Here is a 144,179-nt window from a genome sequence, read left to right as displayed (position 1 = left end):
AATTCCACACTAGAAAAATACCTGGAGGAAACAGCCGGTCCAGAGCAAGTGAGGGACCCCTCTTATTTTTTTATATTTTATTTTTTTGGCTCAGATTAAGACTTTTGTTTATTAAAGAACACTAAGTGCCTTTGCTTTTCCATGGTAGCCCAGGACTGCACACATGCCTGTGGTGGTTGAAATACTGAAAGCTGGGTGTAGGGCATGGGGGTTGTGGCACATTCTCCTGTCCACTTTGCTGTGCTGGTCTTGCCAAACCATCTGGGAGACTGGTATTGCATATGGTTGTTACCAACGGAAGCCCAAAAGAGCTTGATGAGCTCTTGAGACTCGTCACCATCCTTCCCAAATAGGAAAGAATGCCTGGCATTCAACAAATATTAGCTCACGATGATCACTGTTGTCCAAACAATGACACATCTGAAAGACGTTGAATACCAGCCTTCAGGTGTGTGTAGCCAATGTCCCAGGCAGAGTTTCTATCTTTATGACATTGTTTTTCATCTTCCTTTCTTCCCCTCTCTCTCTCTCTCTCTCTTTTTAAAGGGACAGTCTAATATCTAAAAGTGTGTTTTCTAGAAGTCCATTTAGAGCAGATTTCTCTCTTTGCCCTAAAGGCCAGGCAGAGCTTTGATCTCAGGGCTTGGAGGACCAGATATCCCTTGATCTAGCAAACTGTTGGTGTGTGATTCTTAAGGGAATTGTGAAGTTTTGTCTACAATGACCGGGGGCTTGGCTTGAACTTGGCCACTGTTTAATCCCGAGCAACGAGTCTTCCTGCATCGTGAATGTTCTCATCGGTTAAGTGAGGGAGTGGGGAGTTTCTCTAATGGCTCCAAGAAAGAGCATGTGACGTTCTGAAGCATGAAGAAATGCAGGTGGTGTGAGAGAGTGAAGTTCTGAGCTTGGAGGACGTGGATCCGTTACCTTTAAAAGGGAGTTGGGATGGAAAGAAGCCACTGAGTACAAGAAGGATGCATCAAGCAAAGGTGATAAGATTTCTTTTTCTTTTTTCTTTTTTCCCCTATTACTTGGGCCTTCAGATCCTCTTCCTCCATGCTTCCTGCTTCAGTAGCCAGCAAGAAAAGCAAGAAGCATGAAGGAGCTCTCCTAGGTCATGAGGTCAATAGTAAAATTAAGCTGGAAGATTTAGAGGAAATGAATATTTTTCAAGTATGTAAAGGAAAGATTCGATATTATTCAAGGCTCATTCTGGCCTGAGAGGTAAAGCGGTAGAATGGTCTGTCACATTTCCTGCTGTTTTTCTTTCCAGTAAAAGTGTGGTTTCTGGAAGTCCACTTAGGAAAGATTTCTGTCTTCGAGCTAGAGGCCAGGCAGGGCTTTGATCTCGGTACTCTGAGGACCAGAGGATCCTGGGTGCGGGGTCGTGACCTTTGGTGGAGGGAGGAGCCCACGAAGGGGTACTGGATTTTTCTCCTCAGGGAATGCCTTCTTTTATGATGGAAATCATTGGCTTTAATCCTGCCTGTGCTTCCTGAAATATTTAGGATATTATACTAAGTACAGTGCTCACAACTCCAAGTATTATAATGAAGCTAGAGTCCCCTCGAGAAGACTCCTATTGACATTGAGGAAGAGAAATCTTTTGTCTTCAGGTGAAGGAGCCAACGTCCAGAGAAGGATAGAACTGACCTAAGATCACACAGCAAGCTGTGGCATCTTTGGACTCTGAGCCCTTGAGTACAGATGTTTTACCCAGAGGCTGCTGGAGGGCAGTGGAGACTGGTGCCCAAGTAGATATTATCAGAGAGTTCTGGGTGGTAAAGGCAGTCAGCCTTCATAAAAGCTTTGCCTTCCAGCCTCATGGGGGGTGGTTGGTGGTCCCTCCTTGCAGTATGTAGTGGAAGAAATGTAGGAGAAGAGAAAAGGAATACAAGGAGACATACAAGTCCCATGGCTTTGTGAAGTCAATTTCTATAGGATGAAATAGAATATAATGGGGAACTTGCATTTACTATTATTTTTTAGGGTTTACTTACTAAATAATCCTTAGATAATATGAGTAAAGAGGAATCTTTTTGCTCCATTCTCTTATTCTAGTAATACTCCAGTATAGTAATGCTCAAGGTACTATGTTTTCTTTCTTTGTCTTTAGACAAAGCATTTGTCCTGAAAATGCTTATTTTCCAACCCAAGTTCTCCATGTTTAAAATACTGTTTTCAAGCTCATATTCCTAATGGAATTTCTCCCATTTTGGCTTTCTCTCCTTTTTGCACCCTCATGGTTCCTGGGGTCCTCGATCTGGGCTCAGGATGTATCTATTGCAAGTGCACGTTGCTGTTCTCAGAACCTTATGATTTAACAGCAACCTCTCATCTTTGTAGAGAACTGAACTTCTCACAGCATTTTCCCATTTGTCATTGACCCCCGCCTCCATACCCAACTATCTTTTCAGGATATTGGGGCCATATTTTTATACTCTATGATGTCTGAGGAAACAGATATATTGAATGAATAAGTGACTTCTTCAGGCTCTTCTCCCAGACAAATAGCAATACTGGATCTCAAGACTCTTGACTCTTTCCCCTAAAATTGCCCCAGAGCCCAAGGCATAGTACTGGCCCTGACTCTTGCACAAATGTAGATTATTTCCATCTTGCCAGTGAGCTATGAGCAGAATTAACTTTTTCTTTTATGAATATCAGTGCTCCATGTGTGCACTGGCATCCCAGTCCTGAGCATTTTCACTGCATATCATCCTATGCCAATGCACGGTTGGTAGAAAAATCATGACAATTTATGATGGCTGTTTTCAAACCTGGTACCATGGATGCTTTATTCACAACTACCAGCCATAGGTCCAACACATGGGAAGAAATTGCCGTGATAAATGAATGGCAGAGGTTGTGCCATTTCCCCAGAATAATCAGAGAAAGATCTAGGGCTGGTGCCATTGGATAATGAAAACAGGGCCTAGGCCTCTGTTTCCACTGACTAATGGAAATGATGGGTCCCAAGTATGACAGGCTGTTCATAGCTCTAAGAGGCAGCACACTGGGGATCTGACATGCAGACTTGTTGGCTCAGAGGGTTTGTGTGTGTGTGTGTGTGTGTGTGTGTGTTTCTGTATCTTATTTCTTCACTTTCATATTCTGAGTCATTCTGGTCCTCCACCCTAAACTGCTGTGGAAGTATCTAGGATGAAGCTACCACTGGCATGGCATGGGCAGTGACCAACTGAAACAGACAGGTAAAAAATTTGGGATCAGATTCCTGGTGGCCCCCAGCCAGGCCAGCTGTTAAGTTCGTAAGACCCACTTACAGGGGTCTCATTGGGGGAATTTGTGTAGTTGAAATATTCCTTTATTCAGGCTCCACTCTAGTGATAATTATTTGTCACAATGAGATGGATCTTTTTATTTCTCCCTACTCCAATTCATCCATTTCACCATCGTCATAATAATCTTCTCCAAATGCTTTAATCATAATTTCAATGAATCCAGAGCTAGAAAGAACTTAAGAAATAATTCATGCTATTTCCCCATCTCAAAAAGACATTTCATTGTCATTCTCTGCTTATAGAATAATGAATGTTATCCACTGAGGCAGGGAGCACTAGAGAAGGACCAGATTGAGAAAGAAGAACAGAAAGTATTATAATTTTGGTATTGGACAACTTAAATTTTAAATTCCTTATTATGGATATTTTTAAATATACCCAAAATTTGAAAGATTAGTATAATAAGCCCTGTATAACCATCATATAGTTGTCAAGATAGGATTAGTGTTATTTCACCTCTACCCACATTCTGCATTCCCTTCGTGGATTACTTTGAAGACAATCCATAGTACCACTGTCATCTCATCTGTAAATATTTCAGTATGGATGCCATGAATTTGATATGCTTTGTTCAACCAACTGAAATGTGAAATGGTCAATTGGATATGTGGGTCTGGAGCTTAGAGGGGATGAACAGTAAATGTTTCCAGACCTTGCGGGACTCGTAATAACAAAGGAGACAAACACATGTAACGATAGTTAACATTTACTTAGTGCTCACTATGTGCCAGATACTCTATGGAGAGATTTGCCCTCATCAACTCACTTCCTCATGACTATAACCCTATGAGGCAGGTACTTTTATTTACCCTATTTTATAGATGAGGAAACTCAGGGAGAGACTGAGTAGTAACTTGCCCCAGGTCACGCAACTAATTAGGAGTCAGAGCCTGGTATGACCCAGATAATCTGACGCACTGTGCTTTGTGACTAAGAAAAGTACAGTAATAAAGGTGACACCGGGGGACAAACAAGTCCTATGATGGTATAAAAGTGGCAATGATCAATTCTGCCTGGAGACAGGGAGAGGAAGAGTGGTGGTTTCAGGGAAGGTTTCATGGGAGGAGACTGAGAAGAATGGTCCTTGAGCCCCTCACTAAGCAAAATACCACTGGTTCTGAATTCTGCCAAAGGTATGTAAGAGTCTCAATAAAATGCTTTGTCTACAAATGATATAATAAGAAGAATGTAACCTAATTTGCTCATGTGACTGGCTCATAGTAAAAGTATATAGGTATCTTTTTCATCAAGAGGTGATTTATCCTAGTAAAATCCAGAAAGGATAATTGATTCAATGATACTGAAAATCTTAAGAAGCAGCACAATCACAATAAATAAAGTTGGAATTTTATTTTTCTAAGTGGTGTTGATTTTTCTGATTAATCTTTCTGCTAAAGCCCAGAAAGTGTAATTAACAATATTGAAAAATCTTAAAGCACCATGACAATAGCAAATGTGATAGAAATCTCTTCTCTTCTTTTTTTTTTTTTTTAAGATTTTATTTATTCATTCATGAGAGACAGAGAGACAGAGACATAAGCAGAGGGAGAAGCAGGATCCCCGCACGGAGCCTGATGAGGGACTCGATCCCGGGACCTCAGGATCATGACTTGAGCCAAAGGCAGATGCTCAACCACTGAGACACCCAGGTGCCCCAGAAATCTCTTATTTTCAAGTGGCATTCAAGTAAATTAAAATTTGGGGACGTAACGTTAAAAAGAAAACAATTCTAATAGTTTTCAACTAAATTTAGAAAATTTTACTAAACTTGTGTCTAACAGAGTGAAATAACTCTACTGGAAGCCTCTGTACTTAACCACATATAAAATTCTGCTGTAGCTCAGACTCTGCCAATCTCCTACAATTTGCCACATGGTCACAAGTGTCCTTGCACCATGTCAAGAATTCCCACTTAGTATATGAGTAGAAACTGCTGAGCCAACTGTTAATGTCTTCTTCAGGCTTGCAGAGCTTGCTAAGAAGCCATTACCAATCACCCTTCTGTACACATTGTTCACTGGCTTGCTCCCCCTAGTAACTGGTTCATTTTTCTCTGTTCAGTGGCCATGGGTGGTGTCCCTCAGTTTGGTGAAAGACAAAATGCACAGGGCAATTAAGGAAATGATTTTATTCAGGCCATTACAATTAGGAAAATGCTCATCAATGAAGACTGTTTCAAGAAAAGGAAAGGAGACCAGGGTTTTATAGAAGCAAGGAAACAAAGAAGTTGTCCAATAGTCTTATGAGAGTCACCAGGAAGGCTGGAGAGGGTATCCTCTGAGTTGCTGAGAAAGAGCAGAGAGAAATATTCAAGATCAGGGTGGTATTTTGTGGTTAGCCATTTCTCAGAACCCTAAAGGGGAAGGAGTATTCTTAACTCTTGCTTTTGAGGAACACAAAGCTCAGATAAAGTTTGACATTGTCAGTCCTCCTTTTTTGTTTAGGATGAATGTCTATTTATCATCGAACAATTCAGCAATCATAACCCTCCAGAGTGGGGCAGAACAAGGTCTCAGAAATAGTTTACAAAGATTTTTGTATGGCTCCTGCTAAAGTGAATGAAGCAGCTATTAATAAGTGATGGTAAAGAGCAGTGGTTATAGCATCCCGGAAATCAGGCCCCTTAAAAGGGAGATGCTTACAATGAAAAAGAGAAATGTGAACATTAAAGATTATATTAAAAAGGAGAGCTGGGAGCTGAACTCTGAGGGTAAGCAGCCCACTGGGTTCCAAGAGGCCAGTGGAGGAATACTTTATGGTATGCACCACTGCTTTTTGAGTTTCTAGGAGCTCTTGGGCTAGGATGTTGATGCTTTTGATCATGTTTCCCCAGTCCATACATGAACCTAGCATTCTATCAGGCTTACTTAATGGTCCAGATTGTGCCTTTTCAGGGAGAAATCAGACCTGTGAATGGCTGGCCATGGTGCTGAGTTCTTTGAGACATATGTCAAGCCATTGGGCTTTAGCTTGTAGTATTCTTTGGACCCTAGGGAAAGGGCCAGCTGCCAAGCAACTTAGAGTCCTCACAGGGACCTGGGTAGTAGGTTCCAGTTCTCAGTGACACTGAGTCAGGTAGCAGGGCGAAAAATTGGAAACCTTACTTAGTTTGAAGGATTATAGTCAGATATTGAAGGAAACTGGAAGGATTGAAAATCTAATAAAGATTGATAATTTGGAAAGGAGCCAGTCCAATTTACAGGTAGGTACCCACACTGATTTTTCCACAGGTAGGGAGCAAGATAGTTCAAAGAGCCACAGGCAAGACAGAGTTTGTATAGGCATCAGTTATCCATAATTTTAAAAGAGTTCTATCTAAAATAGTTCAAAGATAATGAACAGGGTCAGAATCTGGTAACCTGGAAGGGTCTGCTATATGACATATAGTTTTCATTGAGATTCAAAATTCTCAAAAAGAAAAAAAAATAAAAAAAAACAAAATTCTCTCTACAGTCACCCCAGTTTTGGTCAAAGCTAACCTCAAAGAAAAGTTATTCTTGATCAGGTTAGTTTAATTAAATTTAGCATAGTTATCTAGATAGGTATAGTAGGAATGGTAATTTACCATATAGGCCATTTTAAGTTTACTTTCTGGAAATTTTTATAAGGAATTTCAGACTGGACTTTTAAAAAAGCCTCTTGATGTTAAAATGTCAAGCTGAAAGCTTGCTACCAGATTTCAGCTGTAGTAGCCTACATCTGGGCAAATTCTTTTCTTCTTGAAGTTACCCAAATATTCTGAGATTCATGGGCCTTCCTGGAAATGACCTTTCTTACTTACCTATAAGCCTGGGAATTTATAAGTCAGGTATTTGGGCTGTTTGCCCCTGAGAGCTTTGTAAATACAGAGTCCATAAAGCTGACCTTAATTTCTTCAAAGTGGCTAGTCATATCTGATTAAATAAGCAACATTGTCAAATATGACATTCCGGGCAAGGCCTTGGTTGTGTAACCCATATTTTCAATTATGTCATGGTAACAAGGACAGATCCTTACTGAACCTATGCAAAACTATTGCCACGAATATAAAAATACTCAATGAGAGTTCCTGAGTTCTGGATTAATTGGGCAAGAAAAACAAGGTATCACTTGCAAATCTTTCAGTTGACAAAAACAGCGTCCACTAAATTATCCATTATAGAGAGTAGAAGAGAAAAAAGTAAGGGCTTCCTTATTCCTCAGAAAATAGAATATTAGAACAACCACATTCCAGACAAAAACACAGTCATTCTTCATCAGTTCATTGAGTCTTATGTAATTAAATCTTGTTCTTCCCTGTCATGAGTTCATGTGTTTCTCAGCTAGAGTTCCAGAAATCCTAACTCAGTCTACTGGTATGATCTCAGCCCACTTGTTTAAGTGATGCCACCAGAACTCTATACTCCAAGGGACTTCTGTGTTGAAGGTGAAATACTCTGGCCTGTAGCTGATTGCAAGAACTTTAGGGAAGCATGGGAGTAAAACAAACAGCTTTCTGTAGATGACATAAGATTTTAAATGGCTGTGGTAAACTTATTACTGATCATTTTCAGTAGTGAAATATTTGAGGATTGTTCATTATAAGAATAGTGCAACTGACCAAAAAAATGTGGTTGTTTATGTGGCATACAAAACAAGATAAAAAGTCAATCCAAAAAAGTTTGAGACAAAGTAATTATAAACACAATTGCTACTCCTATTTCAGAGAAGAATGGATATTACATCTAGTTTATAAAAATAGATGAACATCATCTTTAAAAAATCCTCAGATATAACTGTAATAATCTTGACACAATATACCATGAATATAGCATACCAAATGTACAGTGAGAATATTCAAGAATATGTCAAGAATATCAAAGAGATTCTATAAGTTTGGACTACGTCTTATACATCGATATGTTAATAAAACTCCATAAGTGAGTGATGTGAATACCAAACTGAAAATCACTGTCCCGAAGATGCCAGATTCAAATTAAAGAAATAAAATTGTGATCAAGTTAATATATTTTTATATAAATTTATTTTTTATTAGTGTTCAATTTGCCAACATATAGAATAACACCCAGTGCTCATCCCATCAAGTGCCCCCCTCAGTGCCCATCACCCAGTCACCCCCACCCCCCGCCCCAAGTTAATATTTTAAAAAAATAATTGATGGTGCCTGGGTGGCTCAGTCAGTTAAGCATCTGTCTTCGGCTCATGATCAGGTCATGATCCCAGGGTCCTGGGATAGAGCCCTGCAGCTGGGAGTGGGGAGTGGGATGGTCCCTGCTCAGCAGGGGGTCTGCTCTCTCTTTGCCCCTCCCCCCACCTTTTCCTCTTTCTCTCAAATAAGTAAATAAAATATTTAAAAAATAATTGAGATTATGACTGTCAGCGCTGCATTATTATTGCCTAATATTAGACAAAGCAGTACTAGGACTCTGATACATAGAAACATATCACAGACAATGAGAACACTGATAATTTTCTAGGGATATCTCATATAACACAATTTCTGAAATATCTATAAAATTGTATCCATACACATTTTACCTAGGGAAAGTTAAGCATCTCTTCTGGTGTACTAACTCATCAATGTAACTCTTCAAAAGTCTAATTATTTCTAGTACTTCTTTTTTAACACAGATGAAGGAATAAGCCATGGTGACTTTCCAGGGAACTTTTAAAAAATATATGTATATATGCACATACACACATACATACATGGCGCCTCTAGACTACATAAAAAGAAAAGGTAAAATTATAATAATCTAGCCACATAATGAATATCTATTCATTTACTCAGCATGGCAAGTTTCAAAGTTTAAAATTTCTTAAAGATCTTACAAATCTCTTCAAAATGACATACTGCAAAGCATAATTATTGCTGAAATAATTCTTTCAGAATAATAATTCAACTGGGTAAAACATAAATTTACATTTTTCATTGTCTTAAACATTTACTAGACATCATGTTAGCTTATTCAATCAGTAAATCTATAAAGTTGAGAAAGAACATAAACACAAGTAGGATAAAAATTTATGCTTACATTACATTTAACACCAATAAGAGAAAACAGCTGTTTTCATTTTTAACAGCTGTTTTTATTAAAACAAAATTATTAAGCTAGTATTACTTGTCAAAACTTACCCAAATTATGTGAACTCAAATTCTTAAATTATTTTTGAGTTTCTTTCCTTTCTTTCTTTTCTTTCTTTCTTTCTTTCTTTCTTTCTTTCTTTCTTTCTTTCTTTCTTTCTTTTCTTTCTTTCTTTCTTTCTTTCTTTCTTTCTTTCTTTCTTTCTTTCTTTCTTTCTTTCTTCCTTTCTTCTGAGTTGGTTTCTATAAGAATATGTTTTTCTCCCCACACTGAAAATGTTAAAGATCCATTTTAAATATTTCTAGGAATTTTAGAAATATTTAATTTATGTAAATGCTTATTTATCTCTAAGCCAATCAGACTGGAACTCTTTTAATTTAAGAGATTTTCTAATCTAGTGTATTAATACCATCAAGAGATAGGAAAACAAATAAATAAAATCTTAAAAAAAAAGAGATAGGAAAACATTACACACTCTTACGAGAGGCAAAGGCCTTTCTAAATTACAAGTGTATAAGCATATAGACTCACACATAGAGAAAGCTTATGGTTTCAATTCTAAAATTTCAGCTAGCTCAATCATAAACCCAGAAATACAAAACTCACCAGTCCAGACATTTACGTCCTGGTTGACATGAAATTCTTAGTTGATTTGAGCTCAAAATAGACAAAGAGAAGAGATTAACCACATTCTCCATTACCTTCCACCCAACAGAGACAAAGATGTCTACAAATCATCCACTGTTTACAAAGATCATCAAATGTTTGGGGCAGGAAACCAAAAGAAGATGACACCAGAAATCAAACAAAGTGCTCAGAAAGAATCAAAATCAAATCTTCCTGTGCTTCCTATGGATGAGGGTCTGGGGCACGGGAGTTGAACTCTGATCACCAGTCAGGAGTTGACGTGATCAGGAGCTCAAAGGGCTCCAGCCGGCTCATTCCATGAGGTGATTGGGGATCTGCAGATGAGTTCTAATTCTATCCAATCACTGTACCCAGCTGAGGGAGTCCCTGTTTATGAGGGAAATATGAGAAGGAAGGGGAGCCAGGTCAGCACAAATACGTGAAGGATAGTAGCCCAAATGCAGTGAGATGACTATGAGCATGGTCACTGGGTCAGGCATACTGGGATTCAAATCATGGATCCACAATTTATGTGACCTTCGGAAAACTATTTTACCTTCCTGAGTCTCCATCTATTCATACATAACGTTGGAAATAACAGTACCTACCATCTATGTGATTGTAAAGATTAACTTTCCACATAAAAGAACACACCAGAGATCAACTCACTTGACACAAACCTTTTGCTGTGTGCCTCCAACTTACTTCTCCTGTCTTATCTTCACCCTCCAGTGTCTACCTCCTATTTTAGGGACTATTTTAAGGCAATGTCTCTCAAATTTTATGTGAAACAGAATTACCTGTAAAGTTTGCCAAAAACGAATGTCCCTAGGTCACAAACCCCAGAAATTAGGATCTGATACATGGTAGGATGCAACAAACTTCATTTGGGCAAGCGTCTGAATGGTTCTGATGCAGGTGTCCTTTAGATTATAATTGAAAAAGTCTTCTGTTAGCTGTTCTTCATTCGGACTTCAAGATTTTTCTGTATTCTGGATTTTTGGATACTGCTTCCTCAGTGGAATGTCCTTTCTTCACAGTTATGCTGGTGAAATTTTATTTATTTTCAAGACTTCCTTCAAATGTTTTCTCTTATACATGGTCTTCCTGGACTCCTCAAGGCAAAAGGGCTTTGCTGTCTCTACTTTGGTATTTGTTTATACATCTCATTCCCCATTTGACAGTGAGCTCTTGTAGGGGAGGAACTGGGTGTTATTTATCTCTGTGCCTTCAACATGTAGAAAAGGCACTCTTTCAATGTCTGGCAATAGAAATGACGATCCCAACCCCATATTTTGGGGAGAATGATTTGAATCTCTCCCATCCTTGGCTTTAAACTCCTCTACAAACCTGAACTGAGAACCGTACAAAGGTTTAGTCCAGAAGACAGTAAGGTCTTGTCAAGCTACAGAATGGGAAAAAAAAATTTGCAATATTTTTGAGATAAAAGACTGGACATTGATTGCTGGGATACCAATCTCTAAGAAATGGTGCTAACATATCATTGCAATAAATCAGAAAAACGGTGCTTGAAAGCTCAGGTTCCCACCAGAAACTCTTTTCACCACTGACAAAACAGAACTTTGTTCTGCCTCTGCTGAAGTAGATAGTGTCCTTCGGTAGAAACAAAGACCTTCCTAGCATCAACCTACCTCTGCTATTTGTGTGCATGAATATGTTACTCGGACAATGACAGATCGCTAACCGTCTCTGAGTCCAGCCACCTGACAATCACCCAAAGTCACCAGTAATAGGCAGCCGACATTCTGAACCCAAATAAGGCTTGACGAGGGGCCTTTCCAGGGAAATGCTTTATCATTACAGCCATGTCGCTGAACTCTACTGAAGAGTGTGAATAAAAATTGCTCTCTAGCTATAGGCAACAAAATAAGCCATGAAATGAAAGATTATTTCTAATAAGTTAAAATGATAAATTTAGTAATACATCAACATAAGAAGCTTTACAAAATCATGAATTTAAAAAAGCAGTTTTGAGGTTAGGAGTCAAGAGAGTCACTCCCTTGGGGGGGCGGGGGGTGGGGGGGTGGCGGTGGTCATGACTAGCAGAGAGCCTGAGGGACTTCTGATGTTCTATTTCCTGGTCCGGGTGCTGAAAACATGGGTGTGTTCACTTTGTTGGAATTCTTGGAGCTGTACATTATGATATATGTTGTGCGTGTGTTATATTTCAAGAAAGTTTACCTCCTCCTCCCAAAAAGCATTTTTGTCCCCTTTCTTCACTAAATATATGCTGAACAAATATGTACAGAATAATAGTTTGAAGGGATGCCAGGATTGCCGCATGCCTCAAGGAGCCATATATGTCTTGGTCTGGCCTGGGCATCAGATGTGCATTTTTACTTACTTCAGTTCACTTCATTGTTCCAAAACCTAGCTTTCCTATTCAGAGCAAAGACCTCCCATGCAATTTTCTTGCATAAGGTCCCCATCCTGGCTGCATAAGGAAGGTTCCTTCACTGCCATAGTCCTGCCTCAGATGAGCTTCCTTGTACATGTTGCCTGGCTTTGTCAGGTCTTGACGCCATCCTGAAGATGGTAAAATGAGCCAAGTGATTTCATCTCTCATGGCACACCTTGAGGACATTACTTGGGTACAAGCCAATTCACTGCTCACAGTCTGAGAGACGTCTTTTTCCCACGAGCTAGCTTACCTCCCCCTCTTTCACAAAGAACTTCCTCCATGGGAAAAGACACACCAGAGAGTATGGAGCATTGTAGCTACTGGGAAATATGCTTGACATAGGAGATGCTGTCCCCACTCCCTCCTCCCCCACCCACTCCACACTGACGTGTCAACTCTAATTTCTTACTAATGCTTGGGTTTCACTCGAAGCTTTCTTTGCTTGCTCATGCCCATCAACAAATATATCCAGGGAAAGAGAGTGCATCGGGAAAGACTGGCCTGTGTGTAAGCAATTCTTTGTTGTGGCTGATTGGCCTTGAGCAGCTTGGAGAATTTGACTCCTTGAACTCTTTGACAGATGTAGGTGCCCTGTGAGTATGTTTCTTTCCACCTGTGACCTAGAACTAAAAGTGATGATGAGCATCAATTGGCAGGATGTGTTTGTTGATTGACACTTGACTTCAAGACCAAGCTGAGCATTCGCACTCTTTTGGCTAATTGCACTGGTCTTTCCACTTGGTCAATTCCATGACTCTGATCCAGGGCCCAAGGAATTAGCATCTCTACTAAACCAGACACAACTGCAATACCAAAAAGGATTGTGTTCAAGTATACAGGGAGTAGATGCAAAGAGTCCGCTTTTCATTGGGTTGTAACAGTGTTGTGGCCAATTGGTTTCAGGAAGTTTTTGTTTTGTGTTCCTCCAAAAAATATTTTCAGAGATTTTGCCTTTAGTCTTTCAAGCAGTTTTATAAATGATGCATCTTTTATATTTAAAAAAAGTTTATGGATTAAACTATGTAGACTTTAATTCTACAGCTTGGTGGGATTTGACAACTTTCTAGACCTATCTAAACCAAGGTGTAGAACATCTCCATCACCTAGAGAAATAAATCACCTCCTTTTTCAGCCAGTACCTCATACACACACTCTCTCACTCCACCTACCCGCCCCCGTCTGATGGAACTTGGAGGAAACCATTGCTCTGTCTTGCCATCAATTAGTTTTGCCTTTATAAATCGGAAGTGATATGTCTTCTTCTGGGTCTGGTTAATTTTGCTCAACATGATGTTTTTGAGGGTTGCCCATGTCATTGTTTGCATCACATTATTTCTGTAGTATTCCGTTGTATGTATACATCATAATAAGTTTATCGATTCTCCTGATTGGGTACACTTGGATTGTTTTCAGTCTGCAGCTATTATTAAGACTGCTATGGACATTGTTGTAAAAGTCTTCATGTGCTCATGTTTTTCCCATTTCTCTTGTGTAAGTAGACTTTTAGGACTATAAGCAGATATATGGCAAGTTTATAGGAAACTTCCAAAACTTTTCCCAAGTGGTTCTACCATTTTACACTCTTGCTAGCAAAACATAAGAGTTTCAATTGCTCCATATATGGAATCATCAATATTTTAATTTTACTTATGCCAGCATTTGGTATTTTCACTTTTTATTATTTCAGCTGCCTTAATTTATGTGAAATCATATCCTACTGTGGTGTCAGTTGGCAAGCACTCCATAATCTGTGATATTGAGTGCTTTTCACGAGATCAAAAATTGGCAGTTTGTTCTTTTGTGACATGTCTTTTCTAATTCTTTGCCTATTTTTACAAATAGGGCTACGTTTTTTGCCTGTTTGTTTTTGTTTTTTAAGAGTTTTTATATGTTATGCATATGAATCTTTTATCAAATGTATATATATTACATACGTATTTTCCAGTCTGTGGTTTGATAATTCATTTTTTTAATCATGAGTTCTGGTGAATAGAAATTAATTTTTTGTGAGGTTTGACTTAGCAATTTCTTCTTTTATGATTAGTGCTTTTTATGACCTGTTTAAGAAAACTTTCCCTTCCCAATGGCTGTAATATTCTCATAAATTTTCTCAAAGAAGTTTTATATTTTGCCCTGACATATTTATGGTCTATGATCCGTATCAAATTAATTGTTATGTATGGTATGAAGTAGAAAGTCAAGATTCATTTTTCCCCAAATACTCAGGTGTCCAAACAGTTCAAAAGATTTGTTCAAAGACTTTTATTTCCTTATTAGAATAACTTGATGCTTTGGTTGAAAATCAGTTAGTATATACATGTGTATGTCCACTTCTCAGTATTCTGTTCTATTCCATTGATCTATTTCTGGACTCACTTGGTTTCACAGACATATATCATTTCTTGTAGCTTCAGAGTAAGTCTTAAAATTAGTTCATGTAAGTCTTCCAACTTTTTTTTTCTTTATCAAAATTGTTTTGGTTGTTCCAAATCCCTTGGATTTCTATATTTATTTTAGAATCAGCTTGTCATTTTCTTTAAAAGAGTCAGCTGGATTTTTTTATTAGAATTAGGTAGAATTTATCATCAATTTAGGGAGAATGGATGTCTTCACATGTTGAGTCTACCAGCTTTTAAAAATAGTATGTCATCTTATTTAAATAGGTTTTATTTCTATTGACAATGTTTAGTAGTTTTCAAAGTGTAGAGATTTGGCATACCTTTCACTACATTTATTCCTGGTTATTTAAGTTTTTGATGGTGATATCATAAGCAATGTCTTAAAATTTTTATTTGCCAATTTTTCATTGCTAGAGTATAGTGCATGCTGTGGGGTGTGGTGACTTTGTATCCTGACGCTTTGCTAAATTTACTTATTAGTTTTAATATTTGTACAGATTCCATAGCGTTTTCTTCTTCTTCTTTTTTTAAGATTTTATTTATTTATTCATGAGAGACAGAGGGAGAGAGAGAGAAGGAGAGAGAGAGAGAGAGAGAGAGAGAGAGAGAGAGGCACAGGGAGAAGCAGGCTCCATGCAGGAAGCCCAATGTGGGACTCGATCCGGGGACCTCAGGATCACGCCCTGGGCCAAAGGCAGGCGCTAAACTGCTGAGCCACCAAGGGATCCCCCTCCATAGTGTTTTCTGTGCATAAAATTATTTTCTTTGGATAACAGTCTGGTTTCCTCCTCTAGAATCTTCACACTTTTTATTGCATTTACTTGTCTTATATAATTGCCACATCTTCTAAAATATTGCAAAATAGAAGTAGGAGTTGATGTTCTTGCCTTAACCCCAATCCTAGAGGAAAGGGAATCAGTGTCACTAGTTTGAAGAAAAGCTTGTAATTAGATGGAGAAAGGTTTTTTCTTTTTTTTTTCTTTTTTTGAGAAAGGTTTTTCTATTTCTAGTTTGCTGATAGTTTTTAGCATGAATGGGCGTTGGATTTCGTCTAGTGGATTTTCTGCATTTATTGAGATAATTATTTTTTTCTTTCTTTTCCTAATAAATTCACTCATTCAAGTTAAATTGATTCACTTTCACACATTAAACCAATCTTGCATTTCTGTTTAAACCCCACTTGGTCATGACTTTTATCTATTGATGATGACTTTTTATATGTTTCTTTTTTTAAAAAAGATTTTATTTATTTACTCATGAGAGACTCACAGAGAGAAAGAGGCAGAGACACAGGCAGAGAGAGAAACAGACTCCATGCAGGGAAGCCCGATCCGGTCCCCAGGATCACACCCTGGGCTAAAGGTGGTGCTAAACCGCTGAGCCACCCAGGCTGCCCTTTTTATATGTTTCTGAATTTTAACTGCTAATATTTCATTAAGGATTATGTGGGTATACATATATTATATATGCATATAATATATATTTAAGCATATATATATAATTTTAAAGATCCTTTCTGAAAATATCAATACTTCTTGAGCTCTGGTTATATTAACTATTTTTCTTTGCAGGTTTGCTTTCATACTTTTTCATATATTCCTTAATTTTAGATATTCAGTTTCTTAATTTTAGATTTAATACCAGACATTGTGTATTAATAAGAACATTAGAGACCCAGACCAATTCTTGTACACTGAGAAGAGGCATGTTCCCTCTTCTGTCAAACTTTCAGTGTAGAGGTTTGGTGAGTAAACTTTGTAGTGGAGGCAGGCTGAGGCTCTGTTGTTATTTTGGTTTTTCTGTCCTGATCCCAGCCTTTGGCTCTTAGTGAAGTCCTAGAGCATCTCAGAGGTAGCCTTGTAGTTCTTCTACTCTCTCTCCAGTGGAAGCCTAGAGTGCCCTGTAGAGTTTCTATCAGCTCTCCTGCCCTATCTCCAGCAGTTAGCAGCTTCTGCCTTGCATTTGTCAAAGGCCCCATCCATCTCATTTCTCACAGGGGAGATCTCTCAGGACTTTCTTGCTCCAGACTATGTACAAGTGACAACCCATAGGCAAGAACTAGAGAGTGAGTGCATACTTGATTTGTTACTAGGGTTCCTTAAGACTCCAGCCCACCATCCCAGCCAACCAGTGAACATCAAAAGTCCATCAAAAGTCCAACTGACTTCTCCTCACCCCATCTACAGAAGGCTCTTCCAATCCTCACTTCATCCAAGGCTTGAAGCAGTCATGGGCCTCTCTCTCCTGAAATCCATGCCATTTAAATTTATTTCTCTACATCTCTGATAGGTTTCTTTAAACTATAATTTATTTAAACTATAATTTCTTTAAACTATAAATTTATAATTTAAGTTATAATTATAGTTTGTCTGGATGTGTTTTTGCAATGGTCTCTTGCTACTTCTTATATCCTAACAGGAAGCAAACCTTTAAAAGTGGTGTTAAAAAATCATTAGGCAACTGAAATTCTATACCTTCCATTAAAACACACACACACACACACACACACACACACACACACACAGAGTCCATTCCCTAATTTCTCTTAACTTTTGTCCTACTCAGCCATCCATATCACTTCCTGTTGCCCACCTCTTTTAAATCAGTGGCTCTCTATTAGGATGCTTTTGCTCCCCAGGGGACACTTCTGATTGTTATGGCAGGGAGAGTGCTATTGGCATAGAGTGGGTAAAAACCGGGGATATTGTTAAACATCCATCAGTGAGTGGGACAGCACTCAGCAACAAAGAATCATCTGGTCCAAAATGTTAATGGTGCTGAAATTAAAAAATCTTGTTCAAAGGGAATATGAATGAATGCCCATAGCAAATTCAGTCTTTTTTTTTTTTTTTTTTTTTTTTTTTTTTAATCAACAAATTCTGGTAGCTACCAAGCAAATCACAAAGGAATGGAAGGGGAAGCAAGAATATTTGTATTATCTCCTTAATCCTGGGAAGGCAGTGAGTGACTCTTCCACATTGCCACAACTTTTGTCACAATGATTTACCATGGTAGCATCAGTAATCAATGTTTGCTGAATGAATACACGGATGAAAGAGTGAAGTGTATGTGCTGCCTGCTATCTGATAAGCCTCTTTTATGAAGCCTCTGCTTGAGCCTCCCATTACTTGTCAAAGGACAAGGGCATTTGAAATGTGTGTCCCCAAAGTTAATACAGTGATGTTCTGCTTTTGAAGTCAACTAGTTCAAATACCTCCTCGTTTACTTTGGATGTTCTTTCAAAACCATTCTTCCATTTCTACATTTGTGACTGGTCACTGCCATGAGGCACCGCACTGGGCCCTGGGATAACGCGTTGAGTACTGCATGGACTTTGCCTCTGAAGGATCCTTCCCAGCGTATGCTCCACAGAAAAGCATGCATCCCTGAGTCACCAAAGTCATGTTCATGATGGCTATTCTGAAAGCATAGCCTCAAAAATGTTTAAAAATCTGAAAAAGAGAGAATAGAGTATGCTATAGTTCTGATTAATAAATTTATTTTGGGCACCTAGATGGCCCAGTCAGCTAACTACCTGACTCTTGGTTTCTACTCAGTCATGATGAGTAGAGCTCAGGGTCATGAGCTCTAGAGGAGTCTGCTTCCTGTCTCTCTCTCTCTCTCTAAAATAAATAAATATATTTCTTAAGAAATTTATATATGAAACTCAGCACTATTTAAAATCAATTATCAGTAGAAATTTTTATCTTCCAAAATCACTTTGGGGACAAAATGCAAGGCTTACAACCAATTTACCCAGACAAGGAAATACTACGAGTTAGACTGGTGTGGGTTGCTGGCATTTATTTTTGTTATTTTTGCTCTAGTTGTCTGATGCAAATATTTGGATGGATGATTTATTACCATGTTTGAGTCCTGAGGCTTTTTCACTGAGGCTTGAACAGTCAGTGAGGAAATGTTTTTCAAATATATTCCAATTCAAATGATTTAAATAAATTATTTGTATATGTGTGGGCATGTATATTTGTGCTCTGCACTTACAAGAGTGTTCCAGCAGTTTTCAGCTTTCCTTTAAGAAGCTTTTCAGACTAATAAGTTATGAAAACCTTGTGAGTAGATGAAATACAATTTCTTCATCTTTTTGGTAATCTTTTAAATTTTTTTCTCCTTAATTATTCATTTGTTTTTTTCTATAAATATCCAGGGTTTGTGAGATCTAGAGCTCTTTCTTAAACTTACTGTAGTCTTAAGAGTTCTGGTTGAGCCAGGGGTAAGGATGTGGCATTACCAGGTCCCAGTCACAGGTAAGTATTTGGACACATGCCTGGTTCCAAACCCACCCTGAAGTAGGACCCCAGCCAGCTCCATCTATTTGTGGTTACACCTTCATGTACCTGCCTCCCAGTTAGGTTACTGTGAATGAAGTCCTTCTAGAGACTTTAAGTTAAAGAGAGAAAACCCATCTCAAATGAAGAAGTCAATCTGAGGAAGAGTACAAAAAGAGTGAAAGGCAACGCCTAGCAATTTGCTTCTATGAGGCTAGGGAACTAGGCTCTAGGCGTGTCCCAGATATGATTCACGAACACGGAATTTATTAAATAAATTAGCTTAAGGAGGCCTCAGACAGTATTTGCTATCCTAGTATCACCCTTTATTCAGCTGAGGGCCCAGCTTGCCAAAAAGGACTGCGTGACTCTGAATTGGAAAGTTACAATCTGCAAACTAAAAGGCTGGAATCTTTGTTTACCTTGGTGTACCTACTGTGCCGTCAATCACAGGGAAATAATTTCTTTTTTATTTCTCACAAGATCTGGACTTAGGAATGTGGATCCCGTCATTGGGGAATGAAGCTCAGCTCAGTGTGTCTTCTTTTCCCTCCATACGGGTCTCTTTCCCCCTGCACTCTAGCAAAGGAGACAAGGGCATCTACCTTTCCAGTTGTTATTGTGAAATTATCATAAAGATAAGGTCAGCAGATACATGCTGAGTGCATCTGGTGACTAATTGAGACTCGACTTCTTTCTGCTTCTTCACCGAGGATGTGGTTAGGAAACACAGGGACAGGGAGGACAGGTTATCTCACTCCTCTGGAGGAGGCCCTGCCTTTGTCTTCTCCATTTGCGGTACCCTGAGGGCAAAGCATCTACCGTGGGTTTGTCTGTCACTTTCTGGGTGGTAGGAGCCTTGCCAGCTCCTGGTGGGAGACTCACTGCTGGGGAGGGACCTTGTCAACATCCCGGGGGTGGTAACAACAGTTCGCTCATTAAGTCTTTGTTTTAAGATCCAAGCATCTAATTAGGATTTTGCTACTGGGATTAGAGGTATTTCTTCTTTTAAGTGGTTGAAGAAAAATAGGTGACTGGGTGACGGGCACCGAGCTGGGCACTTGACGGGATGAGCACTGGGTGTTATTCGATATGTTGGCAAATTGAACATCAATAAAAAATAAATTTATATAAAGAAAAGGAATTGGGAATGAGGTGAGTGATATGACGATCTTTAAACATATATTAGCCTCTGAGACCAAGAAGAGAATAATACTCGCAGTAGGAGGAATTACTAGGCATTTGATGTGAAGACTGAAGAATATCATAAGATTTTATTCCTTTGCTATTTTAAAGAACACGATGAAGCATAATTTCTCAACAATTAGCAAGATAAAGCCACAAGACATGGTTTATTCATTCGTTCAGAAAAGTTAATTTGGCACCCAAGGAGACAGGCAGTGGGCAAGACTATTCTGGGGAATACTAATTGGACCCAACCTTTAGCCCTCATGTGGTTCATAATCTACCTATCATACAATTCAATGATTTGTTGAGGATCCTTGTTTTTTATTTAGTATAGAAAACCACACAAAGTAATACTGATAAACTAGATTTTTACTGGTTGGCATGATATAGAGGGCAGGCTAGATGCTAGAGATCTGCTATGCTTTGCAGCTTTTTAAAAGATCTAGCTCATAATGAGCTCGTGTGTTTGTCCCAGTTCAGCTCTTCAGCTCATGATGCTGCTGCCTCGTGGTCACCCTCCTTTTCCAGCTACATCCAGGAGCCATTGACCAGAAGTGATGAAGCAGAACATGTGACAACTGATTCACAGGAGTTACTGGGCACACTTGGTAAGAACCTCTGTAACCAGATGCTGAAGGTCAGAAGGGACCTACTGAATTAAGCAATTCATCCCTATTCTGCTCAGTGTGATTAGACAAATTGCTATGGAAAGTGTATATCTTGGGGTGATACCAAGAGCGACATGTCCCAGGTGCCAAACAGCATGTGGAGGGACTAGATCCCCAACCCTGAAAAGTTTCCATCCTCCATGGGATACCGATATTCCTTCCCCTTGCCCCTCCCCCCCCAGAATACTATAGGGGACCTAACTGGCAAAGCAAGAGAAAGGCTCAGAAACCGTGCACACTACCCAGGAATGAAGAGAAAGGAAGAGAAGAAAGGTAAGGATTTTATTAGTGTCTCAGGCAAGAACTACTGATACTTGCACTTCTGTACTCCACTTTGAAACAATGGTTTATTAGTTTGCATGCAGTTTATTAAACACAGAGAAAAACCATCAACTTATCTGTTTAGTGTGGTTCATTGAAGGAGAATAAGATAACGATTTCTGCCCATTCAGTGCTAGTCCCCCAATATTTGCTAAGTGACAGACAGTGCTACTAATGCTGAGGGTGTGGTGATATGCCAGTTCTTAAGAAATGTGGTCCGCTGGAGGAAATACTCATGAACCAAAAGAATCACTGTCATAAGACTAAAAGAAATATTTGCAGGCAGCCTGGGTGGCTCAGCAGTTTAGCACTGCCTTTGGCCCAGGGTGTGATCCTGGAGACCTGGGATCAAGTCCCACGTCTGGCTCTCTGCATGGAATGAAGCCTGCTTCTCCCTCTGCCTGTGTCTGTGTCTTTCTCTCTCTCTGTGTCTCTCATAAATAAATAAATAAATAAATAAATAAATAAATAAATAAATAAAATCTTTAAAAAAAGAGAAATATTTGCTCAATATGGGCACAATTAGATGTAGAAAATTTCAACTGACAGTTCTTTTCGGAGAAGATAGTTCAGATGAACTCTTTGGAGTAAGGAGACAGATTACAAAAACATATCCAAGTAAAAATGGATGGTTTCAACACCTTGAGGGAAGAGGAGATCTTGTTAATTAAAGGACAATTTATTTTCCAAACATCATGGGGGATTCACTATGTGCTTTCTGGGAGTAGAAGCTAGGGCAGCAATGGGTATCTTTGCATGGTAGGGAGAAAAGAAATCATAACTCTGTAGGGAGCAGGGATCCAGAAGGGAAAGGAGAGCTGCCTACCAGGCAGGTGCACAGGAGGGTGTAATGGTCACATGACACTGTCAGCATAGCTTGCTGTGGTGATTGCAGTGTAAATTGTCCCCCTCTTCAGGCCTCCCAGAGGAATCTTCAATAAAATAGAAAATGGTTAATATGGTTTTGTGTATATTTTTTTAAAGAGCTGGAAACCCCACTTGAAGTTCTGTCTGGATCGGTGGGTGGAGAAGATGAGCAAACAAGCCTGCATGGACTTCACACTCACTAATGACCTCCAATCTTGTCAACTGTCTCGACCGTGGAAATAGGCTCCCTACCAGTCTCCTTCTTCCACCCTTGCTCTCCAATGGCTTTTTCTCCCCAACCTAGCCCAAATGATCCTTTTAAAACATAAGTCAGATTGCATCTACCCTCTGCTCAAAACTCTATAATAGTGTCCATATCCTTTAAGACAAACCTGCTTTCCTAATCATGGTTGACATGCCCCTGACTCCTTGGGGGCTCATCTCCTGCCATTCTCCTCATTCCTATCCTACTGTAATCTTACTTTCTTCTCCTTGTCATTTGAATACTTGAAGACCTTTTTCATGTCAGACATTTGCATTCATTGTTTACTTTGCTGAGATGTTCTTCCTTGGGAAGATCACCTAACTCATCTTCCCTTCTTTTGATGTCTTTCCTCAAGTGCCATCCTCTTTGTTGGTAGCCTCCCTGTCTCCCCTTTCTTACTGAGCATTTCTCCACTGTCACCTCCACCTCTGACCTGGCACTCTTTATTTCACAGTGTTTATATGTTTGTTGATGATGTCATGATTTGCCCTCACTTCCTACTAGAATGTAAATCCCATGGGGTCATGTGCTTTGTCAGCATTGTCATGTTGTGTCTCCAAAGCCTATAATGGTACCTAGTATAGGGTAAGTAATTAATGAATAAGTGTTGAAGGAATGGCTGCCTGGCTGGCTGGCTGGCTGGCTGGCTGGCTGAAGTTGTACATGGAGAGACCATAGAGTATGAAGAAAAATTTGGATTAGAGTGAAAACCTCACAAGTGACTGAAGTTTCCTTCAAGGATTCATAACAACAGTGGTAGGGGATTGTTTCCAAATAGTCTTGTCCATTTTCTTTTATTTTTGGCACATAGTATGTCAGTGATGTGCTTTGTTTTATCAAACAAGCCTTTTGGAGGGTGGCCTAGAGGGAGAGGGTGGGCCTGGCCTCTTCCTTGAGGATGCACATGTGGCCTCTGGACAATGGAATTCCTGGCCAGGGGGCCCTGAGAAGGCAATGCAGGCAAGTCCATACACTTGCGCATGCACCAGATCTGTGTGCCCTTCTTTGTGGGGGTTTCAGGTAGTTCCCTCCTCAATTATAGTTGTGACAACTCTGGAAGCAGAACAGAAAATGAGGAAGAGGGAGAGGAAAAAAGAAAGAGAGTAGTGGAGCTTAAAGGCATTTTGGAATAAATATGATGTATAAAACTAAGCAGCCAAGTGGACTCATAATATGGACATAGAATTCACTCACTTTTTACTCTTCACTAGAGGATTGCTCCTAGCTCTCTTCTCTCTTATCTCTATTTTGTATCCCCAGCTAGGAGAAAAAGCATAGCAATGGCTTGGATCTTTTTTGTGTGTGTGTTTTGTTTTGTTTTGTTTTTGCAGGAAAGATATTTGGCCTACAAAATAAATCTTAAAGAATAAGACACTAGAAATGACATATATGATAATGATAATCATGTCTACTAGTTGTTGAGTGCCTCTACTTGCTCAGCTCAATAGAAGGCCCTTTCCATGGGTTACTCCCATTCTTACACGGCATTGTAAGGTGGAGATTATCCCCGTTGAACATCTCAAGATACTGAGGCTTGAAAACCTGAAGTAAATCTAGACCTTTTATATCTTGAAAAAATTCCTCTTGGCTATTTTCTCTTTCATAGCAGCCCACGTACACCTTGAGTAGAGTTGATAGTCCAAGCAGTAATGAATTGAAGGAAAGTAGAAAACCCCCAAACCAAGATTCTAATTATCCTTGACAATCATAATAGTGTATGACACTCTACTTCAACAAATGTCTGTCAGACTGGAGTTAAGGGAATAAATGAAACTGGTAAAGGTTGATGAGAATAGACAGGGTAGTAACAGGAAGGGCTCACGTGCATACAGCATCCCCTCTCACCCTATCCCAACTCCCATGTTAGAATGGTGGTATTATGTGGTGAAAAGTGTGAATTTTTAAACACCAAGGGAGTTGTTTCTTTGTGGAGGGGGTCTCAAGTGTTCGAGCTGTGAAAGAGACCCCACAGCAGGCTTTGAAGTAGTTGCTGGGGAAAAGGAGGAGGATATGAGACCATCTTAAGGTGGGTTGTGAAAAAGCAAAGATCTGCTCCAAAATCAATTCTTGATTACTCATCATGATGGATCCAGAAAGAGAGTAGAGACCCCTCCCGCCAAAAACCCCCCATATCTAAATATCATCTTCATTTCCAATAGCAAACTTGCTTGAAAGACTGCTAAAAAGTGGCTAAATTCAAAACTTACATCTCACTTTCCTTCTCTGTCCTTCTTCTCCCTTTCCTAATACAGGGATGGACAGACAGATGTAGCCCAGACTATTCCAAGATTTTATCATGGAATGATCACGGTTTGGATGCTTGCACTTTGGGGAGCTCATTTTCCAGTTTTGTGTGTGTGTGTGTGTGTGTGTGTGTGTGTGTGTGTGTGGCTGAAGGCTGTCTGACCTATCAGGTGACCAGAAGAAGCTAGCTAATTCGTCCATTAAAAGATTTGTCAACTAAGCAGCTCAACACACAAGAGCTGCCGAGGCTTCAGGGCAAAGAAGCCAAAATAAACATCAGTGGGGCCCACAGGTTTGGGTCACCGGGATAAAAGGAAAGGAAATTTCTAAGGTGGCTGGCCTGTGTTATCTCTTCCCAGGTTGCTGCTCTTGGCGTTGACTGCTGTGAGGCCCAGCGACCCGAGGCCGTTCCTGGTTGAGAGAACCAAATCATTCACTCCTTCCTTACTTCTTTCAGTTCTTTGAAACATGTGTTCATCCATTCATTCATCAATCTCAGCTGACTTCCTCTGTGACTCTCAGAGGTGGGTCTGAAAGACATTTTAAAGCAACCCTAAAGAGTCTCAGGGTAACTGGGCTAAATCAGCATTGCTAGGACTTTGAATATTAAAGACATGCTTTGGTTAAAATACCTGATGAAGCCTTGGCAGGAGGGGATGAATAACCTGGAAAGCCATAGCATCTGAGGCCTGAGTTTTCACCTACGTAAGCTCTAATGCACTGAAATATAACCACCTACCTATTTGCCTGCCTTCTGCTCAGCAGTCAGCTTCTGGAGGTCTTGTATCCCAGCACCCAGCGCAGGTCTTGGCAAATAGTAGGAGCTTAACAAATATTTGTTGAGTAAATTGAATGAGATTGGGCAGATTCCCATGATGTCAGCCTGTGAGGTCTTTTTCAAGAGGTAGGTGTACTCAGCAGCTCCTGTGGAGCGTTTTAGAAGGGGGAGTTAGTACCTTGGGGGCAAGGACTGCCTCTCATTCATCTCTGTATCTGGAGTGCTATGTTTGCTTAAGGAATGAGTAAATGTCTGTATTGCTCAAGGGGTGGCCATGTAATAATCTATTGGGATAGTCCCACCCTATCTTCAGCTTGGAAGAAGATCCTCAGGCAATCAACACAGAAATGTGCCAGACGGATGCCTGATTATTGCTGAAACATCTCCAGAGGGACCTGGATGGGGGCATTTTCTACAGGCCATACTTTGAGTTTGTAAGCTCCTATCAACAGCTCAAAAATTCAAGGAGGTGGTTGGTAGTGCAAAGGGCAAGGCCTTGTTAGCCAGTTTGGGACACAAATAACAGGAGCCAGAGGAATGGCTTTAGCAACAGTACTTTGTTATGACTGCAGGAAAGCCACCCAGGAAATACATGCCCTACTGTTGATAACTACAAAAACAGGAAATGAACAAAAGTAATGACAAGATGAAGGAATGAGTTGGTCAAAGGGGAAAAAAACAACAACAATAAAAATGAGGCTCATAAATATACCATGATTCTACCTTTCTTAAGTCCATTCATAAAAATACATTCAATATGGATTTGCATTAAATATAAAAACTAAAAAAAAAGATTAAACAAGTAGAAGAAAATATAAATCACTTTTACCTGATCTCTTGAAAGGGAAAGCACTTCTAACCACAAAGGCAAAAACAGAAAGCCAATTGCAAAAGAGCAACTTAACACGCATTAAATTAGAATGTGTGTAGAGATCTTGATGTCCTTCTTGAAGTCTTCAATTCCATAATACACAAAATAAAGGTATGACTCTTGAAATCAGAAAAAATAAAAGCATGCATTTAATAAAAAATATACATTTGTTCCATTAACATCTCACACCAGGCCAAATACCACCCCCACCCCACCCCACCCTTGCTGCCACTTAGGTTGACTTTTTTGGCGTGTTTGTTATATTTCTAACCTACTTTCAAAAACTTGCATAAATCCATGTGTGGATGCAAGGTTGAGAAAGCCCACAGCATGATTCATCTCTGGTCCTAGGACTCACTAAGGAATGATCTGTAGTGTTAGATGTGCCCTCTTTTACTTATCCCAACTATCCCAGTATTTTTGTCTTGAGAGACATCGCTCTTTCATTAGACCTAACTCCTATACTCTTATTTTACATTTGTTTCTTCTTCTTTCCTAGCATGGCATTCTAAATTTCTCACAGAGGGTTCCAGGTATCCCATATTCCCAGCCCCATGTCCCATTGGGCATGCACATACATAGTATGCTTCATCTAGCATTGCTATACTTGGTACATCCATGGAACTCTATGCTTTCATTTTCTCTCTACCTGGATTTTTGTTTTCTCTCTTTTCCACCTAACAAACTCCACTTTCTTTAAGAATCGAATCAAAAGTGATTTTATGCATTATCAAGCCTTTCCTAATTCCCCTGTTAGAAGGCACCTCCTCTCCCCTCAGCTGTCACAATAGAGTACCTACACAACCATGTCCCACTTTTTTTTTTTTTTAAGATTTTATTTGTTTATTCATGAGAGAGGCAGAGACATAGGCAGAGGGAGAAGCGGGCTCCCTGCGGGGAGCCCAATGTAAGACTCGATCCCGGGACTCTGAGACCATGCCCTGAGCCAGAGGCAGACGCTCAACCACTGAGCCATCTAGGCGCTCCACACCCTTGTCCCACTTTATCACATTAAACCCTAGCTGTATGTAGTTTCATCCCCCTGACCCCACCATAGGGACCCTGAGGGCAGAAACCATGTCTAATTCCTGTCTCATTCAGCTTCATACCCCCAACATTCTGCATGGCGCCAGAAATAAAGTAGAAATTTGTTTTATGATGAATGAATGATATGGTAAATGATAAAATGTAAACTGGTTATTGTATTCTCCCATGAACTAGTTTTTTTTAAAGATTTATTTATTTATTTATTTATTTATTTATTTATTTATTTATTCATTCATTCATTCATTCATGAGAGACACAGAGAGAAAGAGAGGCAGAGACACAGGCAGAGAGAGAAGCAGGCTCCATGCAGGGAGCCCGATGTGGGACTCGATCCCAGGCCACCAGGATCACGTCCTGGATGGAAGGGAGGTGCTCAATCGCTGAGCCACCCAGGCGTCCCCATGAACTAGTTTTTAATTCCTTAAGGCAGAGGATCAAATTTGGCTTCTAGGAGAAATAATTACCATTTCAAGACATACTTGTTTTATGTTTCACTTTCCAGCTTCTTATATATTGGAATCTGAAATCTGAAACATAAGATTTCCCATAAAGTGTCCATAAAGAAGGTCAAGGAAAATTCTAGCCTTTGGATTTTACTTCCTCTTCTTATCATATATTTAAAGGTTCAGGTGTTTCCGGTTATCTGAAAGTGAATAATAAAACCCTAGAGGTTGTACATATCTGTCTGGATTAGTTTGTTTATTCCTCTGACAATGGCTATATTATCCCCATAGTTTCAAACAGCAATCAGAAAGCTCCCAGAGCATACATCAGGTTTTCAGTGAGCAACTTATTTACTTGGCCACAGAAACTGGACCACCATATGCTAACAGGCTACTGGTTTTCTTTCTTTCTAGAAGGCCACATGTAAAATCCTACTGAAACATATTCTTGCAAGTTTGGGGGCATTCGAAGTAAAGGGCTAGGCTGAAAGGTCCAGTTTGTTAACTGGTGATCAACAAGTGACTTTTATTGAGGATCGTCTGAGCCAGATACTGTCATCTGTTCTCTCAGAGTCAATGTTCACAATAGCCCTATATTACACAGCATTTTTTTTATATTATACAGTATTATGATTATTTTAATTTATCATTATTTACAGGTAATGAGAGAGCATCTACGAAAACTTAAATCATTTGCCACAGCTCACAGAACTAGCAAATCAGACAGGGACACAGACAAAACTCTGCAGATTCCAAGCCTTCACTAGGCCAGGTATCTCCTGGTAGTAGAAATTTGATAAGTCAACAAGGAGTGACAGTGGGTTTTTATCAGAGTCTTTCCAGGCTCCTTACCACACTGCACTCATAGTGAAACAGCACATCCTCTGGCCGGGAGACAGCCAAGAGGCAACAGTGTGAGCTGGTGCCAATCCCACCCAAGGTGATCTGTCCTAGTCTGCAATCAGCTCAGGGCTTTCGTTCTTCTGAGCAGCCCAGATTTTCCAACTGCCTCATTTTCATGGGCTTTCAGCCTGCTGCTTTTTAAAATTTCCTGATTTGTGTGTTTCTTCCCCTTTTGCTTATTTGGGTAGGAATGAGGAAAGGCCACGTACGTCCAGACACTCCAGGAGGCCCAGGGGTGGTCAAGTCACCCCTTTCCTTGCAAAGCCCTTCAGGGCAGAGCCTGGCTGACAGCTGACATAATCTCACATACCAACTGAGAAACAAATAAACAGAGGAGGAGTTTTTAGTAGTAGCCACGACAAAAGAGCAAACAGAGAAGCAGCTGGACGTGAACAAGTCACCACAAATGGCTTTTGCAGTCACGCAGCCCTGCTGGCCTTAAACCTGGAAGAACCTAGAACTAGTCCTTTAAACTATGACTGGCAACTAAATTCCACCTGCTTAGCCAAAGGCCGCAAAGTTGGCCCCCAGCAAAGCATGAAAGAATGTAGGGTTTGTGTCTGGACCTTCGTCCCCCACCCCTCATCTCAGCAGTATTGTGGGGCGTGTCAGCTGATAAGGGGTTTCCTGTGTCACTCTCCTGCAGGGACAATTTGCCTTTTGACACCTGGAACGGGGAATCCCCCAGTACTAATTTACTGTTGAATATTTATTTCCTCTTGTGCCGCTCTATTTCATATATTTTTCTCATCCCAGTTAAGATTGATGAATTATTTCACCAAGCAAGCACTTGAAGAGACCTCTTCCATTCCAGACACTATCACATGTAAACTCTGGTTGCCTGTGCCCGTTTTACTTGGGTAGGTACCTTCTAGTGGGATCCAGACAACGCCTAGAGATGCATGGGCCATTTGGACTCAAAGGAACATTGGAGAATTAATAGTATTAATAATAACAACTAGGGGGTCCCTGGGTGGCTCAATGGTTTAGCACCTGCCTTCGGCCCGGGGTGTGATCCTGGAGTCCCGGGATTGAGTCCCACATTGGGCTCCCTGCATGGAGCCTGCTTCTCCCTCTGCCTGTGTCTCTGCCTCTCTCTCTCTCTCTGTGTCTCTTATGAATAAATAAATAAAATATTAAAAAAATAATAATAACACAACGTTTATTGTGTACTTGCTATGGGTCAAGACTTTGGCTAAGTTTTTATGTTTTACTATTCCATTGAAAACTCACAAGAGCTCTAATGATCTCCACTTAAAGAAGACATGAACTGAAACAAATGGTGGTTAAAAACTTTCCCAAGCCCACTTATTTTTCTCCCCCATTCTGGTAGAATCATGGTGTCCTTCCTCACCTAGTTCTGCCCTCCTTAAGCCAAGCAGGAACACTAGGGGACTGCCTTGGGTCACACAGAGGGTGACTGGTCTCACTGCTTCCATATTAATGGACTGAATGAAGCCTCTGGGAGTTAAAGTAATGAAGGTGTATATGTAGAGCGTTGGGTCTTAAGGGTGTTATTTAGAAGTTGGGGAAGGGGCACCTGGGTGGCTCGTTAAGCATCTGGCTCTTAATTTCAGGTCAGGTCATAATCTCAACATCCTGAGATCGAGCCCCATGTTGGACTCTGTGCTGAGTGTGGAATCTGCTGGAGATTGTCTCTCCCTCTCCTTCTGCTTCCCCAACCCCTGCTCACATACGTGCTCTCTATCTCTCTCTCTAAAAAAGGAAGGAAGGAAGGAAGGAAGGAAGGAAGGAAGGAAGGAAGGAAGGAAGGAGAAAGGAAGGTAGGAAGGAAGAAAACAAAGAAGGAAGGAGGGAGGGAGGAAGAAAGAAAGAAGAAAGAAAAGAAAGAAAAAGAAAGAAAGAAAGAAAGAAAGAAAGAAAGAAAGAAAGAAAGAGAAAGAGAAAGAAAGAAAAAGAAAGAAAGAAAGAAAGAGAAAGAAAGAAGAAAGAAAGAAAGAAAGAAAGAAAGAAAGAAAGAAAGAAAGAAAGAAAGAAAGAAAAGGGAGAGAAATCGAGAGAGAAGCAAGAGAGGAAGGGAGGAAGGGAGAAAGAGCCCAAAACACTGGGGCCAGAGGAGACCATGTCTTTGCAGAGGGCAGGAACAGAGACTTTTGAGAGGGCGTCCAAGGCTGAGAAGTTTGTGAGCAGCAGCAGGTATGGAAGGGAGATGGAGAGAAGAGGATAGGAGTTTTAAGGAGAATTTCTCAGGGTTGTGAATTAGACCTCCCTCCTTAAAAGTATCTCAAGGGACACAATAATAATTGCAATTACTTTTATGTTTTTATTGATGAGTATGCAGTGTTTCTCTGAGTGGACTGACAAGTCAAGAATAGGCCACATGGAGCCCTGATTCTCAGAGGGGTTGCACAACCAATTTTCAAGCATTTACCGACACCTGTTTTGTCCTAAGGATGCAAAGAGAAAGAAGTAAGAGCTTTAAGATTAGCAGTCTCACAACCAGGTGTCTACCCTTCCATCTGGAATGACTGCTAGACCTTTGGCCTTCTTGGCTGTGCGCCTGCACCCAGGAAGAAATGAAACAAAACAAAGTCAAGGTCCTTAGCTTGGGAGGGGTAGACTGTAACCCACAATGCCCAAAGTGAACCAAAAGGTAACTTAATTCAAACCCTTTATTTGACAAATAAGAAACCTGAAGCCCAGAGGATGAAGTGGCTTCATGGAGCAGGACACCAACAGGGACTGGAGACCCCTGACTGTCTCTTTTCACTGTAGGCTCTCAGGCATTGCTGGGCTGAATCTGGGGACCTCAACATACAATTCCATCTCACTTATCCCTACTCCGAGTGGACAAGACTTATCAGGGACTTCAAGACAGGCTGCATGGAAGCTAGAGACTGGAGGCCCTTCCACATTGCCATGGTAAATGTCTGTGACGTGAGCCATAGCTCTTGCCTAGGCAAGCCTCCTGGCTGCTCTCAAGTCCTGTCTCCCCTTGGATTCTGGTCTTGGCACCGCTTGCAAGCAACTCAGAGGACCCTATCATTCATTCAGTTTTACCTTTCATTGAGGGGAGAGGGGCAGAGTGCTAAAAGACTCTGTTCTTTTCCGGACAGTGTTGACTTCCTGCCTCTCTCCACAGCACATCAATGGGAAGCACACTCCTCCGAGATAAATTGAAACTTGGAAAGATCAAAGGTTCATCAGGAAGGCAGTTCATTCCAGTGATCCATCAGCTGTTTGGGTTTGTCTAGGTGGGTAAAGAAACAAGAATTCTCCTTGAGGTGTCACCAAAAAGCTGCCTGTATGGTGGTGGAGGCCCCATGGAGGTTGGATGGTTGGATGGGCCTCAACCTGGTCATTTGTCAAAGGTGTCCGTCATCCTGACACCTGATTTACTCATATTTTGGGTGAATGGGGAGAAGACATTCTACTGGGCCTAATACCATGTGGGCCAAGCTTTCTCTGTCAGCGAGGTGGAGAGCCTGCCATCCTCCGGAGTATCTTAGTCCCTGGAATTCACTGCCAAGACAGGGGAGAGTGAGGGCAAATTTTGTGTCTCTAATGAATCCTCAAGGCTCTGAGTCTGTCAACACCTGGGAGCTGCAGGAGTCAGCAGGTGCTTCCTTCCTTTCCCTCGGACCCACAGGGACCCCAAAACTCTCAAGTGGGATGTTGTCCTGGAGATATTGTGCCCTGGGGCTAGCCCGGGGCTGTAGACACACCACAGTAGGCCAGTGTCAATGACTGTGTTCCTGGCCTTTCCGACTCCTCTCCCAGAAATGCAGGCCATGCCATGAATTTACTGTGTCATCTTGAATGGGCCTCTAAACTTCTTGGGCCCTTGGCTTCTTCATCTATTCAATAATGATCTCTGCCCAGCTATAGTAGACGTAGGTTTTCCAAAGTGTGATTTGTGCCAACCTCTGCCCCCACTCTTGTCAGAATTCCTGAGAATATTTATTTAAAATCTGTGTTCCTGGATCTCATGCCAAAGAATTCTGATTCAATGGTACTGGGGTTGGCCCACGTATCGGCACTGTTAACAGATACCCAAGGTGACATTTTAATACATCTCACTTCCCTAAATTCATGTCATGGTGGCAAACTGAACCATTCCATTTAGTACTGGATCATGTCATTTACTGTATTGATTTCCAATTATTTTTTAACGATTTTATCTATTGACAGAGAGAAAGAGCACAAGCAGGTGGAGAAGCAGAGGGAGAGGGAGAAGCAGACTCCCTGTGAGCCCAATGTGGGACCCAATCCCAGGACCCTGAGATCATGACCTGAGCTGAAGGCAGACGCTTAACAGACTGAACCACCCAGGCACCCTGATTTCCAATTATTTTAGTCACATAATACAGCCTGCTTTGAGCAGCAGGCAAGCTCCATGAGAGCCAACATTCTAGTCTTTCTCTTTTTCAAAATTTCCCTGCAGGGGAGATTGATTAGAATGGAGCAACAAGGAACTTATTAGGGTGACAGAAATATTAGGGGTATAGGTTACACTGGTGTATCCATTTGTCAAAGCCCACTGAATTGTGACACAAAGAATTTGAATTTCACCATATCTAAGTTATACCTCAATTAAATAATTAACTTTGAGAAGAACAACAAAAAATGCTGACTCAAAATTCCCATATAGTTAACAGAAATGCAGCCAGCTTGAATCAGATATGCTTCGTTTGAGGGACACTGTCAGCAACATTGGAAAAGGCTCTGCAGCTGGCAATTTCTTTCTAAGCTAAACCCTTTCCCCTTCCTGATCACCAATGGGTGGCAAAGCCAATCTCAGGGTCAGCCCTTGGAGTGGGGACTGGTATGGACTCCAGAGTGCCTCTGGGAAGCACATGGAGAGGAAGGAGTGTCCTGCCCATCCCCTCCTGGCACCAAGAGGGTCTGAGACACATGTCTGATGTGCAACCAATCAGCCCCAGCTTCTGCCCTCTGCCCACCACCAACACCACCCCCCCAACACCCCCCCATCCCCGCCCTGTCACCAAGATAAGGCTGCCCAGCTTCATTCCAGACATTTCCCTGGGGCTGCTTTCCTACATGGAAATGTGCATTGCTTTTTTATTCAGTCCACACTGATCAAGTATCTCTGCAGCAGGCACTAAAATGAATGAAAAGTGGTGTCTGTCTTCAAACCCTCATAGTCCCGGGGGCCAGCTAAGTAAATGTGCAGTCTGAGGGCAGGATGTGAAGCATCTAGGTGGCTCAGTCGGTTAAGCGTCTGCTTGGCTTAGGTCATGATCCCAGGGTCCTGGGGTGGAGTCCTGCATGAGGCTCTCTGCTCAGAGGGGAGTCTGCTTCTTTTTCTTCTCCCCCTCCCTTTGTTCCTCCTCCCTTGCTCTCTCTTTCTCTCAAATAAATAAATAAATAAATAAATAAATAAATAAATAAAATCTTAAAAAAAAAGTCTGATGGCAGGATGTGAACCACAGTCACAGGTCCTATGAGCTTGTGACCCCAGAGGAGGAATTCATCACTCTGGGGGTGGCGCCTGAGGCACAGAGGAAGGGGCTGGTGGTGAGCTAAGAGGGTTGTTCCAGGGAGAGGGGGTGGTATCATTTAGTTAAGGGAGTGGTGAAAAAAAAGGCTTGGGTACAGGCTAGACCACAAATTGCCTACTGACTTTGGACTTTATCCTGAAACTGCCTAGTCTTATTGGTTTTTGTTTTGGTTTTTGGTTTTGTTTTTATTTTATTTTTTTCAAATACAGGAGTGACACACTTTGTCTTTTATTTTCCTCCTCTTTTAAACTAAGGAAATGCACAGTAATTTCTACCACTCTAGTCTCCACCCCACAGTGAGTGAGAATGGCCCTGAGCTCCAGCAGTCAGATGTCCTTGGGGGCCACCTCCTTCACCACTCCCCTTCCAGTCATGAGGAAACCCAGAGGCACAGCATATGGACCTCAGTTTCTCCCCAAACCAGCTGAATATCTGAATCCTGATCTTCCACGGTTATACTTGGAACTCTTAAACTTCTAGTGACTTCCACTCTGGCTTGTTCAAGAACCGGTTCTACCATTTCACCAGCAGGAATGCACAGCACGATCCCATTCATCCCAAGGTGTTTTGTCTGGTAACCTCGACGATGACACCAAAGAGCTGAGAATAAGAACATTTCCAAATATATAAAGTCAATGCCATTAGATCCATACTGTAGACATGGTTGGCATGTATTCAGCTACCCAGTCCTTTATTTGGAGGCTGGTCTGCACCTATTAAACACAATTGGGACAAGCCTGGCACTTTCCATTTCCAGCCAAGGACAGATCAAAAGTAACAGCTCAGACTAGGGGAAAGATCCAACCCCACAGCAAGCAGGTGAGGGGGAGAATTTAAAAGTCACAACCACCTGCAGCAACGGATGAAAAGAGAGACAAAAGTTCTCATAATCCCCCTTAGTCCTGGGGGCATTTCTTTCCAGTGGAGCAAACATTTTCATTGCCGCAACGAAACAATCATTTTAATAAGCCATCACGTAAAGGCTACTCAGGTTTGCTGGGCACTGCTTAATCAGGCAGGGACAGGTGCGATATATGTCAGAAAAAAAATACCATGAAGATGATTATAATATGAAAATGTTAGTGCTTCAGAGAACACATTTCAGTTGTCCGGGAATTCCATTTATGGGGACTGGTCACTCCGCAGTTGTACAAATGAATGAAGCATTTGTGCATTTGTAACCTCCACCGAGTATCAGGTGATGGAGCCGCAACAGGTACAGGTAAGCTTACAAACGGGAGTCTGAGCCTTTCCCTTCCCACAATATCAGCTTCCCTCCCCGCACAACCAAATGCTTAGGGAGGGCTGCTTTACCCTTTTAACAGTAACAGGCGGGGAAGCTCCCTGGTGCTTACTCGAGTCTTTCCCAAACCTGCAAGAGTAGAAGGCGCTGTTTCCTCCCTGCCCCTCAGAACCACACTGGGAAATGGTTTTGTCTCTGTGCCCAGGAGTACCTGTTCTTAAATCAAAGGATCAATGAATCTCATACGTGAGCATCCAGTTAGTAATCCAAGCACCTGTCTGCTCTGTCCGCGACACTCAATAAAACGTGGTGCAGGTGAGTGGTTGGTGAAGGTGACATTCTGGGTGAAGCTGGGGTCCTTGGCTGAAAACCTTAAAGCTTGAAAAGCATGGTTGGGTGGAGCTTTGAAGAAAAAACTTACGAGCTGTTGTTTAGTTTTTTGGAATAACACTTCATGCTGGCAAAAAGCTGTCCAGTTTGATTTTCTTCAGCAATTATTCTTTGAAATGTACAAAATGCTCTCGAATGTACTACCTTATTTTTTTTAAGATTTTACCTATGTATTCATGAGAGACAGAGAGAGGGAGAGACAGAGACAGAGACAGAGACAGAAGCAGAGACACAGGCAGAGGGAGAAGCAGGGTCCATGCAGGGAGCCCGACGCGGGACTCGATCCTGGGTCTCCAGGATCACTCTCTGGACCGAAGGCAAGCGCCAAACCGCTGAGCCACCCAGGGACCCCCGTACTACCTTATTCTTTACATTCTTTCCAAAGCTTCCAAAAGTTTTTCCTTTCTTCCGACTTTGACTCCTGACTTAAAAAAAAAAAAAAAAAAAATTTGCACATTCAGAGGAATAGCCAGTCTGTCTGTAAATTGAGTTCATAAAATGGAAAGCTCCTCATTGCATAACTTGGGGTTTTCTGAAGTCTCCTTCTGCTGAAAAATTAGCAAGATGAAAAGGGGAAGATGAAAGCATTATTTTCCTTCTTCATGTTTCACTGGTATTTTCCAAATCCTTGCACTGTTGCTTCTGTTTATTCGGGTCTGTATCGAGTCAGGGTTTTGGATTAATTCTGTTCAGTGACGCTCCATGTTTTCCTGTCTTGCTTTGAGTTAAATCATTGCAGCCCGAACAGAGGAGAACACGAGGCCAGGGATCAAGAGAACTGTGCTCAGGCCATTTAGTATCTTCCTATTTGGCCTTCCTCGGCTATAACACGAGACTAACCCAAGGCCCCACATTGCCTCGCTCACAGGTAGTGTGTGGTTGGTGGGAAAGCACATGTGAAGCATTTTCAAAGGATGGACCTTTATACATCACACAAGATTTCATTATCTAGGACAGTAAGGAATTGAAGCCCACTGGCAGAGAACAGGCTACGGCTACTATCCTCTGGGAAACTGTTAGTTAACTTCTAAGCCAGAAAACTCGCAGAGCTCATCCATGCAGTTTTTGGTTAAAATGTCAAGTTCCATGCTTCTTATCACTTTATTCAAAAGCAGCTCTCTTGAGAAATAGTTGGCATGATTCAAATTATTGGAACTGTATTGCCTTAGACATCCACCCCTGGGCATTGTCAGAAGCAAGTGTAAGGAGAGCATAAAGGAGAGTCCGCTTACATTTGCTCCTCTCCTGGAATATTTTCTCTGTGCAAGTTTTCTGATTTCATTGTGTTTGCAAAAGGGTAGTGATTACTCAGTGACTGAAAAAAATATATATATAGAGAGAAATGAAATCTCACCATTTGTAAAGACATGGATGGAACTAGAGGGTATTACACTAAGCAAAATAAGTCAATCAGAGAAAGACAATGATCATATAATTTCATTTACATGTGGAATCTAAGAAGCAAAACAGAGGAAAGGAGGGGAAGATAAAATAAAATGAAATCAAAGAGGGAGCCAAACCTCTTTGTCTCAATTGAGACTCTCAATTCTAGGAAATGCGCTGAGAGTTGCTAGAGGGGAGGAGGATGGGAGGATGGGAGGATGGGGTAATTGGGTGATAGGCATTAAGGAGGGCACCTGACGTGATGAGCACTGGGTGTTATATGCAACTGAGGAATCACTGAACTCTACTCCGAAACTAACAATACACTATATGTTAATTCATTAAATTTAAATAAAATAAAATAAAATAAATTTTTTAAAGGGGGTAGTGAGACAGCCAGATGCTTCTGGTGGGAATTTCTGTAGACGTTGCTGCAATCAGACCCACGGTGCCTAAAGATACCTTTGGACACAGTTCTTGTCTATGTGCAAATTGTAGCTGCTAACACGGGGCAGAGAGACTGCGTGGGGATCTGCAGGTTGGTTTCCACCTTCCTGGCATTCCTAACCTGGGAGTCTGCGGTTCGGGGTGGATGCTTTCTTTTGTCCTTATTTGCCTGCCTCTCACCTGCTTTACCAGCCAGCTGGCATTGCCCCCGCCTCGCCTGCCTGCTGTTGACTGGACCTGGGGATGTGTTTGGCTTTTCACAAATTGTAAGTAATTATTAACTCTGTGGGGTCAGTTATCGTTTTATGTTCATAACATTGCAGGGGGCTTTGAGATGCCGCAGGTTGATAAGACCTTCGGAGGCAGTTCTCCTGGGGGCTCCCGGGAACCGGCGGATGGGGCCATGGCCCCACACTGGGACTGACCCAGTTTCTGGAGGAGGAAGCGCTTTGCACTGGAAGGCAGGGAGAGCCCTCTGTCCCCAGTCTGGCTTCCTGATCTCATGCCAGGAGCCTCAAGCAGCTAAAATCCTTTAGGCGACAAGGTTTGGGTTTCACTTGGAGCTGTCCTGTTTGGTGAAAGCAAGCAGCCCGTTCGCGTACATTTTGGACCGTTCCTCTGCACAGCCCGAGGGCACCCTGCCACCTGTTGTGCCACCTGCTTGGTGTGGACAGCTGGGAGAAGAATGATTCTAGAAAGGCTCCCACAGTCCCTTGGCTGAGGCCATATATTGAGAGTTCTCTTGGGGCAGATACCTTTTGGGCTCTGGGAGACAGGGAGAGGGTTTAGAGGGCCAAAAGGAGAGGGAGCTGTGGACAGCTGCCCCATGCTTGCCCTCGAGTAGTGAGAGCTCCAGCACAGGGACAGCACCTGTGCCCACAGAGCACTGCCAGAGGTCATGCTTCACCTCCCCGACTTGTCGCACGCAAGTCTGGGAGACACAAATAAGACTGAACTCTTTCCTAGAGGCTCCATGCCCCCAGTGAACACACCCACAGACATCCCTGTATAGTTGGTTGTAACTCATTCAGAATTTCTAAGCATTCTGTGTTGATTGATATGAAAGCCAGTGTGTCAGTGATAAACACTAGTGGGAAACTGGTTCACCCTTTCCTGTAGCCGAGGCTCCACACTTGATTCATCTGTTGACCCTTCTGGCCAGCTCTCCACCCTCTCTCTGTAGCGGCTCAGGGATCTTTTGAGCAGTCCCCACCCCTAATCAAAGCCTGCTCATAGGAATAAAGCCTAAATCAAATCCACTCACACTAAAAAAACCAATATGTTACCTCTTCCAACAATATTGGCATGATTATTATCCTTTTTTTTTTTTTTTTTAAGATTCCACTTATTTGTTCATGAGAAACACAGAGAGAGAGGCAGAGACACAGGCAGAGAGAGAAACAGACTCCCCAATGGGGAGCCTGATGAGGGACTCGATCCCAGAACCCTCGGATCATGCCTGGAGCTGAAGGCAGATGCTCAACCACTGAGCCACCCAGGTGCCCCTGCATGAATATTATCCATATGGGGAGAAAGAAGTTTCAGTCAAAGGAAAACATATCTAATTGTAAGGTTTTGAGAGAAGTGGAACAAGCATGTATTGAGTGTCTACTATGTCCCTGGTATGCTGTGCACATGATCCAGTTGAATCTGTAAAACAAGTCATGAAGGAGGCAGTTTTATACTCACTTCCTCAAAGAGTAAAATGAGAGTAATGTCTCTAAAGGTACATCATGGTTTCAACCTGAAATGGCTTCTGGACTTCATTGTTAGACCCCTGGCTCATCAGAATCCAGGATTCGAGCTGCTACCAGAAAACGGGAAACTGAGTAAGTGAGAAGAGAGAATCGAGGTGTTTCTCCTTGGCTTTGGCCAGAGCAGTGTCACTTGTGTACGTTTTAAATCATGAATTTCAGGAAAGTTTCTGCATTAGGAGTTCAACTAGAAAATAAGTTTAAAATATCTTCTTCGGCAAAGAGGAATTTTTTGAAGTCATTTAAGCAAGGATATGCAGGGCTATATTCATTTTTTAAACTGTCACCCTGGCACTGTGTGGAGAATGGATCGAGCCTAGAACCCGTTGTGCAGAGGGCCCAAACTAAGGCTTATGAAGTTAGAAGTTTGTGAAGACATGAAAACAGATGCGAGAGATGCCGAGGAGATCAGCCTTCCAGCCCTGGTGACTCCAAGCCTGGTCTTTGGACCAGCAGCCTCAGGCACCACTAGGGAGACTGTGAGAAATGCAAATGCCCAGCCTCCTCCCCACCCCTACCAGCCATGAGAGCAGAATTTGCATTTTGACCAGATCCTCAAGGGATCCCTATCTTCCTCCCACTTGAAATGTCAGAAGCATTGCTTTAGCAATGCCTCAGCTCTGTTTGCCTGGCAAAGGGGAATGAGGAAACACTACATGATGACTTTGACCTTCTGCTCGGTCATCCTGAAATAGGTGGCCTGTTGGAAGAGCACTTTGCCTCAGCAGCTCAGTTATGGCAAGGCCTTTCTGGTGCCAAGGCATCTATCCAAGTGAGCTGGCAAGTAATTGCACTGGCTAAGGACCTAGTTGCTCTCTTACTATATTCTCCCTTTCTCTGTGGGTACAGATTTCTTCAAGCATCTAGGACCATCTCCCTGGATCTGGGGTGTCCTACTGAATTGGTCCGTGGTAAACCTTTTCTGCCTAGATTATTCTTTTTTTTTTTTTTTTTTAAGATTTTATTTATTTTTTCATGAGAGACAGAGAGAGAGAGAGAGGGGCAGAGACACAGGCAGAGGGAGAAGCAGGCTCCATGCAGGGAGTCCGACGTGGGACTTGATCCCAGGACTCTAGGATCACGCTCCGGGCCAAAGGCAGGCGCTAAACCGCTGCGCCACCCAGGAATCCCTGCCTAGATTATTCTTGACTTTCTTTTATTCTCTCCCAACATTTTCTTATCTAATGGTTTATTCTCTCCGGGCTCACTGATGTAAACTAAAATGCTGATGGCAAGGTATCTTCCTTCTTCAAAGAAATATTTCAGTGTTCACCGAACCTTAATTCACTGCCATTAGAGATAAGACTATTCCAAGCGTGGAGTTAATGAGGTAACATTTGGAGGCATGGGGGTCTTTAAGATCTGCTAAATGAGACGGCACCATGTCCTGTTGTTCCTCCACACATACCTTGTGCTCCTGAAATTCTTGATCTCAAGGGACTGTGTTCATTCCTATGTGGAATGTGATTCTCCAGCTCTCCTGCTGCCTCCAGCCTGAGGTAGGTACCCCCACCTGTGTGGTCCCCTTGGGCATACCTCCATTGGGGCGTGCTATCACACTACAGCTTGTTGATTTACATGTCCCCCCCTTGATTCTGTGTCTTTTCATCTTTACACCCTCAAAGCATAGCAGAGTGCCTGGCTCACACCGGAGGCACAATAAATACTTGTTAAATGAGTCAATGAAAGAATGTGTGACTGTGGATGAGGCTGGTTTTGGGTGTAGGATGGATTTGGGGAATCAAAACGGTAGTGCATTCAGCAGTTTGGGATCAGAATTCATGAACTTCTTGATTTATGCTGAGATTAGGAGCTACTCTGTATTCTCAGATTTTGAGTATCTCCGAATTACTCTTAATATCCTAATGGGCTTATCTGGTGAACAATAATCTAGAACATTCCTCCTGACCTTAACTTTTCAGGCAAGCATTGAAACCTGCTGCTCAGTTATTTTTCCCTAATAAACTTGAATACCTCTGACTGCAAAGTGGGTTTGGTCACTTATTTTACTTTTATGGGTGTTTTATTCTTAGTTGCAGAGGTATTTTTAGTATGCTTTTACTCATTGAACACTTAGAGCCCAAGGAACAATAGACTTGCATAAGTTGACTCTGGCCAACTCTATTTGTGAGGGAATTCCTGGCCTTAAGAAGTGATGGACTCCTACCCAGTCTAGCCACCTCAAACGAATTCCAGGACAATACAAGGAATGTCAAGAATAGCAGAGCAGGAAAATACTTCTGTTGCAGCTTCAGACTTGAGGGATGCATTCCTCCCCACCTCAACTTAATAATCTCCCTACAGAAGGAGGAAACATAGATCCCTGGGAACAAAGAATGATGGAGTATGTGGGTACACGAATGGATACATGTGCATTTTGTTGTCACTACTGTAATCAATGATCCTCTGTTGTTGAAAACAGAGATTATAATATTATCCTGATTGACAAGCAAGCTTTGTGATTTATCTTCTAGTGTTCTCTACTAATGATCCTCTGAATATAGTCTACTCATTGCTTTTTCCTTGCCTTTCATTCTTTATCCTAACACCTCTGAAATGTAGTTCTTGTTCTGCATGCTCCCTACCCCCATGGTGGCCATTTCTTCTTTATTTCAAGGCTCCATTCTCCCATAGCTCTGCTCAATGTCACACAGTTCTATGTGGTAGCACATTGGTCTTTTCTGGTCACTACTGCATGTATATTACATAAGAACATTGAAAGTATCTTTGAAAACAAGCCTCCCCCCCCCACAAAAAAAGAAAAAGAAAACAAGCCCCAAGCTTATTTTCAGCCCTCTTTTCCCCATGACGTGGTAATAACACTGGGCTTATTACAAATCACAGATGCGCCACCCAGATGAATCAAGACCATTTTCTTGTCCTCTAGCAGAAGGATGGTGGCTGGCTTCTCTTCCAACATTGGAGAGAAATGCCTTAAATTCATGCTCTGATCATCCGAGTTAGATAGCATGCACATGGTTAAGACTGAGATGAATTGGAGCTCCTGGAAATGATGCTTGTCGGGAAGAGAGAAGCACCAAAGGCCTCCTTTGCCTCTTTTCAACATTTCTTAAAGCCAATCCCAACTTTAGTTACACTACTTCTAAATTAAGATACTTCACCAGATTTCCTCTTGTGTCTGCCATAGTTTTGCCAATCCCCACAACAATATTATTTCAACTGTAACAGAATTTTTGACTAGGTTGAAAATTGACCTACGGAAGGCAAAGTATACCTGAAATGATTAATATTTTTTCAAGTTTCTATGTTGCATGTCTTGGGTTAAAATGCAAGAAACTAACTTTCGACACAAAAATAGGTGTCTAACCCTGGCGTGATCATGAGAAAGCAACAACTTTTCACTGTGTGAACCATTTATATGTCCTATGAATAGCCAAAAAAAAAAAAAAAAAAGAAGAAGAAAAAGAAAAAGAAAAAACAAGGAAGAAAAAGAAACAAAAAATGAAACATCATATCTAAATCAAAACTGTACTAATCAGATCTTAGTGACAATGAAAGATTTTTCTTTTTTAACATCTCTGGAATGGGCACAAACATAATATAGGGGCGAACTGCATTGGAAGTCCCACATTGCAGGGGCACCTGGGTGGAACATTTGGTCAAACATCTGACTCTTGATTTTGGCTCCTCACGGCATGATCTCAGGGTGATGAGATATATCCTGGGAGTTGGGCTCCAGACTCAGTGGGGAGTCTGCTTGTGATTCTCTCTCTCCCTCTGCCTCAGCCCTTGCCCTCTCTCATGAGCATATGCACTCTCTGTCTTGCAAAAAATGTCCCATATTGCAGAGAATATTATTTCAACCTCTAATTCAGTTATTTTTCCTTTCCTTTTCTTTTTTCTTTCTTTCTTTTTCTTCTTCTCCTTCTCCTTCTCCTTGGGGGGTGGTATGTGTGTGTTTTGTTTTTTGCTGTCTGGAAGGTGAAAAATCATATAGTTCAGTGACATAAAGTCTGAAAAATTTATTGGAGAAGTTCCTAGAAGAAAAGTCCTGCTAGCTTCTATGTTCCCTGTTTTGCTCCCATGAGAACACTGTGTACCCTCCAGAGCCTAGGGGGGTCTAATGAGGCTATATTTTTTCCATATCCACAGTCAGCTACTTAGGGGCCTAAGAGGTAGAGCACATGTTCCTACTCTTTTTAAGAGGGATCAGACCAGATCTTGTTATTGCCCCTTCAGTTCTGCTACTCTGCCTCCAGTAATGCTCAGGATTTGGTAGTTTAGGGGAAAAGAACGCCACTTATGCCCCTGGACAGGTATGACATAATTGTTGTCCGTGGCATGCCAGGATTTTATCAATTCCAGCCTGTGATCGGTTCCTGCCCTGAAGAATGTGTTCTGATTGTGTCTACCACTGCTGGCACATCTACAAATAAGATAAAAACACAGTTGTTAATCATCTGGCACCTTTTAAAAAGACATGATTATCCTGCTGTCTAGCTTTTGGTGTTGTTAAGGTCTGACATGCAATTGTGAGACGTGCTAGTGCTTTCCTCTATTGGCTCCAAATCAGGGATGATCAAATGTTTCAGACCAGAGCTCAGCCAGATCCTGAGCTGCAAAGGCTCCTCTTACCTGGCCAGAAAGTGGTAACCCCTTCCTCCCCCAGTTTCTCCAGGTTTATCCCAATTGTCTCTATCATACTTCTTCTCAAGGGCACATGTATAAATAAATTAAATGCATCAAGAAGATAACAAGTGTGTGTAAAACAGTCTCAACTTTAGGTAGTAGTGAGCCTTATTGATTCAAGATATCTTAGGCCAGAGAATGGAATGGGATTATCCACCTTTTTCTTTCCGTTTCTCACATTCCAAAGGTTAGTTTGGTGCTGCCCAAATGCCAGACAGAGAGCGTGCCCAACACCAACTAGAACAGCAAGTTGAAACCATCATTTTCTCCCTCAGATAGTCACCCAATCCCAAATGTCCCATTTGTGTGACTAACACCAGTACCCTCGGTGTGACCTTGAACACCTGACTTTCTTTACTTGCTGAAGGCGTGGGGCATCTCTTGCTCATGATCACCACTGCTGACCACCCACAACAAGGCTCACATCTGGATTGTGAAAGCAGCTCCTACTCTGTGTACCTGCATTCAGCCTTTCTCTCTGCCCTACCCCTCCTCTGTGTCTTCCAGAACAAGCTTCCACAAGTGCTGTTGGCAGTGCCATCTGGTGATTCAATAAAAAGTTCAGCCAATTGCCTTAGATCTCTGACAACTGACTATTTTAAGTTCTTCTTTCTCTCTTATTTCTCCTCAACACTGCCTGTTTCTAGCTCAGATAATGGGCTTGTTCTTCGCTTCACAGAACTGGCTAGATATTTGCCCTGAAGGCTTCGTTCAAATCTTTCCACTAGTCAGAGCTTCTCTCTTCCCCTAATCTCCTTGCCCTCCTCAAGACCCGAGTTTCAGCTCCAGAAGATCACTGTCATTAACCAGTAGACCATTCTGATGACCTCTTCATTTTGCTTCCTTGTCCCCTCGAAGGTTTTAGGTGATTGACGTTAGAGTCAATAGCAAACCATTTTGACCTGATGATATTTTGTTTCATAATTACTCACGAGGCACTCCTAGTACATTTGGAGTGTACCTTGACCAAACTGTCCCCAACTCAACTACGTCATAGAAAACTTTTTGAAGTCAGGAACATGTTTGTCTCCTCTTGTCTTTTATGTAAGCCACCCCCTCAACAAAGACATGTATCTATTCAGCATGCCTTCAGCAAATGTCCATAGATGTATAAGGACTGCAGGCACAGGAGTGAGGAAGACAGACCCAGTCCTTGGCCTTAAAAGCCAGTGGGCGTATAGAGCTAATATTCTGGGACATAAAAGGAAAATGAGGTACATAATTTCCAAAGGAATAAAAAAAGCAAGGGTGATAGTTTCATGAAAAGTGGCAAGGGGGATGGGAAAGTCACATCTAATGATTTATTTCATGATACAACAATGCAGGTAGAGAATAACATGGCAGGTCATGAACACAGCCCATCTGCCAGATTCTGCAGACCTTCTATGTCCTCTCAAAATAGTAGGACCAGTCTTCTATAGAATACCTAGGAGTAGGAGTTTTCTATATCTTGGTCTGGTAATGGCTACACAGGTGTATACATATATAAAAATCCATCAAGCTGTGCACATATTATAATTCGATTAAAAAGGTCCTGTGTGTCTGTGTATGATAAGGGAAAATTGTAAGAAGAAAAGCAAAGTAAAAATTTGGCTGTCGGCATGACCTCTTACTCCCATAAAACTCCCCCCAGATCAGTCCTGCCTAGATCCCTAGGACCTAGGTTGGAGATACTTTTGTGGCCATAAAGTGCAGAGCCATCTGAATGGATTCTTGTTGCATCTCATGTGAATCTTGAGGGGAGCAAGTGATTCTTAGATACTGGAGGATTAGTAATGAGCCTGAATATCAGTGCAGTGTTTCTGAATTCTGGAAGCACATAAGGACCACTAGAGCATTCTTAAAGAGACATCAGTGCATGGACCCCACCCTCTGAGATTCTGATTCAATTGATCTTGGGTGGGGTCCTGTACCACTATTTTTTAAAAGGTACCGCTTTTAATGTGCAGCAAGAATTCATAATCCCTAGTGAATCCCATGCCCTCTTTATAGAGTTAAGGAAATGAGATTTCACAAAGTTTAAGTGATTTGCCTCAGGCAGTGCTTCTGGGTACACGTTCTCAATTATTGGGGGAGCATGTGGAGTGTATCCATGCCTGGGAAGAGCCACTGTTTCAAGGTTACAAAAGCCTAAGTGGTCAGAGCCAGGAATCCAATCCAAGTGTTTTGATTCTTAACCTCTAGTTTGTTCCACTTCATCTCCCCCAAATGGAGACATCATTATTGGCAAGAGCTTTTGAAATAAAAATTGTAGCTATTGCTTTAATCTAAATGGGAACTCATTAGAGCAACCCCACTGACTGGAAACATTAGAAGGAATCTAGGAGGGTGGAATTTACTTTTTAAAATTCTTGATGTGAATAAACAATATCAATGGCTCTCCCAGGTCTTATTTCTTATTTCCCTCCTCACCAGCCTACCTCCAGCCCCCGTTAATCCATCTGACATAACACACCGTGTGGCATCACTCGGCACACTTCCACATTATAATATAATAATTCAAGAAACCAGAAAAATGAGGGGAATGTTGGTTAGAAAAAGACTAATGAAGAAGCTGATGTCCATTGAAGCAACTATTTGAGAAAGAGCATTAATGAGGTCTTTCCAAGTTAGCTTAAAACTTTCAGCAGTACATGAGCTGCCCAACTAAAATGACTTCAAGACTCTACAATGGTAACTGGAAATCTACAAGCAGTTATTTAAGACATTGACTACAAGGTCTGTTCCTAACAGCCCACAGAAAATTCATTAGTGAGACCACCATTTAGAAGCAAATATGAAGGACTTTCTCAGAAATCCATCATCCAGATGAGTTGAAAGTAGCTCATCTCCCTACAGTTTTTTTTTATCAGTGCTTTCCTTTGAGGTAATCAAGGCAATTTCTGCATTCACTTGTGATGACTGCTCTTCTCTCCATTTTATCACTTTCATCTGGATAGTTATGTACGTTTTTGTGGGATGATCATTATGTTTTTTAACAAGAGTACACAGTACATTTAAACAGGAAAGAGAGATACATCTATCAGACTCTGTGTCAATGTGGTTGGATAAGTGCATGTAGATGAGAGATTGGTTTAGATCAGATCTAACTTTTTTTCAGGGTTGGTAAATGTAGAAAATAAATTATAGTGGAATTCTGATGCTGAGTAGTACTGAATACAGCTGTGGTCTGACATGGAGAAGGACAACATGGGGAATTTTTCTTCAGATGGTTTCATCTTTCCTCCCCCCCCCTTTTATTTGCTGTTTTAAAAAAATTTTTAATTCCAGTGAAGTTAGCATACCGTATTATGCTAGTTTCAGGTGTACAATGTAGGGATTCAACAACTCTGTACATTACTCAGTGCTCATCATGGAAAGTGTCCTCTTAAACCCCTTCACCTATTTCACTCATCCCCCATCTACCTCCCCTCTGGTAACCACCAATTTGTTCTCTCTTAAAGAATCTGTTTTGTGGTTTATCTCCCCCCCCTTTTTTTGTTTTATTTCTTAAATTCCACATATAAGTGAAATCATACAGTATTTGTCTTTCTCTGACTGACTTATTTCACTTAGCATTATATTCTCTAGCCTCATCCATGTTGTGGCAAGTAGTAAACTTTCATTCTTTTCTTTTTTTAAAAGATTTTTAAAAAAAATTTATTTGAGAGAGAAAGAGAGAAACAGACTCTGCCCTGAGTGTGGAGCCTGACTTGAGGCTTGATCCTACGACCCTGAGGTCATGATTTGAGCTGAAACCAAGAGTCAGATGCTTTAACTGAGCCACCTAGGTGCCTCAAGATTTCATTCCTTTTTAAAACTGAGTAATATTCGACTTTAAATATGTGTATACCGGCTCTTCTTTATTCATCTATCAGTGGACATTTGGGCAGCTTCAATAATCTGGCTATTGTAAATAATGCCGCAGTACACATAGGGGTGCATGTATCATTTCAAATTTGCATTTTCATATTTTTGGGGTAAATACTCAGTAGTGGAATTCCTGGATCATATGGTAGTTCTATTTTTAAATTTTTAGGGAATCTCCATATTGTTTTCCAGCGAATGAGTGGCTGTACCAGTTTGCATTCCCACCAATGGTGCGTGAGGGTTTTCTTTTCTCCACATCCTTACCAACACCTGTTGTCATCTTTTCTTTCTGACTTAGAGGAAGAGTTGTTTTATAGATATTCAATAAATGTTTGGTCATCTATTTATTCATTTTTCCAACCAGCATTATAATGTTGCCAACTGTTTAACAACCCCTGCTAGGTGTTAGAGTATGCCTGTGAATAAAATATAGTGCATGACCATAAAGTTTTTGTGGATGCCTTATTCAATGAATGAATACAGGGAAGAAAGCAAAAAAAAAAGTGCTGCGGGTGGCACCTAGGGGGCTCAGTTAAGACTTGATTTTGGCTCAAATCGTGATTTCAGGGTTGTGAGATCAAGCGCTGCATTGGGTTCCACACTCCGCACGGAGTCTGATTGAGATTCCCTCTTTCCCTCTGCCTCAGCCCTTTCCCCCGCTCTTTCTCTCTAAACAAACAAACAAACAAACAAACAAACAAACAAACAGATAAATTAATAAATCTTTTTACAATGCAACAAAAAAAAAAGGCTAGGGGAATAACAATACTAGAACAGTGTTGAGAAAGCACAGTTTTGAGTCAGGCAGATGCTGGTTTAAATCTAAAAGTCACTTCTTACCATCTTTGTGACTAAAGTCAAGAATTTAGAGTAACAGAAGCATTTGGTAAAGAATACTTATGTTGGTTGGGGTCCCTTGAGAACCAAAAGGCAAAACAAGGCCTTCAATAGATTTATTGAAGAAAACACCTGTGAAGGATAAAGGAGGAAGAGGGAGTATGCAGGAAGGCTCCTCGGACTATGATGTAGGTCTGATTCCTGGGAAGCAGAAAAGGAAGGTAGGAGGATTGGATAGGGAGAATCTGAGATTCCAGTGCCATTGCAAGACAGTTTTGGCTGAGTTGATGGGAATCTCTGAACCAAAGTCATCCATTGGAGAAAATTTGCATCTCACAAGAATGGCATCTATGCTTAGCCATTGGGCAAGAGCCATTTACCTGAAGTGTGGCTTCTGAGAATGTGGTCATGGATCCAAAGGGTAGTAGTTGGTGTTGTCACTCACTTATGCCCCACCACAGCAGGACATCTAAGCATCCATGACCACTGCAATGCTTTTGACTTGGAAAATAAAAAGGGATATTCAACTGACATTTGCTTAAACCAGGAGTTGAAAAGCCTTTTCAGTAGAAGAGTAGACAATAAATCTTATAAACTTTGTGGGCCATACAACTCTGCTATAAGATGAGAGATGCCATAGACATTATGTTAATATGTAGTATTCCAATAAAACTTTATTTATAAAAACAGGCAGGAAGACAAAATTGGCCTGCAGAGCATGGTTTGCAGATACCTGGCTTATGTGGATAAGGTAATATTTCCTCATGTGGTGTTCAGAGATAAGATTGCAGGTGATGCTTCAGTGACTCAACATGATATTAGACTTTTCTGTCTTTTGCTCTTTCATTCTCAGTATTATTTTAAGGCTACCAGCTGTTTTTCTTTTTTCTAAATTTGCGGTAAGCAAAATTTTATTTCAAAATTGTATTTTGCTGTAGAGTTCTTAAAATATATTATAGAACATCATGTAGGTATTCTTTAATATTTTAACATATATTTTAAAATAGCTTTTGATAATTACATTGTTTTAATTATTAGCTTAGTTTAATTTATTTTTATTTTTTATGTCTTTTTTAAAATTTAATTTTATTTTTTTACTGGAGTTCAATTTGCCAACATATAGCATAATACCCAGTGCTCATCCCACCAAGTGCCCCCCTCAGTGCCCATTACCCGATTTTCAACAGAAATCTTTTCAGTATTTTTAAAGATAGCAATGACTTCTCTGATGCCTATCCCTTATATAAGGTGAAAAAATGATTTTTCCTAAATCTCCAAACATCAGTTAATTCATTAATTAATCATATATTTATTGAGCAGTTATTTCAGATCAGATATTATCAGTTCTCTCACAGTTAACAAAACAGAACAAATCTTTGTCCAAATGAAGCTGACATACTAGGAGGGTGAAGGAGATGACAGAGACTCACTGTGGGTACTGTATTGAGATTTTGCTGAAGGAGGGGTCAAGATAGAAGCATGGAGTCCCATTAGAAAGCTTGAGAGCAAGAGCTACTGGTGATTTGGAGCAGAATGGCAGCAGTCGAGGTAAGGAGAAGCATAGATTGCACAATCTGAGGATTGACTGGATATGGACTGAGTATGACAAGAAGAGGAGGCAATGATGACTATGCCTGAGAGGATTGCATACTGGAGACACAGGGGTTGGCATTGACTTAGATGGCAAAGATAGGCAGTGAGCAGATACACTGGGAAGGCTGAGAGGACAAATTGGATTTGTCAGACCGAGAGTCCTATTGACATCCTGGCCAAGGATGCTGAGCTGGCAGTTGGAAACATAAGTTTGCATTTAGACTTGAAGTCCACACTGTAGATGTAACTTTGGGAGTCTTTCGCATATGCTTACATATCATCACCTGGAACTTTGTCATATAGACAGACTACTCCTAGCTGCAGAGAAGGTAGAGAAGTATATGTTCACCTTTTCCATCTTCCACAGAGAAAGGCAGCCAGAGATAAAAGGATTGATCCTTCAACTAGCAACATCTGGACTCATGTCTCTTTAGTTCTTCCTATGCAAAACAGGGATAATAAAATTTACTTTACATGATTATGCTGAAAATTCACCTGAGGTCAGCGATAGAAAGCTCCAGGCATACATAATATGTCCTTTAAATATACAAGTTCCCCTTGCTTCCCTTCAAGTGATCTGAGATGTTATGGTAAGTTGTTAACTCAGTCTATAATACTTATTTTTGGACTTCCTCATTTAATAAACCAGTGACACTGCTATTTTTACTTTCACTGCTGTGGCAGAAGAAAGGAATTTTTTCTTCCCTGCCCCCCAGAGCCACATACTTTTGAGAGTTGGATTGGTTAAGCTGGCTCTCTTCCTCTCAATGACTCTTCATTCTCATTTCTAAGGGGGTGCTGTTTTCACTTTTACACTTCAGTTCCTGTGAGTAGTAATGGGCAAAGAATTTATAAATTCTTAGTAATGATTAACCATTGCAAGATAGAGACAACTCTCCCCCAACCTGAGACTTCACTGGAGAATATGTGGGAAGAACACTCACAAAGTACAAAGAAGTCCAAGGCAACATGAAGGGTGTCTCACTGAAGGCCAGGTGGAGGCTACTTGGCGGAATGAAGTCAGAGCAAATCCAGTGGCTGTCAGAGGAAAATAACTCTAGAGACATTATTCTCCACTTCCACATCTGGCAAAAAACTATGTAGTGGCATTCTGAAGTCTCTTCTCAGCCTGATCCTTTTGTTTTATATTTACTTTACACCCTTTTCTCTCTCACAGTGCAAAGATGAGACAAAATGTTTGTTCATGCTTATGCCTATAGAGGATGGCCATAAAGTTTTGACTCTTAGATAATATCATTTTATCATTTATTGTACTGTGATAACAATAAATCTTTTCCAATGTGTTTGTCTGCTTTTTCTGACTTTGTGGCCACCGTGTGTGTGTGTGTGTGTGTGTGTGTGTGTGTGTTTGTGTGTGTGCGCACATGCTCATGCATGTATGTATGAGTTAGCTAGGGCTGCCATAATACAAAACTACAGAGTGGGTGGCTTGTACAACAGAAGATTATTTTTCCACAATTCTTCAAGGCTAGAAGTCTGAGATCAAGCTATCAGCAGGGTTGGTCTTTTCTTAGAGCTTTCTCTTTGGCTTACGGATGGCTGTCTTCTCTGTGTTCTCGCATAGTCTTTCCTCTGAGGGGTTGTTTACGTCCTAATCTCTTCTATAAGAACATCAACCATATTGTATTAGGACCCACCTATATGGTTTCATTTTAACTTAATCATCTCCTTAAGGATACTCTCTTGGGGTACCTGGGTGGCTTAGTCAGCTAAGCATCTGCTTTCAACTCAGGTGATGATCCTGGAGTCTCGGGGAGGAGTCCCACATCTGGCTCCCTGCTCAGTAGGGAGTCTGCTTCTCTTTCTGCCCCTCACCCCACTTGTGCTCTCTGTCTCTCTGTCTCTCTCAAATAAATAAATAAAATCCTAAAATAAATAAATAAATAAATAAAGATACTTTTTCCAAATATGGGCATATTCTGAGGTACTGAGGGTTAGGACTTCAATATATGAGTCTTGGAGTGACACAATTCAGCCCATAACAGTATGTATCTATACATAAATATAAAATATTATATATGTATAAATACATACACAAAGTATTATATGTAATGTATTATATTTATACTTCTTATGCAGATACATATATCTGTACATATGAGTTATACACACAGGATTCTGAGATATTATCCAATTTGTGCTTGAAACTTCCTCCTATCTATGGAAATACCAGTCCCCTGACTGCCTGGGGGCAGCTTCCCCCTGTAACTGTCGATGTCTGCCAAACGCTTGTTGTCCAGATTAGTTAATCTTTGTAAGATGCTCTGAAGGGCAAGCTACCTTAACCTCCTAACCTCACCATGCCTGTTAAGTGGAAGGGAGGCACCCTACTCCTGGGACAACTTCACCTGTGGAGTCTATGAGCAGGGTCTCAAAACTAAAAGGCCTCCTGGATGGGGGTTAAAGGGAATGGGAGTGGGGAGGACTCCGTGCTTTTGTTTCCCTAAAATTCCTTTAGCAGCAGGCAGGAAAAGTGACCACAGCAGGGTAGGCTTCTGTTTAGGCTGAGGAAGCAGGGAGCCAGCCAAAGACCAGGAAAAGACCCATGCTTCTGGGTTAAAGATAAACTAAAAAGGTATTTTAAGAGCTAGCTGTTGGTCCAGTGGGAACAATAGATAAGTTAAAGGCCTGGGGATTAAGCCAATTTCATCTCTGAGTAATTTTTTTAGGAAACTATAAATGACATAAAGATTGGCAACAATTGTTCACTTGAAAAGAGATTTTTCAAGAATCTTGACTTTTCCCTTGATATATGGTCAAAATGGGCAGAAGCCACTTAGCTTTCCCTGTAGCTCATACTTTATTCCTTTGGGGTGACTTTTCTACTTGTCAGTTACAGATTGGTCAATTTTATTTTCAATCATGTGTAGGCGCTAATTTGTCCAAGTTCTTTGCTACTCAAAGCAACAAGTCTGGACCAGTTAAATCCACATATCCTGGGAGGTTTGCAAAAAATAGAGTCTCAGTGCCGCCCGTCCATCCTCACTGCCCCAGACCTGCCAAATCATAATCTGCATTTTAAGAAGATCCCCTGGTGATCCCTATTCATATTCAAGTTTGAGAAGCAGTAGTCTAAGGGCCTAACATCCTATTTGTGACCTTTTCTGGAAGGTAGAGGCCACATACAAACGTATAATACTCTATTAGGAACCATTTCTTATTATATGTGATCTTGAGTAGTCAATAAACAAACACAAGTGCTTTGATGATTGATAGGTCTAGCTTCATCCTGCTTTTCAGTCTGTACATTGGTGGCTTTATTATTTGTCTAATTGCACCATTTTTCTGCTGTGTTATCTTGGGTCACTTACTTGACCTTCTATGACTGACTCAGTTTCTCTTCTGTAAGATGAGATTTAAAATAGTATTTATCTCATAATATTCCTGTAGGCTTTAAATGAATTAATACCTGGGAAGCACTCATATTGACATATTGTGTCTGGCATATGGTAAGAGCCCAATAAATGTTAGCTAAAAATACAATACAGCAGGACTTCTAAAAATACTTACACTGTTAAAATCTTCCCAGGTGCAAATTGCTATGATACATATATATTTTTAAAGATTTTATTTATTCATGAGAGACAGAGAGAGAGAGAGAGAGAGGCAGAGACACAGGCAGTGAGAGAAGCAGGCTCCATGCAGGGAGCAAGATGTGGGAGGGACTCGATCCCTGGTCTCCAGGATCACACCCTGGGCCGAAGGCAGGCACTAAACCTCTGAGCTACCCAGGGATCCCCATGATAATTTTTAAATGTGCTATCTGGTTTCTTCCTGTGCATTTGCTACCTTTCTTGTTGTTCTTTCGGTTTCTTGAGGGAAAAGTAAATGATGGTTACCATCTTCCTATAAAACCATATAGCACAGTGCTCAGCATACAGAAGATTCTTAGCTTTGCAAAATTATCTTTGTTCATGTGCATAACCATTTTGACAGTGAAAACTGATTTGACTTGTTTAATGTTTTTTCACTGCAGCAATGATTAAATTGGCTATAGTTCACACATTCATTCATTCCCTCATTTGACAATCAAGGTTTCAGCACTTACTATGTTCTAGATTTGGTCCTAGATGCTAAAGATGCAGCAGGAACAAATAGTTTGAAAATCCTTTGAGGAGTTTTCCCTCAAGAGATGCAGAGAAATTAGGTGTTCATGAAGGGAGTTGAGAGGTGGGTCAAGGGAAATTAAAAATATGGAGGATATTACCACATGTGCATATACTCATGGCAATTGAGATAAAAATGATGAGAGGGTTGGGGGGAGGCAGTTCTCTCCTTGGGATAATAATGAGAGGGTGAGATCTAATGCATCAGTATTGCAATTGGCCCTGGTTGGCAGCAGCGACAGCTTCACCATAGAGAAAGGAGAGAAAGGAGAATATATGGATGAGCACAACTGCCAGCAGTTGGGTAGATGTGACAGCGGGAGAATGACGAATTTCTCATCTAATTGCTACTTAAAAAAATTGAAATAGGAAACAAGGTAGATATCAGCTCAGGAAGCTGAATAAAGGGGAGAGATTGGAGGTTTCAGGAGAGAGAATGTGGGAAGTAGTCATCAAAGAGAGCGGGAGAGAAGACGGGGTCTGCACACACAGAACACCTGCCCAACTATGGAAAGGTCCATTGCCCATTATGGTCGTGAGTTTAAGGAGAGACTGGGTAGCACATTGGAGTGTTTTTCTTTGGTCCCTTTTAGCTACCTGGGTGCAGGTGTGGAATAGGCCAAGAATTGTACCTCAACCAGGTTGTACTCATGGTTTGGTGCCACGTGCAAATAGCCACTGGAAAGACTAGATATGCCAGTTCCTTAGGGATCTCACACAACAAGTATACTGGGTATGAATTATTTGCATAATAATAACTCATTTACTCCCAAAGAATATGTTATTCCCCCTGGTATTATGCTGTTTGCGTTAGGTTTTTATATTTTTATTTTCAATGACTTTCATTTCTGGAGAAATGACATACTCACATATTCTTTCACTCATGCAATAATTCCTTGATCACTTAGACCCCAAGTTCACCTATGCCTTCTTATGACCCTTAAAAATGGCGACTTTATTTAGTGCCTACACCCTAGAATGGGCAACCCCAGCTGGAAATCTGTTTGCTTTGCTGACTCAATAGTTTGCCGAACAGCCTGAAAGCCTTAAAGCAGCTATTTTGGGGATTTTTGGTATCTCCTCTATGTCAGGATCTTGCTTTTTTTGTATATTCAGAATAGAAACTTTTTGTTCCTCCCACAAGGTTGAGAAAGGCGGTAAAGATAGATTTGTGTCACCCAAATTTCCTTTTTTGTCCCTTCCTCCACTGTGTTGGCTTACATTATTACCCAACTTCCATGACTGTCCTTTACCTGAAACAGCAGTGTTCCAGAGAGCTCTTAAAATCTTACGCCCCAACAAAGAGGAAATGAATGGGCTTCATGCTTTGTAAATCTTTTGCAACCTCCTGTGGTGAGTGCAGGGGTTGCTCTGTATATTCTCAATTCTCTCTGGTTTCTGGGCCACCCTTGGGCAATGGGAAGCTGACTGTGCTCTGGTCGCTAAATTGTCCTTGACTTGGGGGTTGCGGTTTGCTCTCTAACGTAAGCATTGTTGGCTGCATATTTCTTACCATGCACAGGTGCAAGAAGTACCCAGGGGGCTTCCCCATAGCTCTGGATCATACATATCTTTCCCTTGATCACATTCTGTACCCTCTTCACACCTCCCCTCCCTCCAGTCTTCCCTGATAATGCCAGGGTAGGGACATTCTGTTCCAAACTCATTAGTCAAGAATGTTACCAGACTGCCCTGAAGAGGGTTTTCTCTGGTGTGGGCTCTCTGCAGTGGTGCAGAAAATCTGAAAATCATGCTGTCTTTATACTGAGTTCAACTCAGGATTACATTTCCTCCCCAGTGCCCAGGCACTAAAGATATGGTCTTTTAAGACTCCAACAAATTTATAAAGATGTCCAAATTAATAGTTACCCAGCATATGGAAGTGTTCAATGAGTCCCTGGAATAGTCATCCTCTAACTCATTCTTCCAAATGGTTCAGTGTTTGGCTTCATCTTGCTAGGGAGAGTAGCCCTTCTAATGCACGAAGTCAGAAGAGGGTAACATTTGTGCCTGCCTGCAGCCACTTTTTGGGACTCTCTGGGAAAGCTAGAGAGCCAAGCATTTGAGTCACGAATATTTATCGAGGGCCTTCTATGTGTGTCAGGTGCTGTACTTTACAAAGTGATTCTCAAATTTTGCTGCATTTCAGAATCCCCTGGGGAGCTTAAAAATAATACTGATGCTCTTGTTACAACCTATATAAAATAAATCTCCAGGGAGGGGATCAAGGTAACAGAATTTTTTAAAGCTCCTAGCAGATTTTTGGGGTGCCTGGGTGGCTTAGTTGGTTAAGTGTCTGCCTTTAGCTCAGGTCATGATTCTAGGGTTCTGGGATCCAGCCCCAAGTCTTATTCCTTGCTCAGTAGGGAGTTGGCTTCTCCCTCTCCCTCTGGCCTTTCCCCTGCTCAGGCTTGTTCTTTCTTTTTTTCTTTCTCTCAAGTAAAGAAAAGGAAAAAGAAAAGAAGAAAAAAGCTCCTAGGAGATTCCAATGTGCAATTGAGGTTGGAACCAGTGTTTTTTGACAGTGCTCTTCAACTTTAATGTGAAAGTGAATCCCCTGGACACTTTGTTAAAAATGCAAATTTTGATTCAGTAGGTCTAGGGTGGAGCTCAGGGCTCTACATTTTCTTAGAGTTCCCAGGGAGCTGCTGGTCTTCAGACCACACTTTGAGTAAGAAAAAATAGTTTCTTTATCCCTTAATGTGTCAAGCTTTCCTGTCCTTGAGGTTTCACACAAGCTCTTCCTTTTTCTCTGAAATCACCTCCCTGGAAATCCCCAGAAAAGATGCGTTCTCATCCTTTGGTCCTTCAGGTTTCCTGACAACCCAATAGAGAGTAATCTCTACCTTATTTGTGCACCCCCCTCCCATAAATTATCCTCAATGTCAGCACATGTCTAACACAAAGAAAGCAGCTGGTAAATGCTTGTTGAATGAATGACCACAGGGAAGCCTATTCAGTTTCACCTATTTTTCTATTTCAGGTGAGACAAGAAGCAGAAGTAAGAATAGACCAGAGTTTTCCATGAGAAAGAAGAGAGTATCTTTAAGTATGCCTTATCTGGCTCTTGTTTTCTAAAATGAACTTTGACTGAAAAATTATGGGCAAGCTCAAGAAACTCAGACCTCCTTCCTAAAAGCAGAGCTTGAGGAGAGTCTACGGCACCTAGGGAATTCATTCCATGCCTCCAAAAGGCTGAATCATCAGTTTGACTGTATTATCTTTTCAGGTCATTGCAGCTCACTAAGATATCATCAAGGTGAATAATCAACAGAGAAATGCCATAAACATCTCAGACATTGAAATGACCTTGAGGTTGGTTCATTACTAACCTGAGACCATATCAGAGGCCTTAACTCACCACAGGCAGCACTTCATCCTTGCCAAATCTGGGACTTCAGATGGCAAGTACACCAATAATCTTGTTTAACTCCTCATTTTAAATTTAAATCATGAAAACCAGAAAGTTACATTGATTTCTCATGGAGGTACAGAGGTCTCAATACCAAGGCTATGGGTACTCCAAGTAAAGGACCATGGAGAGCCAAACTACAGTTATTTGATGAGATTAAGAGATAGAAAATCTATCCAGTCTCACAAAATGGGGGGAGAAGGATATTATCACCTCCTTACTCTTAGAGAACTAGGGCATGAAAGAACTAATTGATCACCTAAAGTCATTCAGCAATGGGATAGAAGAATAGGACCAGATCATCTCTCTTCCCAGTGGAAGCCTGTGTACTCAGTGATGCAATTTCCCTCTTCCTAAATTCATTACAAGGGATTTGTGTATTATGTTTCCTTAATTTTTCTGAATGGGACATTAGAGGATCTCAAGTCTATTTCAGGCATATAGATTCTAAGGATAATGAATTTTTGTATTTGCCTTAAGTATTTATTTAGTTTTTCATTTTGAAAAACTTGACTGCTACCATTGACCTTTTGCTTAGTGTTAAGAATGCCCATGGGCTGTGTATGCTGGCGAGTGTTTGTTAGTGACGCTACCTTTTCCACATTATAGAACAATAAACAGGGAAATGGCTAGTAGATGTTGGAGTAGTATTTAGGGACAGGACACATACCATCTAGGAGTCTGGTGATACTGCCTGAATCAGTGCCGCAGTATTATTTATACGATCCCCATGCAGAAAAGGAAACTTTTGGTAAGATTGCCCATCTCGCTCACATTTCCAAGGTCTAAAAGTCTCTAAAATGCCCAAAGCTGAGATATTCTGTGTGATTACAGCCTTTAGAGATCTCTATAGCAAGAATACAAATCAGGAAGAGTACATGTATTCCAAGACACGTTTCTCTGTCCTTCAGCCATTCAGCTCTAAAGCCCAGGAGAAAAGAATGAAATTCATTCTGCTGTGGGCTCCAAGGTAATCTTTGAAGAACAGGAGTTTGATCAGCATGAAACATGTTACATTGCTAAAATAGCTGAAGAAGCTGCCTTGAGAGATTATAGAAGTCATAGGATCTCAGCACTGGATACCAACTGGATGGGTCTCACCTAATGCGAGCCTCCTTACAGAAAATCCTCCAGGCCTCATGAAGAGTGAAGGGCTCAGAACTTTGGGGAAGGTCATTCTTTGTTGGTTCTAATTTTAAAACCGGTCTTCCTTATTTTAAGCCTATGTCTGTATCATTCTAAGTTCTACACAGAGTTTTCACCTCTAAAGCAATATACTATATAAGATCAATTCTTTTTCTAGCCATTTCACACTCTTTATAGAAATAGTTTTGCTTATAAGTTTAAAAATGAAAGACTCCAACAATAATCCTGTGAGCATTTATTTATTTATTTATTTTTAAAAGATTTTTATTTATTTATGAGAGAGAGAGAGAGAGAGAGAGAGAAAGAGAGGCAGAGACACAGGCAGAGGGAGAAGCAGGCTCCATGCAAGGAGCCTGACGTGGGACTCGATCCTGGGACTCCTGGATCAGGTGCTGGGCTGAAGGCGGCACTAAACCACTGAGCCACCCAGGCTGCCCTCCTGTGAATGTTTAAACAAAGATATTAAGACCTGTCTTAATTATTGTTCTCTTCTACACTTGAATGTAAATGATTGATTTTTATATATGGTTCTAGATCTCCTTACGCTAGATGCTCTTCATGCATTCATTTATTCACCAGACAATCATGTATTTATACAATGCTCTGTGTATTTTAGGAAATATACAGAGTGCAGGAGGACTATTACTTTCCTTGCACCTTCAATAAAGTAGGCTCAATGTGTGCTTGCTCCTCATTAGCATCTTTGTCACAAAATTGTGATCTGCTTTTAGCTAAGTCCATCTCCTTCTGTCTGTGACTGGGAAGATATTTGTCAAAAGATTCATATTAAAATAGTCTTGAGAGAGTGGAACTACACTAAATAGTAACTATTTTAAAAAGATAAATAACTACAAGGAAACATAGACAAGAAACTAGAGTCTAAAAGAGGTAGTGGATTGTCTAGTAGGTGGTAACTTTTCCTTCACTAGAGTTTCTTCAGATATTGTTGAGGGACGTCTTGCCACTAACAGCGAGAATTACAGAATTTGATTTAATTACTGCAGTCTGATTTCAGCTGTCTCTGTGTCTTTAGACTTCCCCACTTTTGTTTTCAACTATTTGGTTTTGTTTTTAATGAGTGTAGAGAATAAGCTCTCTCTCTACTGCACTGCTAAATAAACTGTTCATTCTTTGCCCCATGGAGCCATTCATGTACGAGCCAGGCAGAGATTGTGTCATTTACTCAATCCCAGACATGGCTCACATGAATTTAATATTACTATTCTCTAATAGTTTTATAGTTTTAGCTCTTTACACTTAGATGTTTGACCCACTTTGAGTTAGTTTTTGTATATGGTGTAAGGCAAGTGTCTAACTTTATTCTGTATGTGGATGTCCAGTTTTCCCAACATACATTGATGAAGAGATCATCCTCTCCCTGTTGAATAATCTTGGCACCATTGTCAAAAATCATTTGACTCTGTATTCCAGTGTTTACTTCTAGGCTTTCTACTTGATTCCATTGCTTTAAGTGCCCAACTTTATGCCACCATCACATTCTTTTGATTAACCTTTGTGGTTAAGTCTTGAATTCAGGAGTGTGAGACCTCCAACGTTGTTCTTTCTCAAAATTGTTTTGGATATTTGGGGTCCCTGGAGAGTCCACAGGAATTTTAGGATAAATTTTTCTATTTCTGCAAAAATTGCCACTAGGATTTTGATGGAAATCACATTGAGTCTGTAGGTCACTTTGTGTAGTACTGCCATCTTAACAACGTTATGTCTTCTGATCCATGAACACAGGATGTCCTTCCATTTATTTCTGTCTTTAATTTCTTTCAACAATGTTTTACAGTTTTTAGTGTTCAAGTCTTTTCCTCCTTCTTGGTCAAGTTTATTCTTCTGTAATTTATTCTTCTTGATGCTATTGTAAATGCAATTGTTATCTGATCTTTCTATTAATATCTCATTTTATGGATGAGCATACTGAGGCACAGAGACATTAAGTTACCTGGTCCATGAGTAGTAGTAGCGATAGGACCACCAAACTGTGAAATCAGGATTTGCACTCAAACTGCTTGATCTCAGAGTTGTGTTCTTAAGTGCCCCACTGTATTGGCACTGCAGAAAGAGGAGTAGACCTTCAAGGGCCCTCAGAATGGTGATTTATGGTGGAAAAGCAGGATTTCTGTGGTTTTTGACTACTCCTCCCTGTCCTTCCTTCATCCTTCCAAACTACCTCTTTCCAACAGTTCACTGCAAAAGAGAGACAAATTGTAAACAACAGACCTTCAACTTTCAAACGTTAGAAGCTTGATGAAGATTTATAGCCCATTCTCTTAGAATGCCCCTTTTCCTTCCTTTCTTAGCTGGACTGTGAATAATTCTTATCTACTTATGTGGTTTTTTAATTTTTTATTTTTTTACATTTTACTCCAATTTCCCAGAATAATTTCAATAAATGATTAGAAACTGGTTTGAATACACAGCAATAAATTTTTTTTTAAATTGAGCTTTGTAGTAGCGACTGGTATTTTCCTTATTATGGATTTGTCTGGATTATACAAAGAGATTCTTTGTATAACCAAGCTCAATAAACCAATGTGCCAAACAGAGGCTTCATTTATCTCTGGCACAGTAGCGCCAACCTAACTCAGGTGGCCGACTTGAATTAGTATGATAATCTCGCTCACAAGCCCAGGTATCAAAGACTTGAAAATGTATGTGGAAAAACCCTAATGTTTCACCTGTTTCATAAAGGCAGCATTTTAAGAACTCAATGGGGAACTCCCAGATGAAAGTACTAGAAAAATTTCTATTCTGTAACATCCTGTATGTAATCAAATGAGGAAAGAGTGAAGCAAAGGGCAGGATCTTCAAAGCAAAGAAAGGATCTTCATTCCTTTCTCTCTATTCATCCAAATAACCACCAAACTCTACCCATCCTTATTTCTAAATATCTTCCAGTCAATTCACTCCCTATTCCCACAGCCACTGTCTTCATTCAGGCTACCATTCTCATTGCCCCAGATTGCTACTGCAGTATCCTCATTTGACTCCTACTCTCCATCTCCTCCAAGGGTGATCCTCTAGAGAAAAATTTCATCATGGATCTTCTCACCTGAAAGCACTTGATTTCGAATCACATCGCTTCCTTTTTCTTTTTCTTTCCTCCATCATACTTCTTTCTTTCTTCTCTAGCTAGACTTGCTTTTAGGACATGCTATTCTTTCTTCCTGGAGTGATAGCCCTCTGCATCTCATATATCAGTAAAGGTCCAGTCAGGAAAAGGAAAACCACTATAGTTTCAGACAGAAAGAAATTTGATACCAGGCATTGGTCACATAGATGATTGAAACTGAGAAAGCAAACAAGGGAGTGATACAACTCCAAAGCCACAAATGGGAAATAGATCCCATTTTTTGGGGTTGGGGGATAAAGAGAGAAGATGGTTTATTTGATCCCAGAAGTCAGGTAAATACTAAACTCAGAGCAGAAACTGAGGCAATGGAGAGATGATATCCTGTAAGAACTAGAGCCATTAAGAAGATGCAGCCATTGCTTGAGACCCTAATGAAAGAAGATGGAAGAAGAAGCAAATACCAAGGCTTTTTTCTCCTCCTATCATCCAGAACCCCACAATGCTTCTCATTAGCTGAATTTACATTGAAACCACAGGAGAAGAGGTCTGAGTCCCTCCTATACACAACAAGGCAGAGAAGGGTAAGAGAATGAGCTATATATTCAACTAATTCTCTCTTTTCAGGATTCAACTTAAACATCATTTCTTCTGGAATACTTTTCCTGATGTTGCTATGGTATCTAATTATGGTCCTCTCTTTAAATTTATTTTATTATTTTTACCTTTTATCTTTTAATATTTTTAGCTTTTAACATTTTATTATTATTACTTTTTATTCTAGATGCTCATTTAATTATTGCTTTCTGACCTAATCCATAGGTCTTTCAGAATTTCCATTGTCCCAGTAACAAAGCGGTATAATAATAAATATTTGTTAAATGAGAAAATGCTTTTGGTAATTGCTCTTCCTAGAAGTTGTACCAGTTTACACTCACCAAAACAATAAAAGCGCTTAAGTTTTCCCAGCTTCACTAGATTGTATATAAGCAGACTGGTTGATCCTTGTGGACCCGAGAGTTGAAAATGGTATGTCAATGAAATTTATATTTGCATTATTTTTATTGCAAGTGAAGATAAGCATCTTTTTATACATTTAAGAATCTGTGAACTATTTACATCTTTTGTTCTTCTTTCCATTTGGTTGTTGATCTTGGTTATATTGATTTATAGGAGTTTTTTATATCAGGAGAATTAGTCCTTTGCCTCATGTAAACTATGAATGTTTTTTCTTAATTCATTGTTCATTGTGAGACTTAGCTTCTTATGGTTTCACCATATAAAAAATTTCAAATTTGTTACTATTTTCCTTTAAAAGTTCAAATACAAGATGGCTTTTGATTTATACTTAGGTATTCTTTATCCTAAGGATTACATTTAAAAAAATCTCTTGTTTTCTTCTAATATTGTATAATTTAATTTTATTTAAATTTTTGTGTTTAAATCTGTGATCAGTCTGGAATTTATTTGGATATAAGGTAAGGCATGGGTAAAACTATACTTTTTTCCCTAAATATTTTTTTACATCTCAACATCATTGTTTAATAATCCATCTTTCCCCTCATGAACTCAAAATGCTATTTTATCACATTCTAAATGTGGATATCACATTGGATTTATTTCTGTACTTTCTACTATGATCCATTGATTTGTGTATTGATGCAGCAGTTCCATAATGATTTAATAACTATATATTGAATTTTGATTGCAATATTCAGATGTTCTGGTTTAATACCTATTGAAAATATATGACAAATAAAAAATCAAAAATAGTAGTAATAGTAGTAAAGTTTCCTGTTAGAGGTTCCAAACTAAACCATGAAGAAATATATAAAATTAAATAAGCAAGGCTTCTTCTTTCAAGTTGGATATAGGCTAATCCTTCTACTTCAAGAAAATCACAAACCATGAAACCACAGAAACAAGAAGGATTCAATGTACTAATTTTCAGTAAGGGAAAATGTTTCTGATGACATTGATGTCATCCAAATATATATTTCTTAAACCTTAGGGGCATTTTTTGACTATGAGCATAGGTTAAGCATTGGGTTCACTCAAGTAAAGAGACTTTAGGGGAATGGAAACCAGCAAAGCTGCAGCAGTTATACAGAGCTGGCGTGACAGGATGAAAACTCACAGGGACCTAAATGTGCCACCAGATTCCCATGGAACGTTTCCTGGGTTTTGGTGCTATGTGGAAGACAGAGGAACTAAAATGGAGGATTCTAAACAACAGAGTAAAACCTCTCACAGTCTTGTGTGCTTGGGAAACAAAAAACTGCTGAGACAACATTGACCTCACTACATAGCTACTTTGCCTCTCAAGGTATCTGCCAGAATGTGAAGACACATGAGTATGAATCTGGAACCCAAGCAGAGTAAATTTAGATCCCTTGATCTTTCAGTACTGATAAAAAGGAGACTTCAGGCTTTCACTCAGATCAGAGGTCCATGGCTGAAGGGCAGAATTAAGCTGGAGAGGAGATGATTCTCACTACATTGCAACCCAGCAGTGCCCCAGCTCAATTTCTGACTGAATCAAGTTGATCAGCCTTCACTTTGCCTAACAGAGGAAAAAAGGAATATCCTCTGCTGTAGGAAAACATCTTCTAGAATGGCTCTTTAGTATGCAATATCTGGAAAAAAATTAAAAGTTACTGATCATGCAAAGAAATAATACTGACTGATAAGCAACAGAAAAATAATATGATAGATGCAGACCCACAGATGATCAAAGTATAGCAGATGAAGGCTTTATCCAAACTATAATTATTATGCTAAAGAAAAGAGAACTGGAAGTATAAAGTAGATGAGAGTATGGAAAATTTTAATAGATAAACCTATAAAAAAGAAATTAAGTAGATATTTTAAAACTGAAAAACTTTAAAACTGAAAAATAGGATGAACACAGAGAACCATAATGAGGCACATTGTAGTCAGATTGCTTAAAATCAAAGTCTTAAAAGCAGCCAAAGGGAAAATAAGAACATTACCTTTACAGGAACAGTAGTTACAGTGAAAACTGTATCTCAACAGAAGTGATGAAAGTCAAGAGGTGAGTAAGTAACACTTTTAAGGGATTGAAAAAATAGTAAGAACTAATTTATATCCAGTAAAAACATCCTTCAAATATGAAGGTGGAATACATATGCTTTAAAGACAGAGTTAAAAAAAAAAAAAAAAGACAGAGTTAGATAGCTAGTCTAAAATAGACCATACTAAAGGAAAAACATAGAGCTGCATCCTTCAGATATAAGAAAAATGATTCCAGATGGAAACATGGAAATATTGGAGGAAATAAAGACTAATATAATGAGAAAAATATATGGAAATTAAATAAATGCTGGCTGTACAAAACAATAATCTTAATGTCTGATGGAGCTAGGAATGCATGGCAATAGTAATGCAACAGTGATTGGAAGTAAATGGAACATAATAGACATCCTAGCAATGTCAGGAAAGTGGTGGAAGTAATAATTTATATTAATACTGTAATAATCCAAGAATGTTATTGTAATCACTAACAGAATAATAAAGTAACTTAAAACTAACAGGTTAATAGAAGGAAAGTTAAATTTAAAAATTGATTGCCTCAAAAGAAAGCAAGAAAAGAACAAAAGAGAAATAGAAATAAGTCAAATGGAAAAGAAAAGGTAGCCAATATATCCTGTAATATATCCATGATTATGTAAAATACAAAAGAACTGAATTCTCCTAGTAAAAGAATATTTTTGCTAGACTCAATAAAAAATATGATGCTTAGAAGAGCCTAAAGTTTGAAGTAAAAGAATAGAAAAAGATACACAATGTAAGCATCAATAAAAAAAAATGCTGTACTAATCTATACTAATATTGGACATGTTATATTTTAAGACAAAGATATACAAAGCAAAATTGAAAAACACAAATCTAAAATCATAGTGGAATACTAAGGCTCTTATTTCAATACACAATAGAAAAAGCAAACCAAAAAAATTCAGTAAAGATGCAGGTTACGTAGATAAGAATGTTAACTAAATTGATTTAACTGACAATAGAGAATATTGCATCAAAAAGCGATTAACACTTTTACGGGCACAAGAATATTTTCTAAAACTGACCATATGTTGGGTTATAAAGAAAACATCAACAAATTTCAAAAGATTGAAACTATTCGTAATGTGTTTCTTCACCATAATGGAATTAAACCAGACATCAATAACAAAAGGATAAATAGAAAAATTCAAATGCATGGAGATTAAACATATGTTTCTAAATTATTCATGGGCCAGAGAAAAGATCCAAATGGAAATTATAAAAGATGTTAAGTGAATGGTAACAAAGACACAATACAGCAAATTTATGGAAATCCAGCTAAAGCAGTTAATGAAGAAAAGGGTTCCCTGAAGTACATATATTAGGAAAAAACCTGAAAATTTAAGTTTCCATCTCAAGAAACTATAAAAATAACAGCAAACTTAAGATTAGAGAAGTAGAAGAAACCAAAAAGATACTAGTGAATAAGAATAAAACAGAAAAGAAGCAAGCAACTGAGAAAATCAACAAAGCCAAAATTGGTTCTTTGGAAAAAAAAAAAAAAGACACTAGAATTAATAAACCCCTAATAAAAATGATCAAGTAGAAGAAAATACAAATTACAACTATCAGAGATGAAAAAGGAACGTTAGTTTAGATCTTAGAGACATCCAAAAAAGTAAGAAAATATTACATACAGTTTTATTAAAATGTGTTAATTTGAATGAAATATATAAAAATCCTCAAAAAATAAATCTTGTAGAAGAACAGAGAAAATATGAATGTTTTATACCTATTGCAAGGATGGAATTCTTTATTGAAAACCTTCTCACAGGAAAACTCAGGCTCAGATGGCTTCATCTTTGAATTTCTTCAAGATATTAAGGGATGAAATAATACCATCTTGCATAGCATAGTCCAGGGAGAAAAAAAAAAAAAAAAGGAAGAGTAAGTAAAGGTTTCTTAGAATGCAAGAAGCTTTAACTATAGCAGAAAAACAAGATAAATAGGATTTCATCAAGATGTAAAACTGTTCAGCACAAGAAACAAACATTAGGTGACTAGCAAACTCCAGCCAAGAAGAAAAAATTCACAATGCATACATCTGACAAAGGACTTGTATTTTATCCAGAACATAATTTCAAACAAAGTCATCTAGGGCTCTTGCTATTTCCTGCCAGCCAGGTCCAACAGGCATAATGGCACCAAATGTCTGTGCCAGCATGATGTTTTGAGGCATACCAGGTATCAGGTTCCTTTTGGACGATACTATGACAAATAACAGAATTGACATGACTCAAAGCAAAAACAGTTAAACAGCAGTATGCTGCTGTCTCTGTCGTGTGAATACAAATTATTTCCCACTATCTTTTTTTTTTTTTTTCTGGAGCTCTAGATGACTTGGTAAAACACAAGAGTGCCCCAAAGTGAGAGAAAATAACCAGAAATTTTCAGGGGCTTAAATATACTGGTGAAATCTCCAAAGGACTAATTTTGGGAACACGTGGGATATCTCCTTACACTACTCACTAAAGAAAAAGGCACACGATGGATAGTTCTCTTTGAATTATAAAGGCAATATATGCCATATTTAAGATGCTGTTCCAATCCATTTATCAGGTCACCCACAAGGATACTGGGTCAGAAGGGAAGGCTCTGAAGCAGGTTCATGCCACACTGCAAGTGTTCTGGCCAGATTGCAAGCTGTCTGACCACAACCAATAGTATTGGAAAACCCTAAGAAGACATTCAGAGAAAAAGTTCTAGGTTTTGGAGTATGGCTATGTTCTCTTCTGTGAATCATTCTCCATTTGAAAAGTAGCTCCAGATTATGCTTGATCATGGGAAATGAAATGACTATGCAACTCTAACTTCTCTTAATGAACTGAGTATTATCTAATCCAATGAATCATAGGATCCTACTGTAAAATAAAGACTGTATACAGAAAACCGAAACTCAGTAGGTCCAGAATGCACAAGTACACTGTATAAGCAGACAACATAGACTCCCATGGCACCTGCTCCTACCAGTTTCTAACTTCTGTTTTGACTCATACCCTCGACCACATGAAAGTTTCTTATGACTGGCCAATGGGGGAGGAAATAATGTGAGCCTGGTTTATAGATGTTATCTGCACACTGTCTACCTTATAGTTTTATGCAGGGCTGTCCCTGAATGATAGTGGTAAAGGGAAAGTCTCCCAGAGGGCCTAACTTCATACACTATACTTAGTTGTCCACTTTGCATGGAAGGAGGGATGATCTGCTATGGACCTACAAGTGGTCGATGAGTTGACCTGCTGGATAGGGACCTATAAAATTGAAAATTTTGTGTAGGAAGTTCTGAGGGGGAGTAGTAGGGAATGTGCTTTTGGAATGGATATAGAGTATGTAAATATTCATGTCCCACATAAATACATACCCAAGACAGTGTCCACTTTAGAGACTTTCAATAATCAAGTTGTTAAGATGTCACCTGTGGACCTTGTGGATCTCAGTCAGCCTCTTTTCCCATCGTCCTGCACTGATGAGTACTGAGGGCATGAAGGGCTAAGTTTGGAACTTGTGGATTCACTGGGAAATCTGTTAGTGCTGCTATCTTACCTACAGCTCTGGTGAAAGGAAAACCACGACAACCCAATAAACAGGATAACCAACCACTCATATCCCATGAAAGTGAAGGTTCAGCTATACCTTCATAGAGAATCTTGCCAGGCCAAATTTAGTGTAAGGAAATATGGGATGGATGATAAAAGAAGGATGGTATGATTATCAAGTTGGTCTTGGTGACCATCTAAGTAAGTAGAAGTATGTCTTATATTAGTTGATTCTTTTTGCTCCTGCTGTCTTATACCTTATATGGAGAGAATTTCGAGTGACTAATGTTTTGAGTTTTTTTTTAAAGATTTTATTTATTTATTCATTCATAAGAGACACAGAGAAAGAGAAGCAGAGACATAGGCAGAGGAAGAAGCAGGCTCCATGCAGGCAGCCTGATGGTGGGACTCGATCCTAGGTCTCCAGGATCATGCCCTGGGCCAAAGGCAGGCGCTAAACTGCTGAACCACCCAGGGATCCTCTGTTTTGAGTTTTTGATGGCAGTATGACTGAGTTTATCCTGAGAGGATACAACATTTGGTAAGATTTTGTGTGTCTCCTGTGTTGGGATCATAAGTTTTCATCCAAAGAACAAGAGTAGGGGCACCTGAGTAGCTCAGTGATTGAGCATCTGCCTTTGGTTCAGGTTGTGATCCCAGAGTCCTGGGATCAAGTCCTGCATCAGGCTCCCTGTGGGGAGCCTGCTTCTCCCTCTGCCTATGTCTCTGCCTCTGTGTGTCTCTGAAGAATAAAAAAAAAAAAAAAAAAAAGAATAAGAGTAGATGTTGAGGGTCAAAAGACATGGACCAAATATCTTCTTTTGCCCATTGAATATGTTCTCCATCCTTCTCCAACTTACTCCATGTCCAGAAAATCCACTTTTATGAATTGTATTAATGGGTATCTTCACTTGCCTTCCTGTTGGGTTTGACCAAAAGATGTTCCAAGAAGGAGTCCAGAGGGTAAGAAGAGGGAGAGAATTCAGGGTATTTATTCCTCTGGCTTCCATCCTGGAGGTAGGTCACATTGTTTCACTTAAGGATTAGTTCCTAGTAGGAGACCTTCCTACTCCTTCTTTGCCTCCTTCAGGTCTGGTAGTGGGAATAACTCCTTCTGTTCTGGGGTAATGCACTACCCCTTGTTGGTTTCCCAAGCCTTACACAGACCTTTGTATTGGACTCTCTACTAAATTCCTCTTAATTACTCATTTGGAGTATGCCATGTTTTCTGCTTGAAACACAAGCATTTTATATCTCTCTCAAAACTTGTCTTATTAATGCATTCCTAATGTTAACAGATGACATTACCACCTAACCAATTACCCAAAACAAATATCTAGGTGACATCCTGGTGTGTTCTTTCCTCTTCATTCCTCATGGCTTATTCACAACCAAGTCTCTTTCTTTAACATTTTTTTAGGGGCACCCGAGTGGCTCAGTTGGTTAAGTGTCTGACTCTTGGTTTAGGCTCAGGTCATTATCCTGAGGTTGTGGGATTGAGCCCTGCATCAGGCTCCATACTGTGTGTGAAGTTTGCTTCAGATTCTCTCTCTCCCTCCTCCTCTGGAGCTCCCCCCTGGTTATTCACATGCTCTCTGTCTCTCAAATAAATAAATAAATAAAATTTTAAAAACCAAATTTTTAATACTTATTATGCCCACAACTATAGCTTTATAACTCAATATTTGCAAGTCTTCTAACACAACTCTTTTTTTGAGTCTTATACCTGTCCATCCTCCATGTTGTTGCTTTTCAAAAATGCATAATTGAGCATATCTCATTATTTCTTAAAACCTTTTCATATTGCTTCCTCATTCACACTCTCAGCCCAAAGTCCTAAGAATGACATGGAAGATTCTTTAAGCTCTGGACCTGCCTATTCCTCTCTTCTTTCCCTCACACAGTATGCTTTGGACATACTGAGTGGATTGACTTTCTGAGAACTGACCAGGCTGGTTCATGTCGTCATGCCTTTGTGTGTACTGATTATTCTGCTTGGCAGGCCCTTCTTGATCTTGTCTACCTGTGAAATATGAAATCATTTTTTTAAGACACAACTCAAATATCAACTCTTATAGGTATGCTCTCTTGACTTAACTTGAAAATCACATAGAATTTATGTCATTACCTTACATTCACTCCTTTCGTAAATATTTACAGACACCCTATACCACACACTTATTCTGTCACTGAAGATATGGAACTAAATGAAACAATCTCTACTCTCTTGGAGCTGGTGATCTAGTAGAGAGATACACATAGAAACAATTAAATATATTGCATTTACGTTTGAGATTCAGTCTAGGGAATAACATGAAGTAAGTCGAGAGGCTGGGGATTCCTGGAAGGAATGCTATTTTATAGAGGATGGTCAGGCCAAGTCTCATCGATAAGGTGATATTTGAACAGAGGCCAGAATGAAGAGAGTAAGCCATTTGGATGACTGAAAGAATATCGTGTGAGGCAAAGAACCCTGTGATCTCAAAAGTCCAGTGGCAGGTGTGCACCTAATACTTTCAAAGACCAGCAAGGTGACCAATGCAGTAGAAAGATATGAGTGAGGTAGAGGATTGTAGGAACTAAGATGAAAGAGCTATAAAACTTGGAAGAACCCTGGGTTTTTCTCATGGAATGATGGGGAGATTTGGGGGAGTTTTAAGTGGAAGGCTAATGTGATCTGACTTAAGTTTTTTAAAAATGACTCTGGGGGGACCTGGGTAGTGCTGTCAGTTAAGTATCCGACTCTTGATTTGGGCTCAGGTTGTGATCTCAGCCTCCTGTCAAACCCTGCCTTGAGCTCCATGCTGGGCAAAAAGTCTGCTTAAGATTCTCTCTCTCCCTCTTCCTCTGGCCCTCCCCCACAACTCTCTCTCTGTAAAAACAAAAAACAAAAAACAAAAAAAAGACTTTCTTCTGTGCTGACAGTAGTCTGTAACTGGCCTAGGGCAGAGACAAAGAGGCCAGATAGGAGGCTGTTGCAGTAATCCAGAAGATAGTGGTGATGTAGACCAGGGCAGTGGTGGTGGAGGTGGTGAGAGATGCTTGAATCCAGATTATATCCTGCAAGGAAAGCCAAGGATTGTACTGAAGGATTAGATATGAAGGAGATACACACACACACACATGAATACACACATACACACATGACCTCACACACACACATGCAAAGACAGAGACAGAGAGATAGAGAAAGAAAAGAGTTAAGAATGACTTCATGGTTTTTGTTTCAGCAACTGACAGGTTGGGATTGCTCTCTCCTGCCCTGTGGAGTTCAACAGCAGGTGCAGCTTTTGGCAGGGAATGAGAAGTTCCATTTTGGATATAATAAATTTGAGCTGTTTGTGTGGAGATCTCAGGTAGACAGTTGAATATATATACCTGGAGTTAGAGGGCTGGGATAAATATCTAGTCATGAAAATAGTTCTCTGTAATAATGTCCACAATGTCTTGTTGGATTTATTTGTTTCCATATTTGGATCCCTAAGTAAACTGTAAGTTTATTAAGGCCAGCAACTATGCCTGATTCAATATTGTATGCAAAGCAACTAGACCAATGCTTAATAAATATATATTGAATAAAATGTATGTGTGCATGGTCCTCGCTTGGCCTCTTCTGCCTTGCATACCTGTTTTCCTAATTCTCATCTCCTTGGAGGAAGAGATACACTGGACATCTATTTATTCTTAACACCCAGTACATCTCCATGTATATATATAAAATAGATCCTCCATATATATTTTCTACATTGAGTTAATGTCCCATACTCTATTTACATCTTTATTCTGAATATACATTTGGATTAATAAGCACAACTATAGTTTTGAGATGGGCTTCTCTGAAAACCATGTGTCTCCCATCTCTAGTTACCCTTTCAGTGTCAAGCAAAATTCAACATAAGTGGGGAAGAATGAAGGAATTTATCCCATAGTCAAATACAATTGACTTTAGCACGATCAATCGTCTCTATACCATTAATATATTCCTCCATCTTGTGGCATCTTATAGTCCTCAAAGACCTTTTGCACACATTTTCTCCTATAATTCTTATAACCGACCAGTGAGGATATGACTCACCAAGTGCTACACCGTTATTAAATGACAGAGCTTGGAGTAAAACCTGGTTGTGTTTGTTTGTGGGTTTTTGTGTGTGAGCATGACTCTAACTGCCAGACTCCTTTCTCCACACCTTTTTGTCTTCTTGGTGGTCTCTGTATTTTTAGTGCAAAATGTTGAGTCTTGAAACTATTTTCTATTGAAGACTATTATAAGATGTGTCCTGACTCTGTACCATGATGAGTTTTTTTAGTACAATGTAGGAAACATGTAGGGTGAAGTTTGGAGGCAATTCCTCACAATTGTTTGGATGGCTATTGTAAAGAGAGAGAGAGAGAGAGAGAGAGTTGGTGAAGATATGGAGAAATTGGAACCATTGTGCACTGTTGGTGGAGATGTACACTGGGGTAGCCACTCTAGAAAGCAGTATGGTGGCTTCTCAAAGAAACAAACATAGAATTACCATCTGATCCAGCAAACTCTATTCTGAGTATTTTCTCAAAGAGATATCTGCACTCCCATGTTCATTTCTGTGCTACTCACAATCGCCAAGTTGTAGAAACAATATAAATGTCCACAGATGGATGAATGAATAAAGGATATCTGGTACACACACACACACACACACACACACACACACACACAGGAACATTATTCAGTCATAAAAAGAATAAAATCCTGTATCATACTACAACATGGAAGGACTTGGAAGACATTATGCTAAGTGAAATCAGCCTGTCACAGAGGGGCAAATATGACACGATTCCATTTATATAAGGTCTCTAAAATAAAGAGTTAGACTCATAGCAGCAGAGAGTAGAACAGTGATTGCCAGGGCCGGGTAGGACATGTAAATGGGGGGTTAGTGTTCAAATGAGTACAAAGTTTCACTAATGTCATATGACTAAGTTCTAGAGATCCGCTCTACAACATTGTGCCTATACTTAACAGTATCATATTGCACACCTAAAATTTTGTTAAAAACATCTCTCTCAAGTGTGTTCTTTCCACAGTGCAAAAAACTGGAGATGACCTGTTGCCCAGAATAGAGAATGTAGGACACAACTCTCCTGATAAAATGCTGGAAAGGTCACCGATGGGCAAAACAGATTGTACACATTTAGTTTAGCATCAGGGTCACCCTGGTGCAGACCCCTGCCTCAAGAAGGAGATGACACTGTAACGGCCATATTGGTCATTTCTGTTTGCACATTTTCAGGGCACAGTACTTTTTAACACAAGTCCTGGAACAGGACACAAACTTCTGCTGGCTGAGTTATATGCTCCAAAATGTGAAGCTGATGTCACATTTTCTTCTTCTTATATTAGCCAGTCTCATTTTGTCCTTTCCTGCAGGGACCTCCCTACCACTGCCCCGCCCTGCTCCCAGCCCACCCAAAGCTCCTTGGCATCTCTTCCATCAATATTTCCACTGTGTATCTGGGGGGAAAACTCTGGAAAAGAGGTGAGGTTGACACCACGGCCTTCACTCTTGTCTTGGACACTTGTCCTTTCAGACCCAACATTTGGAGTATTTTCTGTCTCCCTTAAATTTGCCATAGTGCCAGGAAGATATCAAAGGAGATGGTTTGGATTGTTTACAAGATGCAGACAACATAGCATCCACAAAGGACACAGGATATCAAATGTTGAAACACCCAGGCCTTCCTTCTTCTCTCTGAGGGGGTCCTTTGTGAGTGTTTTTGCTCTCTCCAGCGAGGAAGACATAAAGGGGTCTCTGTATAAAGCATGACCAGCTTTCACACATCTGGAATGTTTCCACAATCTGTCTGTATCCAGCTGCTGGAGGAGGACCAATGTACCCTGGCAGTGTACCTCATGCCATCATGGCACGTTGCAGACTCTATCCAGGGAGAAGTGCTGAGCTGTTCACTGCTGCCCCCACAGCCTCATTCCATTCAGCTGATGGAGATTTGTCCACTGATGACTGAGACATTCTTTTCTCCTGCTGCTCCCCAGGCTGGTGTGGACTCAGGATGTGATATCTAATCATTCTGGAAGCCATGTCCCTGGTTGTAGCTACATGTGCACCTAACCTCCCCCTCTCTCCAACACCCTCTCCCGTTTCTTCATGGGCATGGGCATGTCCAAATTTGACAGCCAAATGGCAAGTATGAATTATACCATTGGCCTAGTCATCAGTGTCATACTGTCACCTGACAATTTGCCTTGCTGGTTCCTTTTTTTTTTAATTAAAAAAAATTTTTTATTGGAGTTCAATTTGCCAACATATAGGATAACACCCAGTGCTCATCCCGCCAAGTGCCCCCTTCAGTGCCCATCACCCAGTTACCCCCACCCCCAGCCCACCTTCCCTTCCACTACCCATTTCCCAGATTTGGGTGTCTCTCATGTTTTGTCACCCTCACTGATATTTTCACTCATTTTCTCTCCTTTCCCTCTATTCCCTTTCACTAATTTTTATATTCCCCAAATAAATGAGACCATATAATTTGTCCTTTTCCAATTGACTTATTTCACTCAGCATAATACCCTCCAGGTCCATCCATGTGGAAGCAAATGGTGGGTATTTGTCATTTCTAATGGCTGAGGAATATTCCATTGTATACATAGACCACATCTTCTTTATCCACTCATCTTTCGATGGACACCGAGGCTTCTTCCACAGTTTGGCTATTGTGGACATTGCAGCCTTGCTGGTTCCTTTTACTGGTTTGTTCAAGTCAGGGTCATTTGTAAAGTACTGAGCTGAAAGAGCCAGCATAATCAGGAAACCCTCGTGTTTTCACAAAAAGGCTTCATTCAATTTTGTCTTCTCCTGGAAGCTTGGTTGTTGAGGTCAGAGTTGTAATGGCGCTCATTTCGAGGTATTCTCGATATCTAAAATCATATTACAGATGTTTAGATGCTTTCATGGTCCAAACAAAAATCTAGAACTGTACTGTTCCACTGCTGTGTTCATTCTCTTATGTCAGTATTTCATGGCGATCCAAGCCTGGTGAGTCTTATTTTTATCTAAATTTTTATAGAATGTAAAAATTCTATGCATTTAATTTCAAGTGATCTTACTCTTCAACTTTTATGGCTATGCCTTCCTCTCACGGTGGTCAGTGTAATACTTTTTTAGAAACGATAAAGAGAGCAGGAGGTGTCGCAAATTGTTGGGACCTAGATAAATTACGATCTGTAGTAGCAGCCCAAACACTTAACAAGAATTTAGGTCCTGTTATGATCTCTTTCCCTATAATTGGCAAAGTAATAATTCTGTACCATTATTGTTCTCCAAACTGCATATTTAAACTCACTCTGATTTTTATATAAGCCCTCTTCTGGTTTCTTTCAGGACTTGTACCTTTGTCCCAGAGGACATTTGAGAAAAACAAGGTTGTGATTCTACTGGGTGTGAGAATTCATAAAAGGAGGTAGTGGGACACACAGCCTCCTTGCACAATACTAACTAATATGCATTTTTAAGAATCCAGTGTAACCAGGAGCATTTCTCGGTTAGTTTCTTTTAAATTTATTTTTTTAAAGTGCATACAAATTTGCATATTCATTCCAGCCCATGTGGAAGGCAAGAGGCTGCTGGGTGGGGCTGGGGTCTTGTAAAACAGCCAATGCTGCCTCATTGTTACACACACACTACTCCATGAGAGGAACAATTCTCTGGGAGAGTATTATTTCCATTTCCACTCTAATGAGGGGCTAAGACAATACATGAATGTACTCAGCACAAAATGCAAACTTAAATGAATCATAAAAACAGAGACGTGAAACATTGAGGAGAGAGCATTGTAACTTCTTCAACGTTTAAAGTTAGAAAGATAGAAAAATCAAACTCCAGTGGGAAATACCTTAGATTTCTGTCTTGCATTTCTGTATCAAAGGGAATTTATCTCTTTGCTGGTATATCATCCACTCTTTCAATGTTTACAGCTATTCCTTTTTTTTTTTTTTTTTGACAGAGAGAGAGAGAAAAAGAGAGAGAGAGCATGAGTGGAGGGAGGGCAGAGGGAGAAGCAGACTCCCTGTTGAGCAGGAAGCCTGACACAGGGTTAGATCCCAGGACCCTGAGATCCTGAAGTCAGACCCAAGCTGAAGTCAGACGTTTAATCGACTGAACCACCCAGTTGTCCCTACAGCTGTTCTGGACATATTATCCTAGTTAATTAATTTTTTACTCATTTGAAAGAATCTAAGATTTGAAAGAATCTAAAATTGTCCTGTGGGGATTATAGAATCCCATTCTCTCCTATTTTTCCTTATTGAAGTATTAAGATATCTTGGATTATTGCAGGATATAAAACAAATCTATTAAAGATGCTCTCTGAAACACTCACTCTCACCAACACAAGCAGACATTTATGCATTTATGAGCACAAGTATACACAGGTACACGTGTCTTTATACAAACATGCACTATTTCAGGGGCTGGCGGTAGGAAAATTTAGTTCTCCCCAAATATACCTTGTGCTATATGCATGCTCTGTTAGGGGTTCAGTTGAAGGGGTTGAGGAGAAGAGTGGAACTTTAGGAGTCTTCCCTGAAGATGATTAAGATGGACTGCTTAAAAGATAAAATAGAAGATCTTTTCTTGTGAGGAGCAAACAGACAGCAATGGGATTCCCATGTTCCTCGCTCATTTAGTCTGCTTCACTGACTTTCTGGGAATGTACTTCCTTGACACTGAATAGAATCTGATTTGCACACGGGCACCTGGGTGGCTCAATGATTGAGCATCTGCCTTTGGCTCAGGTCATGATCCCAGGGTTGTGGGATCAAGTCCAGCATCGGGTTCCCTGCAGGAAGCCTGCTTCTCCCTCTGCCTGTGTCTCTGCCTCTCTCTCTCTCTCTGGTCTCCCATGAATAAATAAATAAATAGTCTTAAAAAAAAAAGAATCTGATTTGCACTATTTGGAAATTTACTCCACCTATCCGGGCTTCCCTCTTGTGATGGCTGGCTCCCTGTATGCTCCATAGAGTTAATTACAATACTTATAATATAGTAATATACTTAGAGCATATTATTATTTATTATTCTTTTAAAAATGTTATTTAAATTCAAATTAATTAAAATATTATTAATATATTAGTATTAGTAGTTTTAGGGGTAGAATTTAGTGATTCATCAGTTGCATATAACACCCCATGCTCCTTCTGTTAAGTGTCCTTCTTAATGCCCATCACCCAGTTACCCCATCCCCCTGCCCACCTCCCTTCGAGCAATCCTCAGGGTTTTTTTGTTTCTTTTTTTTTATTCTAAGGTTTATATACTGTTGTAATTTCCGTTCTACTGTTGAAGAAATTGAAGATTAGAGAGGTTACCCTGGCCTCAGTCTTAAATCTAGCTGGCACTAGCTGGCACTATCCCACCCTAAATTTAAATTAAGAAGAGAAAAGAGAGGGACACCTGGGTGGCTCAGTGGTTGAGCATCTGTCTTTGGCTCAGGGCATGATCCTGGAGTCCTGGGATCTAGTCCCATGTCAGGCTCCCTGCAAAGAACCTGCTTCTCCCTCTGCCTATGTCTCTGCCTCTCTCTCTCTGTGTCTCTCATGAATGAATAAATAAAATCTTAAAAAAAAAAGAGAGAAAAACTTACATATTCATTAACTTTCTCTACTAGGCTATCCTCTAGAATAACCAGAGTAAATTTTCTTACAGAAAACCTGAATTCAAAAATCACATCAACTTGTGATTCAATATAATTACGATAAATAACAGCAATAAAACAGTAACCTATCAAGAGTTAGCACCCATCAAGAGATAACTAGAATAACAACTAGAATCCCAGGTGCCTTAGGAAACTTTCCTTGGGCGAGGTTTACTTGTCCTTCCACCTCTCAAGATGGCTTTCTTCTCTCATTCCTTCATGTGGGTCTCTGGGATTCAGCTTTCTCCAGTGCTCCCACTCATGACAGCCATCAGGTTGGCAACATTTTTTTCTCATTTCCCACATTGGTGATGATGTTGCTATGACCCTCACTGCTTTTCTGCTTGGCTCCCTAAACCGGGTGGATACTACTCTCGTACTTTGGCTCCTGGGGCAGAGAGCTTTCTGAATTCCTAGTTTCTCACTGTTCTTTCAGCAATTCAGCAGTCTATTTCCCATTCTTTATGGGGAAAACTAGGACATCTAGTTCTCTAGTCAATAAATTCATTCTCCTTGATGGCAGTCTAGAAGATAATCTGAGTGTGTGGCCCACACTGTATGTAGATCCCCAAGCCAACCTAGTCACTTTGCCTCTCCCTCCCCATTAGGATCTAGGCCCAGATGATAAAGAGTGGCCTCTTTCCCAGTAGAGCTCTGTTGCTGGGTTTCAACCGTCCATCCTGGCATGTCTACTGGGGTCTCTTGGTCCTTCAAACAGGCTCAGACATGCCTGAATTCTTGGTATTCACTTGATTTAGGCTCTTGCTTTGGGAAATTTGCCTCCTATACTTGGGTCCTTTCCCCCTCCGTGTTTTCATTTCAGTGATCATCAGTCAGAATTTAGCCTTCTGAAGCCCAGATCCTGACACTTTGAAAATCCCTGCCTATACCCATCCAACTTCCAACCAACATGGTATCCCCATTTTTCTGTCTTTTATGACTAGGGTTTAAGTGCTATTATCCTTCTCTAGGACAAAATTTCCTATCATTTGGTTGAATGAGTTCATATGCATCCCTATACTGAAGGTATACCAGGCTGTTCTTAGCAACTCTTTTGTTCCTATCCAGAGGGCTCCAAGTTGGGATAGTGAGCAAGACAGTCTTGGAAGCAGAGGAAGAAAATATTGAACTATTATTTTTATTTTTGTTTTACCAGAAGAGAAGTAAACCGTAAACTTTATGGTCTCTGCTCTGTGTCTTGACACTGTTGCCCTTTGTTCAAATGACCCTATGGTTCATGAGGGATCCTGAGGAAAGTACTACTAGAGGCTTGATAGTCACTTGGTCACTGGTTGTTAGCATAGCGGCACATATTGTCATTTGTGTTTGCCTGGTTCAGTGGATTACAGATATTATCTGGCTTTCCTAAATTAAATCTCCCAATATGATTAAAGGGCATACAAAAATGGCTGGAAGGGATGGCTGATTAAGATAATATTGGTAATACTGACAAAAGGGAAAAAGTAGTGAAGCTGACTCTTTTGAGTCCCATATAAGCTCTCATTGGCCAAAGTAGGAGACAAAAACAATGAGTATTTAATCCAATATCAAATATCCTTGAGTGAAGAATGAAAATGCAGCATGCTCCTACACAAATTTGAATTAAGAACATTTAAAAATCATTGTACAATGAGTAAAAATGAATTGATTTTCTGTATTTGTCCTCTCATGATTTTCTCTTTAGAATTCTCCTCATTTTGATGGCATCTTCATTCTGTTTTTTCCCTTTTAAGTGGAAATGCCGGCTGGGCTGACCTCATCTTAATATCATAATACTGTGAAAATAAGGCCAAGCACATTGCATCCCCATTCCACACCTTCCACTGACTTCCCATCAAATCAACATCCCCACAATGGCCTTCAAAGTCCTACGGGTTCCCTTCCCTCTTCTCCCCTCTCAACCTCATTGATTAAAATCATCCCCACCCTCACTGGCTTCCTTATTCTTTGCACACATCAGGCAGTGATAAAATTATCACTCTATTATTGTATGATTTAACTAGTTTTATAACACACAGAAGGGAAGGGTGGTTTGCTCAGAGACTAGGACTTCTTGGAAGGAACCAATACTATCATTTAGATGCATCATATCTGAGAGGAGGACAAAATGTTTCACCAGAAATGATTTGGACTTTCAATATATTAAATATTTAATTTTGGAGATGTATGCATTTTTAAAATTCCAAGAATGTATTGAGAAGAATTCTCTTTTGACAAATTTATTTCTTGGAATATTAAAAGGACTCTATGGAGAAATTTTTTAGTAAGGATCTAAGCATGTTTCTGATAGGGTCCTTACAGAGGGGAAGTTCATGAATGCCGAATTGGAAATACTAGATACAAAAAAAAAAATTTCATTGATTCTCTATTGCCATAATAAAAGTACATAGAAGGAAACTAATCTATGGTATCATCAAGATGTTACATGTTTGGAAAAAGTAAATTCCAGGAGTGCCCTAGAATAAGTTAGGACATAATATGATTGGGTAAATCCACCAAGGGGGAAAAAAGACATTTTATGGTAACAGTAGAGAAGAGAGACAGCATTTAGGGTAACATCCACTTGAGAAAGCAGCAAGCATTGGGAGCAATTTCTTCCTTATAAAATAATCTATCTATCTTTTGGAAGTGGGCAGAAGTCAGGGGGCGATGGAAGCACTTCTGCAGAAATGCAATCAGAGCTATTACCAATCTGCACAGAAAATATTTCCCTTAAGCAGAACTGCCACTGGTATTGATACCTTCTCTTAGGGATCAATCTCATTCTGGCCCAAAGGTGCTTCAGGAAATAAAAACTTATGGGGATGATGGTGCCTCTAAGTTATTTCCTCTGCTCTGTTAGTCCCACTCTTTTATCAACAAGAAAGGCCTTCAGGAAAGAGGTCATACACCAGTTATCACCAGTTACACACACAGCTCTCAGGACATTCCTGAAGTCACACATTTCCAGGGCATGCTGAGATACTGCAAAAATGAACCAAGTAGTTACTTTCTGTCTGCCCTAAAAAGACCCTGCACAGGCATCTTATTCTTCAGCAGCTCCTGTAGAGTCAAGTTATCCGAGGGTCGCTGCATAATTGGCCTCACTTTTGTTTCTGACTTTACTCTGGTAGAGATATGAGTTATAGGACATAAATCTATTCTGATAGCTTCATTGGGCTGGCAGAAATTCCGCTGTTCAGGATACCATGCATGGATTAAGTTTTTAAAATGTAATGTTGCTGGGGTGCCTGGGTGGTTCAGTTGGTTAAGTGTCTGCCTTCGGCTCAGGTCATGATCCCAGGGTCCTGTGATCAAGTCCCACATCAGGTTCCCTGCTCAGCACAAAGCCTGATTCTCCTTCTCCCCCTGGGTTATGCTCTCTCTCACTATCTCTCTCTCTCTCAAATAAATAAAATCTTAAAAAAAGAAATGTAATCTTGCTTTCATGAATCTGGTGCAGCATACCTCTACATTCTTTATCAATGGAGAAATCAGACCTCTTTTAATGGTAATTAGTAATTAATTGTTATATTTTGGGATTTGTTATGTGGGAAGAGCTTTCTTGCTAATTTTAGGATCCTCAATGCCAAGAGCTGTACCTAACTCATTTTTACAGTTAGCTGTACCTAGCTCATTTTTTCCCTTACAAATTTGCATTTCCCTGTGATAGATCATCAGTCAAGTTTTCTTAAATGAATGGGTCAGTCAATAAATGAAAGATTGAATTATAAATGAGCATCAGAGACATGATCTCTGTCCCTAAAATGTCTTAAAATACAGGTGAGGGGATGATCTGAAGAAAACATCAAATCAGTTAGTAGAGGCCAAACAGGTGGTACAGATGATACCTCCTACTGAACTCCAATGGTGGAAAGGCCTCTTGGTTAGAAGTTGGATTTGAACTGTATGTTGAATGATGAGTAGAATGTCAATAACCAGAGCAGATGTTAGAATATTCCTAGCAAGGTGGTGATGGAGGGAAAGACATAGAGATGGGCCTATATTAGGTAGGCTCTGGGCATAGTGAAGAGGAAAAATTAGCAGGAGATGCAGCTTCGAGTGCCAAAGGAAAGAGCTTAGACTTTATCCTATAGAAAGCATCAGACTCTACAGTTATAGAATTCATCTTAGTTAGGGTATGGTGGTTGATTCTACCTACACTGGCTAAGCATGCAGGGCTGCTGAGGCCAAGCCCTGTCTTTCACTTTGGACATTTTCCATTGTGCTCAGGTAGAGTAAGAAAATAATGCTTGTGTGAAGAAGCCCCCCAGATGTGCAGCCCTGGGAGCCATCTTCTGGCAATCCAATTCATTTTCCAGTGTTTTTCCAAGAGAGTTGAAATCCTATCTGACACACGCCCCCACTAGACAGCCTCAGTAGCACTACTTACTAGTGTTTCCTGAGGGCTCCAAGTCTATCATGAATCATGCAGAAAACTTACAAGTTTTTTTCAAGGTTTTAAAAAATCATAGGAAAAAGTTATCATATCCCCAACACTTAACATATAACATCAGCATTGTCTCTCCTTCAATCAAAACATATGATGGAAAATAACTAATATTTCTCTATATTTTATTGACTGTGAAAATGAAGTCCACAAGCAGAATATTTTTCATTGTTTTGACCCCCTCTTAGGGAGTAGCAAGAACCAATAAGTAACCAATTTAATTTTGGGCAATGAAGAGAATTATCACAATGTCTTAAGCATGAATTATAAAAAAATACATGCTGTTTCCCAAATCTATAACCACAGTCTTCTAACTTTCAAGTTAGAAGAGATGTATTTAAGTTTGCTTGGGTTTGCAGAGGAAGTACTTCGGCTCTTACTAAAATTGTAACTTGCTTTAAAAGTAAACTTCAGAGGGTGCCTGGGTGGCTCAGTAAGTTAAGTGTATGATTTTTGGTTTTGGTGATGATCTCAGGGTTGTGGGATCGAGCCCTACCTCAGGCTCTACACTTAGCTCAGAGTCTGCTTGTCTGTCCCTCTCCCTCTGCCCGCCCCTTCCCTTACTCTCTCTCTCTCTCCCTCTCTGTCTCTCATAAGTAAATACAAAATCTTTTAAAAAAAAAAAGGAAACTTCAGAAATAGAGTTGATTCAGAATTTCAATGGGAGAAAAGTTAAGGAGTTTTTTTTCCTGCTAAGATAACTTGATAACTTTCCCTGTTGTGCTGTTCAGTCTCACAACTTTGTGAATTAAGAGGATGTCATGACCTCGGGTAGCCACCATTCTAGAAAAATTGAAGCATGACAGAACTTGGCATTAATGACTTCAGTAACTTAGAGAGATGAAAACTGAGGAGCATGTCCTCACAGGATGTTAAAGGAGACAGGGTGACTTCCACATCTCCAGTGAGGTTCGGTGTTTGTAAATACATTCAGAGTTATATACTTGAACTTATAACTAGTAAAAATAGAATAAAATAAAAAATAAGTTTGCATACTTTAAACCTGTGTGCCCAGGTAGTTCAGATGACAATCCTTCCCATCCTCAGGAAATCCCACATCAAGAACCACAGAAGCAACTTCTATTTGAAGCTGACCTCGTCTAAGAACCAGGTGTACATCAGCATTATCTACTTGCAAGTAGATGCTTTACTTTACTTTTTCTTTACTTGACTTTTTCTTAGCTTTTCCATATTTCTCCTGTCCGAACCTCAGATATTGGTCTTCCCAATGACCTATGACTGTTCACCTTGGATCCTTTCTTTTCTTTCTCCACTCTGCCCTCTGATAACTGCAAGCGTTGGGAGTCTTTTACCTTGGCTACCTAAACTCTGGACACCTGACTCATGCTTGCAGTAAGCCAGGAGTACACTCCCATAGAGTCGTCAGATTTGCAGGTCTTGATCTTGACTTTGATTTTCTTGTTGAACTGCCATTCTTAGATACTATGTGGCTGTAAGACCTCATTAAGGAGGTTTGTGGAGTCACTTCCTTGGGAAGTTTTCATAAGAAAAGCTGAATAAACTTGCTTAGGTATATGAGTCTAGCCTTGGACTCAGAGACATCCTTGTAATTCTATGGTCCTTATCAACATTACTGCTCTAAAACCACACAGCACCATGCTAAAAAGAAAGGATTTCTGTAGGTTAGTGAAAAATTCTGACAGTCTCTCTAGGTTCAATTTCAGGTCCTTCTCACGTGAGACGTGTCATGAACATATGGATGTAAGTCATACAGATCCTCAAAAAATGTGGAATTACGAAAATCAAACTCAGAAAGAACCACAACCATGAAGGACTTGACTTTGCCCCAAATCATTAAATATTTCTAGCAAGAAATTTAAATTTACATCCCTTATCATTTATTTCACCTTTGGAGAGATTTTTGAACACACAGAGACATTTTTATTTAAATTGTCATGGCTTGCTTTCTGTTCAAGGGATTGAAAAAAAAAAGCCAGGGCTTTCTCACTTTAGCCTCCCCGCACACATCTGTGGGAAGGAGATAGCTGTGGAGCCTTCTATGGAAGGGGTCTGGCTCAGAAAGGTGCAAGATGAGAGCATGTCTTGAAAACATAGAACAAGATGACGTCAGACATCCAAGAGTCTGGGAAAAACGAGGCCCTGGTGAGACTTCCCCATATCAAGCCACTGTGAGATGTACGGGACACCCCAGAGGTTCAATGAAGCAGGTTAAGGGGATGAGGCTAAAGGAAACCTTTCTCTTTCTCCTGGGGTGTTGGCTTAGCACCTGGGTCCTGGCCCTTCCCACCTTCCGTGTAGGACATTTCCTATTGTGCTCAGACAGGAAAAGAAAACACTGCACAAAGAAGAACCCCAGGTACTCAGGCCTGGGAGCCACCTTCAGGCAATTCATCTCACTTCCAACTGTCCAGTGTTTTTCAATGAGACCTGAAACCCTAACCAACATGCTGGCCACCAGACAGCCTGAGCTGGGCATTTCCTTTGGTAGTGCTAATTCCTGGTGTCTTTACAGGGATCCTGACCCAGAAATGCATCTCAATAGGTAAGAAGTTAAAAAAACACAAACAAATGGGGGAAACAACCGGGTGATAAAACATTCTTGAGTTCAGGGGAGCTCAGAAAGGGTATTTGGAGCACAATTCACACTTGGGCCAGCCAGCTCTGTTCATGCTGATAAGTCATTTTGGGAAAAACAAATGAATTCATATCTGATAAACCAGTACATTGATAATACCAAATGCCTTTTGCTTTTCTAAGGCTCTATCAGGGAGGGGGTGGATAAGTTCCCGCTGTACAAGGGCTGAGGAAAGGAAGATTTACTGTGAGTGCAACACAATGGAATATTTCTCAGCATAATCAGTTTTGCAGGGATTACAGTGATAAGTTCCCTTCCTCCCAGGTAGTTAGGACATACCTTCATGTCCCTATACCTGTTTTAGAAAGATAGTTGATAAAATCCATTTCGAGCATGCCTGTTGTTCCAATCAATCACAGACAGCAGCTGAGTGGATCCCAGGGGAGTTTTTTTGTTTGTTTGTTTGTTTTTAATGATTTAAAAAATGGTTTCAAGGGGGTAGGTCCGGCGCTGTCTAAATAGTACTTCCCATGTACTCCTTGTATATTATCTATTCCTCCTAGACAGCTAGCCAATCAGGGACCTCAGAGAAAAATAGGGTCAACAAATTAGACATTGGGCAGGATTCTGAATGGTAGCTCTTTTAAAGCACCTTCTGCTTCTGCTATAGACTTAGCACTAACTTATATTTGTATTTATGTTTTGTGACATTAAATAGTAGAACATAAAAAGTCAGAAATGCCTGAATAATCTAGTGGCTGTAAGCAAGGCGTACATAAACCAGAAAGAAATACCAGTAGAACAATTTCTGATTCTTTCTGGGTAAGTTAAGGGTGAGTTGATATGAAAGATCTTAAAAAGTGGGTAGGTCCTAACAAGCAGACAAAAGTTCTTTTTCCAAATACATCTAGCACAGAATAGGCATGCTTAAATATTCATTCATTCATGCATTCATTCATTTATTCACCAGAAAAATCTACATAAGCACCTGGGAGATAATGGTTAATAAGACAGACATCCTCGTTTTCATTACACTATGATGTGGTTGTTTAAGGACTACAATTATAACACAGTCTGATATAAACTAAAAGGGAGTAGGCGAGATGGGCAGCGTGCTTTAGCGGCACACAGCAGAAGGACAAAGAAATTCCACGCTGCCTCTCCTTGGGCTCTTCCTCGCTGAAAGGTAGAGTAAGTGCTCTCTTGTTTTCACAGCAATTTATCAAATGTACTTCTTGGCGCCTCTTAGAAGAACTGTCTGATGTAATTTTGGTCAAAATATTCAGAATCAAGGCTAAATCCATCCTCTTGCTTTGCTCCTTTAGTCCAAATTAAAGGGTCTTTCTTAAAATATGGATTAGATTTTGTTTTCCATCACCAAGCAGGGACTTTGGCACATAGCTCCCAGCACTTCTCCCTCGGAGACCATTTTCAGAGTCCCAGAGGAAGCCCTGCTGGTCCACAGTGGGATGCAGACATTGCTTCTCTCTTATGGGCAGATGCTCCATATGAGACCCGGGGAACCTATGCGTCTCTGGGACTCAGTTTCCTTGTTCTTCTATAAAAAGTTGAGACTCGGTTAACTCTAAGGTTTTTTTCAGATTTCAGTGGAGAATCAGAATCCCCTCTCCTATGTCTTAGGAGATGAATCTCTGAAATCAATAGTGCTTTTGCATCATTAGAGGGCAGACTTCCCTTGGAGTAGGAAATGAAGAAAAGTTATAGGAAGTTAAAATATTTGATGTGAAGCATTGGATTCTTCTCTTGGTGGGTGAGCATCAGAGAAAGAATGATTGGGAAAAGACAGTGGAAATGATGAAGGAATTGGCCACTAGTCCCAGAGCAAATGGCCACTGTCAATCAAATGCTTAGTGTACGTGCACTGTGTTGAAATGCAGGGCCCATTAGTTGATCATGAAATCAGCTTATCATAAATGTCATTAAAAATAAAGTAAAGTAGGGCCCCCTGGGTGGCTCAGTTGGTTAAGCATCTGACTCTTGATTTCAGCTCAGGTCATGATCTCAGGATCATGAGACAGAGCCTGAGCAGGGCTCTGAACTCATTAGGGAGTCTGCTTGCGATTCTCTCTCTCTCCCTCTCTCTGCCCCTTGCTTCACTATTTCTCTCTCTCTCAATAAATAAATCTTTAAAGCAAATTAATTAATCAATTAAAGTAAAATAGAAAACAGGTATGTTTCATATAATAAGAAATATTATTTAGTGAAATTTTGTTTCCTATATATGTGTGTGGAAATATGTCCTGAATCACAATATAAAATTCATTTCCAACTGTACATATAGGTAAAAAATCTTGAGAAACATTCGTCTAAGAAATCAAATATTACTTTTAGGAATAAATATTTAAGATATTTACATGCTAATATAGAAATTGTGGTTTAAGATCTGGTCGAAGTAGGGCAAGACTCACACAGAGACAAACCAGTATTACACACTTAATCATCTTGCAGCAATAGAATACATTCTATTTCATACACATACCAACATTTTTTTGCCTTTAAACTTACAACATTTTCTCATCTTGTAAGTTTTATTTGTTTGTTTTGTCTTTGTAGTCTTTGTTATTGGCTTTGAAATTAGAACTTCATCTAGATCCCAGTCCCACCATTCCCTAGATGTATGACTAGGGAAATCATTTAACCTTTTTCTGCTGGTTGCCTTAGCTCTTAAAATTAGGATAACTGCATGTTGCATACAGAGTTGTTTTTACTCTATCAGCTAATGAATGTAAAGTGTTGAACTCAATCCCTGGCACATAGTAAACTCTCAATAAATTATAGTTCTCATGGTTAGAAGAGAATTAAAGTTTTCCCTTCTTAATTTAGGAAGCCTAAGTGTAGAACAAGCCATGTGATGGCTGGTAAACCAACACAGAGATCCACCTTCCAGCAGGCTGCATCTTTGTCCTCACCCACTCTCTGAGAAACTAGGTATTAGGTAAGAGTCATAAATTAGCACACACAGCGAAGGACAAAAACTGATCTCAGCTCATATACATCTCCTTCAAACTGCTACTTTAATCTAAGAGACTGTATCATTTCTGGGCTGTTTTCCAGTTGAAAAACTAAAGAACATGATGTCTCTGTTTAGGCTGAGTAAGTTGGCCACCAACTTAGGACAATTCACTACCCTGAATGAGATCCTACTTCTCACCTCTGCTTTAGGTCATGACTCTGAAGCACAGCATAAAATGTTGTGGGTACGTGCAGAGCTTTTGGAGTACTCCATGACAGAGGAATCCCATGTGGGCAATATCGTTGTTTTCTGAGTATCCAAGTCTTGTTATTTGTGAATATTACCAATTGGAAGTGATGAAATTCATGTGACATTCATGAAACATGGAATATCTTTTATCTTAAGGCCATCCGGTGCCCTGTCTATGGTCAACAATCTCAGCTGACCCAGACTTGGCCCTTTTCAGAGATTGAGCTCATGCTCTTCCAAGTTACCTGTGCTGGTGGATAGTTTGTCTGATGCATGATAGAATTCTATAATTTTTGAATTACTTGGCTATTGTGGACATTGCTGCCTTGCTGGTTTTTGAGTTGTAAGACTTTACAGAGATCGTTTTGAATGAATCCTTCATTTTATAGTTGAGGAGACAAAGCCAGAGGTATGAGATTATCTGCTTAATTTTATCACTTTGTTAGTGTGTGACTCAGGACCTGAACCCAGACATTCTGTCTCCAAGCCCGGTACCCTTCCCACTGCATTCTAAATTCTCAACAATGGGTATGAAGTAAAGGCAATCCTTATAGTTCAAGGTCATGGCAGGACTACTTAGAGCGGCCTTCACAAAGCAGGCCTATCAATTCTCCCTCAGCCAGGCCATGAGACATACTTCCCTTGAGAGGCAAGAGACTAGGCTCTCTCACACTCAGCATCTCATATTTCTCTCTAAAAAACAAAAAAGACTGACTCCCTTTCTGAAGGGCATTTGACTATATATTTCAGAAGCTCAGTGAATATTCATGACTTTTAGCTTAATGATTCCACTCCTAGAAATTCATCATGAAGAAAGAATCTGGATAAGAGCAGAGCTTTAGCTACCAGGACATGGCATCATTTTTATAACAACAAGATCTTGGACTCAGGAGAATTATTTAAATAAAGATGTTATATTTATATATAGCTAAAAAATGATGTTTTAGAAAGTAACATCTAATAACCTGAGGGAAATGTTCTTGATGCATTGCTCAGGAAAAATGCTTCATAAAACAGTGACTATAGAATTATCCTAATTCTGTAACAAAAACTATATTTATACCTTTATTTGTTTAAAATAAGGACTCAGATTAGATATTGTATATATCAAGAGCGGGTGATAAAATGGCTGAGGCATTAATATTTTTGCTTTTGTGTTTTGTTGAATTTTCCAAAATTTTGAACATGGACATATATCATTTTTGTAATGAGACAAAATTATTTAAAATCTGATTTTGTCCTTTACCATACTTCTGGAATGTCCCAATAAGCTAAAGATGTAGGATACCACTCTAGACCTTAAGTGGGGGTACAGTGGTGAGAAGAGGAGAGAATCATACTTGGCAGATTAATTATATGTAGTATTTCCAGTCCTTTAAGCCCATTGTAAACATCATCAGGCACAAAATATTTTTTAAGATTTTTTTTAATGTTTTATTCTAGACTCCCTGAAGGAAATCGATCTGAAACACTTTTAAAATTTTTTTAATGATTTTATTTATCTATTCATGAGAGACACACAGAGAGAGAAGCAGAGACATAGGCAGAGAGAGAAGCAAGCTCCATGTAGGGAGCCCGATGTGGGACTCGATCCCAGGACTCCAGGATCACACCCAGGGCCAAAGGCAGGCGCTCAACCACTGAGCCATCCAGATGTCCCTGAAACGTTTTTTTTAAGATCAAGACCCAATCAGAGGTTCCTGGGTGGCTCAGTCAGTTAAGCATCTGACTTTTGATTTCAGCTCAGATCATGATCTCAGGGTCATGAGATTGAGTCCCATGTTGGACTACGCACTCAGTGGGGAGTCTGCTTGAGATTCTTCCTCTACCTCTGTCCCTTCTCCCTGCTCTCTCTCTCTCTCTCTCAAATAAATAAATAAATAAATCTTTTTTTAAAAAAGACGCAATTTGGCAGGAAAAAAACTCATGACTTACCCCTCTGTCTATTTCCATTTTCTATTGGTCATATAGAACTGGTGAGAAACAAAATAAAACACATTGCAGCAAACTGCTTGCTGGCAATATGTAAGAATCACTTACTGTATGTGAAAAACATACGAGCTTATCCACATGATTTTACGTTGTAAAGCCATGTGACATGGGGCCCCTGGGTGGCTCAGTGGTTGAGCCTTTGGGTCAGGGTATGATCTTGGGGTCCTGGGATCGAGTCCCACATCAAGCTCCCCACAGGGAGCCTGCTTCTCCCTCTGCCTATGTCTTTGTCTCTCATGAATAAATAAAATCTTAAAAAAATAAAGTCATGTGACATAAACCTAAAACTAACCTTGCAATGTTATTATCTCATTAGTAGGTTGCAAATTACTTGCATAGAATAGATGTATAAATGGTACAGAACACCTGGAGACTTTACCATCCGAGCACATTTTGGGGGCTTGTATCTGCTCTAACACAGGGTGTGGGTGAGTCATATTTGAGCCAGAACAGGAATACCTTAGTTTAGTAATTGGGAAATTATAGACCAAAAATAAACTTGATACAAAAATGCATCATTACACACTATAGGGCCAATCAAATAAACTACATCAAACCAGATTGGTGATAATGAAGCTAGACCAAGAACAATTTATCACTGAAAAGCAAAAATGACAGCTATTGAAAACTCCTTCCAACCAAAACAAAAATGATGAGGCAACTGATTTGAAAGTCACCTTCCCAAAATTTATGGAATTCCAAATAATGGCATGAACCCGTACACTTTTGGACCTGGGCAATGTGGCCACAGAGCTCCAGTTTTTGGTAGCCTATGAGAGATTTTCCCTCGGTAAAATCCAATAATAGACTATTCTTGGTTTATGGTATGAAGTTTGTGTAATTTTTGATAATTTCCTTAGCGGATTGGCTCTATGTACAATGGAAATCAGTGGCCACCCAGTGCTCCTGCCTGCGAGTATTTAGGAAAGGCTTCTCATTTTAGAATCCACACTCTGTCTGAGGGCCACCACTGTGCCAAGTTAGTCGCTTAGATTACTGTGAAGTTAGGGGATTCTTGATCAACGTGAAGTATGGAAATGGGTGAGCATCTGATTCACGGGTTCAACTCAGGGCCTCTAAACCTTGGCCCCAGGAGTTAGGAGGAAGAAGAAGAATCTTCTTCTAGAGTATACAAAAATCCAGACAGCTTTTCTTTGTTTTCTGTTCCATCTTTCTTCCTTTTCTATGTCCCTCTCCTGGTTCAAGGTCTGAGTAGTGACAAAAATAGAAGATTGAGCTCCCCTCCCCATCCAAAAAAGAAATAGAAGATCGGTTGTGGAGGACATCCCATGTCAGTGCTTTTTTTTTTTTTCTGATGACTTTCCATTTATTTTTGGTTCTTTTTAAACAGGCCATCTCTCATCTCTGGAATAACTTTCCTTTTCCATTGCTGTGCACCCTTGTTCTACAGAAAGAAGGGGGGAGCTTTCGAATTTTAAAAACAAAGACAAGAGGTTGGAACAGCTGTAATAGCCTCCACATTCAGGGAATTAGTGATCACGAGTACATTCCAGACTGGGCCCAAGAAGAAAACCTAGAGAACCTAACCACGAGACAGGCACTGTGATGCCCAGGTCTTCGGAGGGCTGAAGAATTAGCTGTGATTTGTGGAATGGGTGGAGGATGTGAATTCCAGAAACTGAAAGTGCTTTGCATAAACCCCTCCCTTTAAAAATGGTTTGGCTTGTCAGATGTCATCTGGCCCTGACAATTTACATGTCTCCCTCCAGGGACAGAGGATACTGGAACAGTAGCAGTGGTCTGGAAGCATCATGATTTTATGGGCACCAGGATGACAAGGGCCGATGCTCTGGCTGTGTGTTGCACAGCCAGGCTCTGAGGCTACTTAGGGTTAGCAGACTTGAGGGCGCCCCTGGTCACCCATGCCTGGTGCAGGGGGCCTGTAATCCCTGAGGGCTCCCAGTCAGAATGAGTCAGGCCTTGGCTCCCTTGGACCTCAGTGAGACTTGTCTTCTGGCCCCTCCCTCTTACTGTCTTTTCTGCTCTGTGTGGCTTCTTTGAGCTTCTCAAGGTTTCTTTACTCTTTTCCTACTGCTACCTGCACTCAGAAAAGGAGCTGATCTTTGCCTGTCCTGTAAATATCGACTTAGGTTGACCACTACATTTCTTTTAAAGATTTTTTTTAAAGATTTATTTAATTCAGAGAGAGAGTATGTGTGGAGGGGCAGAGGGAGAGGGAGAGAGAGGATCCCAAGCAGATTCCCCACTGAGCATGGATTCCCAATGCAGGGCTCGGTCTCACCACCCGGAGATCATGACCTGAGCCAAAACCAAGAGTCGGACACTCAACCAACAGAGCCACCCAGGCACCCCTGACTACCACCTTTCTGAATGCAGTTGTCATGCTCACATTGTCCTCCAACGGTGCAGAGAAGGTCATGTCCCCTGGCAGAAATGGAGTGATATTTTGGGGGACCAGGAGGGTTTCTCAGGTTCCCGGACTTGATAGGATTGCTCCTTCCTTAGATAAGGTCTGCTCCTGAGGGGATGTTTGAAAAGTTCAAACTCAAGCTGGAAATGATCATTGGCTCCTGCCAGCTCTGAAAGGACTTCCAATAAAGAATTCAGATTTTTTTTTTCCTCTCAGGAAAGAAACTGGGCCTATCCAGAAGTGCCCCTGCCATGTCTTTACTTATACTCCCCTGGCTCTAGGGAAGCACCTGGGCAAGTGGCCTAAATTAGCCTTGCCTCAGTTTGCCTCATCTATAAAATGGGGGGATAACAAAAATAGTATTATCTTTTAGGAAAGCTGAAGAGCTGAATGTGACAGTATGTGTAGAAAGGCTGGACACCCAGAAATCACACCTGGGCCATGATGACTCACCCTTGAGGCTTGAGGAGTAAAGACTTAACCATCTAACTTTAGACTCAGGCCCAAAGGTGAGGTTGTTGTTTTTGTTTATTTCTAAACCGAAAGGATAAAGGTTGAGCAGCAGGCCATCTTTTCTCACTTTGTGCAATTCGGGACCCGCACGGCAGGGACTTATCTCCAGGAAGTTTCTTTGGCCTTGAAGTAGTTCTCAGTCAGTCCAGCAGAGCACACGAGCGCACGGATGCATTTCCTTCCCTCTCCTCCTCCGACGCAACCACTTAATTGTCTGGCTTGGATCACCCTGTACTTCTGCCTATTAGGTTTGCTTTGTGTCACGTGTCAACCACTGTCCCAAACCAAGAACCAAGTTCTCTCTTAGCACACAATACTCAGAGGATAAAAAAGGTAGAGAAGGCAAGGCAAAGCTTGAGGATGTGGTGGGTCGGGTAATGTGAGTTCAATCCACAAAAATCTAAATAAACCAACGTACATTTCAGTCACAGCTGTTTTGGCTGATGGGTGTCCTAGTGTATACATTGTGCATTAATATTGAAATTATATTTTTCTGTGTCTATCTATCCTGCTAGATTCAGCTTCTTTTTTTTTTTAAGATTTTATTTATTTATTTGACAGAGAGAGAGAGAGAGAGAGAGAGAGATCCCAAGCAGAATGGCAGGCAGAGGGAGAGGGAGAAGCAGGCTCCCCTCTGAGCAGGGAGTCCGACTCGATCCCCGGACTCTGGGACCATGACCTGAGCCAAAGGCAGACACTTAACTGACTGAGCCACCCAGGTGCCCTAGATTCAGCTTCTTGAGCTTCCAGCATCTTCTGTTGTATTCCTAAAGCCAGCATGGGAGGTTCCAGGGATGTTACCCTCTTAGCCAGTGCCATACTTCCCTTTGTTTACTGAGACTAGTCACAGGGGTCCAGATGAGGGTTTCTTTCTGCAGATATACTGTTGGAAAGGCAGCCTCACCTGGCATCCGAGAAGGGAGGCCAGGTATGTCGGTGTCTTCCGGAGCCTAGGGTAGCGTGGAGATCCTCTTGCATGGATCTCCACTCCAATGTCTGTGGTTGATGTGGTTACTTCTCTGTCTTAGCTTGGGCTGCTCTAATAAAATACCATAGACCGGGTGGCTTATAAACAACAGAATTCATTTCTCATAGTTCTGGAGGTGGGGGGGGGTGGTCCACAATTAAGGTATTGGCAGATCCTGTGTCTGGCGAGAGCCTGTTGCAGACAGCCGACTTCTGGTATCCTCAGCATGATGGAAAGAATGCTAGCTGGCTTTCTGGCCTCTTCTTCTAACGGCACCCATCCCATCCATGAGAGCTCCACCCCTGCAATCTGATCACCTCCTACAGGTCCTGTGTCTGGATACCATTGTACAGGGATTAGACTTTCACTATCCTAATTTTGGGGGACGTGAACATTCAGTCTTTTGCAGTAGCTAATCAACACCCTTCCGTTCTCACTACCTCCACTTGCACTAACCAGGCAGGACCCAGGATGGCTGCCTGAGGGCTGAGGGTGGGGAAGGGCTTGCATATCAACTCATATAACTCCGGTAGCACCACACAGCGTGGTAGCAACCTTGCATCCTCCCAATCACTTGCCCTGTGCCTAAAAAGGATGAGAACAGGTCAACAACACCACTTACCATCCGAGTCCCAGTGGGATCTTTGCCAATGTACTTGTGACATCGGATCAAACAGCATGAGCATCAGAATTTGAAACAAGGTGATTTTTATTCTCACCCTTGTGACAAACTGTTAACAAACAGGAAAGAGCCTGAAACATGGAAGGTCATGTCCCTAAGAGGATCCAGCCAATATTCCCAGTTCTGTGACTCTGTCCTACTCCATCTGTGGCCACAGCCATCTCTCTTATCCCCAGCAAATTTCTAAGCAATTGCACACTCTCAGCAGGGAGAAAAGGACAGAAAGGTTCACTCCAAAACAAAGGAAATCTCCTAAGGTACAAATCAAAGCTGCCTAAAGTCACCTGGACAGACAGCTGTGTTTGTTGTTTTATTTAAATTGGTTCAGAGTTGTCTCCACTTCATAAGACAAGGAGAGAAGAAACAGATAAGCAATCCACAAGGTAAGAGAAGAGGAAAGAGAGAAGCTATGAGAAGGATGATGAGCAGTTGATGTAAAAGTGAGGGCCAAGCGCTGAAATCCTGTCTTGCTAAGTAAATGATCTGCTGTGTTTCTTGTCAGAATCTCTGTCTGCTTTGCCCTTAACCCTGTCTCTTTGGGGATGGAAGGGGACTGAGAGCACAAGAAGTCATCCCTAAGAGCCACCCTCCCTCCCTGTACCTGGCTGCATACCCTGTCCTACAGCTCCCTGTGAAAACCCATCACTGCAGCACCCGCCACACTACAGCGATGTTGGCCCTTGCTCGTGGAATCAGGAGTCCACTCAGGCATCAGACCAACGTATTAATCTTTATACTTGAGGTTCCAGCTCCTAAGATGTTTAACAAAGATTGTTTGAAAACAGCTGAACAATTTCCTCTGATAAAACCCAGTAAAACAAGAAATTTTGCTATTTGTCCAATTGATTAAAAATCCTTAAATTACGGATGCGTAGGTGGCTCAGTCAGTTCAATGGCCAACTCTGGATTTTGGCTCAGGTCATGATCTCAGGATCATGAGATCAAGCCCTGCATCAGGCTCTCTGCTCAGCAGGGAGCCTATTTTTCTCCCTGTCCCTTCTCCCACCAAATAAATAAATAAATAAATAAATAAATAAATAAATAAATCTTTAAAAAAATCCTTAAATTAGAAGAATGTGTATTGACATATTGGCAGTAAAGACATACCAAAGTGCAGTATTATTATAGTGCAGCATGTCCTTCTGTGCTAGGATGGGGTTGGAAGTTGGCTGACAGATCAGTGCTTCCTGAAGACCCCCCAGCGAGCTGATAAGAAGCACTGAGAGCTTCTTGTTATAAATGAACTGTGAGAGAACCCAATCTTTAATGGCATCAGAACAAAATAGGAAGGTGGCATCAAGGTACCTTGATGTTTTAGCACCATATAGATATCAAGACCAAAACTTATCCTGGTTTGAGAGTTCATTTTCCCTGCGCTCCATTTTTCCTCTTTCAGCTTATAAACAAATAGGGTTGGAACAAGAGTCCTATAAGCAAATTGTTAGCCAAAACAATAACAACAATAACACTCACGGTTTTTAATACAACACATCTAAAACAGGCATTATTTCAAATGACTTAGAATGAATCAGCAAAGAGGTTGGGCACAAACTAGACAATAGCCTCATCACTGTCCCCAGGGTTTCACTGTGGCCCCAGTAGCCCTCCATCACCTTCCCATCGGGTCCCCTCCCCTTCTGCGCTATGCACTCCCTGGGCAGGCTCCTTTGCTATTGGGAAGTTTGCTTTAGGCTGCTTCACTTTTACAAAGGACCTATTCTATTTTATCTTTTAAGATTTTGTTTATTTATTCATGAGAGACACACAGAGAGAGGCAGAGACATAGGCAGAGGGAGAAGCAGGCTCCCTGCAGAGGGCCCAATGTGGGACTAGATCCCAGGACCCCGGGATCATGACTTGAGCCAAAGGCAGATGCTTAACCACTGAGCCATCCAGGCGTCCCAACATAGGATCTACCTCAAATACATGTTTTCACTAACCAATAAAATTCAGAGGATTTTCACTTTTATAGAATGTTAACGGCTTCTTTGCTTTTTTGCTATTTCGGTTTGTGAAAGCTTTTGTAGGAACACCCTACTTTCAGACAGTGGGGGAAACCCATATTCTTCTTCTTATTATTAGTTGGCAGCCTCTGTTCAGCTAGAAAGGCATGCGAAATGACTGCTTGTGGCACTGCTCTCCATTGTTAGGGAGACAATAAAAGGATGTCTGATAAGGATCTTACGACAGATTTTTCTCCAGCTGAAGCATATTGGCGGCACAACTTTCCAAATCTGCGTTTTACCTGTGGCTCCATGGAGCTAGCCCAGACTCCTTGCCAAGAGAGGACATTGTTCCTTCATTTCTAGAGGCGCAAACACTTTGCTGCATTGTTGCAGACATTGTCTTAGAACTAGCTAATTCTCACATGACTAACTGGCGACTATAAATCTCTGGTCGTCAAAGGATTTTTGAACCGTCTCTGTGTTTTGGGAAAATCTATTTGATTAAGAAACATGGGAGCAGGTTCCATGGAGTCTGTGTCCAAGAAGGAATAGATTTGAATATACATGTGTGGGAAATTTGTATTCTTCTCTAAAACGTAGATTGAAAGTGATGCTTTGTTTTATAGAACAGTCACAAAAAGAAGATAGGAATTTTTCAGCTATTTGTCTTGCACTGGATGTTTTCAACAGAGGCTCAATGACCATTTTCAAGTACAATCCAGGGGGAGTATGTTAATGTGGGCTGGGAACTACACCACCTGGCTTTTCATTGTGAACACTAAGATCCGATATTTCCATGGGTCCCTTAAATAAGACCATCCCAGGGCACCTGGGCGGCTCAGTGGTTGAGTGTCTGCCTTTGGCTCAGGTCACATCCTGGGGTCCTGGGATCAAGGCCCACATCAGGCTCCCAACAGGGAGCCTACTTCTTCCTCTGCCTGTCTCTATCTCTTTGTGTCTCTAAGGAATAAATAAAATAATACCTTTTATAAATAAATAATAAATAAATAAATAATAAATAAATAAATAAATAAATAAATAAATAAATAAATAAATCCATCCAGGGGTGCCTGGGGGGCCTGATGGATTAAGTGTCCAACTCTTGGTTTTGGCTCAGGTCTTCATCTCAGGCTCGTGAGATAAAGTCCCACATTGGGCTCCACATGCTCTCAGCACTGAGTCTGCTTGAAATTCTCTATCCTTCTCCCTCTGCCCTTCCTGCTTATGCTCTTTCTCTCTATAATAAATAAATAAATATTAAAATCAATCAATAAGAGCATCCCTATATATTTACCATATAATTCAATTAAGGAAATTTCAAGTTATGTGCCAAACTGTAGGAACGTCTCTTGGTTGAAACAAACCCCTTGTTTATGGTCTTCTAATCAACTGTATTTATTGTGTGTGTGCTGTACATAAGGCACCATACCAGGCATTTTGGATAGCAAGAAACTAAATATCTGAACAGAAATATTTATTGAGGAAACAAGTCACAAGTAGATAGAAAATCAATTTTTAAATAGCAGATGGTTGCCAAAAACTCTTTTTTTTTTTTTTTTTTTTTTTTTAAGCCAAAAACTCTTTATAGGTGATATGGAGGTTCATATCAAGGAGAGAACATTCCACACTGTAATGCTGAGGAAATATTTCATTAAGGAAGTGGTATCTGATCTGTCCCCTTTGAAGAAATTTTTTTACCTGTGTTGTATTTAGTTGTATATTTGTGGTTAATAAAAAAACAGTCCAGAATAATAGTTTTGGTTGTTGCTCCCTATGTCTGTCAGATGATCACAAAAGTGAATAGAAACATAAAACATAAACATAAAAGATAATACAGAGGTACATTTGCAGGATAGCTAGAATTTAAAAAGGTAAATGTGATGGGAGGACAAAGTTGTTTATTGACAACGCATATCAATGATTTCACATCTTGGTTTCATTCATTCAGTTTAAGCTCAAGTATTTTCAACATAACAGTCACCACAATAAAAAGAAACAGCTGGATGCAAATTATTGCCTCATACCTTCTAGGTCAATATCAACAAAGGGACCATGATTGCAACACTTTAAAATTGTTGAGAATAGCTAGTATGGTCCCTTCTAACATGATGTGAATAATAAGGAAGAATTTCAGGGATTGGACTGTATTTCTGTATTTTTTTTCCTGTATTTTGTAACATTTGGTAAACATAAGGCGCCTTCATTTTCTGTTCACCATATGCACCATCTTTTCTATTAGCACAAAATTCCAGTGACCCTTAAGTAATCCAGATTCAGTGACAGAACATGACTAAGATTCTGTTACTATTAAATAAATGAACACAATTCTATTTAATCTCATACAATTTTGGTAGAAGATTTCTCCTTCTTGAAACCTTTTTGATAGTATAAAAGTATTGTTTAGAATCCAAATATTTGTTATAAACCGGTTTCATGATAGAACAATAGCTTTCACTTGGCCTGTTAATTATTTGAAACATTTATTAGGATTAAAAAGATTAGCTCCCCACTTACTTAATCTGCTCTTTAAGTACTGGGTTTCAGTAGCTTTGTTTGTCCTACTATTTTAGACAAGGCAGAAAAAAGCAAAATCGACAGATAACAAGCACTCAACTTTATACACTTGGGGAAAATTAAACCGATGACAATTATCCATAAAGCATATATTCAGCCCGGTGCTAATTACTCTTTTGAGTATAAAGAAGTGAGCCTTGGTTCAGACCCTCAAAGTGCTTCCCATCTTGCTAGGGAAAGAAAACTCCTACAAGTGACCTACTTAGGCAATAATATCTAACTTGAGGGATTCAGAGTGATAAAAGCATTAGAGATGCATAAATGGGAATCAGACCCAGGGGAATGTGTAGGAGAAAGTATGATGTGATGTAGTCTTTGAGATAGATTCCATTCTGGACAGGTTTGAGGGCAACAAACATGGGAAAAAGGCCATTCTGTTCATGGCCAGTGAGAAACGATCACTTGATCAAACAAAGAAACAGAAGGCAGGATTAAAAACAGGGCAGCCCAGGTGGCTCAGGGGTTTAGCACCACCTTCAGCCCAGGGCCTGATCCTGGAGACCCAGGATCGAGTCCCATGTCGGGCTCCCTGCATGGGGCCTGCTTCTCTCTCTGCCTGTGTCTCTGCCTCTCTCTCTCTCTCTCTGTGTCTCTCATGAATCAATAAATAAATCTTAAAAATAAAATAAAAAATAAAATTAAAAAAAATAAAAACAAACCAATAAACCTTCCTGACTAAAGTGGAGATATCCTTGGGGGGGAAGAGCGGACACAAATGAATCTGTAGCTAAAAGGTGACCAAGTAAAGGTGTGCTTTGAAGCTTAGGCAGAAGAATCTATAGTGATAAGTTGGATGCTTGACTCCAGTACAATCCTGATTAACACTGGAGAAACCCCAGCTGGACAAGGTCTTTCACAACTAGTATAAAATGATGTGGCTTTTTTTTTCAATTATGCTATAGAAGTTGGTGAAGAGATAACATCATTTCATTGTAAGTGATGCTTCCAAGTGATATTTCATTTTAAATTTGCTTGTTTAATCCATAATGTGTTTTGAACTTTCAGTGATTGCTAATGATTGTTTTCTAGTCCAATTTGAAAAGAAATTAGGAGTCCAAGAGCCATTCAACCATTTGAAATCTGACAGCTTGCTTTGTGCTTTATTTTTAAGGAAGGCTTGTGCTTGGGGCTCTAATTTGTTATGTATATTTATTACAGTCAGATATGGCAGCTGTTAAGCAGAATAAACAAGAACACAGACCTTAGAGGCAGAGTAAGATTGAATTGAATCCCAATTCAACCTCTTACCAATATGCGACCTTCAAGGAGTTGTTTTAGGTATCCGTGCTTCAGTTTCCTCATATACAAAATGGGAAGAGGATGGTGAGGATAATGATGATAATAATAATAATAATATCTATTTCATGGAATTAAATATATACCTATCTATCCATTTATCTATATCTCTATTATCTATCTATCATCATCTAGCTAGCTAGCTTTTAGAATAGTACTTGAGCAGAAGAAGCTATCAATAGGTATTAACTATGATTATTTTATAGCAAACGTGTCCCCAATATTATACTGTGATTAAACGTATAAGCATTTTATCGTATCTACAAAGAACACTCTAAAATCTAGATATTGGATTAAAAGGTTTGAGAACCACAGAGCCAAAAATAGGAAGCAATTATAGTTTTTGTTCAAAAAGTGACATGATGAACATAATTTTTCAGGAAGAGTAGTTATCTTTCTTCTCTTTTTAATGTATTTTCACTGCCCACATTTAACCAGAACAATCTTATCTGTCCCCATGGCATTATTGATAGTATTTCTTATATGCTGACATTCAAATGCTTATCTCCAAACCTGACTTTTTCTTCTAATTCCTAACATGTCTATTCAATGACCTACTGGAAATCTATTACTCCTTCAGGGTACTCAGGGGCAGTGTTTCAAACTTAGCTGTTGTCCAAATCTATCATATTGGTAGACTCCAATGCACTGGTTCTCAGAATGTAATCCCCTATCAGCTGCAGCAGCAGCATCGCCAGAGAACATGTTAGAAATACAAATTCTTGGGACACATGGGTGGCACAGTGGTTGAGCATCTGCCTTTGGCTTATGTCGTGATCCTGGGGTCCTAGGATTGAGTCTCAAATGGGGCTCCCCACAGGGAGTCTGCTTCTCCCTCTGCCTATGTCTCTGCCTCTCTGTGTGTCTCTCATGAATAAATAAATAAAATCTTAAGAAAAAAAAAAAAAGAAAAATCAAATTCTTGGGCACTATACCAAACCCTTTGATTCAGAAATTTGGGGGTGGATGGGTGGAGTGAAGGGCAACCATTTGTGTTTTAATGAACCCAGGTTGATGAAATTTTGGAATATAGTTGAGGTACGGAACCTACGACCGAGAAGGAATTCTTGAGATGCCTTTGGTGCAAAATGGTGCTTTTATTAAAGCTTGGGGACAGGACCCATGGGTAGGAAAAGCTGCTGCCCCAGACTTGTGAGGGGTGGCTTATTATATACCTGGGAGTTGGGTGAGATAGGGAAAAGGGAGATTTTAAGAGGATTTTCAAATGCTAAAGAGGACCTACAAGATACTAGAGGCCTTGCAGTGGTCAAGTTAAAGATTGTTTTTCCCTCTAACAAAGCATTAACATTAAGACAACTGGAAGCTTCCTAAGGAATGCCACACATTGCTGTGGTGGTGGCGGTCGGGGGCGGGGGGGGGGGGGGGGGGGGGAGGAGGGGGGAATCCGTGGGATATCAGCTGTGCTTTGTCCTCAGCTAGCTCTGTTCTCCCATTAAGGTGAGCTGATGCTTGTTAGGCTTTGAGAACTATTGGTCTAAAACTAAGCTTTATACTTTATTCTAGACCTAGTTTATGACTCACTCACTCTTCAGAAAAAAGACTCAGTTTTCAAGTAGGAAAGATGATTCTGGTGATCTAAAAGGAGAATGAGTGGAGGGGACAAGACGACTACTAGAGATGTACCTGGTGACTAATGAGATAATACCCATCAGAACTTCACCTGGGGGAGGACAGTGGATTTGCCTTATGACTAAAGCCAGAACATTCTAGGTTCCATTCTCTCAAGTCTGACTAGAGACTTATTAGCTCCTTCTTTCTAACTATGCACTCTTTTTAAAAAATATTTTATTTATTTATTCATTGGAGACACACAGAGAGAGGCAGAGATATCGGCAGGAGAAGGAACAGGCTCCCCGCAGGGAGCCTTCTCTGGGACTCCATCCCCGGGCCCCAGGATCACGACCCAAGCTGAAGGCAGACACTCAACCACTGAGCCACCCAGGTGCTCCACTAAATATGCACTCTTAATAAGCTTCAATATTCTTAGTAGAATTTTTGAAAATTCAACTTAAATAGTTATGATCATAAATCCTTTAAAAAGGGTTGAGAAAGGTGTCTTAGTGGCCAAAGTTAAACTAATTTATCTAGATTTTCTAAATCATGAAACTTTGTGTCCATTAAGAACAACCTTTAACCTCTATAAATTGTCTGGGCTGGATAGTTAGGGAGATCATTTATACAACTAAGGAAATTGTATCCATGGTATTTTCCCAAAATTTTCTTAGTGTATCTGGAAATTGTTTTATATTAAAACAAGTGTGAAAATTAGATCATAAGGTGAAAACTTTTTTTTAAAAATGGTTTATTTAGTTATTTATTTGAGAGAGAGAGAGAAAGAGAGAGAGAAAGCAGGAATGGGCGAAGGACAGAGGGAAAGAGTAAAGCAGATGCCCATGGAGCAGGGAACCCAATATGGGGCTCCATCCCAGCACCCTAGGATCATGACCTGAGCTGAAGGCAAATGTTTAATTGATTGAGCCACCCAGGTACCTCATAAAGTGAAAACTTTTAAAATATTTTATTTTTAACATTTCTAACTTAAAGAAAATAATATCACGGGCATTATCAAGGTTCTTGTTTTGTCTATTGATTCTTTTAAATGCCATTCTTAGCAAGCCATGCACCAAATGGTTTTCTCTTTGGAACAAAACTATAAGAACCCAAAGCCTCTCTTTCTCTCTCCTTCTCTTTGTTGTTTTAAAGGAGGCTCTTAGTAGTGAGGTGGAATATTTTTCAAAAAGATAATACAGGGTTCAGATAATTGTAATTTAAAATAAATTATGCTTTATCTTCCAATAATCAGAGGAAAGAGAGATAAGAAAAAGTAGATTTCAGGTCAGTCTGGAATTTAGCATAATTAAATTTATCCTAGCACATTTAGGAAGCTTGTGGGGGAAATTACATAACTTTTCCTCTTTCTTTCTTTATTAATTTTTAATTTATTAAGTCTTCACTATGACCCATACATTTGCATGGTATTGGCTATAAAAAATGAATTAGACACTGTTCCTGCTTTCAAGGAATGCATTATCTAGAGAACTAAGATTGTAAAATTTCATAGTGCGTTTAAACAAAAGGTTAAATGATGGCAAAGAAAATTGATGTTCTCTAATGTGAAACAATATGTAATCTTCATTCAAAAATATAACCAGGGACACCTGGGTAGCTCAGCGGTTGAGCATCTGACTTTGGCTCAGGGTGTGATCCTGGAGACCTGAGATCGAGTCCCACATCGGGCTCCCTGCATGGAGCCTGCTTCTCCCTCTGCCTTTCTCTCTCTGTGTCTCTCACGAATAAATAAATAAAATCTTTAAATATATATACATATATAATCAGATAACTAAGGTCAATAGAGATTTTATGAAAACCAATAGCAAGAAAATAAGTAATTATAAAGATAAATGGTACAGATGATAAATAGTACAAATGACAGAAAAAAGAGAAGAGAAATATAAAGGGGTTGTTTTTTCCATTTTACTTTAATTATGAATACAATTTTCTGACAAAAAGAATAATTCAGAAAACAAAAGCATTGAAGTAATATTGTTAAATAAAAATTAAAATTAAAATTAAAAGAAGGGTGGAAGAACATAGGAAGATAAAGGAATGAAAAATTAAGAAAACTGATAAGATTTCAAAGATGAATTTAATTAATAGGCCCAACATCTGCTTAATAAAAATTCCAAAAAAAAAAAAAAAGAGAGAGAGAAGGAAAGGGAGAGAGGATTAGAGAGAGAAGGAGGGAGAGAATGAAAGAAAGAAATGATCTAAAAACAAAAGGTTGTAATATCACAATATCCTCAATCTTCAGATTAAGTGCTAGGCTGAATAAATTTCTAAAAATAGCAAAACCGGACACATTATGTTACAATCGCAGAGTAGTTTAGGTAATAAGATGATTCTCAGAGTCTGCATGCTGAATTTTCAGAAATGCAAAGATTTAGAAAGTTTAACTCCCATGCACCATAGTTGTAAAAATTGTATAAGAATAAACTAATAATACAAGAGAATACACAAAAAGAACATGGAGTTGAAGAGAAGGGGAGCTAACTGGGGTGTGCAAAAGAATTACTGGGAGGTAACTATGCAGCAGACAAAGAAAACATCAGGTCCAAGTTCCAACATGAGTATCTGTTCGTCTGAGAAAAAAAAAAATCATTTCAAAATGAAAATACTGTCCATTTAGCTGCATGGTATAATTAAGACGTTGGTATATCTCATTTATGTAGTAGAGGTGACATATATCTCTTCTCAACAAAAACAGGACAAAAAAAAAAGACAGTAAAAAACTATAGGAAGAACCAATAAGCTAATTATAATTTAAATATGAAACAAACAAACATTCGTGTGGTTTAGAGGAATTCAAGCTTGGTGAAAAAATTCACATATGGTGAGGGAAAAGAGGTTTCATTTATTCTTGTTCTTATTTTCATTTCAATTTGAGTGGCACAGATTTAAAGGCATAGAATTCATTTTACCTACAATCATATTAGTTGATTTTATAGCAAGCAATATTTTGCAATCAAAATATTCTAAGTGCTGTTTATTGGTTTTCCTTTTTTTATGATTTCCACTTCTCTACTGAAATTCTTTCTTGTCTTTTAATTCCTTGAACATATTAAGGATAATTATTTTAAAGTTTGTGTCTGATAACTATTTCTGAATCCCTGTCATATTCTTTCTCCTCCTCCTCCTCCTCCTCCTCCTCCTTTGCCTTCAATCAATTGTTGCCTCTTTTACTTCTGGTTATTTTTTTATTTATATGCGAGGCATTGTTTATGAGAAATTGCAGAGTTAATTTGAGGCCTAGGGTAATGTTTTATTTTTCTAGAGACGATTCGGTGTCCACTTCTGAAAGATTGAGATGTTTCCAGAGCCTGCCTTAAGTTTCATCCTATTTCTGGTTCACTGCTTTCCCTAGAGTATCGCCCTTCAGAGTCTTAAGTTAAAGTCTCAGTAGTTTACCAGGGTCCATCCAACTTGAACATTCTGGTTCAAGTCATAATTCTTCATTTTACAAACCGGCGATTCAGAATATACTGCCTAAAGTTGAAACTGAAAGTTGGAACTGAAAATAGAGGTTTTACACATATTAAAGTTATAGATAGTAGACAAACCAAAAAAACATCAACAATGTATCTGAAAAATTTGGGACCATTAGGGAAATAGGGGAAAGTATAAGAGCCAAATCTGCCTCTTTCATAATAATGGTCAAAAACTAATGCAGAACAGTGAGAAATCAACCTTACTTGGAAATGTGGCAATAAACAACAGATCTAAGGCATGGTTATCTTTGGGGATGGGGCCCAGGGATCCCAGGAACAGGTGGAGGACTTTTTCTTTTACTTAGACCCACTCTAAAATGTTTAATGTAAAAAAACAAAAAAACAAAAAAACAAACAAAACACACACACACACACACACACACACACACACACACACAAAAACAAAAACTAATTCTGGGAAAATCAGTAAAATTTTCTTTCTTTTTTTTTTAACAACAAAGCTTCTTTCTTTTTTTTAAAGATTTATTTATTTATTCATGAGAGACACACAGAGAGAGGCAGAGACATAGACAGAGGGAGACGCAGGCTCCATGCAAGGAGACCAACGTGGGACTGGACCCTGATGTGGGACTCGATCCCGAGACCAGGATCACACCCTGGGCAGATGCTCAACCGCTGAGCCACCCAGGAATCCCTCAGTAAAAGTTTCATAGAGGTAGAACACTTTTCATTTTAATGGATAATTTCCTTTCCCCCTCTTAGTCATAGAAAATGGGTGGTAGTTTGGAAAGAGACATGAACATGTACCATACCCTATTTTACAAATGACAGAACATTCTGTCTGTAGATTGGACGATACAAATGAAGGAGGAGAGTAGTAGGAAATGAGGCAAATATGTGATTTAGGGGCCAGAACATAAATGGTCTTAGAAGCTCTGAAAATTTTTCTCCAAAGTTTTCATTTAAAAGTCTGGGAGGTAGGGACGCCTGGGCGGCTCAGGGGTTGAGGGTCTGCCTTTGGCCCAGGGTGTGATCCTGGGATCTGAAATCGAGTACCACATTGGGCTCCTTGCGGGGAGCCTGCTTCTCTCCCTGCCTATGTCTCTTTCTGTGTCTCTCATGAATAAATAAATAAAATCTTAAAAAAAAAAAAGTCTGGGAGGTAGTTGTCAATTTCCTGAAACAGAGAACACTAAAGGCAAAGCAATCTGAAGTAAGGACACAGTGAAGAGCAAGCAATCCTTCAGATATTTCATAAGAATTGCTTTAAAGTTTATAAAGAAGCTTCTTAGCTATTGTATGTGGTAGAGGAACTCAATTTGTTGATTGCTTTGGCAAAATAGCACCTCTAGAAGATTCAGTAAGATGACTGAATTTAAGAGCCTCTATTTCTGCCACGCTCTCCAAAGAGAAAAAAGCTTTTAAATTGTCCTGGGTCTCAATGTGTTTTTGAAACATTTCCTTCATTCACTTTCAGCCCAAATAATCACTCTTGGTATTCTCGGAAGAGTATACAAGTCATTTTAACTTTGCATAAATAAAGATCCATACCATAGTAGCAAAAAAATAATATTCATCTTGATCCTAGTAAACTCTGGGCAGATCTGATGGATCCTTCAGATTATAAATAACTTCAGATATTCTCTATTCTCAGGAAGGGAAACTAGTGAAGGACTTATGTATTTAAAAGCCCTCTTTTAGAATAGGATATTAATTTACCAAAATAGTTTCATGTGTACAAAACTTTTTGATTTATTAAGAGTTTGTGAAATGCAGAGGGGAAGTTTGCAAATTGTTGGAGATACTAGCAATGTGTGTAAATCTCATGTTTTGAAAGGGTGAGAGGCAGGGGTGTGTATGAGTCCTCTTCTTGATTTGCAATGACAGTGGATGTGTGGTCCTACGTTCTCATGTAATTAACCGAGAGTTCAAAGGCTTATAAACAAAGATCCCAAGAATCCAAAGTAAGGCAAAGCGAGGACACAGATGCTAGGCTAGTTGCACAACAACTGTTGATACCACACTCTTATGAAAGGGTGGATGTGTTTTAGTAGCTGGGCTAGCTGCCTCCCAAATTCATTCAGGACAATAAAGGGAGACGATTGGGGACATCTCTGGACAGATACCCATCTATTATCACATCTCTTAAGTGAACCAAAATCTGTGAGTATGTCTTGTCTCATATATCTTAATTTTTGTTATGGGTTGAATTATGCCCATCCCCCTTAAAAAATAAAGATATGTTAAAATCTCAACCTCTAGTACTTCAGAACCTGATCTTGTTTGGAAACAGAGTTTTTGCAGATGTTATTAGTTACAATGAGATCACACTGGAGTATATTGGGTCCTACTTAGTATGACTGGTGTTCTTATGAGGAGACAGGACACAGAGAGAAAGCCGTGAAAAGACAAACACAGAGATTGGAGTGATGCAGCTGCAAGCCAAGGAATGCCTGGTGCTACCAAATGCTGGAAGAAGTCAAATAGCATGACTCAGTTGTCACCTTGATTTTAGACTTCCTGCCACCAGAACTGTGAGACCATAGGTTTATGTTGTTTTAAGCCATCAGGTTGTTGTACTTTTTAGAACACCCGTAGGAAACTAATACACCACTCTAGATCCCTAAATGCAGATACACTGGAATATAAAAATTAATCTCTCAATTAAATGCAGTAATCTCATCATAATGACTATTTTGGTCTCAATATCTGTCAAGTATTTTTAGTAAAAATATATTTTTTGGTAAATATCTTCCTTAAGGGCCACATAATCTTCTGCCTTGTGGACTCAGTCATTTATTTTATTATTTCTCTGTGAGGTATTCAACTTATTTCATTTTTATCCCTTTCCCTTTCTCTTCTAGATAGAGTTATCATAAACATCTTGCTATGGAGGTATTTGTCTACTTGTTTGACAATTATTTTAGGACATATATGTAGAAATAGAGTTACTGGATCAAAGGGCATTAACTTTTTGATATTCTTAATATATGTCATCAAACTGCTTCCCATAAATGTTGTAGCAATTTATTAGTTTCACCTGATATTAAAAAATCAGCGCTGTATCCCAGGACTCAGAATTTTCACTAAAAATATTTTCTGCTAATTGGACTAGTAAGGAATCTGTTGCTTTAAATTTCATTATCTTGAATACTGGAATAGAACTCTCCTCTCCCAATAATTATTAACTCTTAGTACTTCTATGACACTTTTTACTTTTGTTCTTTAGTCTTTTTTTTAAATAGGGCCTTTGTGTGAAATCTATTTCTTCCTCAGTATGTGGAATATATTAACATTTTTTAGTGTTCTCATTTGTAACATGAAGGTAAGAATAAGCATTCTCTAGAGTTGCGGTAAAAATGAGATATACAGAATATACCAAGCACCAGGCACCCAATAGAGTCTTAAAAATGAGGATTATTTACTATAATTTCATATGAAGGTAAAATGAAATGACCTGCATATACTGTCACTTGTTCTCTCAGACTTAGTAGCATGGTTACTTTGACTTTGCCAATAAATTTATTCCCCTTTGTGTAGTGACTTTAGTAATTTTCTATTTCAGTCTATAGTCTTTATTAAGGTTGAACCAAGGTGGAGGAATAAGCTGGTCTGAAGACTCACTGTGGGGAAAAGCACAGAAACATGAAATGCATGTATGAAGTAAGGTCTGCACTTGGACCACCTGACTTTGTGTGTTGGTAAGGTGTCTTTGGACAAGTAAATTAACCTATCTATGCCTCAGTTTCCTCTTCTGAAATATGGAGATTAATAATGTAAACTATCTCAGATTATTATGGAGGTTTAATAGCTCTATTAGTTATGGATTGCTGCACACCACCTTACCCCATATTCAGCTGCTTAAAACAATACTAAACACTTACTATCCCATACAGTTTCTGGGTCAGGAATTCAGGGGTGATTTAGCTGGGTGCTTCCAGTTTAAGGTCTCCCAGGAAGTTGTGGTCCACATGTCCTCTGGGGTGGTGGTCATGTAAGCTTGACTAGGGCTGGAGGATCTGATTCCAGAATGATCATTCATGTGGCTGGCAAGTCATTGCTAGACCCTGGCAGGAAGTCTAGGTTCCTCACCACGTGAATCTCTTTCCAAGTCTGCTTGAGTGTCCTAATAACATGGTCTCCAAATGATCCAAAAAAAAAAAAAATGCAAGGAGAAAGTTGTAATGCCATTTGGCCAAATTGTTAAGGTCTCACACTGCCATTTCTGCCAGTCTCTAATGTAACCTACAGTCAAGGGAAGGAAAATCAGTCCCTGCCTTTGGAAAAGAAAAGTAACAAAGAATTTGCGGACTTATTTTAAAACAATCACATGTCTTAATGTATGTCCTACACGTAACTGGGACATCAAAGAAGAAGAACACAAAAGCTACTAGCCAATGTATCATCACAATCATCATTATTGTCCATAGCACTGTCATTAAGGAACTGCAAATTGTTTTATGGTGGTGCCTTTTGAGTTCAGGTGAGGCGTGGTAGAAATTGAGTCTGTAAGACACACAGGAGATAGATTTAAAAATGGGTTTAGTATGTCATAATACAGCACTTGCATTTTTCCAATAAGTCCTTGGTTTTCAAACTGGGCTACCCCCAGGGCACACTAGGTAGGCACAAGGGACAAGTGCTATTTAAAGTAATAGGATAAACACATATCATACCTACTTTAGATATGCTACTAAAGTGCTACTTTATTGGAAGAAACAAAAAAAGTAACACACAAAAAAGAAATGTGCCATCGAGCCATGAAAAAACATGAAGGTAACTTAAATGCATGTTACTAAGTGAAAAAGCCAATGTCAAAAGGCTCCATACTGTATGATTCCATCTAGATGACATCCTGGAAAAGGCAAAACTATGGAGACAGTAAAAAGGTCAGTGGTTGCCAGGGGTTAGGAAGGAGGAAGGGAGGGAGGAATAAGCAGAGCACAGAGGATGTTTAGGGCAGTGAAACTATTCTGTATGATACTATAATGGTGGGTATAGGTTATGACATATTTGTCAAAGCCTATAGAATGAGGGTTCGCCAAGAGTGACCCTTCATGTAGCCTATGGACTGTGGGTGATAACGATGTGTCAGTGCAGGTCCATGAATGCTAAGAAGTGTTACACTCTGGTGGGGAATATTGATAATGGGGGAGATCTCGGGGCAGTATATGGTGAATTTCTTTACTTTCTGTTCAATTTTGCTATGAATCTAAAATAGCTCTAAAAATAAAGTGTACTTGGGAAAAAAGTAGATGTGTTGGAAAATAGATTGTAAAGTTGCTATTTTAAAAATGGAACATTAGGCAAGTGGAATATTGGCCTTCTGATAGGCTTCTTTACGCCCCCTGATCCTGAGTAAATAATTTACTTATCTTTCCATTTGGGGTAACTTAAGGGAGAAATTAAGGGACTCTGTTAGCTAATGAGGAATCACTGAAGGATCTTAGGCAAGGTAAGAATTTGACATTTTCAAAAGGTACTTCAGTCAAGAATACTGAAAAAATTTTTAATAAAAGAAAGGTAGTGAGGTGCCTGGGTGGCTCAGTCAGTAAAGCATCTGCCTTTGGCTCAGGTCGTGATCCCAGAGTCCTGGGATCAAGCCCCATGTCTGACTCTCTGCTCAATGGGGAGTCTGCTTCTCCCTTTCCATCTACCTGTTGGTCTACCTGCTTGTGCTGTGTTCTTTCTGTCAAATAAATAAATAATATTAAAAAAAAGAAAAGTGGTAAATGTTTCCATTAATCCAACAGATATTATAGGTGTTCCAAAAAAAAAAATGGTGTTACAAAGCCTTAATAATTAAACATTGAAAAAACTAGGACAAGAATAACAAAACGATCCATTTACAAAAGTAACTTTTCCAGAAATAGCTGCTGGTTTATGCCTAAAAATCTAATATGTAACTAAGAAGGCATTACCAATGAGTGGGGCAAGAAGTGGATTCAGTGCATGTTGGGGAAAAATGGACACTCTGGGAAAAAATTTAAGTCCTAGCCTCATTTTGCATTATATGCTAAAATAAATTCCAGATAGGTGGGATAAACGTAAAAGTGGAATCATAAAAGACTTGAAGGAAATGAGATGCATATTTACTTGCTGTATGGATGGAAAGGGATTTCTAAATATGAAAGCATTAGGACTCACTAGGGAAAAATAAATGAATGGATGTATCTAAGCAAGTATTAAACCTTTGTATAATACAATACAAATTTTAAAACAAACCCCAAATACTAATGGGTAGCATTCATTGTGTGCCAGCTATGTGCTAAATACCATTCTTGGAGCTTCATCTTAATTACTTATCATTAATCCTCACAAAACAACACCTAGGGCCTAGTATTATTACCTGCACTTAACAAGTGAGGAAAGTCAGAATACAAGAAATGGTATCAATAGTTTACAATTCTGGATGCACATTGGATTATATAGAGGGCTTTACAAAACCCCATGGGTAGACCCCATTCAAGGACAGTTTAATTAGAATCCCTGAGAGTAGCAAATGGGCATCCAGTGCTTTGTCCAGTTACACAACAGAGACAGAGCCAAGGTGTTTCTGCTTCTTAAACATCTGGACTTTTTTTTACACTACATAGAAGGATTTCTTTAAAATATAAACAGCTGCCTAGTTCTCAAAGATTGTAAAATCTAAATGAAGGCTTAACTTAAGGCAGAAAAAATTTTAGATATGAGGATATATTTGTTGATCCATCTGCAACATGGACTTTCTAACTATGTTTTGGGGTACTGGTAAAACAAAAACAAAACAAAAGAAAAACAATAACCATATGGCTGGAATGGATGATCCTCTGAAAACTCCTTCAAAGCTGTGTGCTATAGGAAATGTGCTACAGGAAAGAACGGAAGGTATAGAAAATGACTAGGGGAATGATAGCATTTTGATGGTCTAATAATTTTGAAACAATTGGCAATGCATGCCCAACAGGTAAGATGTCCATGTGAATCTACCTTCTTTGGTGTATTATTGCCATTGTACCTTCTCCTTCAAGCAATACATAACAACATGCATGAGCCACGTCACTGCACCACTTTTAAGAGCACAGATTTTGAAAACAAATCACCTCATTTAGTCCCCAAATATACTCTCCATAGCTCTGCAATTTTACATTTGTCAACTTAACTTCTCCATGACTCAGTTTCCCCAACTGTAAAATAGGAATAATAATAGTATCATCTTAATGCTACAAAAAATTAAGCTGACATACTAGATTAAGATTTTTTACAGGTTTTCCGGGTAGGAATGCAGGATCAACTTGGATTGGCAAGCTCAGGGTTTCTCTAAATGAGGGCTGCAGTCATCTGATGGCTTGATTAGGAGTAGAGGATCCATTTCCAAGGTGGCTTGCTCACATGAATGACAATATGGTGCTTACTCTTGGTGGAAATCTTTGTTTTCTGTCCCCAAAGGCCTCCCTACTGGACTGCTTGGGAGTCATGTGGCATGCCATCTGACTTCCTCCAAAATAAAGATACCCAAGATACCAGGGTGCAACTTGTAATGCATTTTATAACTTAGCTTTGATCATACACTATCACTTCTGCAGTATTTCATTGGTCACACATATGAGCCCTGATTCAATGTGGGAGAAGACAACACCCTTGTACCAGGAAGGAAGGATCATTTGGGGCCATTATTACGGCATAGCTACTTTAAGTAACTAGTTTATAGGCTTTTTGCTGCTATAAGTAACTAGTTTATAGGCTTTATATATTATCTGTTTTATATATATATATATATCCTTAGAATAGAGCTTAGACCAATAACTTAGAACACACTTAGACCAGGGCTTATATAATATATTGTATGTGTGTATATATACACTTCACATTTAGAACAAAGCTTAGACCATAGTAAATATATAACTAAATCAGAAATCTGAGGGTGAGTCTAGGCTTTAGTAATAGTAGGTTAAAAATCACCTCAGCTGATTCTAATATGCAGCCAGCTTTGAGTATCAAAACTGTATCCTCATACTTAGCTTCATTATGATCATCAACCCTGAAGCCCTAGAGGAGAGGTTTTTTACCTTGGCTGCCCAATCTGGAGAGCTTTAACAAATCTAAATACCTGGACTACATAGTGGTCCAATTATGTCAGAATCTCTGGGGCACGGGACTCAGGCATCAATATTTTTTTGAAGCTTCCTAGTCAAGTTAGATACCCACTGTTTCAATTATTTAACTTAGATGATTATATTCCAATTTCCCTATTTACTCTATGAGCTGAACTCTAACTCAGCATTTAAATCCTGGAGACCTAATTTCACTTGTTGAAAACAAAGGGAAGACCTTTGACTCACCCTAATGTGCTGGGAATGCTGAAGATGGGTGGGAATGTGCAGCATGGCGCCAGTTGCTCTCTGACTGTGCTGTGTCTGGAGGATTTGAGCCTCTAGCATGTCAGCCAGGCTCCTTTGGCCAGAAATTGCCTTCATGCAAGAGTAGAAACCTCCTAGGCATGTGATTGCCGGGCCAGGAAAATGTCACCCATTGCCAGAGAAAAACCAGCCTTCCACGAAATTAGAGTGAATGGCACATGAAACCAATTTAGCCAAAGTGGTTGGAGAGGCATCAGAAGCATTGTGAGATGGCCACTCTGGAAACAATGCCTAAAAGATGCACCTGGTAATGTTTATAGGCGCTGTTCAGGCAGAGAACATGCTCCAATTCAAGAACACAGAGCTGCCTATTTGCTGCTCTATGAGTCTGCTTTTGTAAATGAGCATTAACATGGCATAGAAAACAGTCAATTACAATTTGAGGCAGATAAGCAAGAAAGAGCAAATGGCAGCTGTAGTTGAGCCAGAAGAATACTAGGTGAATGGCAATTTCCAGTGAATGATACCCTCAAACTAGACACAGAAAGCTTGCATTCCGGAAAAATCAACTCTTTTTGCAAATATTTGGGATTGAGGGAAGCTCTTAACAAACTGTGCTCATAGCTTTCTCCCCACATTTAAACCTATGTTTGTTTTAAGTAAAGCTTAATCCATGTGTTTCTGATTCCTTTATACATAACTCATCAGTCTTTATTCTGAAAAGAAAAAAGAAAACTTTTTAATGTCCAAGATGCCTTTGCTTTTTAGCCTTTTAAAGCATTTTTCCCTCTTTGAAAAGGGGTTCAAATAGCATGTTTGCCAAGTTTAGAACCCACTCAACTTTTGTGAATGCAGAATTTTGCTACTGTTCAGGATTTGAATTTCTCCACATTTGCCAAAAATGTGACTTCCTGTTTGTTTTTAATATTCAAATCCCCTTTTTAAAATTGAGTTTGAGACTCTTAATGAACTGAATATAGTAGATTTGTCCATCCATAGATTATTTATCTCCCCCTACTGTGGAGCTTATTGATGCATTTATATTACAATCTTTCTGAGCCTTGGGGACAATTTTTGTTTGTGTTGCCTATTAATATAAGAAAAACACGTTGAACTTTTGATAGCACCTTTTATCAGGAATCTCAAAGCTGGCTTGCAAACATGGACACAGAGCTATGACAACTTTGGCCAAATACCCCATGATGGATGAACTCCTGATTTGAAGGAATAAGAAAATGAGAAGTAAGAATATAAAAGAAGAGTGTACGGATGGAAAGGAAGGCAAATGGGCCTTTTGGACCCCAATAACTATTTTATCATACATCACCTAAGAAAACTAGTTAGGTGTTCTTATTTTTAAATTTTTGAGAAATCACTGGATATTTACCCAAGGAAAATAAAAACACTAATTTGTGGGCAGCCCCGGTGGCGCAGCGGTTTAGCGCTGCTTGCAGCCCGAGGTATGGTCCCGGAGATACGAGATCGAGTCCCAAGTCGGGATCCCTGCGTGGAGCCTGCCTCTCCCTCTGCCTGTGTCTCTGCCCCCCACCCCGGCCTTTGTCTCTATGAATAAATAAATAAAAAATCTTAAAGAAAAACAAACCCCCCACTAATTTGTAAAGGTATATGCACATTTATGTTTATTATAGTATTATTTACAATAGCCAAGATACGAACGAAACCCACGTCCATCAGTAGATGAATGAAAAAAGAATATGTGGCATGTATGTGTGTATATAACATAAATAATATTCCATTATGTATATATGTGTATATATATATAAAATGAAATATTACTCAGCCATAAAGAGAATGAAATCTTGCCATTTATGATAATATGAGTGGAACTAGAAGGTATTATGCCAAGTGAAATAAGTCAGAGAAGGACAAATAACGTATTATTTCACTTATATGTGGAATCTAAGAAATAAATGAACAAATACAAAAGCCAGATTCTTAAATACAGGGAGCAAACTGGCGATTGCCATGGTGAAGGCGAGTGGGTAAAATGAAACAGGTAAAAGGGATTAAGAGATACAAATTTCCTGTTACAAAATAAGTCACTGAATGAAAAGTACAGCATAGGGAATATAATCAATAATATTGTAATAACTGTGTGGTGGCAGAGAGTGACTACGCTAGTGGTGAGCATTGAGTAATACATAGAAATGTGGAATCACTAGGGGATCCCCAGGTGGCTCAGCGGTTTAGCACCTGCCTTTGGCCCAAGGCACGATCCTGAAGTCCCGGGATCGAGTTCCACATCGGGCTCCCGGCATGGAGCCTGCTTCTCCCTCCTCCTGTGTCTCTGCCTTTCTCTCTCTCTCTGTCTATCATAAATAAATAAATCTTAAAAAAAAAAAAAAAGAAATGTGGAATCACTATGTTGTACACCTGAAAGTAATATAACATTGTATGTCAATTATACTTCAATAAGAAAGAAAGAAGAAAGAAAGAAAGAAAGAAAGAAAGAAAGAAAGAAAGAAAGAAAGAAAGGTATCGGTTTCATAACCTCTGTTTCTTAGAATGAGAGGTAAAGAGAAGTGACCATGTTAATCAGACTCAGCCAAAGTTGGGTTGAAATACTGCAAATCACCTAATAAAAACTAAATAAATGTTAGTTATCTATTCAGATATATTTAGATCTGTGCAATGCTGTATGATCTGTTATTTATAATATCTTTCTTTTTCTTTATTAAACTTTTAGTTATACATGCTTGGTTCAGGCAATCAGAAAGAGGGAGGAAATAAAGCTCAAGAAAGTTGTAATCATGGGATCCCTGGGTGGCTCAGCGGTTGGCATCTGCCTTCGGCTCAGGGTGTGTCCTGGTCCCAGGATGGAGTCCCGCATTGAGCTCCCCGTGGGGAGCCTGCTTTCCCTCTGTCTATGTCTCTGCCTCTGTCTCTCTCATGAATAAATAAAACCTTAAAAAAAAAGAAAGTTGTAATCAACTATTGTCAAGAAACTGGGATAAATATTATTTTTATAGATGCTGTAAACTGATATCTAATTTAACCCCCAGATGAGTAATTTGGATCAACACCATCTTTTTTATTGATTGTTATTTGGTAATGTGGGACATTTGTACAGGAAATGAAAGTCATAGTTCTTGCCCTTGAAGAACTTACAATTAGAAGAGTTTATAAAATTTCATTATCAAATATAAACCACAGAAATAAAGGATTAATTCACAGCAATGACAGATGTACTAAGCAACTTAGTATTTGGGGAGGTGAAGAGGATAGAATGTCAGCAGACAGACTTGAGTGACCAAATTAGGGAGACTCACAGGACTTTGAATGTCAGGACACCACAGGAAGTAGTAAGCATGATTTTCCACACAATAAAAATTTATTTTTGGAAAAAAAAATATAATTGAAATCATTCCATTTTATACAAATAGTTTCAAGTTTGATATTTAAAAAGAACACAAAATGGAATATTGCAATGGAGAGGGATATACCTTAGTAATTACTACTGGCAGCTTGAGTTTATTTTCTGTAACAAGGTTCACATCTATTATATCTTTTTAATATTACCAATTGGATCAAAGCATTTGTTATTATAGTAATCAATTTTTAAAGTGAATGTTATGAAGACCATTTTTCAAGATGGTTATATATTTGATATAATATATAAGCACATTTCCTTATTGTATTTATTATACTTTGTGCAGACATTTTATCTCAGTGCTGGGCTCTTAATTGACAATGAGTAATGTAAACTGAAGTTTCCTCTTGAAGATTATACAATAATTTTGTTATTAATCAGGAAGAAAAAGCAGACATTTTTAAGGGAAGATTTCAATTTGTTTTCTTTGAGTGGCTGGCCTTAATTCAGTCTGTCTCTCAGTGACTCCCACCTTTTATTTATTTATTTACTTACTTACTTACTTATTTATTTATTTATTTATTTATTTATTTATTTATTTATTTAACAAAGTAGAGCTATCATTATTTCCCAGAAAAAGAAATATGGGATGAGTCAAGGGTGAGTGCTTGAAAAGGACAGTTGGACTCCATAGTTATAGTAACCGTTCCTTGGTTTCTGGGAAAGAAGTGGAGTCGTAAGCATGAGGAATCTGTCCCCCCACCTAAAAAAATATTGTACTGGGGGAGTCTGTCTGATGTAACTATTTTGGAACTCTGGAATCTTTTGAAGGCATGCAACTTTCAACTTTCAGGGGAAGACTTAGATGGTAAATTGTGGTTAATTTTGATCAATTTCAGCCCTTAGCACAGTAGCCTCTACCCCTCCCCTATCTCCAGCTCCATGTTTGGCAGTTGTCCATGTGTTCCAGGGGCAGGTAATATGCAGCTTGTAGGAGCCAGGGTGGGCATACTGATCAGAGTTCTCCAGAAAAACAGAACCAATAGGACATTATAATCAAAGTTTCAAAAGATAGAGAAATTTGACAATAGAAAAGTCAATAGACAATAGACAATAGGAAAGTGAATCACCACCTATAAGTGATCCTTTGTAAGTTGGTCAGCAGATTTCCCAACAGAAATTTTGGAGGCCAGAAGAATGAGCAGATATATTCAAAGTGCTGAAAGGAAAAACAAACAAACAAACAAACCCTGTAAACCAAGAATCCTGTATCTGGCAAAACAGTCCTTCAAAAATGAGGGAGAATTAAAACATTTCCAGGTCACTAATATCTGAGGTAGTTTCTTACCACTAGACCAGCCCTGGAAGGAATGCTTGAGGGAACCCTGCAAGTTACAGTGAAAGAAACTCAGAGCTACATGAAATAAAGAAACTCAGAGCTATATAAAGAAATATAAGACTGAAAGTCAATATACCAGCAGTTCTAAAAGCTCGTAACATTGCAGCACTAATTTATAACTCCCAGTTTTTATTTCTACATGATTTAAGAGACTAATACATTTTTAAAATCATTATCTGGAAGTTCATATTATTGTCACTTTGGTTTGTAACTATACTTTTTGTCTTCTATGTAATTTAAGAGATTAATGCATTTAAAAGAATTTACGTTTTGGGCTATACAACGTGTAAAGATGTAATTTTGTGGCATTGGCAATTTAAAGAGGGGGCAGAGCTGTAATGGAGCAGAGTTTTTGTGGTTTATTGAAATTAAACCGGCATAAATTCAAACCAGAGTGTAAGTAACTTTGGATTGCCCATAGTAACCACAAAGAAAATCAGTATAATATATACACAAAGGGAAATAAGGAGGGAATTTGAATGTTTCGCTATTAAAAAAAAAAATCGAATGAACACAGAAGACAGTAATGCAGGACAAGAGAGGTGAAAAAAGCTATAAGATGTGGAAAACAAATAGCAAAATAACAGAAATAAGCCTGTTCTTATCAGTAATTACTTTAAATGTAAGTGAATTAAACTCCCTAAACAAAAGACAGAGATTGGCTGAATGGATAAATAGATCAGTTACAAAAAGACAAATACTGTATGATTCCACTTATGTAAGGTAATTAATCAATCATAGAGACAGAGAGTAGAATGGTGATTGCCAGAAGTTGGGGAGAGGAGACTGAATAAGGAGTTATTGTTTAATGAGTATTGAATTTCAGTTTTACAGGATAAGAAGAGTTCTGGAGATGGTTGGTGGTAATGGTGGTACAAAATTAAGAATGATTTTAATACCACTGGACTGTATACTTAGCAATGGTTAAGGTGGTAAATTTTATGCTATGTATATTTTGCCATAATAAAAAATGGAATAAAAAAGAATAATTATTTCTTTTTTTAAAAGATTATCTATTTATTTATTCATGAGAGACAGAGAGGCAGAGACATAGGCAGAGGGTGAAGCAGGCTCCATGCAGGGAGCCGGACATGAGACTCGATCCTGGGTCTCCAGGATCACTCCCTGGGCTGAAGGCAGTGCTAAACTGCTGAGCCACCAGGGCTGCCCAGAATAATTGGTTTTAAATAATTGGTTACCATTTAAATTCTTTTTTTTTTAAAGATTTTATTTATTTATTCATGAGAGACACAGAGAGAGAGAGCCAGAGACCTAGGCAGAGAGAGAAGCAGGCTCCATGCAGGGAGCTCGATGTGGGACTCGATCCTGGGACTCCAGGATCACACCCTGGGCGGAAGGCAGACCTCAACTGCTGAGCCACCCAGGTGTCCTGGTTACCATTTTAATTCTGCATTTCTGGGCAAGACCAGAGAAGTAGATGCATTTGGTTTAAAACACTGAGTAGTGTCAAATGTCATCTGAGAGTTGCTTGGTTTCTCTCAGCCTCCTATTACCTACCATCACTCCTTGGTGTCAGCCACATATTAGATGAGAGGCATTATGTAATCTTATATGACCAGCAGTACATTAGGACCTGCTTGTTGGAGTGGGGCACCATGTTCTTATATCCAGAGCCTTGGATGTAGAGGGATTTCAGCATGTACTTCCAAAAAAAAAAAAAAAAAGAAAAAAGAAAAAATCATCAGGAAAAGAAAAATAATGCATCGAATTACAGGTTTGGTTTATATCCATTCAAGTAATCAGCAAATACTTATTCAACATATACCAGGTGCCAAGTACTATCCCAGATGCTAAGGGCCCTTTGGTGGCAAAGTTTCATTCCCAAGGGAATGAAATTATTTACTTAGTGTTTCCTTAATCAGGTAGGTATTGGAGAAATAATGCACCACATCAAAATCCTAACAATAATTTTGGCTAAGTCTAGAATATTTCAATTGCTCTATTTCCTTGTAGAAATGACACATAAAATCATCATATAATAGGAGACATGTTGCAAAGCACTCTCATGAATTATAAGTTAAAGTGAAAGCCATGTTTTAAACCAGGCCAGTAGTATTTTGAGTTTATAGTGGTCCCAAAGCAAGACTCAATTTCTAGCTTTACCGAGTGAATTTATGTGGATCATTTAAAACCACCGAGCCTTCACTTGAAGTAAAATGCTGCTAATTCCCACCCTTCTGTGGCAGGCAGTGTTGACTTAACATTCTCATTCTCTTTTACCCTTGCTTGCCTCTTGTATAGTCTTTCAAAGCTAAATACGAATTTTCCAGCAAGTCTTGCAACTAGAGATGGCTGTGTCATGAAGCAAGCTGATGTAAGTAGAGATGTAAGTATCCAATAAGACACGAGTAGATGCATGTTGAGGTAAGGTGGAAAATTCTGGAAAACATTAACTTTCCAGATAGAATGGCACAGACTCAGCTGGGGCCACTTCTCATCCTCATTTTCTCCTCTCTTCCTTGAATGAAGTTGTGATAGCTAAAGTGTCACAATCACGCTATAGTGATGAGGTGACCAGCAGAGGACAAAATCCAATGTGCTAAAGATAGCTGAATGAAAAAGAGAATCTGAATCCTGGAAGATATTACTGAGGCACTGAGCTGACTTCAGCGAGAGCTAACCTGATTTCCTGTTCTTTTTTTTTTTTTTTTTTAAGATTTTATTTATTTATTTATTTATTTATTTATTTATTTTATTTTATTTTATTTTTTATTTTTTTTAATTTATTTTTTATTGGTGTTCAATTTGCCAACATACAGAATAACATCCAGGGCTCATCCCGTCAAGTGCCCACCTCAGTGTCCGACACCCAGTCACCCCCACCCCCTCCCACCTCCCCTTCCACCACCCCTAGTTCGTTTCCCAGAGTTAGGAGTCTTTCATGTTCTGTCTCCCTTTCTGATATTTCCCACTCATTTTTTCTCCTTTCCCCTTTCTGTAAGGAAGACACCATGCACCCTCAATGTATTTAAGCCTGCGTTAGTCAGAGATTCTTTTTCTTGCGGCCAAATGCATTGCTATGTGGTGACTCTTTCCACCTAAGCTTACTATCAGGATTTCACACAGACATGACATCAATTGTTTATTTTACATTATTGATTTCATATTCTCATTTTGTATATGAAGAAACTGGGGCTCAGAAGGACAAATAACAGAGCAACCTTAACCTGGGTCCTCAAGCTGCACTTCTCCTTTTTCTCCTTTCTCTCCCCCACCCCCACCCCTACTTCCTTCCTTCTTCTTCTTCTCCTCCTTCTCCTTCTTCTTCTCCTTCTTCTCCTCCTTCTCCTTCACCTACTTTTCTCCTTCTCCTCCTCCTTCTCCTTCTCCTTCTTCTTTGGCACTAGCCTTTATTGTGACTGGAACCACATAAACAAAATACTCTCAAGATAGAGGAAGAGCCTTGTTAACACAAATCCACTCCCCATCCCCAAACAAATTTTTTTTAAATATTTTATTTATTTATTATTTATTTATTTATTATAGTCACAGACAGAGAGAGAGAGAGAGGCAGAGACACAGGCAGAGGGAGAAGCAGGCTCCATGCACCGGGAGCCGGACGTGGGACTCGATCCCCGGTCTCCAGGATCACGCCCTGGGCCAAAGGCAGGCGCCAAACCGCTGCGCCACCCAGGGATCCCCCAAACAAATTTTATTCTATTACTTTTGCTTTGCGTTTAGATAGCTGAACTAGTGTACTTGTAGAACAAGATGGAGAGTGAAGACAGCTCACCATTTCATGGATCAGAAACCTAACATACTTACCTGATTATTAATATTTTGAAGAGTTTGAAAATTCTTATTATTCCAATACATTGCTCAGGTTCTTCATCTCAGATAAAACTGGTATTTATATATAAAAGGCTTGGGTTGTTATGCTGACCTATTTAGTCTGTGAACTAACCAATGAATCATCTCTAACCGCATGTCTTATGATCATGCTATGCCGCACATCCTTTTGAAGCATGCAGAGTAAGTGAAAGCATTTTGTAAATGGTGATGCTCTTATAACATCTCTAAACATTGGTCTAGTCCTTTAACATGTTCAGTGCATTTTCAAAAATTTCAACAAGTTTGATTCTCAGAACAACCCTGCAAAGGAGATAGTATTAATATCCCTGGGTTACATCATTAATGTCAATATTTTTCTTCACTGCTCAGCTCAGCAATTCTCCTATCACACTGAACAGTTCCCACATACAGTCCTTTTTCCCTCAGTGGGTTCAAGCTCTTTCTTTGCCTTGTGTTCCTGCCTTGGTCTATCTCTACACATCCCTTGTAAAATTCTATTTCAATTCAGCAGGTTATGTAACCACAACATCAGTGCAGACATCGGCTTGGCTGAGGCCAACGAGCTCTGGAAATCTCACTAAAGAGGGTGTCCACATTGCCAAATTCACTTATTAAAAAAGAAATGCTTATAGTATTAGGCACGAAATGTGATTAGAGCCAGTTCTGGCCTGAGGTGACTTTTATATAAAGGTGATGCCTCCAATTTTGGAGGAACTGCAGCCCACTTTTTTTTTTTTCCTACCAAGCCTGTGTGTGTACAGGAACCTCTTTGCCTCATTCAAGCTAACCTGGTAAAATCTGCCCCTTGCACACAGACCACTTCCCCAACCAAGTTGGTGACTGTAAAGTGATACGAAATGAAAAAGCAAACACCAGTTTGTTGAAATGCATTCTATGAATAAAACATGGCAATCCAGGGTCAATAGGGAGCTAAGAAGTTACTCTACCTAATATCTCCCCTATGAAGTCTTGCTGCTCCAGGCATGGCCTCTGGACCAGCATCATCACGCTACCTTGGAGCTTGTTAAAAATGCAAAATCTCAGATTCTACCTCAGTCCTACTGAATGAAGGTCTAAATGTTAACAAATGTGTAGGCATGCTGAAGTTTCGGAAGAGTCCTGTGAAGAGCCACCTATCATAGAGATGCCTACATTACGGGTGACCAAGAGCCAGGTTTTGCCAGAGCATGCATTTTTGTCATCTTTCTCTTTCTCTTTCTCTCTTAGTATTTTTTAAGTTAGTTTTAGAGGTAGAATTTAGTGATTCATCAGCTGCATATAACTCCCAGTACTTATTCCATCTAGTTCTCTTCTTAAGGTCCATCACCCACTTATTCCTTCTCTACACCCATCTATCCTCAGCAACCCTCAGTTTGTTCCCTAGAGTTCATTTCTTATGATTTGTATCCCTTTCAATTTTCATCTTCTTTTATTTTTCCTTCCCTTCCCCTATGTTCATCTGTTTTGTTTCTTAAATTCCACACATTGCCATCTCTTTTGGATCTTGCTTGCGGTGCCTGAAGAATTTCAGTAAACGAAAATGCACATTCCTTTCCCCACTTTATTACTCAAAAGTGTAAGTTGGTCTACTGATATGGCTCGATAGTGAGTACATTTGGATGCATCCACTTAGAGCACCAGTGGATATTTCACTATTGTTTGTTGTCTCTGGTTAGATTTGGACTAAAATTTGTAACTGAATTTCTGAGATCTTATTGATCCTCAAGTTCCATTCCAACTTGTAAAGTTTGCTGAATAAAATATGTGAAAGCACATGGTGCCTATAATAGAGTGGTATGCAAAAACAAATGATATCATATTTTTGCCTCATGAATATTATTATTGTTTGTATCTTGGTGGATCCACATTTAGAGGATGTTGATGGGGATGCAGAGAAAATATGGACTGTGACAAATTTGTTTAATAATTCTTTTAACAGTTATGTACAAATTTTCTCCTAGGTTCCTGCATTGTCCTAGTGATAAGCATATAAAGATGAATGAGTCATAGTCTCTCTGCTGAAGTTGCAGATGGTCATGTGGATGCAGAACCTTGAATAGCATGACTCCAATGGCACCAGTCAAAGTCAGTCTATGTGGACTATCAGGAGCTGAGCCTGCAGCCATTTTGAGCAAGAAAATGCAGCCAGCTATTGCAGAGTCTTGAAGTATCACCCCTCCCTGCTGCTCAACAGCCACATGAATGTCACTCTCAGAGCAATGAATGTAGATTGAGCCTGAATTAGCTGATGGTGGTTACAGGGCCTTTAGAATTACCTTGAATCCTCTGTATACTCCAGAAAATGCTCCATTTATGCTTCTACCCACCTGAAATGACATCTGTGCTTCTTTATATTGTGATGTATAACACAACAATCACTCCTTAGTATCACGGTAATGTCTCTGTCTCATCATAACCCATTCATCTCTGCAACCCCTCCCACGTGGCTCCAGAGTCTAAACTCTACAGAAGCTATTTTCAGAAGTCCTGTAATAACATAGACATAATATCTGTAATGTACATTCCACGGTCACTTTCCTTCTGCTATGTCTGACATTTGACACTGTTGATAACATCCTTTGTTGTGAAGACCTCTCTTGTCTCTGGGAAGTTAACTATGGTCATTCTTTCTCCTCCCCTCGTTCTATATCTTTCCCAATGGGCTTTTTCCAAATTGCAGAACTTGGCCTTCCCTTGTTTTGTTTTATGCTTTCTCTCTGGGATCTCAGTCAAACATCCCACAGCTTCACAATCCCCAAAATTGTCACTCCATCTCTGACCCCACAACCCCCACATGCCTTATCAGGAGCTTTCTGTTTCCAACAGCCTTCTGAACAGTGCCATCAGGTGTCATACTTCATCACCATGGCATCAACATATTCTGAAACTGAACTCACCATCTTAGCCTACAACACTGCCTCCTTTTCTTGACATGCTTATTTTCATTCTTGGGAAATCAAGGTGCTGAAGTGAAAAATTATCTTTAATATTTCACTATCTCTCACCTATTTAACTAACCAGCCACTCAACCACATACATTCTTCCTTTCAATGGCTCTTATGTCCATCTTCCCCTTTTTCTCTCATTGCTATCACTTTGGCCATGAATAACCCATGCTAATCAGTATAGGGTAGAGAGCAAGAGTGCAGGCTCTGGAGCTGGGCCATTTATGTGGATTTCCAGCTCTACTCTTTATTATGTCATTTTGGACAAGTCAGATCATCTCTGTGTGCCTCCGTTCCTTATCCACCAAATGGACATAATTATAGCATCCATCCTATACATTTGTCAGAGGATTAAATTATTTGACGTATGTCACATACTTAGAATAGTCCTATCACATCAGCTGAACTTCATTCAGCTTTCATTTCAAGCATAGTAATGGAGAGATTTGGAGGAGTGAGAGAGAGAGAAGCATGTCTTGTTTTTTACCAACCCAGTTTAGCTTCAGATCTAGTTTCCAATCTCATCTCTGTGTGACTTGGAACAAGTAGCTTAATGTCTCTGAACCTCACTTTATCTGTAAAAGCTGGAAAGTAATAGCATTATAAATATGAAATGTAAGTATATGTGTTAATTGTTTAAGTCCTCATTTGAATTAGTCTGCATATAAAGAAAATACCTTATTTAAATGAAGTATCATAAATGGAATGTAAAAAGAGCGAATGAATGGGTGCACATGGAAAGTATGCAGTTAAGGAATATATGTTAGTAGTTGTCCTAAATCAGACTTGCTCATTCTCATCCTTTGGCTTAGTTAAAACTGCTACTTGCATATGCTTATCTTAACTCACTCTATCCTCCCATCTTTTTTTAAAAAATTAATTCAAGTATAGTTAATGCTCAGTGTTATATTAGTATCAGGTGTACAATAGAGTGATTCAACAATGCTCAGGGCTCCTCACAATGGTTATGCCCTTAATCCCCTCCACCTATTTCCCCAGCCCACACCCAGCTTCCCTCTTGGAACCTGCCTTCCCATCTTAAAAGGCCAACTGTGCTCCCTACATTTGTGAGATATCTCTTTTCAACTCAGAGTTTTCTTTCTTCTTTATAATATCTATAATGTATATTGTTAATTCAGGGTTTACTATGAACTGCCCTGCATTGTTAGTTACATTTTTGTGTTTGCATATTTATTCAGTTCAGCACAGAAATTAGGTCTTCATATTCCCTCTACATATAGAACCGACCTCTGCAAATAGCAGCCGTTTTTTGTGTTTTTAATTTAATATTCTGTGTAAAAAGGAACATTTGCCATGCTGACTTGTCATGTTATATGAATGCCATAGACTCAGGATGTCTCTCCTCCTTTGTAGAGGAAGCATTAACTACCCTCAGGCTTGCTGGGCCTTTTGAAGCCACATGGCAAAAGCTTCACTCACACCACTTCCAGCACCATGCTCTTCTATATAAATATGCTGTAGACTGATGCCCAATATGTGAAATCTGGTTGTTCTATACACTAATTGCAACTGCTTTCTCTTTGGTGGGAACATTCTAGTGGGCTCTGAAGAAAATAAGATCCAGCAAGGGCAAGTCTTACAATAAGTTATGCATAAAGCATTTTTTAAACAATCCCTAGAAACAGCTAGCTCTTTCCTCATCTGGCAATTTTGATTTGAGTTTTCTAAAGGCCCTGTAATTGGTAATCCTAAAGGCCTTATAACCAAAATACAAATTTTATGGTTTAAAATGAGATGTATTCATAGACTCTTAACTTGCCTTGTTATTTATTTCAAAGTGCAGACCACATAGATTTTGATGTATTATAAGTCAGCCTATTATAATGTTTAGGTGGTGGCCTAAGCTAACTCAGGCTTTCAGTCCAAATACATTACAAAATACATTACCCCTTTTTCAATCCTTTCTTCAACAAATGCTTAAATGCTGACATTGCTGCTGTGGGCCACAGTCCCAGCATAGTCCATTAAGGAGGAAAATAGACCATTCTTGACATGCTTTGGAGATTTATTCTGGAATGAGGTTCAACGGCCATTTCAGAGAGCCTAAGGCTATGTGAGGGAATTTGGATCCACAGACTGAGGAACTTGAGGAGAACCTCTGCTTCCAATGTTTTGTTACTCAGCCTGAGCAAACATTAGATTTCTGACATAGCCTCACATGCTGACCTGTAAGTTGAGGGCTTAGCAATTACCTACTGGTTTTTAAGAGAGGTAATAAGCCTAACATTGGTGGATCAGTAACTCTATCATAATCATGCTCATGCTGGGGTACCTAGGTGGCTCTGGATTTCAGCTCAGGTCTTGATCTCAGGGTTGTGAGATGGATGCCCGTGTTGGGCTTCCCCTCAGTGTGGAGTCAGCTTGAGAGTCTCCCTCTCCCTTTGCCCCTCTCTGACACTTGTATGCTCTGTCTAAACAAACAAATAAACAAACAGAAAAGATCTTAAAACAATAGTGTTCATGCTGATTTACAAATCAGTCTACTGAGCATTTTATATACGCTATCTCATTATACTGTCATAGCAGTCCCTACGAGGTAGGTAGAAGACTGAAGTCAGGTAAGCGACCTAGAATTAAAATGTCAGGGATATTATTTGAACCTAGATCTAGCTAGATACAAAGTTTCTTAAGCCAATATTATATTGCCAAATGAGGACATTTCCTGACATTGTAAATGTTTTGGTGGCTAAGTCCGACTTATTGAGGGAAAATGAATCCATACGTTTGAAAAATGTGTTTATTTGAAGAAGATATTTTAATAAGACCAGTAACAATGGAGAATTTCACCACATGGTGGAATGAGTGTATAAATATTTGAAACTGATTTTAGAATGCCCTGACTATACTGATTACCTTTCTATGTGTGTATTTGGTGGAAGGCAGTTATTGACTAGTAAGGGGCACAGAGAGTTGGAAATGTTTAATCTCCTTATCAGCGTTTACATGGGTGCACGCCTATGTAAAAAATTTTTGACGTATATGCTTAAGATTGGTACACCACATTTGTAAGTTATATCTCAATACTTTTAAAAATTAAAATGCCTTAGCATATTCTGGCCTTATTGTTATTTAGTAGACACTTAGATCATTGCTATAAGACCTTTCTTCTTTACTAATATGAGTGTTTTATGCTACAAATTTTTCTTAAGCACTAATTCAGCTGTATTTTCTACATTTTGCTATATTATGTTATGCTCATTCAATTCAAAATATTTTCTATTTTTCCTTATGAATTCTTAATTGGCCCATGATCTAGTTAGTAGTGTTATTTAACTTTCCAACACTTGGGAATTTTTCTATTTTTAATTTCTAGTTTAATTCCATTGTGGTTAAAAAGTATACTCTGTATGCTTTCAATTCCTTAAAATGTGTTGTATGGTACAGAATGTGGTCTATATTATATGTGCCTGCAAAGAATGTATATTCTACTTTTGTTGGATAGAATATTCTGCAGATGTCAATTAGGTCAAATTGTTGACAGCATTTTACCAGTCTTTTACATCCTTACTGAATTTCTTCCTACTTGTTTTTATCAATTACTGAGAGAACTATTGAAGTCTCCAATTAAAATTATGTACTTGTCTTTTTCCTCTTGTAGTTCTACCAGTTTTTATTCATTTACTTGAAGATCTGCTAATAAGTATATAAAATTATTATGTCTTCCTGATTATTCTAGCTCTTCGTCATTAAGAAGTGGCCTTTATTCCTGGTGATATTCTTTGCTCAGAAATCTACTTTGTCTGATATCAGGATAGCCAATCTAGCTTTCTTTTGATTAGTATTTTCATAGTATATCTTTTGCCACCTCTCACCTTTTTTTGTTTTTATATTTAAAGTGAGTTTGTTATAGGCAGTACATAGTTGAGTCTCACTTTATTATCTAATCTGACAATGTCTGTCTTTTCATTGGTATATTTAGAGCATTTACATTTAATGTGATTACTAATATGATCAGGTTTAAATCTGCAACATTAACATTTGTTTCCTTAATGCCTTATCTATTCTTTATACCTTTTGCCCTGTTTTTCAGACTGCTTTTGAATTGAGTATTTTTATGATTAAAATTTGTTATTGGTTTATCACTTCTAGATCTTTTAAAAAATAATGTCGGTCCAAGCATTTATATTATACATATTTAATCAATTATAGGTTATTCTCAAATAATATAGTACTGCTAAAGGTAAGGTGTAAAATCCTTAAACCAGTATATTGCTAGTTCTGCCTCCCATTTTTGTGTTATTATTGTCATACATTTTATATCCTATATGATATAAACCCACAGTAGATTGCTACTACTTTTCATTTAGACAGTAAAATCTTTTACAGTGATGAAAAATAAGAAAAGATGTATTTTATATTAATATCTTCATTTTAACCATTCCTAGAAATCTTCATTTTCTTGTTTAGATCCAAATTTCTGCTATCATATTCATTCTGCTTAAATAATGTTAACATTTCTTGTAATCCATAATCCAGGTTTGTTGAAGATGAATTCTCTCAATCTTTTTCTTTTTGCCTGAACAAGTCTATTTTGCCTTCCTTTTTTTTTTTTTTTTTTGATATAGAGTGAGAGAGCATGAGGAGGGGAGGGCCAGAAGGAGTTGGAGAGAGAAAATCTCAAGCAGTCTTCCAACTGAATAGAGAGTCCAATGCAGGGCTCAGTCTCATGACCCTGAGATCATGACCTGAGCAGAGTCAGACACTTAACGGACTGACCACCCAGGTGCCCTTATTTTGCCTTTAGTTTTGAAAGATATTTTCACTGACTGAAGAATTTTAGATTGACTTTTTTTCCTTTGAAGTTTTTAAAGATGTCACTTCACTGTTTCTTGGCTTGCATGGTTTCTGACAAGAAATCTCTGGTAATTCTAATCTTTGTTCCTATGTTTGCAATGTGTCTTTTTTTTCTCTTACTGCCTTCAGATGTGCTTTTCATCTTCAGTTTTCAGAAATTTGTATCGATGTGTTTAGCTATGTGTGTCTGTGATGCTTCAGGATTATTCTACTTGGAGTTCGTTAGGATTCTTGGATTTGTGGTTTTGTGTCTTTTTTTTTTTTTTTTTTTTGCAAAAATTTCAGCCATTATTTTTTCAGCCAATGTCCACATTTCGTCTCTTTGGAAGAGCTTATTTCTCCTTACATTTTATACCTGCTGGTTGCATTGAAATCTCAGCTCCCTAGGGCACTCAAGGAAAATTCTGGTATCATAGTTTACCTAGGTTGTTTCTATTATCAGAGTAGAAGCAGCACTGTTTCCTAGAAGGAAGTGGAACTCTCTTTATTGGACACTTCAAATAAGTATCTCTTTGGTATATGAAGCTGTCAAACCTATGAAGGGTTTGAGATTTTACCCTACTTGCAAGTTAACTAAAGTAGTCTGCCTCTGCTTCAGGCATGCTGGCCAAAGACATAGGGCTCCTGAATAAGACAAAGGTTAGTTTATTATTCATAGCAATTAGGGTAAGCAGAATATCATTCTGCCCATTTCCCAAGCATTAAATCCCAGAGGGCAATAAGCAGAAGGCCAGATGATCCCTGCATATGCAGTGGGTTGTGTTACAGGGAAGCCCTGATTTTAAGGAAACCAAACATTTTATAATTGGCATTAGGTAGGTGTGCCCTTTGCTGTGATGAACACACTATTTATCCCTTGTTTGCTGTACAAATATAATTGAAGAGAGTCCAAAACAAAGGGAATCATCACTTCTGCTCCCAAAAGACACAAAAATGCAAGAGACTTATGGGGAAATTTCTCCCCAAAGAGATAGCATCTCTTGAGCTGATCTGTTTTCTCAATCCACATTCTCAATCCAATTGTATCCATAACTCAATTCTGTATTTCGTCTCACAGAGAATCAATTTCCATTCATTTCAATGATATTTATTGGGGATCTCTCATGTACCAGCAAATGTGCCAGGTAGCTGAAGATATTAGAGTGGAGAAAATAAATATAGTCTCTATTTCTCCAAGCTGATAAATAGGATAACTGGAGTCTTTCAGGGTTTTAAAATCCTGAAAGCCATACAAAGTCCTAATGGGCTAAACTACCAGGGATGAAAGAGTTCAATATTCAGACCATAATTTCACATGAATGCCACTTACATCTCTAACTTTGTCACAATTCCTTTTCCATTATGCACATCCCCATAGGAACTTTAATATCACACTGTGCAGTTTTTAAAAGCAAGAGCTGCATTTTATTATGCAGTGCTTTGTTGTAATTTCTCATAGACTTTATTACCACATAGGAGACACAAGAACTTTCTGTGCAAACTTGCCTTTAAAGGTGTTTCCTAAGCCTCACATGTTATTTCGTTAGAAAATGATACTTCATCCTGCTTTAAAAAAAAAAGAAAAAGGACTTCATTTATTTATTTGAAAGATAGAGAGAGCAAGAGTGGTGGAGCAGGATCAGGGGGGTGGGCAGAGGGAGAGGGAGAAGCAGACTCCCTGCTGAGTGGAGAGCCTGAGACAGGGCTCCATCCCAAGACCCTGAGATCATTACCTAAGCCAAAGGCAGATGCTTAACAAACTGAGACACTCAGGCACCCCCATCTTGCTTTTCAATAACATGGGAAAATATCCACACAATTTTTACCTGGATGTTTGCCACATCAGAAAGCTTTGAATCATTAGGCATAGCATGTAAATTCTGATATTTTATCACCAGCAACCTTTACACTTCATAAAACAGATATGGTGCTTCCTATTTCTGTACATGAAGGTGAAAGATAAAATTGAAGGAAGTTTGGATTTGCAAATGACTTGGAACCACATCTTGAACGCTATTTTTTAGCACATGTCCTTTTCAAAACAGATATAAAATGTAATCTTTTTTTTCTTTGTCTTCAACTGCCAGGAATAGGAAGATGATGGCATTTCATTTCTGAGAAAACATCACAGGTTTACCTATTTTCCCCCAAATAATGCCTTGGACTTAGTAAAAACCAGCCAGTAGGTTCTTTCTTTCTTTCTTTCTTTCTTTCTTTCTTTCTTTCTTTCTTTCTTTCTTTCTTCTTTCTTTCAAGATTTTATTTATTTATTCATGAGAGACACAGAGAAAGAGAGAGACAGACAGAGAGATACAGGCAAAGGGAGAAGCAGGCTCCATGCAGGGAGATGTGAGACTCGATCCCGGGTCTCCAGGATCACACCGTGGGCTGAAGGCGGCACTAAACCTGCGCTAAATCGCTGAGCCATCCAGGCTGCCCCAGTCAGGAGGTTTTCTTAGAGCTTACCCATGGACTTTTAAATTCTATAAATGCATATATGTATATACCAATATACCTACATACACGATTTAAACTGTGTTCTTTATTCATTTGTGCTTAATTATATGTCCTGATTAAATGTTTCTGTGCCTGAGGTGTCTTGTCAAGACAACGGTTTAAGTGCTGACCTTTGAACCTAGGAGTTCTGTTTTACCAGCACTCAACTGTGGAAGGGCCAAAGTTCAGCTCTCAATTCAGTGTGCTGCTTGATTTAAATGTGAAACTTGGCACTGAGTGTCCTCCTGTGCCTGGTTATTATTCTTGGAATGCAAAAGGTACATGTTTTTGTAATTCTCTAAGGAACTCCTCTATAGCTTTTCCAGAACCTAAGTCAGGTTTCACTTCCAGGCTACGTTCCAAGTCCTAAAATTCATTTTTTAGCAGCTCTCAGACAGATGGGTGCTATTTTTGAAATCCATATGGGCTTTCCTGTCTGCTAGGGTCTATTTAATGGTCTACATCACTACTACAGAAATATACTTAGTGCATTTGTTCTTCCCTTGTTGCACAGAGGGCTCTAGTTTCCATCCAAAACACTGAAGCTGACCTGGGGAGGAAAGGGAGAGCAAACTCATTTGTAAGTGAACTTTAGTCAGCATTTCTGAACTTCCACAGATTCCGTTTCAACGTTTATTGGGAACTTCAGACATTAGCAATGCCTATAGCTACCCAGGCAGCCTAGGAGAAGAAAATAAGAAGTGAATATACATATGCATATGCTATGATGTTTACAGCTGGTAAATTCTAAATCAAAACCTATAGATTAAGGTTTGGGGAATTAAATTACATTTTAAAGGCAATAGGGGAGCATATGAAAACAGCATTCTAAGTCAGTAAAAAAATCTTCTATAGCTAAAAGACCATTTGGTGTCTGTTTTATAATCCCTTGTTTTTTGGAACTCTGACCTCACCTCTCTGAAAATCATGCATCCTATAACTCCTCCCATTCAGAACATAACCCAGAATCACAAAATTAGCCAAAGGTAGTGCTGCAAGCTAAAATCAACATCTCCGTGTCCGTGCACTAAAGCCCAGGACCTTAAGTCGGAGGCAAGCCCCAGGTCAAGACCTATTCATCTGTAGTTCATGCACAATTCTAAAAGCTATCTCCTATTCATTTTTTGTTTGTAAAACTTGGCTACGGCCATCATAACAAGTGCCACAGGCTTATGAAACAAAAGATGGATTAAACAAAAGAAATTTGTTTTCTCAGGTCTCAAAGCTGGAAGTCCAAGATCAGGGAGTAGGGCAGTGTTGGTTCCATATTGAGGTCTCTCTCTGTGATTTGCAGGTGGCAGTCTTCTCCCTGTGTCTGCACATAGTTGTCCTTTAGGAGTGTGCATAATCTGTGTCTAAACTTCCTGTTTTTATAAGAATACCAGTCATATGAGATTAGGGCTCACCCTTAAGATCTCATTTCACTTAATTCTCTCCTTAAATACCTTATTTCCAAATACAGTTACATTCTGAGGTAGTGGGTGGGGATTAGGATTTCAACGTATGAATTTGGGGGGATACAATTCATCCCATAATATTATTAGCTCTGAAACAGAAACCTGAAATAGTAACTATAGAAAGATATGACATTAATCAGGTGTACCAAGAGTAGCAATAAGCAAAAATCCAAAGACAAGAAACAGGATTGCAAATTTATTTTAAAAGCTCATGTAGGTCTATTGAAAAGCACAAAAGTCTGATGCAAACATCCTTCATCTCTCAACAGGTCCTGGATCATCTTGATATAACCATAGAATTATAACTGAGTGAAAAGTGGAGTGTTCATCAAATAGAAGCAGTGATTTGTTATAGAATGACAGATGAGAGCGTAAGTCTTAACAGCATCACTTGAACAACCCACTTAAACTCTCGAAGTATTTGTTTTCTCATTAGTATCATGAGAATAAAATTATTTGTGCAAATGCCAGAGATAAGAAAGCCATGTGTGGGTAAGTGTTTCAGAAACTGATAAGCATTCTACCAGGAATAAGTTCTTAGATCCAATAAGAAGACATAAAAATTTGTGTTGCGCGTAAATAGGATCTAGATTTACATATCAAAAGGATCAAGGAGGGAACTGTTGAATTTTTAATGAAGCATAGCCTTAGTCATCCAGAAAACTGATTTTAAATAATAAAAAAGCTAAGTCAATTTCTAAGAGTTCTTTCAGGATTTATTGCAATGAACTTTCTTAAGACAAAGCATTACTAAAATAACCAGATGAGGTCCTTCTGACTATATTGCCCTGTATTCAAATTCAATAAATGATAGCCATAAGAAGTAACATGATATAAGAGAGAGTTCTGCTCTGTAAATAAAAGAAATTGGATTCTGATTAGAACTTTCAAAGACCTTAAGCTCCATGTGTTTTTCTGGGTTAGTTTCCACTTATTTAAAATAAAAGAATAGAACCAGAGGGGTTTTGTGGTGTCTTCCAACAGTAAAATTTATGAAGAGCCATTTCCACTTCCTTTGTTCTCATTTCATAGAATTGGGGAAGATGTAAAAAGGAGATGGTCTCTACTTACTTACCAATTAATTCCCTTACCCACCTCTACCTACAATTTGTGGAGATATGAAGAGAATATGAATGACCAGGAAACCTGGTCTCTATCTCCTCAGCCACCTGTCATGGCAACCTTGACTCTTTGAATGAGTGTAAGAAGGCTGTTCCTTGTGTAGGGACTTCCAGAACAACACAGGATTGTTATGTCTAAATCTCACAATGGGTAGGTTGCTGTTTTAAGGTGCTAAGTCCTCCTTAGCAAGGTACCACCAGGCCCTACTCTGTCAGAAGTGTTTTAATCTCTGCCATTCAGAAGAAACCAAATAAGCTGACAGGGGACAGCATGTATGCACATTGTGTCAAATCAAATGTGCCTTTAAATGCTGTCAATAATTTAGTCACTATAGGAAGCTAGTGCTCTCAGATTTCTCTGCCTAAAGTCCTAAGAAGAAAGCCCTTATCTTAGATGGAAGCACATCTAAGAGTCCCTCTTTGCTTGAAGACAATAAGTATCCACCACGTTAAAAATAAATTCTTCAGGGGCATCTGGGTGGCTCAGTGGGTTAAGCATTTGCCTTTCACTTAGGTCATGATCTCAGGGTCCTACTCCCTGCTCAGGGGGGAGTTTGCTTCTCCCTCTCCCTCTGCCCTTCCCCCCACTTGTGCTCTCTCTGTCTCTCTCAAATAGATAAACTCGAAAGAAAGAAGAAAGAAAGAAGAAAGAAAGAAAGAAAGAAAGAAAGAAAGAAAGAAAGAAAGAAAGAAAGAAAGAAAGAAAGAAAGAAGGAAGGAAGGAAGGAAGGAAGGAAGGAAGGAAGGAAGGAAGGAAGGAAGAAGAAGAAGAAGAAGAAAGAAAGAAAGAAAGAAAGAAAGAAAGAAAGAAAGAAAGAAAGAAAGAAAGAAAAATTCTTCAATTCTTCTACCCAAAGCAGTTAAGGATTTGAGGATGGCACCAGAAATGGTTATCAAGCAAGCACTTTCTCAGGCTGTAAGTGATACAAGGTTGCACATGAGAAGATCAACTTCACTGAGCTCATGATCTAAGAAAGAAAGAACAGTTTGAAGTGCTAATACCAAGGACTTAGGAAATAGGGCAATGCTTCTGCAGTAGAGCATGCAGGGATACAGACTTTGAACTCCAAAGACAATTCAAATTGAATATACCAGCAACCAAACTCATTATCCACCACCCCTTCAAACCAATTCTTCTAAGTCACCCAAGCAAGAATATAACCTCCCCTCCCATCCCTAATGAGTAACTAGGACCTACTGATTCTATCTCCTAAATATTTCTGAAATCCATTCTGTTCTCCTGTTTTTATTACTACTACCCTAGTTAAATGTCTCTGCCTGCCTCTTGTCGTACCAACCTGTAAATCATCCTTTACACAACCAACAGATTATCTAAATAAAATACAAATTCAACTGTATCATCCTTTTGCCTAAAGCCCTAAATAGCTCCTCTCTTTCTTCCATAGAAGTCCAGCCTCCTCAGAAGGGTATATAAAGCCTTATGTCATCTAACCCCCTCTGATATGGCCACTTTACTCACTTCCTTTAGAACATATCAAATCCAATTCATTTGTATTTTCTTACACATTGCTTTAATACACTTCATCTTAGAAAAGCAACATAAATGCTGATCATTTTATAGTATAGGTACCTTAAAATAATTTATGGGTTCTCTGAAACAGACAAGTTCTGAATAAGTTTAAGTGGTAAGAGCTGTGTTGTTCCACTGGATCATCATTCGCTAAGCTAACCACCTAGGTTTCAGGACTTTACAATGAGGATAAAACCCCATATTTAAAAAATATAATGACAGTCTTCATAAGCCAACAAACTGTTCTCTACTACTATAATCTTTCCTCTATACCAGGCAAAATTATAGTAAGATAAATTAGTTTAAAGAATACAAATTTAGAAATAGCAGAGAGAAAATCTAATAACGGTATTTTGATAAGCCTTGTTCAGTGCAAGGCATTTCTCCCCATGGGCATAAACTGATACTGGGGTGGGATAAGGGCGGGGGTGGGAGGAACATGAGCTACTGTCCATGGTCCTGATACGAAAATACACACCATGACTTGGTTGTTCTCTGTGGGCCATATCCCTTCTCCCCCACATCTACCATCCTCCAGCATCCAAGAATTATATCAATACTGCTAGTTGTAGTTTTTTCAAATGAGTCAGTGCTTTAAATGAGCACCATTATAGATTGTGTCCCTCTAAAGGATATGCTGAAGTGCTAACCCCCAGAACCTGCGAATGTAACCTTATTTGGAAATAAGGTACTTGCCGATGTAATCAAGTTAACATGAGGTCAAACTGGGTTAACTAGTGCTGTTATAACAAGAGAAAAATTTGGACATAGATACGCAGTGGGGAAGGCCATGTAAAGACAGAAGTGGAGACTGGAGGGATGCATCTGCAAATTAAGAAGCACCAAATATTGCTGGCAATCTAGCTGGCAACCAGAAACTAGAAGAGATGAGGAAGGATTCCTCTGCCAGAGCCATCAAAGAGAGCATGACCATTCCAATGACTTGATTTCAGACTTCTAGCCTCCAGAACTGTGAGAGAATACATTTCCATCATTTTATGCCACCAGTCAGTGGTCATTTGTTAGGGAAGCCCTGGGGAACTAATAAAAGTACCCTATAAATACTCCTTTGAGTTTTTTTTTAATTTATTTTGCTGTTACTTGACATTCCCAAGTCTTAGCTAATTATCTTTCTTCAAGTTATAAGTTTGGTGGTCTCCTTAGTCTGTATAAAGGATAGTATTCAGGACTATAATATGATAATGCCTATAAGTGAGGGAAGATCCCACTGTCAACACTAAATTAGGCTTAGGGTCTGAATTCCATGGTACTTCTTTTTTTCTGCTTCAGTTCAGGTGGCAGGGCAAGTATATCATTCACTTACAGGAACAAAACAGTTCCATATAATTCAATGTTAGTGGTAATCCAGGGGCAGTTTTTGGAGATTTGGCTTCTCTACTTTTCTCTTTCAGATCTTTACTACTTATGTGTCTTTCTGAGCATTTACAGTGATTAATAGGTCTACTTACTGTTTTAAGACATTGTGAGGTAAAAGAAAATGGGAATTATCCATCAAAATGTCTACTTTCTTAAGTCTCTTTTGCACAAGAGGACACACTAGTGCAGAAATGGCTGGACAGAGAGGATGGCACAGTGGACACCGCATGCTTTGCAAGCTGTAAACGTTCCTTGTGACTTGCTTCCTCCTGACTACAGTGATCCAAGTTATTTTCTCCCCATGCATACGCTCAGTGACCGACAAGGGTATCTTTATTATTCTTCTGCCTATAAATGCCATTTTTTTTGTTGCTGTTGATGAGAATACAGAAGAATTCCTGTCTTCCTTACTTTCTCATCTGGGGTATGTGTATGTGACCAGGGGGCGTGTGCTCAATACTCTGCCTGCTGATGTTATCAAGATATCCTATAGGGCATACTGTTGAAGAGTTTCCTGTTCCTGCAGAACAGAATGGCCAGATTGAGTTTTCAGACAATGTACTCTGGGTGGATGATGCTGACAGGCTGCACGTTAACTCAGAAAGAGCCTTTGGCATGACTGGCAACATGACATCTAATTCTTAGATTGTTTTCTTTCTGTTCAAAGGAGTGATCTTTTCTTATCATAATCTTCCTATAGATTTTGAAACACACTGTCTATCCCAGTGTAAACACGACTCTGGGGGATGGCTTCCAAAAATGGATTTTCTGGGGTGAATTTTGGGACTGTCACCTCAGTAGGTAATATATTAGACAAATTGACCTCATTGGAGTTGCTTTCAGGTTGCAGCACTGGTTTATTAGAATTTAACAGACAATTAGAACTCCTGTGGGATTCATTTATTTTATTTCAATCATTTGGATCAAATGGATACAGTGAAACTAAGAACTTTATTTCAAGATTATTTTCATTGGTGTTAATTGAGATAACCAGTATGTTGAAGGTAATTGGTTTTAACTTTTAAGATGTTAGTCCAGAATCTTGCCCTTTTTTTAGGCTTCTGAGAATAAGTGAAATAATTATTATTTTCTTGCCAAAACTGTTTGCCAGGTAAACTAATGATTATTTAATAAAACTATTCCTGTGGTTCTTGTTTAAGTGTGGTATTACTCTTGACCATTGTAGGATTATGTCTTTTGGATTAAGCCAAAAAATCCCGATGACTTAAAAGCAGTAAATTCTGTTCTTATCAGTTATTTGTCTAAAACAACCAAAAAAAAATACCCATAAAAACCTTTATATGGCATTTTTCTGCTCAAAAACCTTTGTATTATTGATTCAACTATTGAAATACTTTGTCACTTACATCTCCCTCTGTTTGATTGTTCCCTTTTTTCAAATGAGCAGCAGGATGCACAGCGTGTCTTATGTTAAAAAGATGACTCTTTCCAGGGTGAAAACAATTTGTATGCAGTGACATGGCCTATGCTCTGGGAGGAGACAAATAAGAAAATGAAGCCTGCCTGAGTTCCAGAAAAGTTGAAAACTAACTTCCTTTATTTAGTAATGATAGAGCTAGCTAATAAGCTTAGCTTGGGGTAGGTATTTAGAAGTTCTCATACGATTTGGATATTGAATTTTAGCAGGACATTTGACAAAATCTTATGCTTATGAACAAGATGCTTAGTGACTGGTGCACAAACTACTTTATGGTTAAAACATGTTAAAAGAAATAGAAAACTCCTGGTAAGGTACCTATGGGTCTCACCCAGATCTGTGTTAGTCAGGACTCCTGTGAAGTTATGGGCTCAGTTCTGGGTGCTGGGCTTTATGAAGGCAGTGACTATGTAGAGTATATCCAGAGAAGAGAGGTTAACATGGTCACAAGAGTAAAAAAAAAAAAAAAATTGAGTCATTTGAAGGAAAAACTGAATAAATTAAAAAATATTTAGCTTGGATAAGAGCTCGGAAGGGTATGAAATGGTGAACAATATGGTGGGCTAGTATATCAAAGAAGGACTTATTCTATGGGGCTCTTTGATTTAGAGAGGCAGCAGGGGATAAAAAGGAAAGATCAAGTACTTAGAAGTCAGAACTGTGTTTATCACACCACTTTCTAGCTATGTGGAGCTGAACACATTTTTTTTTTCCTATATGAACGTGCTGACTTTGAGAGGATTATAAGACAGATATTAATAAATTGCCTGGACTATAAGATGTTATGGATTGGATGCTTGTGTCTCCCTGTCATCCCAAAATCATACGTTGGAACCCAAGTGTGACATTGTGGCATTTGGAGGTGGAATCTTTGGGAGGTGATAAAGTCTAGATGAGGTTCTGAGAGTTACACTCTCATGATAGGATTAGCGTTTTTATTTTCATTTCATTTTACTTCGTTATTTGACAGAGAGAGTGCATGAACAGGGGAAGTAGCAGGCAGAAGCAGAGGGAGAAGTAATCTCCCTGCTGAGCAAGGAGCTGGATGCGGGGCTCGATCCCAGGACCTTGGGATCATAACCTGAGCTGAAGGCAGACACTTAGAAACTTACCTGACCGAGCCACCTAGGCATCCAAGGATTAGTGTTTTAATAAAAAGAGAAAGAGATATGAGAGTTCCCTTTTACCCCAAGAGCACTCACCAAGGAGAGGCCATATGAGGACACAGCAAGAAGGTGGACATCTGCAAACCAGGAAAAAACCCCTCATTGAGAACTGAATTTGCTGGTGCCTTGATCTTGAACTTCCTAGACTCTAGAACTATGAGAAAATGTGTTTGTGGTTTAAACTACCCAGTCTATGGTATTTTGTTATAGCAGCCTGAGCTAAGAAAGTAGATGGTATTATTTCAAAGAATTAGAACTAGTATCTAGAAGGTCCTGGGAAGTAGTTTTGCTTCACGATAAAGAAGGGCTTTCTTGTATTGAATGCATTCTAAGAAGAAAGTAGGGGAGTGAATTCCTTTTTGCTGGAGTGTTCAGAGTCTATATGATAACCTGACCGATCTGTGTAACCTTTCTTCCACTTTCTTCTACTGGCTTGCCTTTTGCTATATGTTAGAGAGGCACAAGCAAGTGAGAAATCATATAAAGGGAAGGCTAATTTAAAGAAGAGTATATCTAATTCTGATTTACCTCATGGGTTTGTAATTCAATTTCTTGAAAGAATTTGTTCATTTATTTCTAATTTGGATGTGTTCATTTATTTCAGACAGTTGTACCTGCAAATTATATCTTTTAACATCATATCAGTTACTGCCACCCAATCACATGGCTATAGACTTAAGAAGAGTGCTCATTCTGTTAAAGTTGGAACTCAGGAATGAGTTTTAATTGCTCCAAACCAAACATACTCTGTTTTCAAATGGAGAATTATAGTCTCTAAAGAGAATAAAACTAAAATGCAAGAATGCATCTTTTCTATTTTCAGAGACAAGATGAAAACTTGACTTACATATATTCCCTGCAAGAAATAGATAAATGACCCTCTGTAAAGCACAGGGAGTCCCGGTGGATAACTGGATCTAACTTATGGCACCGTGAAGGCATGTTAGTGTAATTTATATGCCACTAATGATACTTATATGAATTTCATTAATATTAAAATAAATTGTCACTGTCTCTGTGTGGATAAACTATATTTCTTTGGTGGCTTTTGAAAACTATTCTGGGCCCATAATGGGAACTCTCATGGGAATTGAGATCCTGTGTATAAAATTAATGTCCATGTATCACTCACTGTAGGCAGCTCACATTATTGTTCAGTGCAACATATATTAATAAATTAAAGCCACATGAAACTAACTAATAGACTAAAGAGAGACAACATTTTTTTAAGTTTTTTTTTAATTGACTTTGTTAAATTCAGTAAGAAAGTAGATTCTAAAACATGGCTGAAATTAAGAGTCATTCAAATCTAAAGGAATGGATGTTGTAAGTTTCTTTCTGGACAACAAATTTGATCTCCATACACAATACGTATTTTAAAAGGTTTGAAAACCTTATCCAGAAATCAAGATAAATTCATTAATGTGTTTTGTTATAAATTACATGGGATGGGTATAATTAGATGAATTTTCTCCATAACAGAGACATTTATCATATTTTATGTTCAAATAGGAATTGATTGAAAAATCTTTTCAGACATCCCTCTGCTGACAAGTTGGCTTTTCCAAAGTCATTTTTAAAATTCTTCAAGATTTAGTGAGCGAGGTATCTCAAGTGCCTCAGGTAAGAAGAATCATTCTTAGGTATGAACAGATAAAACAACTTACGTATTAACCTGTCCAACCTACCATGCAAATATGTCAATCATTTCCTGAGAAAGAAAGCATTTGAAATAGGAATAAAAATTCCTGTGAGCATTATGTAAATCTATTAGATCCATATCCATGTATTATTTGTCTCATCGACTTCCTCACACTTTAATAAAAGTTATTTTAATCAAATCAAAAGCAGAATTTGCTCTTGCTTTCATAAGTGCCTTAGGGAACTACAAGTGGCTCATTTTGAGCCTTTTGAATGTATGTGATACTCTTCGAAATTCAAAAGCGATCTTGAATTTAGGAAAGCTAAATAGTTTCCCCAAATATACAAAGATGATAAGTGACAGAGCTGGGACTCAAACTCATGTGAGATTGTTTAAAAATACCAACTTTGGTTTTCTCAAGACAGCACTCTCTGTTCTGGGAAAACCTTTCCATCCCATTTGCTGACCTCATTCCCTCCCTTTCACTACTAAACATCAGAGTTATTTGGGTCCCTGGACCAGGCCTTCTTTCAGTATATTCTTTACCTAGACAACCTCATCTGTTCCCACATGCACAAATACCACCCAAATATTGACAATTCCCAATTTCCATCTCTAGCTAAAAATATCTCTTCTGAGTTCTAGATTTATACACCCAAATGTCTTATAGTCAACTCATACTTAAAATTTCAAAAGCTTGCCTTCTCCACAAACCAAAATGAACCATCTCTAATTTCTCCATCCCAATAAGTGGTACTTCCACCCATGCATTTTTCCCCATAACATTGATTTGCCTTTGTCACCCACAACTACCTCCTAACTATGTTCTGTTGAAATATTTTCTAAATATCCCTCAGGTACCTTCCTTCTCTCTATCTCCTGGCAATGAGGACCAAAAAAAAAAAAAAAAAGTTTCCTGAATCAGAAAAGCCAAGTTGATTTAATATCATCATTTAAAATAAGTGTAATGGGTTTTACTTCTTGTTCTTTGGAAAACTATAATTATGCATTTGCTCATTTCTGTAAGAACTTGCTTTCCTTGCCTTGACAAATTTTGAACTGTCTTTAATTTTATGAAGGCAAAAACAGTTTAAGAGTTTTTTCCTTATCTCGATGCCTATTTGCCTCCTTTCCCTATGTGACACATATTGTGTTTTCCAGAAGTCCTTCTAATCCTCATTTGGGTTTTTGCTCAATTATTCCTCTAACAGCCTCCCTTTTTTGTCTAGCCAGTCCTCAAATCCTGGTTCTCTAGGGACTGTGTTTTTATTATTGTGGTTTACATATGAACATATTTTATATAACCAGACACGTGAAAACACTTTATTTCAGGGTTTCCCTTATT

The 144,179-nt window shown here is 39.4% G+C and overlaps 2 long non-coding RNA genes across 2 annotated transcripts; both read left to right on the top strand.

The window, feature by feature from the left end:
- Nucleotides 1-4,242: 4,242 nt before the first annotated feature.
- Nucleotides 4,243-26,271, top strand: LOC140626315 (uncharacterized). The gene is made up of 3 exons (XR_012025508.1): nt 4,243-4,435; nt 20,765-20,897; nt 25,014-26,271. It is a non-coding gene; the product is annotated as an uncharacterized lncRNA (long non-coding RNA).
- Nucleotides 26,272-37,838: 11,567 nt separating this feature from the next.
- Nucleotides 37,839-136,406, top strand: LOC140626104 (uncharacterized). Its single transcript, XR_012025319.1, has 4 exons — nt 37,839-37,908; nt 121,317-121,401; nt 134,829-134,930; nt 136,297-136,406. It is a non-coding gene; the product is annotated as an uncharacterized lncRNA (long non-coding RNA).
- Nucleotides 136,407-144,179: the final 7,773 nt, after the last annotated feature.

Source organism: Canis lupus, chromosome 37 (genome assembly GCF_048164855.1).
Source record: "Canis lupus baileyi chromosome 37, mCanLup2.hap1, whole genome shotgun sequence".
Classification (NCBI taxonomy): Eukaryota; Metazoa; Chordata; class Mammalia; order Carnivora; family Canidae; genus Canis; species Canis lupus.
This window is presented reverse-complemented; position numbering and strand designations above follow the sequence as displayed.